This window comes from Vicugna pacos, chromosome 36, assembly GCF_048564905.1.
Source record: "Vicugna pacos chromosome 36, VicPac4, whole genome shotgun sequence".
Lineage (NCBI taxonomy): Eukaryota > Metazoa > Chordata > Mammalia > Artiodactyla > Camelidae > Vicugna > Vicugna pacos.
In genome coordinates, this window is record NC_133022.1 from 5,712,794 (window position 1) to 5,830,296 (window position 117,503).

The 117,503-nt window shown below is 40.8% G+C and overlaps 1 long non-coding RNA gene and 3 pseudogenes across 1 annotated transcript; 3 read left to right on the forward strand and 1 right to left on the reverse strand.

Moving 5' to 3' along the window:
- Window positions 1-3,785: 3,785 nt before the first annotated feature.
- On the forward strand, window positions 3,786-16,612 carry LOC140691666 (alpha/beta hydrolase domain-containing protein 17A-like; annotated as a pseudogene).
- Window positions 16,613-20,212: 3,600 nt separating this feature from the next.
- LOC140691723 (suppressor of cytokine signaling 7 pseudogene) lies at window positions 20,213-21,971 on the forward strand (annotated as a pseudogene).
- A 26,350-nt stretch (window positions 21,972-48,321) lies between these two features.
- Window positions 48,322-88,630, forward strand: LOC140691708 (uncharacterized). The gene is made up of 3 exons (XR_012067404.1): window positions 48,322-48,530; window positions 83,004-83,109; window positions 88,528-88,630. It is a non-coding gene; the product is annotated as an uncharacterized lncRNA (long non-coding RNA).
- A 10,027-nt stretch (window positions 88,631-98,657) lies between these two features.
- Window positions 98,658-100,278, reverse strand: LOC140691667 (large ribosomal subunit protein P1 pseudogene; annotated as a pseudogene).
- Between the last annotated feature and the right edge of the window lie 17,225 nt (window positions 100,279-117,503).

Genomic DNA, 117,503 nt, shown 5'->3' on the forward strand with positions numbered 1-117,503 from the left:
GCCACCTCATCACACGACATTCACCTCTGTTAACAATTTTGCCAACAGGCAGTGAGAAGAGTTAATATTCTGACTGCAGTCTGGGACCCAGGGAATTCTCTGGGACACCAAATGACATTTGCAAATCCTGTGCTGAAAGCTAATGGCAAAATACAGAAAGCCAATAGAGCAAGACCAATAATGACAGGAATTCAAGGACTGAAAGTTTGGATCACTTAACAGTCCTGCATCAGCGATACATTTCCTAATTTGACAATTGTACCAATGTTACGTAAGAAGGTGGTCTTGTTCTTACACAATATCTGTCAAATCATTTAGTGATAAAAGAGCATAAAGTTCCCAGTTAACTCCTGAATGGGTCAGAAAGTGCAATAGGAATACACATAAATGTAGAGAGAGAGATGATGAAAAAATAAATGGAACAAAAGTGTCAGGAACTGGTAAATCTGAGTGAAAAGACATATGGGACTTTGTACTGTTCTTGCAACTTTTCTATAGATTTGAATTCTATCAAAATAAAAAGTTTTGGCCAATGACCATTTGGGTCACCTGACCAGGTAAAGGAGTTTAGATCGCTTCACTAGGTAAGACCTGGCTGAGGCCACAGGGTGCTGAAACCACTCCCAGAAGAGAGAGGCTGTAAACTGTGAGTTCTGGCCGGCTGGCAGAAGCCCCACCAAGATGGAGTGAATTACTCGAGACTCTGCGGAAAGTCAAGAGAGAGAGGGAGTCCGGAGGCCACTCCCTGAGACTCTCAAATGCTCCCATGCTTAGTGTTAATACAATCAAAGGGAAAATCACTAACAGGTGTGAGGGAATGCAGGCATTCAGGGAAAGACAGGGTGGGCTGGAGACTGTAGAAGCCACAATGAGTACAAAGGCTTTGTTTATCTGTAGGGGAGTCATGGGGAGATGGGCACAAGGTACATCTTTAAATATGTTAGTTACAGAGCAGAGCCCAGCCCCGCCAGGTCCCTGTTTTGGGGATAACAGACTGTCTAACAGCAGGCACGCCCAGCGTTTATAGATAGCTGAGGGCCTGGGTCGTTGCTGTGCCATGAGCAGTGTGCTATCTAACACCTCAACTGTGCAAGCAAGGCATTGTCTCTGCTTTTTAGGGCCAGGAGACAGGGTTGCGGACACACAGGTGCCTGCTTGCAAAGCAGTTACTAAGCACAGTTGTTCGTGGTGGCTGGGGTCTGTTACAATTTGTTAACCCTGTCATGGGCTCCCACAGTAAATACCAGTGACCACCAGGCAACCAGCTCAGAAGCGAGGACTGAGGGAAATGCATGCCCGCCCTTGTTACTCTTTAATACAAGGCTCCATACTTCAAAGGAGAATATCAAAGGGGGATTGTGACTGAAAAATAAATAAAACATCATCGCTCAGAGTTAGAAAAGCAGTGTATGGAACTATCTATAAGTTGAAAAACGTGGAGTCACATCTTGTACAGATTTGTGAGTGAGGTGTTGACACACAGAACTGACTTGACTCACAGACAACAATTCAACCAAAGTTTTGAGAAGGTATCACTTTCAAAAGAATCGCTTGAACTACAAGAGGCTGACTGTTCAAGACTTAAAACAGCCTTTTTGATGGCCATTCCCTAACTTCTGTAAACAGGAAGCAGGTTAGAAGTCTGCATTTGCCCAAAATAATATATTCTGCAGTGTGTTCTCATCTGTGGTTGAGGAGAAGAGTATCTTTCAGAAGATGGAGTCACGAGTCCTAGAGAACCAGGGGTTTAGGAGCCCCACCCTCAGGGCAGGGCCTGCACGTCTTCCCAGCGGGATCACAGACTTGCTCTGTCCCAGGATGGTGCTGCTCCCCCATCGTTTCCTTCTGAAAGGGAGTGTTGATTATGGTTTTCTGGATTTGTGCAGCTCTTGCTTTTGTGTCTGTGTGAGCAAGGCAGAAAAATTGTCTTTATAGTTAATAGGTATACAGAAAAAGAAGATCCGCATAGAGACAGTGTTAAGATGCTCACCAATCCTAGTGCTGGGGCTTTGGGATTAGCTCCTTGGAGAAGAGGGTGAGAGTAGCTCTTGTGCATGGCAAGAAAACCAAGAGGGCAACTGGGTTAGATTGTATTACTGTCAAAGTATCCCCTCTCTGGATGAGTCCATCGTCACAAGACCTCACCCTGGGCCAAGCAGCAGTTTGGGGCCAAGAAATATTTGTAGAGATGATGTGTGCTCCTTCTGAGAAAACGCCTTATGAGCTATCAGGTGGTTGTGACTCCACCTGCTTTGTTGTGCCAAGACTGCCGTAGATATTGGCTACTGATCTACCCCACGTCCATAAGTGAAGTGGAGGGACAGGCAGACTTTGGCCAATGTTAAGCCTATGTCTCTGTTTGCCACTGAGATTTTGAGACTGTTTATCACTGCAGCACAATGTAGGAGAATCTAACCAATGCACCAAAAAATTAGTAAGAAGAATCCATGTCTATACCACAGGCAATAAGGCTGGTGTTAGTGGTGATAATCACTGAACATGGAAAGCAGGTATGTGATCTGTCCACCGATTCAACCAACACTTACTGAAGACAACAACTGTATTCAGGAACTGCGCTATTATTGTTATGATTTCTGATGTCCAGAAATGCACATGAGCAGGTTTTCTTATTGTGAAGCACTGGAAATTAATGATCTAAGACTAAAAGAAAAATAGCTTTACAAGGGATATATCAAAATTACTGCGTCATCGTGGGCAGCATGTGCCGCTGGGAAGCAAGCGTAAAAGCATGCACGGTAGTTCAGGTGAGAGTCGAGAATCTGTCATTAAGTCTGGTAGTTATTTGGAAGGATGCCCCACATAGGCAGCTTGCAGATCAATCTGCAGAAGGCCTAGCCAGCATGTCTTTTCCTCATGGATTTGAGGTTCTGTGGGTCACATGAATACACATGGGTTTAGCAGGTCCCAAGGAAAGAGCCATGAATTCCCATAAGCTAAAAAGCAGTTGGTTGGCTTAGAAGAAGTCCAATGGCATCCCTCACTCTTATACTAACATCCTTTTGAAAGAGACAACAAACAGAGAGGGCCCCAAACTGACGTAAGACACACAGCATGTGTGGAGGTGATGAAGCTCAGTGCCCTAGTGAGTGTGAGATAAATGGACATCGTGGCACAGAGACCAGCAAGTTGTGACATTTGGTGAAACCCTAAAGAGGGAAATGCTCATGTGGCCAAACATCAATATACTTCTATTAGCTCATTTATATAAGACAGTGGATTGAATGACTGAATTAAAAACACACAAAGAGCAGACCCCATTTTGATTTTGCAAAAAGAATTATTAGAAAATATAATTTTGTAATGTGGGTGGTACTAAGGGGACTGCAGACAAAGCTACTAGGCAAGTTCCAGGGACTTAAATACAAACTGCAGAGAGAGGTTTTCTTTAAGGATTGAGGTGAGAATCTGGGGACTCAGGAAGAGACATTGGTGTTATTTAGGAGAAACAGACACTCTGAGAGGAATTTCATAAGTTCCATTACTGTAAACAAAGTAGCATGAAGAGAAAGAAGACAGACTGGAGGAGATCAAGATGGTGAAGTGGGAGGTCAAGGAGCTCACCGTCCCCCACCCCCCAGACACAACTAAAATATACGTCTGCATGTGGAGCAGCTCTCACTGAAAACAAACTGGAGACAGGCAGAAAGACTCTTCTAGAACTAAGGCTGTAGAAAAGGATCCACACAGAGGCAGGTGGGGAGGGAGGGGAAGCAATCAGTTTGGGACCCAACTCCTAGCAAGTGACACAGAAGAGGAGGGATGTCATGGCCGTGGACTCCTCCCTGGAGAATGAGGGGTCCAAGCACATATTGGGCACCCAAGCCGTGGGGTCCGACACCAGAAGGCAAGTCCCCTTAGCTGGTTTGAAAACTGCTGGGACTTACAGGAGGGCTGTAAGAAGCCTAGACTCTGCTCTTAGAGAATGGGTACACACAATTGCTTACTCTCCAGAGCAATCTGCAGAGGAAGTGGACTGAAACTGCCCGGGGCTCTGGCTGGTGTCTTGGGATGGCCCCAGCACCTCTCCTGGCCACACTGGGCATGCACTCCAGCCCCTCTTGCTCCAGGGCAGCTTCCCACTAGGGTGATGGCTGCTGTCACTGAGGGGAGTGAGCATTTGGAGGGGATGGGGCTGACTGAGACCCTGCACTGCATCTAAACTGGGCAAGGACAGCTGTTGCTGGAGCTTAGAGAGTGGCAGATCAGGACCAGCCTGGATCTCTGCCTGATGTGCTGGGACCCAGTGTCTGCTCCATCCCCTCTTGTTCCAATCCTGCACCCCATGGGGGCAAAGGTGCCATTGCTGGGAGTGGGAAGAGTGCATGTAGATGGATTAGGACCAGTTTGGACCCTACCCTTATGACTTCTGCTCCAGCAACTTGGGACCAGGAAGCTGTGACTCCCACTGAGTAGCAGAGAAGCCCTGGCTCACACCTGCCTCTGGCTCTAGCCCCTCCATTTCCAGCCACACCTCCCACCAAGGTGATAGCTGCTATCACCCCTGAGGGGAATATGTGACCCATACGCACTCCAGATCCTGCTCCCCGCCAAAGCCACCGGGTCCAAAGGCTGCAGAGAGAAGCTAGCACACAAGGACACTACTTCAGTACCAGGAGAGGTCACTGCTCCTTCTAATTTCATAAAGACAGAGTAAGCTCAACAAAATGAGAAGACAGAGAAATTTCTTTCAAACAAAAGAACAAGAATAAATCCCTGAAAGAAACGACAAATGAAACAGATAATTAATCTACCAGGTAAAGAGTTCAAAGCATTAGTAATAAGAATGCTAAGTGAATTTGGGAAAAGAATGGATGAAAACAGTGAAAATTTTAACCAGGAAAATATAAAAAAAGAAAATATAAAGAAGAATCAGTCAGAGCCGAAGAATAAAGTAATTGAAAACAAACAAACAAACAACAAACACTGGAAGGAATTAACATCAAAGTCATACAGAAAAATAGAAAAATATTTTGATCTGAAATATAGAATAATGGAAATCATTCAGTCAGAATAGCAAGAAGAAAAACAAATTAAAAAAAATTGAAGACCGTTTACGGGACCACTGAGACAACATCATGTGAACTAACAAGTGTGGTACAGGGGTCCCAGGAGGAGAAGAGAGGGCAAAAAGTGTAGAAAATGAATTTGATGAAATTATGGCTGAAAATTCCCAAAGCTGAAGAAAGAAACAAATTTCCAGGTTCAGGAATCTCAGAGAGTCCAAAACAAGATGAACCAAAAGAGACTCACCCCAAGACATGTCACATTTAAATTGGTAAATATTTAACTTAAGTAGAGAATTTTAAAGGCAGCAGGAGAAAAACAAAGAGTCACATAGAGGGAACTCCCAAGGCCATCAGCAGATTTTTCTGCAGAAGCTTTTCAGGCCTGAGGGGAGTGCCATGTTACATGTAAAGTGCTGACAAACCCACAGCCAACATCATACCCAACAGTCGAAAGCCAAAAGCTTTTCACTTCTTACAAGGAGCAAGGATGCCCAATTTTGCCACTTACATTTAACATAGTACTGGACCACAGTGCTAGCCAGAGCAGAAAGAAAAAGATACAAAATGTATCCAAATTGGAATGCAGGAAGTAAAATTGTCATTATTCACAGATGACATGATACTATATGTATAAAACCCTAAAATCTCCACCCAAAAAGTTATTAAAATGAATAAATGAATTCAGTAAAGTTGTAGGATACAAGATTAATATACAGAAGTCTGTTGCTTTTCTATACACAAATAATCAACTATCAGAAAGAGAAATCAAGAAATCAACCCCATTTAAAATCAGAAGAAGAAGAACAACAACAAAAAAACACCTAGGAATAAACTTAACCAAGGAGGAAAAAGACCTATACTCTGAAATCTATGAAACACTGATGAAGGAAACTGAAGATGATATAAATCAATGAAAAGATAGCCAGTGTTCATGGATTGAAATGGTTAATACTGTTAAAATATTTATACTACCCAAAGCAATCTACAGAATTAATGCAATCCCTATCAAAATATTCATGACAGTTTTAACAGGAATAGAACAAATAACCCTAAAATTTAAACAAAACACACACACACACACACACAAACTCAAGAGCCAAGGCAATCTTGAGAAAAAGAACAAAGCTGGAAGCATCACACTCCCTGCCTTCAAACTATACTACAAAGATACAGTCATCAAAAAAAGTTTGGTGCTGGCACAAAAACAGAGAAGTAGATCAGTGCAACAGAACGGAGAGTCCAGAAACAAACTCACACACTTGGTCAATTAATCCATGACAAATGAAGCATGGGTATTCATTGGGGAAAAGACAGTCTCTTCGTTAAGTGGTGCTGGGAAACCTGGACAGCCAAAGGTAAATGAAACTAGAACATTTCACAGCATATACAATAATAAACTCAAAATGGCTTAAAGACCTAAACATAAGACTAGAAGCCATACAATTCCTACAAACATTAGGCAGATAATCTTTGGCATATATCACAGCAATATGTTTTTGGTATCTGTCTCCTCAGCAAAGGAAATGAAAGCTAAAATAAACGATGGGATCTAAATAAACTTAAAAGATTTTGCATAACAAAGGCAAACATTAACAAAATGAAAAGACAACCTACTGAGTGGGAGAAAGTATTTCCAAATTATATGATAGATAAAGGGTCAATATCTGAAATATATAAACAGCTCATACAACTCAAAAGTCAACTAAACCCAAACAACCCAATCAATAAAATGGGCAGAAGATCTGATGGACATTTTTCCAAAGGGGACAAGCAGATGCCAACAGGCACTGAAAAGGTGCTCAGCAGCACTCCTCATCAGGGAAATGCAAATCAAAACCACAGTGGGATATCACCTCACACCTGTCAGAATGGCTAGAGTCAGTAAGACCGCAAATAACAAATGCTGCTCAGGATTTAGAGAAAAAGGAAAAGATATGCACACATCTCAGTATTCATAGCAGCCTTATTTACAGTTATCAAGATATGGACGCAACCTAAGTGTCTGTCAACAAATGAATGGATAAAGAAGATGTGGTATAAGTATACACACACACACACACACACACACACACACACTGGACTATTTTTCATTTATGAAAAGATTGAAACTTTGCCATTTGCAACAGGCAGTATAGATGGATCTGGAGGGTATTATGCCTACTGAACTAAGTCAGACAGAGAAAGTCAAGTATTGTATGTAGAATCACACATACGTGGAATCTAAAAAATAAAGCAAGCAAACTGCTGAATATAACAAAACAGAAACAGACTCACAGATATAGAGAACAAAATCATGGTTACCAATGGGGGAGGGGAGGGGAGGGCATGATAGGGCAGGAGATAAGAGACACAGCTACTAGGGATGAAATAAATAAGATAGCAGGGTACACTGTACGACACAGGCAATGTAGCCAATGTTTTATACTAACTTTAAGTGGACTGTAACCTATAAAAGAATTGAATCACTATGTTGTACACCTAAAGCTAGTATAATCTCCACAGATATTTTTAAATGTCAGAGAAGAATACATAAGCTGGTTACTTACAAATGCAACAAATTGCTGAACTATCAGACTTTCACAATGCAATACAGGTGGAGAGCGGATCTTTCAGTGTATATTGTTGTTCCACAGCATTTCATGTCAGACAGCCTTTTGGCAGTAAATAATAGTACTCATATCTATTCTCAGTTAGCTTTTTATGTATTTACAGGTGATAAGAACTAAGGAAAAGCTTCTTGCAGTGTGAAAAGACTCAAAGCTAATAACAGCCATTTGCCCCAAGTCAAGACTCTGCTCTGTGCACAACAGTAGAAAGACACGTGGTCTAGTAGGTATCACTTCTGACCTCTTCCTTAGACTGTACTTCATCATGAGTTTCTACTCCAAAAATAGTGGGATATAACGAATGTTCAGCAACAAATAAAAAGGTTATGAAGACCAGAGAGCTGTCCTTACCCTCCCCTTTACAACGAATGAATCCATTACACTTCTGCTTTGAAGAGTAAAGCAATGTATGTCAAAATCATTTTGGAGGCAACAACATAAAAACAGGGTCACAAATTTCTTTAAAGGTCACAGGATTTCTGCATCCCTATTGCTTTCTAAGTGTCCTTGCTTTCTTGCTTCACTCTAAAAAAACAAACACAAAACCCAAAAACTGAAAATCAGAGTGATGTAGGGTGGGTGTAGTTTATGCAATAAAGACGAAGCAAAGAGCTAAGTCAAAGCCTTTCGTCTCTAAATCAGAAAAGATGCAAGTTAACATATTTCAGGGTTATATAAAATTTATATAATAGGTATGTGTATGTGTTTTGTTTTCCACTTTACCTGACTTTTCTAATTAAGCTATGACTTTTCTAGCCTGGTATTGTCAAATAATGCGATCTATAAAACACATCGCTGGCTGCCGCGGAGAGAGCGCGCCCAGCCCGCCGTGATACCCGCGAGCTCAGGGCGCCTCCTCTCGCCGCGGCCCCGGGCCCGGTCCGGCCGCCCCGCATCTGCTACTGGGGCTGCTGAGCCGGAGCGGGCGCTGGGGCGCGCGGGCAAAGGAGCTGGGGGTGGGGGGGGTGCAGCGTCGGACAGGTCCCCCCCAGCCGATGGCGGGGACGGGCAGGACCCGCACGCCAAGCACCTGTACACGGGCACGGGCACGCGCGGCATCCAGAGCGCCGCGCACTGCGTCATGTTCTCCGCGCCCTGGTAACTGGCTGCACCGCCGGCCTGGGGCTCCACGGGCGCGGATGGGGCCGGGGCCCCGCACTGTGCACTGGGGGACGCGGGGAGGCGCGGGGTGGGCGGGCGCGGTCCGGGACGGAGGGGGAGAGGGCTGTCCCTGAGGGCCCAACCGTTAAAGGCCGTCCCTCAGGCTCCTGTAACCCCCACCCTTCCCCGCTATACTCGCACCCAGGGAAGGGGAGGGGGTCGTCGCCCCTCGTGGTAGCCGGGAGCCCAGAACCCACCTGTGCCCCGCGCCCAGCCTCCAACTTCTGCGCAGGAGGGAGGCAGCGGCCTGATGTGAGGCTGGGACCCGGGGACCATGTGCGGCCGCCCAGCAACCGGGGGTCCAGCCTGGACATTTGGACTTTGGATCCCCTTAGCTCGCCACCAGGCAGATCCCCAGATTGAGGGTTTAATTGCAAACCAGGAACTCGCGAAGGCATGATTTCCCACTCTGTGCGTTCCTGAGGTGGGAAGAGGGTGCCTGCATTCCCCCGAGTTCTGGAGGCCCCGCCACAGCTCCACGTGGGAGGGAAGCTGTGCTTTTGGTGACAGGACCCACTGGCCCTGGACCCAAGGCTGTCCTCTGGCACCTGCTCCCCTCTGCTCTCTTGGAGCCTGGTCATCTGCAAAGTGTAAGATGGGAAAGGTCACCACCTTGAATTTACGGCCCCTCCTAGCATGGCTCTCAGGTGGGGCTTCAGTGTGTGCTCCCTGCCAACCCCAGAGGCCCTGTCCTGGGACTTGTCCTAGGAGAAGGACTTCCTGCCATTCACACCTGCACGGGGAGTGAACGCCTTGCTCTCAGGGCCTAGATGCCCGGGATGAAGGAGGGTCCCCGTGGGCCAAGCCGACAGCCAGTCTCGCGGCCCAAGGCCGTTTGCAGACTTACGCAGAACTTGGCAGCCCTCCCCAGAGTGGGAGGGGCCCCTTGAGATGTGCCGAAGGGAAGCAGGAAGGGATGGAGAGCAGACGCCCAAGAGAAGCAGCCTGTTCAGAAAACGCGCTGGTGGAGGGTGGAGGAAGCGTTTCCTCTTTCTCCCCGTATTCTGGCTCTTATTTCAGTTCATTTGGAGTTAAATCAACACGTTTTGGTCAGGGCCAGAGCTGTCATTTATTAACAATGTACTATGGGATCCATTGTGTTTCAAGTTCGCAAGAACAAACCGACTTGAATTTTTAGACCTGCCAGTGGTATAGAGAATAACTTTGTGACATAAAATAACTGATACGGATAATTTCTTTGTGAAGAATTATTCTCAGAATAGCTATTCCAACTAAATATACTAGTTAACGGGAGCCAATTTCAGTGGAATAAATCTGTCCAGGTTTTTTTTTTTTAAAGAGTAGCTGACATGTAGACATAGTAAGTCCATAAAAAAAAAAAAGAAAACAAAAAACAAACAAAAAAACTCATTGCTGGCAGACCTGAAGTGAGGCTGGAGCTTCACACAGTGGTGGTATATTATAAATTGGTCAAAGGTTTTTAGAAAACAAAATGCCCTTGGAAATATTAGTACATTTTGAGCATTTCTAGGCATATCTCCTAAGGAAATAATTCCTTAAAATTAAGAGAAAAGATTTCATGTAAAAATGTTTACAGCCAACCATGTGTATACATCATGACAAATCAGTGGAATAAATGATGGTGGCAGAGGTAACACACACACACACAGATATAGACATATGATCAAATTTTATGCAGTTATTGAAGTAAATGGAATATTAAACAGCATAGAAAAAAGTCCTAAAATAATGTTTAGATGATAGAATAGGTTACAAACCTGTATATTGAAAATTATTCCAGTAAATGTAATAATAATTTGGAGAAACATCACCAAAACATATTGTTGGATGCTAAATGATTTTCTCTTACTTTTCTTCACAAGCTTTTACTCTTTCTCAAAATTTTTAGGTGTATAATGTTTTTGAATCAGAAAAAAACCTAAGGTTTGAAATTATTTTATATTACAATTGTGTGAAAAAACATCTTGATAGCTTTATTCAAATGAATAATTAGACATTTTTCTAAATTTAACATTTTCCCCCAATCTGAGAACATTTTGCACTGAGAAGTTTGGGAAGGAGGTGCAGATTTTCTGAAAAATAATTTTTATTCTCTGTAGGACTTTGTCTCTGTAAGCCTAGGTAAGATATTCTAGAACAGAAAGAATATGTGTCAAAACTTTGTACCAGGAGCAACTAGTATAGATTAAGAACAAAGAAAGTAGAATTAAGAGCTCTTCCAAGACTTCTAATAATGAATAGCTCCGTTTCCTCTTTTGTAAAATGAGGGATTTTGACTGATTAATCTACATATATATTCTTTCATGTCTGACAGAGCATGCTTCTACCGTATTATCTCCAAAACCTATAATTAGTTTCCAAATTTGCCTCTGCATAAATAGTCCCTCTGGAGTTACTGCTGTGGGGGGAGGATGAAAATCCTGGTGCCTTATGAATGCTCTTCATTGCACAGCCTTTTCCCCTGTGGCCCACAGTCTCCTTCCAAATTTCTCAGTCTCACCTTTCAGAAGTTTTTACTTTTACAAGAAGTGGAATTATTTTAAACGAACCATTTGTTTAAGCTTCAAGAAATTATCATTTTGATTTCAAACCACATAATTTTATTCTTGCTGTTTCACTTTGCTTTGTCTTCCTTCAGATATGGGAGCAGAGCGCATTTCCCTTCTTGTGTCAATTATTTTTCATTCCAGTCACTAATTGGTGACTGTTGGGGGCTCCACATGTGTTTCACATAAAGTTGCCTGGTGTGAAGGTCCTCTGGTGTGAAATGACAGACTCCTTGAAAGTTAAAGACAAGGTGCTTGCACTTTGTCTAAAAACAGACATAACTGGAATGAACAGAAATTTACAGTAGCCGAGGGTACATCCTAACAGCAAACCGTGCAGTCGTGGATGAAGGAACAGTGGTCAAGAGCAACTCTCTCCACAGAGAGATTCCAAAAAACAGGACATAACGTCTCTAAAAAGCCTCGCTCTCCCCCCAACCACACTCATGCTTTTTAAACTCAGCCCCAGGACCCCTCACCACTCTAATCTCCTTCCCATCTCTTCCTTTTTCGAGGGAGAACCCATCTTACGGTGCCCCAGCCCCACACCCGCAGCCCCTGAACCATCACCCGTAGTAATGCCCAAAAAACCCCAGGAGTGACAGCTGCCAGACAACAAAGCCGTCCTCCTGGGAAGAAGTGGGCAGAGAAGAGGGCACACACCGGTTAGTGGTGGCTTAGTTATTTCCTTTTCTCTCGTCCCCTCAGGGACATGAATGCTGGTTTTGCTGCTGCTGCCCTGGCTACGGTTCCTTCCAACTTCTGTCTCCTCATCACACGGTCACGATGCTGAAAACAGCAGCGTGGTGACCAGATGATGTCATGGCCCCGGTGGGGCTGTGGGCACCATCCAGCCTGGTGCAGGCAGCGCAGAGACTGGACAGCTGTTGAGAATTTTACAGTTTTACAAAAGACACTAAATTTATTTTGCTTTCTGCTGTCACTGCATAGTGTCAATGACAACTTACCCTCATGCGGGGCCACCATGTACACCAACCCCACTGGGGGTCACTAGTGCCTGGAGTCTACACTCGCCCCTGTTAACTAGGGTCCGTGATTCTCCAACTATGTGGGGAAAACAGAGATGTCAGGGGAGGAAGTAACCACGTGCTTCACTTCATGCAAGGCCGCCTTCTGTCTGGTGTTGAGTTGTGTCTACTCAGTGCTTCCTGCCCGCAAAGAACTCAGCTTATTTATTGAGTTAATCGGTTTCTTTTTGGGGAGGAAGAGGTAATTATGTTTGTTTGTTTATTTAATGGAGGCACTGGGGATTGAACCTGAGACCTCGTGCATGCTAAGCATGTGCTCTACCACTGAGCTACAGCCTCCCCCAAAACTCAGTTTTTTAATCTTCTGTTTATATTGAAATATCCCAATGCACGTACAACCAAATGGCTTGCTACTTTCTTTGCACCTTAACAGGGTATGGACATTTTCACAGACTTTTTTTTTTATTTGAATAGGGATAGCATGACAAAAAAGAGTAGTTTTTGTTTTATTTTTTCCCTTGGTGACACAGGTCTATCTAGAGACTTGCTTGCTATGGAAGATTTGTTACAAACAGTAGTGTGGAAGTGTGGGGGTGTGTGTGTAAATTTGTTGGGCCTTTTTCTTTTTTCCTTCCTTAAACCCTATTTTCCACCTTTGATGAGCCAGGAAAGAGTAAATTCCTCATAGACCAATAGCTCTTCTACATGTAGGCGATTTATAAAGTGTGAATTGGAGGTGTTGTGCCCATATAGAAATGGACTTCTTTAGGCTGAAATGTTTTAATTTTTAAAAATCTTCTTCAGAAAAAGTTTGCCATGTTTGTGTTTACATTTCAATAAATGAGGAGAAATACAATTTTCATTTCTGTCTTATTTTTGTGAAAAAGCACCCTTTGAGATGTAGTCTTTTTTTCTGCCCATCTGAGAATTTTAACTTGTGTCACAAGTATTGGAATTTAGCATGTAGAATCCAGAAGTTGCCTTAGAGACGCAAGGCTTGTCACATGTCTCTCAACAGGGTCAGAATTTTATTTTATTCTGCAGTCAGCAACGTGAGAACAGTTAACCTGCAAGTTACCAAGCAGTAAGACTTCTCTTACGATATGCTGTTTGATTTGGATATGGAATACTAGGAAGTAAATTGTAGCTCAGGGGTAGAGCCCGTGCTTAGCATGCATGAGGTCCTGGGTTCAATCCCCAGTACCTCTGTTAAATATAATAATAAATAAATAAGCCTAATTACCTCCCCCCAGAAAACAAAGCACTGACCTCCTAGGTCCACTCCAGCTGCAGTGTGAGCGCGGGCAAGCCCTCCGAGCCGAGCCTCCATGCTGACATCTATGCTGCCCAGCAGGCCCTGTGCACCAGGTGAGCTCTGCACTGCAGCGGGATAGGGGAGGGCAGGCAAGCATTGCCTTACAGGTCACCAGACCAGGTGAAACCAGGTGGTTGCAAGGTGCGCCCCTCAGGCACTCAGGCTGGCTTCCTTGGGGAGGGAGGAAGCCCAAGGGGGTGGGCCTGTAGGAAAGGGAGCCTGTTTGTGGCCACCCTGGGCCACAGGGCAAGGCCTGGCCTTGTGTGTTCTCTGTGTGGTGACAGCCAAGTGCAGGGAGGTGGGTGGGCGGGCTTCAAGCCTCCCTGGGGCTGGCCCCTCCTGGGAGCCCCTTGCCTGAGCGGAGGCAGGGACAGGGCCTGGCACTGGTCCCCATAGGAGTGGAGGCTCCACCTGGATGGAGAGGGGTGGGTGTGGGCCCCTCCCAGTTCAGGAGGTGGTGTGTGAGGCCTGTGTGAAAGGGCTCAGCCCCACCCCCCAACCAGGCTGTGGTAGCTCTTGGGGGCAGGGTAGGTGGGGCAGGGCCTCTGTGTCAGGTGCTGGTAATGGATCATGGTCACATCCTGAGGGCAGGGCTCCTCTGGGCCTGGAAGGCTCCCTTGGGCAGCTTAGTACCCAGCACAGACCTGGTGGCTGGTGGGAGGTCGGCGAGCAGAAGCTGGGTCCTCCGCGGGCACGGTGTCCAGCACACACCCACGGGCCTGACTCAAGACAGGGCCATTGTGGTCTGGTCTGCACCTCCTTCCCTGGACCCCACCGCCCTGGTCATGCAGACCCTGGTGGACACTTCCACCCCTGTGCTCACTCACCGAAGCACAGTGGCTCTGTCTCAACCAGCGTGTGCAGAGTGCAGAGTGTGGCCCTGCGCCCCGGGCTGCTCTAGAGGGAGATGCACCCAGCCCCCACCCTCCTGGAGACTGTGCCCTCTGCCTCCACAGGGCTGGCTGCCCCAGCTCTGCCCTGCCTGGCCCACTGGAGTGACCAGCCCGTGCCAGGACCAAAGCCCACCTGCCCTGGGGAGGCGGGGTCCCTGGTGCCATAGTGATGCCCTAGCAGTCCCTGATGCAGGCCCTAAGAGTGGGATCCCCTGGCAGTGGGGACCTGTGCTGGGTGGCATGGTGCAGGTATGTGTCCAACCTCGGCTGCTTCAGCCTGTCGCCGCTGGCTCAGAGGGGGGGTCACTGCAGAATCACACCCCACATAGGGATGAGAGTTCTGAGTTTCATCTGTTGGTCCTTCTACCAGCCTTGACCTCCAGAGACCAAATCCCTCAGCCCCAACAGCTGAGAATAAGCAGGAGGGAGGGAGGCTTGGGCCCAGGCCATGATCCAGGGCTGGGGAGGCCTGGAAGAGCCAAATGTCCGGCACCTGCCACATTTGTCCAGGTGGAGATGGCCAGGTTGCAGCTGGGGGTCCCTGCCTGGAGCTGGGTGATTGGACTGGGCCAGGGCTTGGCACAGCGGTGCTCACAGCGAACCAGAGAGCCGGCCTGGGAGGAACAGCCAGGGTAGTGGGCACAAGGCCAAATGGCATCCCCGAGGCCTGGAGGTTTGTCTGGGGGTTTGGGCCAGAGGACAGGGACAGTGCAGATGGCCCCTGGGTGGACAGGGAGATGGACAGTCTGGCTGCCCAGGTGAGATACAGCCCTTCCCTGGCCACTGAGAGGAGAGGCTCCTTTGGGATCAGGGTCATGGGTGTGTGGGAGGAAGGCCACAGAGACCTCCAGCACTGGAAGGTGGTGAATGGTCCTCGTGTGGTCAGGAAGGAGCACCTGGTGGTATGGTGCTGGATCAGCCGTGCTGGTGTGGGGCTAGGGGAGCTTGGGGTGGCGGGTGGGCCCCAGGACCTGGCCACTGGTAGGGGAGGGGCCCAGAGAAGGAGGTGGCGGCCACCCATTTTCTCTCAGGAGCCGTTGTTCCTGCTCACCTGTGTTGTACTAACCTAACTGGCTATGGAGACACTGAGGGGTTGCAAACTCGCTGAGGCATCAGAGGATACAGCTGCCTCCAATCGCCACCCCACAGCTTGCGAAGAGGGTGGATGAGGGTGGGGGTGAGGGCTGCTGGAAGACACGCCCCCTTCCAGTGCGACCAGGAAGGGCTGTCCAGTTCAGAACAGCAGAGACAGGAAAGTCCCAAGCAGGTTCTGCATGTGGCCCTGGTCAGGCATGTGTAGGGGTGGGGATAGCTGGATGACCAGGAGGAGCGGGTGGGGCCCTTACAGGTGCACTGCCCAGGTGTGATCAAGTAGATACTCTCTAAGAAACGGCAGAGTGGGGTGGCTGTCGGCCAGCTCCCCTCACACCTATCTGGGTTCTACCTCCTGTATTGGTCCGACCGCCTCCTTGGTGTTGGGGTTGGGGGTCAGGGGAGGGTCCTGGGCCGAGCCTAAGCGTGGAGAATAGGGGACTGCCCCAGGAGGGCAGGCAGTGGGAGGGGTGTGCGCGCGTTGTGTCCCAGCTGATCCTGCCCCCACCGCTGCCAGGTACGGCATCAGCCGGGACAGCAACATCCTGTAGGGGCAGAGCATCCGCACGGTGCCCGCCGTGGACCTGGCTTCGCGCTATGAGTGCGCCACGGTGGTGCTGCACCTCGGGCATGCGCATGGCCTTCCCCGACACCAAGAAGACCTACTACTTAGACGCGTTCCCCAAGTGAGCGCGGGGCGGGGACCCAGGGGGCGGGGCCTCAGCGGGGGTGGGGCGCGGAGGCCTAACGTGACTCCCCGACCGCACAGCATGGAGAAGGGGCCCAAGCTGACGTCGCCGGTGCTCATCATCCATGGGTTGGAAGACGAGGTGGCCGACTTCTCGTACGGGCTGGCGCTCTACCAGGGCTGCCCCAAGGCCGTGGAGCCTCTGTGGGTGGGGGCCTCCAGGCACAACGACATCCAGCTCCACTGCCAGAACCTGGAGCGCCTGCGCCGCTGCATCTCCCAGGAGCTGCCCCAGCCGGCGCGCCTAGCCTAGCGGCCGCCCAGCCACACCCAGACCTCAGCAGTAAGGAGGGGGCGCCAGGACCCCGCGCCATTCCCGGGGTGCTGCATGTGAGCCCCCGGGTGCTCCACACCCTCGAAGCAACTGGCAGGTAGGAGTCGGGACCTACCCCAGCCCAGGGACCGTGGACAATGTACAGGCGACGGAGCTATGCTCTCATTTCCTTTTGGAAACAGGACAGTAGAAGAACGTGAAAGTGGAAATTAAGGATTTAAATATTTTAGAATAGTAATAAAATAACATAAAAGGAAAAAATCCTAGTTGAGTAAACCTGAATGCAAATAAAAGGATAATAAGATGTAAGAGAGACACACGCCAAGCTCTACGTAAGGTATCACCCACAAAGGAGCACTGGGAAGACTACAGAACAGCGGTAAGAGTGTAACAGTGAGAAAATCTAAGAGCATGAGAGGAGGATCGTACCACATATGTGGATAAATGAGGAGACATTTGTCAGATACTCAAAGGACAAGATAATGGTGTGTAAGAAGGAGGCTAAGACATGGAGATGGTAATTTAATAAAACGGAGGAAGAGCCAAACTTAATCAGACAGCTCCTATCGTGTAGTACTTAGCATTCATCTGTAATGTTATCTATAGCCTGTCCTGGGTGAAACTGATTTTTGTGAATTTTGCTTTTTACACCTCTCCCCACAGGTAACAGTGCATTTGTCATTGGATTCCCTTATGGAGTCTCTCATGGGTGATTTTGACAAGGTGACTGCTCAATTTAATTACTGTGTAATGAGACATAATTTTTTAATGTATTTGTATGGTGTTCTGATATAGATTTTTCAATGTGTTAATTTACTAAAACCTAAAGCTTATGCACTTAGGGAACTACAGAAGCTGGAGCAATGTCCCTCCTTCCACCCAGAATGCTTAGCTTTTCCATATTATCTTCCTAGTCCTCGTGGATGTTAGCCAAACATAAGCTAGTGTTTGATACAAAATATAAAGCTGTGAGACAGAAAATGTGTGTTTTGTCCCCAGTTCCCTGTATGTATGAGTTCAGATAATTCCCTTAACGTCTTCATACTTTCATTCTCACTAATGTAACAATAGAGATCATGCTCTGTACATATCTCTCAAGGCAGGAAGAGTAAACAAAACACAAGAGAGTACTGTCAGCATTTCTGAACACATATCAGTCTGGGGTACAGCTGAGCCTGACTGTTTAACCCACCTTTCAGAATGCTACTACCATAAGTCAATGACTTGTGATGCCAGGAACCTCACATCCCCTTCTCTCCTGGAGTGAAGCTGAGAGAGGAAGCTCTTCTTGTCTGTGCAGAGGGGAGGCTATCTTTTTCCTTAGATGGCACTGTGCTGGCCATAAGATTTCTGCCCATCCCTAACCCCTACCTCCACCCACCCTCCCTAGTACGGTATTTGGTGTGCAATTGCAGGCTGGTTTTGAATGACCAGGAGGCCAGTGACTGGAAGGCAGCATGGTTGGAACTGGAAGCTCTCTGACCTGGCTCTCCGCCTGAGCACTACACAGCTTAGACTCTTAAGCAACATCGTCCTAAGAGCTGAAAAATGCCCTAAGAGTCTCTGAAAAATGCCCAGAAAAGTGCCCAGCCATCCACATTCACTGGCCAGCAAAACACCAGGCATGTGGCCAGTTTGAATGATATAAGGAAGGCACCTGGAGAGGGATGGCTCTTTCCTCCAACAGGCTTTAGAGCTTCAAAGGGAGAGTTTGTTTGATTATCATTATATCAACCAATCCCCCAACATCTTGGACCCCTACAGTTCATCAGGCACTATGCCTGGCACTAGGACAAATAAAAAGAGAGAAGACCTATCTCTAGCACCAAAGGATTGAGACTAGATGGCAAAACGCCTAACAAAATAATTACCCACAATAGTCATAAATAATAGCAATGATGGTTGTTTTTGGAAATCCAAGAAAGGAGAGTATGTGTCAAAATACTCAGGGATGGCTTCACAGAAAGGGTTGGAACTGAACCACCTTGAGGGCTGGATCTGTTTTGGACAATTAGAGAGGAGTTAGGGAGCAACAGTATGAACAAAGCTTTTTCTGGGAATGTTCCTAGAAAGGCAGACAATAATTAGGCAGTAAGAATGGCAACAGGGTTGGCAAGATGAGTTAGAAAATTGTTGTTTAGTGGTGTATTTAACAACATCCACTCAACATTTGCTGTAAGTGAGGCATCGTACTGGAAGCTGGTTATAAAGTGATGAGCAAAACCGACCAAGTTCCTGTCCACTTAGTGCTTACCTTCTAGTCAGGGAGGTAGCCAACAGGTAGGTATGCCAGCGCGTAAGCAGTCATTCTAAATTGCTATTATCACAGTGCTATGGAGAAAATGCTCTGTTGCAGGAAGTTCCGAAACCTAGCTGGCTGCCCTGGGGGTGGCTGCCCAAGATGAGATACTTACTAAACTGAAAGCTGATGGATGACAAGGATCCAGTCACTGAAAGGGTTGAGCATAAGCTTATTCCAGGCAAAGACAACAGAATACAAGAAGGTCCAAAGAAGGGAAGAGTTTGGCATATTTCATATATTAAAAGGAAGCCAGGGAGGTTAATTGCATAGTCCTGATGATAACATTCTTGACTTATTTCTTATCGTGTAGAATTCTTGGCATCTCAGTGTTGGAGGATTCAGGTAATTGGTACTGAGCTTGTTAATGAGGACTTCTACACGTTATTGTGTACATTACCTAGGTAAGTAGAAGTCGAGGCAGTGAATACTACCTTGACCATCCAGAATGTGAAAAGGAGAGTGAATCAGTATACATTTACTTTAAAAAAATCAGATGCTTTGAGCATACACAAGTTGGTGAAGTTGAGGGTATGAACATTTATGTAAGGCATTCCTTTTGGGTAATATAAATAAGATAATGATAAAGCAAGAAATAAATTTTAGTTCAAATTATAATATACATCTTCTGTGTAGTAAGAGATACTAGTGCTGGTGATATATTAATTCTTAAGATGTCGAAAATGATCATAATGTTGTTCAAGTCCCTTATCACACTGTTCTGTGATGTGTGAAATAGCAGTGATACTACAGAATAGGGTGAAGTCCAAATGAGACGACACCTAAGGCAGTTGCCTTTGGTAATTCAAAAGCAATATTTAAAAAATTATGTGAGTATACATTTGTGTGGTGTGTATGTATAAACAGTTTCTTTACTTAACTGAGCCTCAAACCTACAAGTGAAAATAGTTCCATTAGTAATATTTTACAAGAGTTAATTGAGAGCATTCTAATATATTGATTGACATCTTCCAAATCATTGTGTGTATGTACTGAAACTATAAAGAGGACTTTTTAAAACTTCCATTGGATTCTTATCTTTTCATCCTTCTGTTTGTGATGATAACAATTGCAGGCTGAAAAATTAGGTCATGGGCGGCGGAGGCGGCGGCCTGAGATCACAAGGGGCCCGGCGCGGGCCCCGCCCGCGCCGTGAGGCAGAGGCCGCGGCGGCCGTCAGCGCTGTCGCTCCGGGTCGCGGCGGGCGGGGCTCCGGCGGGGCCAAGCTCGTCCCCACCCCAGCCCGGCTCCCCGCCGCCCGCCCTCCGTCTCTCTGCTCGATGCCCAGGGCTGAGCTCAGGGATGGCGAGGCGGAGGCGGCGGCCGCTTCGTACCGGTTACGGGAAGGCGCCCCCGAGCCAGGCCCGCTGCCGCCGCTGCCCTCCCTCGCGCGGCCCGGCCCGCGGGGCTCCCGGCCGCCGCAGCTGACGATGCTCCGCGGCGTGGCTCAGCCGCCGGAGGGGGAGGGGGAGGGGGAGGAGGACGCAGAGGTGGCCCCGGAGCCCGGCCCCTCGGAACCGCTGTGTCGCTGGCACCGCTGCGCCCTGGACCCCAAGGCCCCGCCGCCGGGGCGGCGCTCGAGCGGACGTTGGGCCCGGCGCCTCTGGGGCTCAGGCAGCCGGCGGGGCCAGGGATCAAGACGCTGGGCGGGGGCTGCTGCCCGTGCCCCCGCCCCCCGCAGCTCCCCCTCCGCAGCCCGGGCCGCCTGCTGCTGCCCCGCAGGCCGGGGAGGACCCCCCTGAAACGAGCGATGCGCTTCTGGTCCTGCAGGGCCTGGAGTCCGAGGCCCAGGAGCTCAGCAGCCCGGGCCGCGGCGGGGAGGAGGGTCGGCCGGCTGCTGCCGCAGCCCCCAGGCCCTGAAATACCCCGGTGCCCTTCCCGATGCGGGACTTGGTCCCTCCAGGGCGCTGGAGTAGAGGGAGCAGCAGCAGCAACCTCCCCCGCCCCCTCCTGGGCCCTTAGGCCGCTCACGGGCCCTTCTCGGAAGGGCTCGCTCAAAATCCGCCTCAGTCACCTCTTTCGCACAAACAGCCGCAGCGGTGGCCCCGGCGGTGGTGCTGGGGCCGCAGGAGGCCTTCCAGAGAGCGGGCTGCTTCAGCTGGGAGCCTGACAGACATGGGAGGCTCTGCAGGCCGGGAGCTGGACTCGGAGGGGAAACCCAGGTTGACAAGAACTCAAAGTGCATTTTCTCCAATCTCCTTCAGCCCCCTGTTCACAGGTGAAACAGTGTCACCTGTAGACGTGGACATCTCTCAGCGGGGCATGACCTCTCCACACCAGCCAACCCCCGTCTCCCACAAAGAAGCCTCAGTCTCCTAGATGCATTTCCCCAGATTGCTCCTATACGAGCAGCCGAATGCCTGTAGAGCTAGTCCCTGCAACACCTTCAGTGTCCCCTCTACCCACCCGACTCAGCAGCTTGGCAGCCAGCCTTCAAGAGTTGGAGAAGTGTTGGTATTGGGGGCCAATGAATTGGGAAGATGCAGAGATGAAGCTGAAAGGCAAGCCCGATGGGTCTGTCCTGGTAGGAGAGAGCTCTAATCCTCGTATCCTGAGCCTCAGTTTCCAACCACACGGTACCGCCCCCCACACTAGAATGGAGCACTGCAGAGGAAACTTCAGCCTGTGGTATCATCCCAAATTTGAGGATCGCTGTCAGTCAGTAGTGGAGTTCATTAAGAGAGCCATCATGCACCCCAAGAATGGAAGTTTCTTTCTTTCTTGAGATCCAGGGTTCCAGGACTGCCACCAACTCCAGTGCAGCTACTCTGCCCAGTGTCCCGATTCAGCAACGTCAAATTCCTCCTGCACCTTTGCCTATTCCGAATCCGACAGCTCATCTGGATAGATCACTTCCTGGATCTCCCACTGCCTAAGCCTCTGATTTCTTATATCCGGAAGTTCTACTAGTGTGATCCTCAGGAAGAGGTATACCTGTCTCTAAAGAAAGCTCAACTCATTTCCAAACAGAAGCAAGAGGTGTTGGAACCCTCCACGTAGCGAGGGGCCCCCTGCTGGTCACTGCCTAGGGTACACGCTCTCCGCCTCATGGTCCAGCCAAGTCTCCTGGGCAGTTATCATCATGCACTGGGCCTCGTCCCCCACCCTCCCACCCCATGTGTATGCCCCTGATATAGGCATCTGTCCAGAGAGTTGCCAGACCTGATGGTGGAGTTCCAACTGGATACATATCCCAACACGGAGAAGGGCGGATAGACACGAGAGGCTTGAAGAGTACTTGCCAGGCAACGTGCGAGCTCATCACTGAGTGTATATAAAGACGAAGACACACACGAGCAGCTAACTGTGCATCCTTCTCTCCTCCTCTGGCTGATCGCCCCGATATTGGACAAATGACAGATGAAGCAGGAAACCAGGGAGAAAGAAAACTTCATCAAAGGGAACACGAAATGCCTTTAATTGCAATAGGCCTGCATGTCAGTGAGAACCGCTCTGTGTCCCATGGCTTGGACCGTGAGGATGAGGAAAAACAGCTTGCTCTTCTGTCTAGAATTCCATCTGGACTACTGGAAAGTAAATTGTTGAAAAGAAGAAATGAATTAACTAAAGAATTCATTTATCTAAGAGGCTATTCTCCCAATGCTTCACTGAGTTCTACTCATTTATTTTCCCATAAAATATCTTGGAATTAAAAAAAAGAGAGAAAAATTAGATGATAACAGTTGAACTTTATATTCTACCTTTTATGTAAAACCTTGAAAACTTTTATAAATTAAACTTCTTACTGCCCCCTAGGAAATCATAAAATGCAGTATAATTCCTACAGCATCTCCTACCATGTTCCATGCTGGCCATTTAGTTCTATTTTAACTTCTATTTAAAATCCCTTTATGTATAAAAAAATTTAGATTCTCTGGGCATGTCTAACATGCAGGCACTCTGACACAAGATTGTAGAGTATTACTACTCTGCCAACTTGGACCTTATTCAAATTATATTGAGGCAGTTTGTGATTCTTTGATTCATTATCTGTAATTAGATTATCCCTATCTTTTTAGAAAAGGAAGCCATATTTATTAGTATGTGCATAACACACAGGAAAAGGAAGCACAGACCTATTGTTACAAGGTGCTCTAAGCCTTGTAGTATCTGAAACTTTTAATGTCATATATGTCATTTTTATTTGACTATGATGTACCTTAACCACGAGCACAGTAAATGGATTACATTGTGTCAGGTGGTACGTGCAGTGTGAATGAGGGTGGAACAAAATAAGGACACCCCTCGGGAGGTGGCAGCTGTTGTGGGGTTCTCTTTTATTTTGTTGACAGTAATACATGGTTCTGTAATTACCAGAAGCTTTTCTGGTGATGTCATATGGGGAAAGTTAGCATTTATTCTTTTTTTAATGTTTTACTGGATCTTTATAGAGTTTTATAAAACAAGTGTTTACTACTTAGTAGCTAAGCATTTCCCCCTCTTTGTTTCTTTGATTACTGTATTGATCTAAACCAAATTTATAGAAACAAGCTTATTGAGACAGACGGCCTGTGCTCCTTCAAGAGATCACTGCTACACTTCTCCTTCTTCAGCACATAAAATATGGACAAAACTGCAACGTGCAGAGGCAGAAGAATCTGCTGAAGACTTTTGGCAGTAGTGCCTTAAAGATATTTCAAAAATAATTGTGCTTTGTCACTTCATCTGTGCTATTACATATAATGAGGATTTTAAAAAGACCAAATACAGCTCTGTGATTTCCATTTAATGGAAGAGGTAACAAAGTTTAATTGTATACTTGAGCATGGGGCATCATTTCCAGCACATCTGATCGATAACTCATAGACTGGTTTGGGCTCAAAGTAATATTTGGAAGAAAATGCAGCTGCTGGGAGTTTATCTAGCCCAAGCTTCAGCATCTCTATTAAAAATATTTTCCCCAAATTTGCATCATTATGCCCCCAAAGTGACAGCAGATGGCGAGCAAACTGGACAGGATGCTGAGAGGACCAACACGAGAGCAAACTCCTTAGGAGAGTTCACTAAGTACCTCGCCCAGGATGCGGAAGGTATTAGAGAAGTCACAATGTAATCATCACTTCTCCCAACTGAAAAATAAAGGGCTTACTCAGGCCTGGAATTTATCTTGTAAGAGATGACGTTTCTAAATTTGGGAATTGGATTTTTAAAAAGTGTTTTGAGCTAGATATTGAAGGGCATTATTAGCTGAGAATCTACAGCCCACAGTGTTAAACTAGTGACAACAGTCAGTGAATTAGGAATCATGAGAACAGAACAGCAGTAAGTTAAATGCATCCCTTTAGGGTTCTTGAGAACAGGGTAGTATGATCACATGGGATTAAATTAGTTAACAGACAACATATGTTCTGCTATTGTGCTGTTTTTGTATTTAAACCTAAAAAAAATTTTTTTTAACAAAGTTAATCTTATTTTCCTTGGCACATTAAAGCAGCACTTAAATTTCTCAAAATGGCTTTTAAATATTTGGCACTGGTTTGTAATGAACATCTGCTGCTTGGGATCTGGGTGTGCTGCCTTACCAGAGCTGACTGCATTTAGTCCACAGTTCTCTAGGAGCTAATTCCTGGCATCTACCAATCTGATATGAAAATCAAAGTGGAAGCCATTTTGGGGCAAAAGCCCAGATGAAGAAACTCAAAGAAAACAGATGAAGCTTAAGCAAGCAAATAAGCCCCCCCAAAACAAACAACAAAACATTAGTTCTTAAATATCTATTAATATTTATATAATATAACAAACATGCACGCGTGTTGAGAAAGTAGGAAAAATGGTTTTTGCTTTAGAAAAATAAAACATTTTAAATTGCTCTACAATGTTCTATATACATTTCAGATATTTTGCTTGGCTATATAGCCAAATAAATCAGGACACGAGATAAACTTTAAGGCAGATCCTGACAGGTAATCCTCAGGAATCACTGGCTAAGAAGAGACAGAAGCTTCCAAAGATTCCCCACCGGAAGCAGCAAACAGTTTTAACCTGCGACGTAACCTCAGGCAAAACATGTCAGAATCTGAAACAGTTGTTGCTCCTACTAAAGAATTCTCAGTTGACTCACTGTGGTTTGTCCTTTGCTAGAGGAAGCTGTGCTTTCCCTGATTTTATTTTCCATTAATGTTACTTGAAAGTGTCTACCCCTCCCCCCACCCTCCCACAACAGTCAATCAATCAATCAAAACACCGTGATGGTTAGAATTAGGGATACGCAAGAGCGAGTGTTCAGAGCAGATCCATAATGAGGAGGAGCTAGAGATTAATGTTGTTATGAGCGATGTGACCATAATCATCCTGCTATTGTACTGATTACCTAGTGTGAATTAAATTTATGCTGATTGGTTTCTTTTTCCACAATTTTCCCAACAAGAGGTAATAAGGCAACTACTCTTATTATTTCCATTCTATAGCCAAGGAAGTTGGGAAAGCAAATTGCCCAGGGTCATGTTGCTAGAATGTATTACTCAGCAAACCTGTGTCTGAATTCAGGTTTGAATTGTCTTAAGCACCACAGAACAGAGCCTTACCCACTCTCTGTAATTATATACATTTATGTTTAAGTTAATGTATACAATTCTCATGCCAGCATTAGGCTCAGACTTTTCCAAATATCTTTTCAAAGATTCAGATTTAAAAATCATCCATCCAGGTATAGATATTAGTATGACATCCATATGGAATACTCTGTGTTCTGATCAAAACGTTGATACCTGGAATTAGCACAAATTGTCCTTGTTACAGGAATATCTGTTAAGGAAAGTATTCCTTATGCACATGCTGCTCTCATAGTATTTATTATGATCACTTAAAGTCCCTCTTCATCACCAAAGAAACCCTACCAATATAAGCATATGAACTCAACCACCAAAGACATCTGTTCTACTGAAGCAAAGCAAAATGACTTTTGAGGTGAGAATACCTTGAACATCTTCAGTTCTTTCTTTTTGCTGGTTCTTTCAAGCTGATACGAATTGTCCTTTGTAATCTATGGCCTCTGAAAATAATTGGTTTTCTTAAAATCGTTGTGATGGCATGGTTAGCGTGACATCAGCTATGAGAGCCAGCTAGCCTGCTGCTCTTGTACATAGAATGCTACCCCTAGGTTTTTAGTCATCATTTTCTCCTAAAGATTTTTCTCTCCTATTAAGAGTGGATTCTTACTATTTACTTTGTCCTTAAGAAAGAAATGCCCCAAATGATTGTCTATAAATATGATTTTATTTGATTGCTTATCTCTGAGCCTTTATGTGGAATCTGTGAATGGCTGTCTGATAAACTAGGTCTTCTCTTCCTTTGTGACTTTCCTACACTGCAGCCCAAGATCATTAAAAAGATTTTTCTTTTAGGCAGAAGATTTGTTTGCGATTTTTTTTTTTTTTGGATCTTGTATTTACCTAAAAATTCAGATGCAAAATTATTCATTTTTTTCTTTTACTATGAAAACAATGTAATTTTTTTCCTGCTTAACTTTTTTCAAAACTCAGCTGAATTTCATCTTGTGACTTGAAGAAATAGATGTCCCTCTTTTTCCATTATTACACAGAATATTTTTCATTATTTTGGAGAACAAGCAAATACAAAAGGGATGTGAATATCAGTGGGAGAGAAAAAATTCAAAGCAATAATTTTCAATGGTTGAAATTAACCCTACCAAAGCTACTCTCTTTCTGGAGCCCTGGTTCTCAAGTATCTGCTTCTTTCTTCATTTTTGCTCCACTCTCCTCTGAGGAAAGAGTTTCACTACTTAGTCATCTCTATATCCTAAACTGTGGGCCTCAATAATCCACAGGGACTTTCAGTTTACTTTCTACCTACTATGCATAGTTAGTCTTGATAGAAATTCTTGAGAAACATAATATCAGTTGCTGACTAGTCAATTCATTTCCTTCTATTAGATGAATTGTTCACTACTGGTCGTTAGTCATGGCCAGGATTATGAGGTCATAAGTTCTTCTGAATAGTCCATTTGGGACTTGGTGGCACCCAGGCTTATTTATATTATATGATCATTAAGAACTGTGACTGGCTAAAGAGATAGAGTACTTGTCTTTGAGAAAATTACCTTTTTGACAGTCTTTAAATACATCTTTCATTTCAAATAGTTAGCTATCTGTATAAAGGAAACACATTTCAAATATCTTCATGGTCTTATCTGACCTCACCATACCTTTAAGGTGTCTTGACTCATTCATATTCAGGACCTTTCTGCTTCATTAAAAACAGTTGCCGAGGACACTTCTTACATTTCTCCTAACTCTACTCCTGTCCCGTGTTTCCCATCTGCCTGGCACTTGGCCGTAACACTCATCTCTCATAGACACCACTTGTGCAAGTAGTTGCTGTTCGTTTCCTTAGTTGGACCAGAAGCTCTGTTCCTCTGGCTCTTCCTTCTTCTTGCTGCCTTGGATAGAGTGCTTTGTTTTAACTTAGATTCTAAGACCCAAAACTTCACTGTTTAATCACTTTGTGACTATCTTGACTTCTTTCAAGTTTCTAAACCTTGTTTAGATAATTCACGTGAGTGTTATTTTCAAATTATTTCTGTGATTCCCCAGTTTCTTTCTAAGGAGAGCTAATGAGCACTCTTAATGGTAGAGGCAGTAGATTGCTATAACTTCACTGGCTATGTCTAAGAAGTAGAAGAGAGATTATTTTCATATTTGTTTTCTGGCATATATGAATGAAAATCAAATCAGCATTTATTTAGGTAGAAAACACATGAGACTATTTGGATGAAAAATCTAGAACAGGAAAATCTTCTGGTTGGAGAGACATTTTAAGTAGAAGAGTATCTTTGGGGGCTAAAGAGATGAGTTAATTCTTAGCAATTTTACACATTCTAACTTTTGACATTTGACCTGGGCAACCTATGAGGCTGATAATGAATCTCTAGAAAAATCAGTCATTTCAAAGTTTTCTTGCTGGCTTCTTAATAGATTCCCCATTGCTCTTTTCATCCAAGGAAGACTTAATAATATATCTGAGACTCTTAACAGAAGTATCAAAGCACTGAATGTTCTTCAGTTCCAGTCCTAGATTAGAACCGAACACAAGATACTGTTTTCCCAGTTCATTGGAATATTAAGGTTTTTGAGGTTTGATTGCCTAGGAGCTGGTTTATTTGGACTAGTAAGATATGAGAAAGACTTTTTAACACAAAGAGGTAAACCAGTGGTAAGCTCTCTTCCCTTTACATATCACCTGTTTACCACACTGTGAATTATGGCCTTGTACAACTTCTAGAATTATGATTTTAAAGTTTATAAAATCGCTGAAAGCTAATTTCTTTTGGTCATGTTTGTCCTGAGACTGAAGTTGTAGAGAAGTACATGCCTGTAGGGAATGAAATTCTCTAAACTTCTGCTCACTGATAATTGATCTTAACTGTATAGATCAAGAACACCAGAGTGGGACGGCAGCACAGGACACTGCACGGCTTCAGACATAACCCATCCTGGATGTTCAGATAGCTGCTATTTCAGTTAGAAATTTGTTCAATGTACACAATTAAATGTGATTTACATTATTATGCTTACCTACATAATGTTTTTCATATGAGTAAACTCAGAAGTCAGAACAAAAATTCTTTACCTATCCATGTATCCTGGCATTTATTTTAAAAATGTTATCATTGCAGCTAATGTGCATTCATGAATATATGTTGGAGAGTAATGCAGTTTGTAAGCCCCTGCAAAGCTCTCATCCTAGCAGTCTTGGGAAGAGATGACCAAGATCATATGAAACTTGGAGTAAGACTTACTTGCTGAACCTGATGGAATATTTTATTTTTATTCATTTTCTTCTTCCTCTATTGTTATGCACTGGCACCCTAGTGCTATCTAGAAGTGAATTAAATGGCTCAGAAGCTGTGATTCTGCAGCTACCAAGATGTTAGAATGGACATTACTATCTAGAGGTGTTTGCATATATAATGTACTCATGTCCATTTTAACCTAAGAAGTTTGCAGGAAGCTTTTTTTAACACCATCAAGCATTTACTATTTCTGCCTGTATGCCTTCTGAATCACTGAATAATTGGTTTTTTAAAGTAGAATTATAAATAAAGGCAATATGACAGAGGAGAAATAACATGTTTCAAGTAAAAGGCATGAAAATTCATATTTAAGCAGCTGGAACAGGTAAGGCAGCTCCTCATTCCTTGTATACCAGTTTCCTTTGTGTGCTTAATGGCCCAGGCCAATGTGAGGAATCTACATCAAAGGACTTTTAAATATTACTCCATCTTATAAACACTTTTCAGAATTGGTTGGAAGGTAAAAGTGAATTGTATTTGCATGGGGCAGAATTTTAAACTTTTTCTATTATTTTCATAAAAATCTCTGTTTGTTCTCAACCACAGTATCTCTAATAGTATAAAAAAAGTAGGAAATCACCAGAGTACTTTTATCATTGAGTCTATTCTAAATCAGGCTATAATTCTCTGTATCGACCCCACAGTGCTCTGAAGTTGAGTAGTTTCCCTCCCTGAAGCCAGCACAGAATTAACCTTTCTTCCTTCCTCCCTTGATCTTCTTTGTCTCTCCCTTCCTTCCTTTCCTCCTCTCCTTACCCCTCTTTTCCTCTCTCCCTACTCCTACACTTTTTCTTTTTATTCACCTCTCACTTCACCCTTTTTGATTTCAAACATTTATTAAGCTCTTGTGTGGCAAGCAATAAACACATTACCAGAGACAGAAAACCTAAGAAGTAATTACTGACTTTGAATTATATATAATCTAGAAAAATGATTTCACACTTTTTTTTGACTGGGCCCACAGCAAGAAATATATTTCCTTGCAATCCAGTACACACAGACACACATGTATTAGTTGCTAGGGCTGCTGTTAACAGAGTATCAAGAACTGAGTGGCTTAAAACAACAGATATCTATTGTCTCCCAATTCTGGAGGCTGCAAGTCTGAAGTCAAGGTGTGGGCAGCAGTCCACACTCCCTCTGACACCTGTAGAAGACAATCCTTCCTTGCCTCTTTCTGGCTTCTGGTGGTTTGCTAGCAATCCTTCCTTGGCTTGCAGCTCCAGCATTTCAATCTCTGGTAGAGATCTCCCATGGCATTCTCCCCTGATGTGCCTTCTTTCTTTGAGCCTCTTCTCTTCTTATAAAGGACACTAGACATATTGGATTGGGTCTTACCCTACTCTGGCATAGCCACATTTTAACTTAACTAATTACACCTGCAGTAACCATATTTCCAAATAAGGTCACATCCTGAGGTACTTGGAGAGTATTTTCGGGGGACACAATTCAACCCATAATAACACATACACAATGAAACAGTAGTTTTATGAATCAATATTCAGTTTTTTACTGTGTAATTTTTTGGTTCTATCTTATTATGAAAAAGTTTGATTTTTGACCCACTAAATTTATTAGCAACACACTAATAGATACAAGCCCTTGCTGGAAAAAGATTGTTCTAGAAAGGGAGATAAACATACTTAAAAATGTTGTATTATAGGTGCTAATAGAAGAATGTATAGCATGAATATTCTAGTATGGGGATAAATTTGTTTATGAAAGTAATGGAAAGCTACATAAAGAAGTAACCCCTACTGAGTCTTAAGGGATAAACAGGAGTCACCAGTGGTGGGCACTTTGAGGAAGAGAAGAAAGAAGAAAAAAGTAGCTGTATAGGATGACTGACCCTTGGAGGATAAATAGGAGTTCATGAAACAGTGAGACCAGTTTCTAAAAGTTCTTATATACAATGCTAAGGCATTTAGCTTTTATTCCATAATAATGGAGGATTTCAGACAGAAATAAAAGTGGTGAAAATTATGGGTGAGAATTATTTGAATTTAAATCCCAAAGTGACCTTGAGTCACTTTGTTTTTGCTTTGGTTCGCTGATATATCATTGGGAATAACAATGCCACCTGCTTCATTGAGTTGTTGTAGGAATAAATGAGTTACTATATAAAAAGAATTGCATCTGGCTCATAGTAAGCCACAATAAGGGTTAGTTACTATTATTATGATACAATTGAAAGCTTTTAAGCAAGGGAATGAAACAAGGTGAGCAAATGCTACTGTACAGTTTGAAAATCATTGCAGATAAATCCATGGAAGATGGAAGCCACTGGGTGAAAAAACACAATAGGTGCTACACAACAGTTCCAAATATTTGGCTTCACTCTCCCCACTTCCAGGTTAACTGGAATAATTGATTATTAGGTGTTCTTTAGGTATAGGTCAATAAAATATATTTCACTTTAGACAGTTCTATTGACAGGAGTAATTTCTTTGTCATTTTCATAGTTTAAGTGCCAAAGTGAGGGCACTGTCTTTGTATCTTACATTTTTTTCAAAGAAAGGTGTTGGGGACCCATACATACACTTGGAGTCACAAACAAACAAAAATTTTATTTAAAAAAATAAGGCAAATTTCAAGTGAACAAAATTAATTACTACAATTTTTATGTCACTTTGTTTTGTGTATTAAACTGAGTGTAATATAATAAAACACTGCAGAATATTTAGCTAGGTCTTTGATCAAAGTCAAATAAAAATAAAACGTTTTACCACCAATTGGGATTAATGTTGGAATTAGATTTGGAGGTTTATTGTAATTTGACTTTTTCTTTTGTTTAAACCACCTTCATTTTATCTCCAGTCCCCCATGGCTGTCAAGTTATAAGAACGGAAAAATCTAGGCTCGCATTAGTAGTTGTTACAGCAGCTGCACTGTGTGTGGCAAATATATCTGGGCAGAAACCTGTGTCTTAGTTCCATCCCAGAGCAGCTGCCTTCAAACTGAGCCAAAATCCGAGCCAGCCAAAGAACCACAGCGATGAGTGGATATCAGAAAGAAGGAAAGAAGAAACCAGCCTGGGAACTTGGGGTCAGCAAACAAGGAGTGATGAAGTCCTTCCAAGCCGGCGAGGAGAGCCGCCCCCGCGGTCACTGGGTCACTGCATCCGCACAAGTGCGCTGCGGCCACTGCGCGCGGCCGCCACTGCTGAACCCAGATCCTAACGCGAAGCGATACCCACCGCACACTGATGCGCCCCTGTGAACATGCCCACAGTCCTGCTCCATGGCGTTGGAGGGAGTTCCCTTTCTCCTTTGTCCTCTGGAGGCTGCAGGGCCTGGTGATGCTCTGGCTCCATAGCAGAGATTACGCAAATGATTGTGTCTTGCTTTTGCTTAATGGTGTCCCTGTGGATCCTAGTAGTGAAGGTCACTTGAAAATTTTTCCCTGGCTCAAGCTCTGAAAGAATTTCCCTTTCAGGGCTTGAAAACTAAAGTCAGAGAACTCACCCAGCAAGACGACGATTTTGTAGACTTCTCCCTTGGCAGAGACAAAAGGACTAGTGATTATAAACAGACCTTGGTAAGGGCCTTCTTTACTCCAGCAAGGTGGGGAACCAGACTTTGATTTTATAAAATACCACTGCTTAATAAGACAATTTCTGTACACAATGACAACTCTTAGCTGGCTAACTCTCATGGTGGACAGACCAGCTTAGGAGGAATGTTGCAATCTCCTTTACAATTTTCAAAGTCAATCATAATTTTCAAAAGTTTTGTAAATTCAGCTTTCATCCTTCTAACTATCTATGTACTCTTAAAAGACAGCACACTATTGCCCACAGCAATTCTGTGCAATATTACCTGCACGCCATTAGTCATAGATACTGGTGGATACATTTTCTGATTTATATACAATAAACAGGGGAAGACAAAAAGATTTCAGGCTCCAGTATTTTAAAAAGAACTCTTTTGTTTCATTCTATCGTAAAACAATACGTATCAATTACTGAAAATTTACAAAATATTAAAAAGCAAAAAAAAAAACATAAATAATAGCCACCATAACCCTACTGCCCTGAGATAACCAAAATGTAATTTGTATATTCCTTGGGGGCAGGAACTGCACATTAATTGTAAGTCCACCACAGGGCTCAGCTCAGAGTCTTGCACAGATGAGGGCCTTGGTTTCAACCCTGACTGAGCATCTGTGGAACTAAAAATAAGTACATAAACAGAATGAGTTGCCTGGGCTCTACCTCAGGCCTATACATATTTTTTCAGTGGTGGCCTAGGTAGCAGCATTGCAAGGAAATTTCATGGAGAATTCTGCCAAGGTTGAAAAGTAGTGGATTCAGTACTCAAAAAAAAAAAAAAGCTTTTAAATTGAATTAGAGATTTTTGTTGCAATCAAATAAAAGGGGGTACTCAAACAATTCATAATGATCTTTTCCCCCATCTGCTGAATTTGCTTACATTCCTTGAAGCCTCACTCCAGCAGAAATTATCATGCATGTTTGAAAAGTAGTTTCCTGTCCTGAGAGCTTTTCCTCAGTCTTCTCGAACAAGGCATGGCCTATGATTGTACCTAATGACTCCATTTCTAGCTTTTTAAGGTTGGTTATTCTATGCACTACTTACTCCAGCACCTAAGAGCAAGCTTCAAATATTACAAGCTTTGAGTAATTGGCTGCACCACATTCCGAGCACTTGGAACCTGTCTTTCAGCTTCTCAGGCTTTAGTTTCTATTAAATTCTCGCTGCCTTGGCCAGTGGAACCACGTGCTAGGATGACAGTCTGGCTTTTGCCTGCAGGGGACCTTAAAACTTGGAGACTAGGTCATAAATACAATTTAAATAAAGTACCCTGAGATGTTCTCTTCACTTCAGAGACCCTCTTTTTTTTTGTTGTCTTTTCCAAGATTCTGTATTTGGGTCTATAGTGCCAATACTGATTGAGCACTCCTAATGTCCCGGATCTGTTTGAGGTTCTAGGGATTTAAGAATAAATTGAACCTGAAAACCCTGCTCCTGTGGCTCTTACAACCTAGTGAGAGATAATTGAAAACAAATATGTCAGGTGGTGATTAGTGCCATCACTAATAAGGGAAAATTGAATAACTTAAGGAGATACAGTTGTAAAACTGACCGTTTTATACAGAGTGGTCAGAGAAATGTCTCCTGAGGAATAGTGAGCAAGTGGCTATTTTATGTAGAATGGTCAGAGAAAATTGCTTTCTGACCACAGAATCTAAGGCTGAAGGGAGCAAGTCATGTCTGTGTATCTGGGGCAAAGAGTGTTTCAGGTTGAAGAAATAGCATGATAAAAGCTTTTTGGAGAGCATGTGTAGATAAGGAAAAAAGTGGGACTGCGTTGTCTGGGCATAGCAATGAAAACACAGTGGTAAGAGATGAGGTCAGAGAGATATTGCAGGAGCATGGGTGAGGACATGTAGAGATGTACAAGAAAAGGAAAGGACTTTGCATTAATTCTGAGCTGATATGCGAAGCCATAGGAGGGTTTTGGGAACATTAATGACATTTCTGACATATTTTAAAAGGAACACACTGACCACTGGGAGAGAAAAAGAGTAGAGGCTATTGCAAATATCTAGATGAGGGTCATGTAGCTTGAATTAGATTAGTGGTATTGGAGGTGGTGAAAAACTGTCAGCTTTTGATGGTGGAGCCAATAGTATTTGCAGATGGACTGGATTTGATGTGACTGAAAAAGAAAAGTGAACATGACTCCAGCATTGTTGTCTGGACTAACTGGTAGAATGAAGTTTCCACTTATTAAGAAGAGGAAGAAACTGGAGGAAGCAGGTTGGAGGTGGTTGAAATCAGGGGCTTGACTTTAGGCACATTAAATTTGAGATTCCTGTTAAATATCCATGTGGAAGTGTAAATAATCAGATATGAATTTGAGCTCAGGGGAGAGGTGGGGGCAGGAGTTAGACATTTTGAGGTTATCATCTTAATGATGGTTTACTGTTAGGATTACATTTGGCTGCAAATACCAGAAAAGCAAAATCACACAGGTGTAAATAAAATAAGAGTTTTTGTGTTTCCATTATTCAGAAAGTCTGGAGATGAGCAATCTAGGAGCATGGCTCCACAATCATGAAGGAACTCCTCTTTGTTGCTCTGTTATCCTCAATATGTGACTTTGATCTCATGGTCTAATGAGGCTACCTGGGCTCCAGCCATTATGTCCCCATTCATGTCATCAAGAGGAGGAAAGAATGAAAAAGGATATGGTCCCTCCCTTTAAGAACACTATCTAAAAGCTGCGTGTCCAATTACAGCTTACTAGTCAGAACTTGGTCATTTGGACACACCTAAATGCAAGGAATCTGAGAAGTACAGTATTTATTCAGGAAGATCTTATACTAGATACAAACTGGGGTTTCTCTTACTATTGGAGAACAACTAACATGCTATATTACAGATGATATTTAAGTCAAGGCACTGCGTGACTTCTACAGTGAATGTAAACCTGGGATTGAGTAAATGTTCCAGGGTTACCCATCTAGTAAATGTTAGAACTTGCAGGTTTAGCTCAGTCATTCTCTCACATGTGACCTGCTCCTCAGGCTGACTCATTTTACATTTCTTGCCTCTGTAGTTTTAGAAATGATGTTTCTTTTTCCAGAAATGCTTACTTCTCCTTTGGCTGCCTGGGTATCCATTTTCTAAATGTAGTTTAGAAGATCATTTCTTGAAAATCTGTCCTGATAGCCTTTTCCTCACCTTCCAGTGACTTTAGCCTTCCCTCACCTTCTTAGGTGCCTTATACATGCTCCTAGGTGTAACTGTAACTTTAGTAAGTTTAAACTCTAATTATCGTGTTTGTCTCTAATAATATATTGTGAGCTCCAATGAGGGAACAAACATTGAAAATAAAAATTCACCTCCAGGAAGCAGCCTAGTGTTTGGCAGTTAGTTCTTTTACTGATTAAGGATTAAATGAATGAAGGCCTAATCTCTGCCTTTAGACATAAGTCATAAACATCTGGGACCAAGCTGACAGCATCAATATAGGCAATTAGACTCACTCTAAGCACGGGGGAATGGAGGGGTGTGGGGGGAGCGCTATGGTGATTGCAGAAATCTTGACTCTATCCAAAGATATTCAGACTCAAAGTTTTAATAAAATAGCAGCTCAGCTTAAAAAAAAAGTCTACAGGTAAGAATAGACTTATGGGATACAACTTTCTACTCCCGTATTAGATAGTTTATAATCTCATAAAGAGGGACACATTCTAAGAGAAACAAGAAAAGGTTGCATTAAATTGGAAGAGGGGTAACAGTGGAGCTCCCATATTCTGTTGTGCCCTAAGGGGACAGAGCAGATTAACTACTTAGTTGGATCATAAGCCACTCCTTTAAGTGGCTTCTTTGGTCACAAGCACCTTCCCTTCTTTATTTGAGTGCTCTTTATTCAGTGCCAGTGTGAGAGTTAACACAGCTTCCAAGGGTGGTGCTGGTGCTATTGAAAAATCACTACAACCTAGATGACAATGCTATTATCCAGTGCAATGAGCGTCATAGCAGAAGGAACTACTCTATTCATGGACTCTTATTTAGAGATGGGTAAGGACTTTAGAGATCATTTAAGCCCTGAAGTTACATTTATTTCTTCTGGTCACATAGGTGATGTGTCAGAGCTGAAGTTAAAGCATTTAAGTCCCTAGATGTCCATCCTGCACTCTTTCTACAACTTGGCATGGGGAAGCTAATGATCTCACCACTGATCCTTTAGTTGAGTCCTTTATAAAATTTATTCCGTGGAGCCCTAAGCCAGGGAGGCCAGGTCCTCAGTCCCTACTATTTGAGCTGCTATAGTTTTTATGTTTTAAATATTGGGCTTCTCATATTTTTTTAAATAAATGCCTTTTAATATAAAAATGAATATAAAGAAAATAAAATCTCAGTGTAGTCACCACCCAGCTTGGTTAAATCTCAACATTTTACTATGCCATATTTTCCTTCTTCCTTTCCTTCCTTTGTCTTCTTTTTCTTCATTCCTTCATTCTTTCTTCCTTCCTTCCTTTGACTCCTTCATTTCCTTCTTGCTTTCCTCATTTATTCACATTTTTCCTTTCCCTCCTCCTCTCTGCTTCTCCCTTCCTTCCTTTTCTCTTTCCATCTCTTCTTCCTTCCTTTTTCCTTCTTTCTCCCTTTTAAAAATACACACATTACAGATTTGGACAGAGGCCTGATCCTTGTCCTGTTTTCCTTCCCAGAGGTAACCTCTATATTCAGTTGGTGTTTCTCATTCCTAGCCCTATTTTATAACCTAATTATATATGTATATCCCTAAACAGTGCATTGCACTCTTTGTGCAGTTTTGCATAATCTTTATACAATGGTGTCTTTTGCTTATTTTGTTTGTTTGTTTGTTTTTTTCTGAGACAAATGTTAATGTACAGGACATTTACAAAAGAAATTTTGGGGGCTCACACCTGTGGAAAGGTAAGAAAGGAAGCATGATAGGGCAGAGATCTGTCCAGTAAATACTCGGACAGATTCCATTCTTTTCCAACAGGAGCTCTCTTCTTAGCATAACAGAACTGCTTTGTTTGAGAGTTTAACTTTGTTTGGAGCTTGACTATTCTTACAATGAATTCCTGAGCCTTATTCTCAGCTTTCTCTTCCTTCCCACTGCAGGGAGTGAGAGTTTTCTATATGCTACCAAGTAGGTTCTCTGACTTTCACATTTAGCTTTTAATTACCAATTAACCACTCTCAGGTCTCTTTGGCACAGCTTAAATTGCATTGAGCAAGAGTCACACAAGTCTACTGCTCTTATACTTACCATTTCCTCCACATTCCTCAAGTGCCTAATATATCATATATTACCTACTAATTCATTTGCTTCCATCAGTGAGTCATCTCAGTTCATTGCCTTTAAATAGAGTTAAACTGCTAGTTTGTGCTAGGACTATCTGTGCTCTATTTGCTCCTAGCAATGGGGTCTTCATTTAATTATTCTGGACCTGACTTCAGCTACATAAAATATTTTATTATTTTTTATTACAAACAGATGTATTAATGGGTCTACGATCACAGAGTGGTTCTTCTGTGGGGCTAACTTATATTTATATTTTATATCTACAATTATCATTCAATGAGTGGGTTCAATTCAAGCACTTTCTGCAGTTTGGACTAATGAGACATTTGGAGACCAGCTCAAAAATCATAGTAGTAGGTTTAGATTGGCCATGTTTATATCAAACTTATGAGAATTCAGTAAATGATGTTTTATAACACTATCAGTTATCAGTGTAATGTACTCCATTAAACAACACATTTTCAGTTTTTAGGAGCCTAATTTTCTTGGGTGGCAAAATTCAGTGTAGGTGAAGCTAGAGGTGAGACAGGATGGAAGGAGGCAAGGCACAGCCATTCAAGGAATGCTACAGCAGTTAACATCAAAATGATGAAAGAGTCAACCGCCAGTAGGCCTTGAGGCTCAAGATGATGAGAGATTTAATTTCTAGTAGATCTTGAGCTTCATTATACACTCATTGTAACATATTAACGTGGTGAATAACATGCCCACAGGCACAATGGCAGTCCCAAGGCTAGCCACAAAACATCAAAGGGTGGGAAATGGCCAACTTCCTGGGAATCCCAGTCCCTTCCCCAGGCTACTTAGACTGGTCCTTTCACTTATTATCATATGAAGCCACCAAGCCATAAAAACCAACAATAGTCACCTCGCAGCTACTCCTCTTCCTCCCCCTTTGGAGACAGCCCACATTCTGTCTATGGAATGTGTACCTACTTTTAATCTGAGCACCCAACCCCCAAACCCCATGGCCTTTCTCTTGCCTTTCAGTGTACCTCTGAATAAATCTACCTTTACTCAACTGGGGCTCACTCTTGAATTCTTTCCTGTGCAAAGCCAAGGACCCACACTTGGTGGGGCACATCCCAGGGGCTCCTCACACCCCCACATCCATTTTCCTGCATCAGAGGGATGTCATGGAAGCAGCCAGTCACTCCAGTTTTTTTTTGTTTTGTTTTTTGTTTTTTGCTCTAGTCAAAGAAGTTGTGAAGGAAAAGCCAGGCTGGTTTAACAAGATAACTCACAAATCTAGGAATGTGAAGGAGAGGCTGGGCTGGGCTAACAAGATAACTCACAAATCTAAGTATCAGAATACTGATCTGAGTTCTGCTGGACTAACTTGTAAATCTAAGTTAATTAGTGTTGGTTTGCTGATTCCCTGTTCATGTTTTTTTTTTTTTTTTGCTAGCCAGCTGGATTTTCAAAGAGATATATCTGGCTTTGGAATGTTGGTTTGCTGTCTCCCTGCCTCCACTTTTGTGATAATGATGCTGCTAAAGCTGTTCCATGCCTATTGGCCTAATACCCCAAGCTTGTATTTTACCATATAAAACCTTGTGCACACGTCTTGGAGGTGCTTAGAGCTTCAGAGCAGAAGCCCCTCTGAGCCCACCGTCATAATACATCTGAACACTCCAACCCTCTGAGTGGTGCTTGTTTCTTGGCTGGCCTGTGGTTTCTGTAACAAAGTTACCCCAACAGGTAAAGACCCCAGTTCTTGTCAGACCTCAAAAGACAAGTTTACAGTTGGGAGACAGTGCCTTGTGTAGCAAAAGATTTTAAAGATTTATTTAGAAAAGAACAGGAGGCAGGCTGTTCCAAGGGAGGAAAAGCAGTGGCTTCTGTTTTCCCTTTCTCCTGTACCCTCACTTAGATGTGTTCTTTTGATTGATTGATGGCTCTTGTCCCTCGAATACTTAGTCATGTTTGGCCCCTTTGTGCATGTCCTTACTACGGTGTACACAGGAAAACCCATGGCGGGGAAGGGCACTAAGCCGCAATGTTAATTATAATACGATGAACATTGGACCATGTCCAGTTAAGTCCTTTCTGCTACTGTGCAGTTGTGGCTGTCGGGTTTTACCAGTTTCTTGCTGGCACTCATTTAGAAGTAAAGTCCTTTTATACTGGAGTTGGGCATAACACCGTCTTCCAGACCATCCTCCCTCTCCTCCACCTGTCTGCCCGGTGCCCCCACTTATCTAATTACCTAACAAAAGTACTTCTGAACTCCTATCACTCAAATTTGTATGTTAACTTCTATTAATTTAAAGCAGTGACACGTGTTAGAGTTTTGCTTATCATTTAAGACTTTTAGCAATCGCACTGTTTGTTTCTCCATGGTTACTCATATATTAGTAGCTCTATACATTTCACAAAGCTCTCTTAGCCACATGGATTTTGAGATTCTTTGGGGGGGTATTAAATGGAATTTTTCATGGAAGAAATTAAATTCAAGTTAAACCCGGGCTTTACACAGCAAAATCCATGTTCAGATATCATGGTCTGGGGGGCAAACTCTACTACACTGATCAACTAGGATTATGTGATTTATCAGCTGTTACTGTTGTTTTATCAGTGATGAAGTATTTCATTCGTGTATATACACTGTGATTCTAGAACATTTAATCTTAAAGCTTACCTTGGTAATTGGAGTTTTGTATTTCTAAAAATGAATCCCAATCTCTATTTGTGTGCTGCCAAGACTACATCAAATAGCTGAATATAGGAAGGAGTGAGTTGAAAACTTGCTAAAGTGATGGAAAAGTGTTAGTACTTAGTGAAGTTATTGAGGGGAAAGGGAAATGACCAAGTATAGGCCATCTTTTCTTTCTTATAAAGCTTAAAAATTAACTTTTAATTTTAGTAGAGATGGAATAGCATGGGCTTAGCTGAGAGTTTAGAAAAGTCCCCCTCCTACATAAACTTAGGAATGAGTGGTAGAGTACTGACTAACTCAGCAGAGATCTTTCATTGGTGAACTTTTTTTTGGTGGGGCTGGAGGTTGCTCTTAGGAGGGTTGGGCAAATATTCCAGAGTGGTCAGAGAAGCAGATGCAGAAGGAGATGCCAGGTCCATCATGGGGTTTCATTTGGTACATGCTAATACTAGGCCAATTAGCTGGTAAACCACTGGCAATTTTGATGACACGCTGCAAGGTAGGACTTTGCCAAATTAGGAAACTCAGGTATCGTACACCATTGCACATTGATCCTTGGAGTTTTCATCTCTGTTTCAAAAGAACTTGGCAATCTTGTGGTTTGGTTTAGAGAACTGTTTATAATATTCCTGGTGCTATACCATGGCATTGATCACCTTCTCATGATTTAGGGGAGAGAGCAGAGTCAATGCCCAGGTAGCTGTGAATAATGTGTTCTCCTGAAGCTCTGCAGACCCATTCTTTTACCTGCTCTTGTATCCATTATAATGACATTTGGTTCCACTATCCTATTTAACTCCGAACTCTTCCAGAAGAAACAGAAAAATATGAAAATGACTGATGTAAGCTGTGAACAACTAGTTAAGAGTAATAAATTTAAGTTCTGGAAATTAGTTCTTAAATGGTAAATAAAGGCTCCCCCCCAGTATTATTATGATATAATTAACATACAGCACTGTATAAGTTTTAAGGTGTGACACATAATTATTTGATTTACATATACTGTGAAATGATTACCACAACAAGTTTACTTAACATTCATCATCTCACATAAATGCAAAAAGGAGGAAAAGAAAAAAAAGTTTTTCTTATGTAAAAGCTGTTTTAACAAGGGGTTCTCTAAAAAGTAGTTTTTGATTTAACAGCATCTTGATAAACAAACGCCAGTTTCAGGGCCAAGCCAAATTTCTCCTAAACTCTAATCTTATTACTTTGAGGAGCAACTGGCCCAGCATTGTACATAAGTTTTGCAAGGCTCATAAAATAACCTCTCCCATGAGCCTCTAGGATCCAGGCATCCAAGTGCATGTGACTTAGTAATATTTGCACAGCAGTATCCTGCATGCTTTGAGTGATGTTGCCATTTGCTGGAGTTCTCAGCAGTGCAGCTCTTCCGCCTAGTTGCAACCAATTTCACTGATCAGTAGCTCTGGCTTAGCTTCACCCTCATAAATTTAATAATTCACTTGACAGGTGCAGAGCAGACAGAGCTCAAAGAAATGTGTAGATTCTTGGAAGAGTCAGGAAAAAGACTAACTGACTTTTTATTAGCTTTTGGATCCTGACATTTAATTTGAATAAGGGGATGATGCGGTAGTTCAGGATGCTCAGGCACAAGAGATTTTTTTTCTTTTTCAGTTCTTAAATTTTTATTCTTCTTTCCTCTGTGAAATGACGCCAATCTGTGGAATCCATTTACGAACCATTGTTGTTAAATGTGGCCAGTCATTGGCCCATAGGGTTGGGCTAGTAAAGCATAAGAACAGAGCATCAACTTTGTGCTGACCCTTTACATTGCTGGGGGCACATGTAACTGCAATCATACAGAGACTTGGCTTATGTTATGTGTACACACACACACACACACACACACGGCCAGACTGTCTGGATCCAAATCTCTGTGATGCTTCTTACTAGCTGAGTAATCTTGGGCATGTTATTCAGCCTCCTTGTATCTCATTTTTAATTTGCAGAAATTGGTATTTCCTCTCTCATTGTGAGGATTGAACAAGTAAATAGATGTAAAACAGTTTTAAAAAGTGTCAGGAATATCAGAAACTCTCAGTGAATGTTAACTCTTATTAAAATTGTTATCCTCACTCTTATGTAAAGGTCTATCATTTATAATTTTTTCTGTAAAGCCCAAAATTGATCTTTTTGTTTTTTGCTTTTTAATTTTTAAACTGGTAAGTTATTCGTATGGTAAAAACTCACACAAAACTAAAATATATATAGTAAGTTAAGTCTCCTTCCCAATTTCTGCCCCTAGGTCCCGCTTTTCCCCTTCTCAAAGGTAAACATTTTTTTCATTTCTGAAGTATTTTCCAGAGATATGTATATATAGAAATGAATTTACTCAAATCCTCTACCTAGGACTTTAAAATATATTTTGAATACCAATTGAAGACTTTTATCTATAAGGGAAATAATAAGTTTGCCTCATTTGTATTATGACTAATCAAAATAGTATTAATCATAGTTTGAATAATAATAGCTGTCTTTGCTATGAAGCAGACACTCTGCTAAGTTCTAAAACGAAAGTATCTGATTTAGCTCCTGTAGCAACCCTCTGAGGTGAGTATTGTTATCATCCCTAATTGACATATAAAGAAACAGTGGCCAAGAGAGACTACATTTTGGAGAAGTCTTTGGATATCACTTTCTTGGATGTAGATCCAAGGGAGCAGTTGCAAATTCCCTGATGCTAGAGAATTTTAAGTGTAATATGGGGAATTCTGTCCCACGAAACACTTCAGCAAATCTCAGCGACCTAAAGCTCTAGATACAAATACTTCCAAGGCATACTGGTGACATAATGCATGTACATATTACAGCATCTTCTTCGAGCCAAAAAGTGTCTCCTGACATTTCATGGGACAGTCCTCAGAAGTGTAATTCTGAGCAGTAGGCACTGAAAATTGTCATGCTTACTTTGGTCTGTAATGTCTTTGAGTCATTTTGTCTTTCACCACTGAAAGACTGATCTCACTGGGCAAAGTCAGCCAGAGCAGCTTCTTAGATCTGTTAGCATAATTTCTTATTTATTTTTAAGGAGGAAGTATGAGTTTTTAGAAACTGGTGGAAAGACAGAGTTGGAAGGGGTTTAAATGAGTTCAGAAGTAAATGACAAGTGAAAATGATGCAGCAGGAGAAGTTGTGTTCAGCTGCCGGCCTCTGTCTCTTCTCTGATTGCTCTCCAGCCTCAGCACAGCCCTTTTGTACTCAGGAAAGCCTCTTGGTACTCATGTGGTCCCTTTATCTTTTCTGCAAGAACTTGCCTTCACACAACTGCCTGTAAAATTCCAGCGTGCTGAAGTGATTCATCACTAGTTATAAGGGCGAACACAAATTATAAATAAGAGGCTTAATTATCCTGTTTGAAAATAAGGGAGGAGACTCCCTACCCCTCCCCTTTCCTAGAGCATTTAGTTTAGAAACCTAATCATTTTAAGTTCTTTTCCATTTCTTTGAAATTCATGTAAATCTTTTAAAAGCTAAATAAGCCTCTTGCCAAGACTGTCTCTCTCAAGGACCTGGGAGCCACCTGTCAAATATAGTCAGTTGAGGAAGATAACAACCCAACCTGCGGGAGGGCAGGAGTCTGGCTTCAGTGAGCACTTCATTCCAAGTTGCAAAGCTACCTCCTTTCATAAAGATATGAGAAATTTACTTTTCCTTTGAACAAAGCCAATTAACCAACACAAATGGTCACAGAGATTACCAGGTGAATTTAGGATGAACCATGTGTGAGACAAATGGTGCTGTTAAGTACTCTTATTTGAGGACTAGTTATTGGTTGTCTTAGCACAGGTATGTAATGGGTTGTATCTGCCCAGCTACATAGAAAGTTGAATTTTCTTTGTGTCTTTGCAGTCTCTTCAAAGGCTACCTATAATGCTCATCACATTCTGGTTTAATGCTTATTCAGTAATAAAATTGCTTTCTTTCCCTACATTTGTGAAGAGGTTTTTCTGGGTTGGGAGGAAAGTTTTTTAAATTTTATTTCCCAACATAGTATACTCTGTTCAGAGGCACCTATTTTTTTAACTGAGGTCAAACCTTAAAGATTATGTCACTGAAAAATTGGCCACTGCACCCTGAAAAGCAGATTCAAACTTGGAGGTACAGTTTTGGTAGCAAGGAGCAGCTTTATTGTTTAGCCCGGCATAGGGAGTCATAGCAGGCTAATGACTTAAAGACTGAATATTCAGGTTTTATATAAAAACTGGATGGAACAGAAAAGGTGATAACAATCAGAGCATTTTACAGAGTGCTAAATTCCTCTTAACCTCATTGAATCTTCAGGAGGATCTCTGGAGGGTCTGTCTATTGGCAGATTATCAGCCTGATATCTCCTTCCTGAAGCATAGTCTTTGGGTTAAAGTTATTCTCAGTAAAGAATGAATCAGAAAACAGCTTTGCATCAGGGAAGTCAGTTTGTTAGTTTGCTTTATACTCCTTCAATTAGAACACAAATTTCTATAGCATTTTAAGTACCGTAAACTGAGATGGGAAGTTAATCAGGAAACCTGAGACTAGACATAGCCAAGGAATACCTGAAGTTCTATCCAATAGCCAGTCTCTTGGAAATGTGAAGTGCTTTCTTGATGGGGTGGAGGAAGGTAGGGTAGGGGGATGGACGGGTAACTACCCTCCAGTGTTTGACTCCTGTTTGGAGGACATTCACACTCTTCCAACATTAAAAGAGAGCAACTCAGCCTTGTTCATAGGAATTTCTCTGGCCTGAAAGTCTGACATTGTTGCCGCTTGTAAGTTTATATATTTTCATCAAATAATAATAAGAGACACACACTAAATTTAACATATTTTTTTAGCAGTTCAACTGTCTTTTTTACTGGGCCACTTACCAGCTTCCCCAATCGTTCCTGAGTTTCGGTAGCACTCAAAGAGTATATTGTAGTTTTCCTTGCTACTGGTGATGTCATCCATGAGGTTTATATGTCCTTGAGGATAGAAACCATGTTTTATTCATCTCTGTCCCCCAAACATCTGGGCACATAGCAAGTGCTCATTAAATACTTGGACGAACAAATAAATACATGGGACTTCCAATGTACAAGGCATTATAAAACACAAGAAGAATACATAGGTGATAAAAATAGATAATGATCCTTGAGTTTTTACATAATTGATATTGAAAAAGTCTGACTCATGGGAGATAATTATCAAAAAATTTTATTGTTTCCCACTCTTGCTTTGAAATCTTCTCTTTTGGATAGTTCTTCAACTACCCCGTACCTTTCCTGACTATGACTTGTTAAGACAAAATACTGAGTTATAATTATCACCTCCAATTTTACTATATGAATACATAGTTTGAAGTTGTTTTAACTTTGAGGCACCTCCTCTCCAGCTCAGGTCTGACAAAAAAGGGGAGCATCCTCAGTCAGGGAATGGGGAGTGGTCAGCTTCTCTTCTCTTACCTCAAGTGAGATTTTACCTACTTGGGATCTTATTTGTATGGATTTCTGGTGTTGTGGGAGAATAGGTTCTTGCCTTGCGCAGGAAAGAATTCAAGAGCAAGGCATGGTAAAGTGAATGCAGGTTTATTTAGAGAGAAACACACTCCATAGACAGAGTGCAGTCTGTCTCACTCAGAAGGGAAAACAGCTTAGGAGATACACACTCTACAGGCAGAATGTGGGCCATCTCAGAAAGGTGAGAGGAAGAGAAGCCAAGAGGTGTGAGGTGTTTAGTTTAAAGTAAAAGTAGATACTCACTCCATAGACAGAGTGCAGGATGTCTCAGAGAGCAAGAGAGAGCGACAGAGCCAGAACGACCAAGAGGTGCAGGGTTGTTGGGTTTTATGGGCTTGGTAATTTCATATGCTAATGAGCAGGACGATTATTCCAACTACTTTGGGGAAGAGGTGAGGGTTTCCAGGAAACACCCCCTGCCCACTATTTGACCTTTTATGGTCAGCCGCGTAACTGTCATTGCACCTGTGGGTGCAACATGAGGCTCAAGGTCTACTGGAAGTCGCAACTTCTGCCATCTTGGTTCTAACCACTTTGTCCTGTCCTCAGTGGCTGTGTCATTCCTTCAGTGGTTGTGACCTGGCCCCTTCGCTCCTATTTCAGTGGAATGCCCTTGGATTGAGTTTCCTTTGGTCATGTCTGACGGAACAAATGGCACTGAGTTGTTTTAGTTGTTCAGATAAAAAGCTTTGGAGTCATCCTTGACACCTATCTTTCTTCCATGAGCTATGTCCAATTCTTCAGCAAATCCTTCAAAATTCTCCCCCATCCAGCTATTTCTCTTGCAAATGCCACTTCAGGCTGCGACCCCCACAGCCTCTGTTTAAACTTTAGCACTAGTTTTCGACCTTTTCTCCCAGCAGATTCAATCTGCCACCTCTAAGTCTACTTTCCACTCAGTACCCTGAGGGGTCCTTTGAATATGCCAGATTGTATCATTTCATTCTTCTATCCTAAAACCCAGAAGGATTCCCATCCCTCTTCGTTATGGGTGTTTAGGCCAGCTGATTTGAGAAGAGAAGGTAGAAATTGTGCCCTGTGACTCTGAATGTGTGTTTTTGCAGATAATAAATATCAGCAGAAAAAGGATTAGGAGGCTGTCATTTCACCAGTCATCCCCTAGATGACACTGTGGGACCAAGCAAATTTCTGCCCGGGTGGTGATTTCCAAGGGTCTCGGAGAGCACAGTCACTTCTAGAGGAATACTTTGCTTCAGGCAGTCGGGACTAAAACGGACAGAATTTCCTGATCTTTTTCTTTCTTCTTCTTCGCAACCCCATTTTTTAAAGGGAACCGACTGTAGCCTGAAAGAAATAATTGGAAAGATTCTGAAGGGGCTGAATTCTCGCAGAGAAACAGGTTGCTGCTGTTTGATGACGGAGAATGACGGGGATCCGCGCCCAGGGGGTTGGAGGGTCAGGGCGGGCGCGGCGCGGAGAGCACCCCAGCCCCCAGGAACTCGGACTGCTTGGAGGGGCTTGTTGCCGAGCCGAGATGCCAGACTGGAAGCGTTGGCGTTTGGGAAGAAAGTTCACAAAGTTTCATCCGAATTCGTCACTTTTACGAAACGTCTTCTTTTCTCTGAGGCCAAGCTTCTGCGAATGCAGAAACGAGGCGGGTGTCAACAGGCGGCCTGAGGGGAGCAGGTGCAGGGCGGCGGCGGCGCGGGTTTAGGGCGGCCGCTCCTCGCACCCGGGTCGCCGGGAACTGAGCCTGCGCACGTGGGGCGGGGGCGGGGGCGGGGGCGGGGGCGGGGGCGGGGGAGCGGACGGTCCCCTCAGGCCTGCGGGGAAGGAGGAGAGCGGAGGGCGGTGCCCGCGGCCTGCCCCAGGCCGGACGCGGCCCTGAGCTGTGTCTGAGGAGGGACCGGCCGCCCAGTGGCCAGCGGGCCGGGCGCTGTAGGACGCGGCGCCCCCCGCGGCCCGGGACGCTCGCGCGCTGCCGGCGGCCCCGGCGAGGCGGTGCAGGGAGCGCGTCCCGCCTGGAGGCCGCCTCCTGCCCTCGCCCCCCGAGGCCCGCGCCGGGCGGCCGCCCAGTCCTCCCCGGTCTGCGCGGCGCCCCGCCGGCGCCTGCGAGTTTTCTGCAGGTGGGCAGGGGGCCCGCTGGGACGCCTCGGTGTTTAGGACGGGAGCCACCAGAGTCGCCAGTTGTGTCCCGGGTTGGAAACAGCCCGCACACGCCCTTGTTGCAGCTCTTTCGCTTGGTCAGTGTTTTTTTCGCGGAGGCTGGAGGGCTCCCTGAGGTTCCTCTGGGTCGTGAGGAGAACATGATTTGCGCGGCCCAGAGAAAAATGAAATTGTGCGAAATTTTAAGAATTTCAAGACTGTGGTGGCAGAGCATTGGAACAGACTGGTCCTCGTGAGTGTGACTGCTCAGGTGTCGCCCATTAAGCCCACGACGCCAGCCCTGCCTCCAGGCACCCCCTTTCCCGTGTTCAACCGGGGGTATCCGTTTTAGCCCCGTCTCCCCTACTTTCTTGACCTTTAGGGGACATTGTTGTCTATCTTGGACCTACAGGTGAGGGACTCTTTCAATAAAGGGTGAAAAAAGCCGCTACCTTTTTAGAAACCATGCTCCTAACCCCTCTTCTCATTCATGTTAATTTAATGGCTGCCTTGATATCTTTCAAAGGAGCTTCCTCAAAACCGTGTGTTTCTGAAGCCCAGGAACACTTTCTGTGTTGTTCTGAACACGCTTGTAAGGAGGACAATCCTCGGTGTGGAAGAGCTCAGGAGAGGCCACAGCTGAACTCAGACATCAGGAGAGAGGGGCTTTGAAACTGCCTGAAAGCCATCCTGGTTTTGATGACAATGTGCAGGTATCTGGCTCTTTTTAATGCAGGGAAAAGATGTTAAGTTTAAAAAAAATTTTTTTTTCATTTAAAATCTTCCAGATTATTTTCCTTCTCCCTTTTGAATGAAATTTATTTTATGTTTTACCGTAAATAAAATTAGTTGATTTACCATTCTTTGATAAGAAATGAATAAACATAAGTGCTATAGTCAATTTTTAGTAATCACACCACTCTCACACACAAGATTTCATTTAACTCTCACAGAATCCCTGTGGGGAGACCCTCACATTGCCATTTTCCAGAAGAAAAACAGCCTCAAGGATATGAAGTGACTGACCCAAGATCACACAGCTAGGAATAAGTGGGGAATATGAGGTTGGATTCTCAGGTCAATGCAGATCTTTTATTTCCAAATCCATACCTACTCCATTGTATCACAGTTCCTTTTCAATAGTTAGTCTCTTGGTATACAGATATGAAAGTTCACAGGTTAATCCTTTGTTAGAGTCTCCACTTTTTGTAGCCAGAGATAGCTTCATAGTAGATTAAAATAAAATTCAGTCAGCATTACCTTTCTCTTGAAAATATTCAGTTAGTGGTCAAAGAGTGGGATAGTTTTGGCCTCATTTTTAGGATAGTTTCCCATGAAGAAGTCTGTGTTGAACAATACCAAAAGTATGCCCGCTGTGCCTTCTCCCATCAGCCAACATCTATTGCATATGTAAAAATCCTTTCTGTGGTAATATAAATAGAATAGACTAGCATTTATCTTTTATAAATCTGCCTTTCCAATTCACCTTAAGTTTTCTTTTGACTTTTGTAGTGGTAGCCCATCTGGGGCTGAGCATGCACGTATTATTTATATTTTATCAGTTTAGAGTCTATATTTTAGTTAATAAGTTTCATCTCACATGCTTGTCTTGATGATTGGCAATGAATTTCTATAGCATTGTTGTGAAATAACCTTCTCCCACCGTGCAGCCCATCATTATAAATAACACTAAAATATACCTAAGTTGTCTACCATTCCTCATCTACTATAGATTATTTATACTGGGGTTGAGGGACTCATGTTTCAATGTGTTTATTATGTCTACCATTGCCAGGAAAGTCTGCTGGTAGTCTGCTGAACATCAGCTAAATCTTCTTTAGATCATAGTGACCTGTCTGGAAGCACTAAAAATTGCTGTCTGTCTTCCTGTTGTTTATCTGGCTGCTTCACTGCATCCCAAATCTAATGCAGATTTTCCTGGCATCCGTAGCTCCTTGGTAGATAGACCTCTTGCTTCCTCCTGGCAGGCCAACTGACAAATGCCAGATGCTACCGCTTGGCTTCCTTTGATTTGCCCTTCAAATATGTGGCCAGGTCTTTCCTCATGTGGCCGTCTGATTCCATGTTTTGTGTGTTCTTCAAAGACAGGGGTCTCAGGCACAGAAATTTTTCAGAGAGAAATAAGTCTATGTAGAAATTTTGAGTCTCATCGACTATAGTAAAATACATGAATCAGATAATTAGAAACTTGAGAGCTGATTCAGTTCACAACTAAAACATTAAAAGTCTCTTTATGCCAGATAAGTATTTGCCAAATTTAAATCAGAAGATCATTGGAGTATGAGAACCTTAACAAGTCTCATGATTGGGCAAGCAATGGTTCCTTTAATTCAGCCTTGAATTTTTCACTTTTTTAGGACACATTTAAGAGAGCCAGAGGAAGTCTGTCCTTCTAAGCACATTTAAGGGGAAGCTAATTTATGCTTGTGCATTTTTTTACGCAAATTTATGGGTTTGGATTTTAAGATGTCAAACAGAAAGAGCAAGGTGGGAATAAATAGCATGGGGAATAGGAGGCAGGTGACTTTAAGGCGAGGGCCTCCTGGAGTCTGAAAAATACAGCTAGTTGTAGAGATCAAGTTCAACTTGAAATGGGGTTCTCAGGGGTCAGACTGCACAAGGCAGGGCTTTCACCTCATGTTGTTTATATTAACAGATTAACTTTATTGTCCCTTTCCCCGGCAACATCTTTCTCTCATGTTATTGATCTTTATTCAGTTACTTGTATTTATAATATTTTTTAATCTTAAAAGCTCCCCAAATTTGACCCTAGATACAGATATTCATGAATAGTGAACTGGTTCTAACACAGATTCTTTTGTGCCTCTTCACAAGATGGGATTGGAGACCTCAGTATTCATGAGTAATTCTACAGGTTTTAGTAATGGTTCTCCATTAGAATATTCTGAATGCCTCCTCTTTTCAGCTTTGCTAACTCTAATTCTAGAGATAAATTGAATAGGGACTCCACTTTTACAGGCTTGAAAGATGAGATCTGAATTGTCATTGCTTATGATGTGGGGAGCATCTGAAAAAGGAGTCGCTGGAACAAAAATAGTGAACAAAAGGTAGCAGTTTAACAGACTGGTATGGGATGATATTGTAATTAAACAGAATTTAAGGTTAAGACCCCAAGTTAAAAGTCACAAGGGTAAAGTTGAAAAGTGAAAGATGATTTGCAATTGAGAAGCTTCTCACTTGGTGACTTTATGTGTTTTCATTCAAGGTAAGGATCAAAGGGATACTTTAGTTAATGATAGATAATAGATAATAGTTCTTTGAATGTAGCTGGATAGGTCAGCTAAGTTAGAAAGAAGAATTTTTTTCTGTGAATATTTAAAAAGAAAATATTGAAGAGCATATTCTGAAATCAAGTTAATTTAAATGTTTTATTTTTGAAAAGAAGGTCAAAGCTGTATTTAAATATAGTTGGTTAATTTCTTCCATCCAGTTTTTAAGCTTTCTGTTTATAGTCATTGTCAATTTGAAAGCTTAGTCTTGCAGTAGAAATAAAAGTAGCTGGGAAAACAGTGAAGCATGACTTAGAGTTTCTGCCTTCTGCTGTTAAAGTGATCTTTTATAGCTTCTTGCTATTTCCTAGCTCAGAGGCAGTGTTAGAGAAGCAAAGCATTTGAGGTCAGAAATCATTTGTCAGGCTAATAGGAATGATTTTTTCAAGAGTTTCCCTAAACATGACAAAGTTAGGTGAGGGAGGGAATGTTTCCAAAATGAGAGAGAATTGCTCACATGGGAAAATTCCTCAGGGAAGCTGGTAGGTGGAGATGAAAAGGAATACATCACATTTCTTAGTGACTTAACATTGAGAAGTAGGAAGATGGTTGAAGTAATCTCTTGTTATTATCTCTTCAACTTCTATCATTTGATTAACAAGAACCTCAAGGAATTAATATTTAGAGTAATAATATAAAACATTGGATTCCCCAAGTATTGTCAATAAATGACTCTTTCCTTTCCACCCCCTTGCTTTAATCTTATGTCCTTTTCTTTCTGGCAAGGTTACTTCTGAGCTGCTTAGTGGGTATAAAGTCCAGAAACTCCTTATGGAAAAGTGTTAAATGACTATCAATATTAAAATCATAAACAAATTAACACAGGCATGAAGAAAATCTCTCTTCTGGAAAGTAAAATAACAGCAACACTTGTTAAGTGAACTTGAAAATAAAAACTTTAAAATGTATGTCAGCACATTTGCATCAATTAATGTTCAGTTTTACAAGCTGTGTGATAAGGCAGTTTTTTTAAAGAAACTTTTCTGTGTTTTAGTATTTTATGTGCTAGTACTTGTTCTTCTCTTGGTAAGCCTAAAAATGCATTTATGAGAGATGTAGGAAATATCAAAAAAAGGTAAATATAGTAAGATGTGCTTAATATATATTTATTGATAGGAATTAATTATATGCACTTATTGGATATCTATTAAGTCCTATGCTTTGGAGATAAGAATAAAATATAAGATATAGCCCCTGTTCAAAGATGTTTACCACTTAGTTATGATTTTAAACTTAAGGGTCATTAATCATAGAGGATCACTGAAAAGATGTTTACTGGCCCTGACTGCAAGTCTATGTGGAGTTTAAAGAAGGGAACAATCTTGAGTTGAAGTCATCCTGGGTAGCTCATTACATTAGTATGAATGTTTTCTTTTTGACTTCCAGAGAGTAGGGAGACCTTTCCTTTCCAGGGCTAAGTCTTCTCTTTATCTCTTGCCTAAGGCAGGAGTAATTATTCAGAATCCTGAAGAGTTTTGGGAAGAGAAGGCAAGGGAGGAGGTGGGTAAGGTGAGAAGATTGTGGTGGGCAATTTCTGTACATCTATAGGTGTTCTAAATTAATAAAGTCTGAATTAGAAGAATGGGAAGAAAATTTAAATATTGTTCCATTACCTTAAAGTAGATGTAAAATTGTAATCTATTAACTAAGCACTATAATCTATGAGAGGTCCCTACAGGTCTTACTTCAATGTTAAGACTTGGTTTTCCACAGATGATACATTTGACCTCAGTTACTGCTTTAACACTAAAAATAATTTTATCCAAAATTTCTTCTTTTCTTAAAAAAAATCTGCTTAATAATACTCTTTTGTAGACAATGGGACAATAAGCTTTGGCCCCAATTCAAAGCAGAAAGTCACAAATTTGAGATCTGAATTTATAATGATTGTATCTTTTATTTATGTGGTTTCATTTACAGGTGACTTGTTTGTCATTTAACAAGTATTTTTTGAGCTCCTGGCATGTGCCAAACACTGTTTTTAGGTACTAGAGATACAACAGATAATAGAGATAGAGTGGTAAGTAAGACAGTCTCTACTTTTGTGGAGCACATACTGTAGTTTGGGAGTGGAGAGTGAGAAAAGGGAAAACAAATAAAAAGCAAAACAGTAAACAAGATAATTTATGAGCAGTGTTGTAAAAATAGAGAAATGGGGTGATGGGTCAAGATTGAGGTGTAGGGCCCAGGTAGATACTGCATAGAAAGATTCAGATAGGACAGAGAAGGTTCTCTGTGGAGATGATTTTTAACCTGAGATCTTGACGAGGAGAATGGGTTGGCCATGGGGAGAACATTCCAGGCAAAGGCAGCTTCCAGGGTGAAGGCTTTGAAACTGAAGTGAACTTGGTTTGTTTGAGAAATGTGAAAAAAAGCCAGGGTGGTTGTAGTATAGTGACTGAATAGGGAGTGGTATGGATAAAATTGAAGAGGCAACAGAGGCTTGATCATGTAGGGCCTTGTAAATAATAGTGGGAAATTTTTCATTGCTCAGTTCTATGTGCAAAGTCAAAATATTGGAATGTGTGTATAGGGAAGCACAAGGCCTTTATGTTTAAAAAAATACTGTCCTGGCTGCATTCTGGAGAATGAATTGAGGATGGCAAGAGTAGAAGCAGGAAGACCAGTTGAGGATTCTGCAGGGGAAGGTCCTGGCTATTCTCATTTTTGGTGGAAGAGACTGGGATACAGAGATGCTCAGTGACTTGCCCAGGCTCATACAATCAGGAAGCAACCAAGTGAGCCTTTCTCAATTTAGTTCTTTCCCTCATATCCCGGATATGAAGAACTGGGAGTCTTTGAGCCTAGTTGGGAAGAACAGAAGACTTGGTGGTAGAAAGTTTCATTCAGGTTCTGGCTCCATCACCTACAAGATGAGAGAACCTGGAGGAAGCCACTTGGTACTCAGCTTCTGTCAATTTGTGATTCCTTTTTCAAAGAGTTCTTATTAGGAGATATAATTCTTATGAGAAATAAGATTTAGATATGAAAGAAATATCTGTGTTTCTCAATACAAATGAAAGAGCTATAAATTTTTAAAAGGCCTCATAAAAGTAGAAAAGTTGAAAGGAATTAAAAGTGAAGACAGCCAGGAGCTTGTTTGCCTTCCTGCATTTTAAAAGTTGTGTAAGTTCAAGTTAAATTGATCAGGAATATACTGATTCTGTTGTCAGTGGCTTGAGGCCAATAAAGGGGTCAGTTGTTTAGAACCCAAACCCCTTCTCTGCTGACTCTGGGAAACTTACATCTTTGAGAAGACAAGATATTCACCTGGAATGATATACAGACCAAAATGGAGCTGAGAAAGAGTAATATAGCTTATTAGATGAGTGACTTATGAGGGGAAGGTAATATAATCGTTTTTCTTGGTGTTTCTTAGTGTGTCATTTATTCTACAGAGGGATGGCAACATGTTTTATGGTCTATAGAGCTTGTTTTCACCTAAAGTGAATATCCAAACCCATAAGGACTCACTTATTTGAGATCACAAGAGCTAGGTAGTTCTGTAGTGGGTGGGCATTTGTGTAAAGAAAAAATCACACAAGCTGTTTGGCATTATTTTGGCTAGAACCCTCTGGGTTTGGACTGAATGTTTCACTTTGCATCCAAGTTACATTTGTGCCCTGTTGGCACAGCCTAATGCTGATGAGTTAGATTGGGAGAAGGAAGATTGTTGTCTCACTACTTGGCTCTGGACCATTTTGGTGCTTAAAGAAATATTGATCCCGGAACTTCCAAATAACAGCTAAGAGTGGACATGAGGAGCAGGTCAAAATTTCTTTGACAATTTAAATAGATATTCCAGAAAATATATATACAGTTCAAAGTCCAACACATTTTAAAAATTACTGGATTTTGATTTGGAGGCAGAAAGACTGTGACTAGGAATGATTGCACTAATTGCTTTGCTTACATGGAAGCAAATCAGTTACTTACCTGTCAGCTGTTCAACGTTATCTAAATTATTTCTTCTCTTTGAACCTCAGTCTCCTAACCTAAACAATATGAGGAAACAGTACATCTTCTCTGGGTTACTGTGGTGGATAAATGCAGCAATATATCTGTAAGAACTGTGTGCCTGGCACATAGTAAGCATCGAACCTATGTGAATTTCTGACTAGACCAGGAGCAATGTGTTAACTGTGAGGTCTTTGGCATAGAAGACCTGGGTCTTTTGTTTGAATATGTAAACTACCAATAATACTGACCTTTGCTTGTGTTCTACATGGATTTTTAAATTGACAAATATTAAGTTGCTGAGCTGGGGTATAAATTAGGAGTGAAAGAGGAATACTTTCCTCAGTAGGTAGTTACCTTTTTTTTTAATTTAAAAATACTTTATTGCTAAAAAATACCATCATCTGAGCTTTCAGCAAGCCAGTTTTTTTGCAATAGTAACATCAAATATCACTAATCACAGATCACCATAACAAATACGGTAATGAAAATGTTTGAAATATTGTGAGAATTACCAAAATATTTCACAAAAACACAAAGTGAGCAAATACTGTTGAGAAAATGGTGGTGATAGACTTGCCTGACATACGGTTGTCACAAACATTCAATTTGTAAAAATGCAATATCTGCAAATCTTTTTTTTAACTTTTTTTATTGAGTTATAATCATTTTACAATGTTGTGTCAAATTCCAGTGTAGAGCACGATTTTTCAGTTATACATGACCATACATATATTCATTGTCGCATTCTTTTTCGCTGTGAGCTACCTCAAGATCTTGTCTATATTTTCCTGTGCTATACAGTATAATCTTCTTTATCTGTTCTGCATATGCCTGTCAGTATCTACAAATTTTGAACTCCAGTCTGTCCCTTCCCTTCCCCTCCCCCTTGGCAACCACAAGTTTGTATTCTATGTTGGTGAGTCTGTTTCTGTTTTGTATTTATTTATTTATTTATTTATTTATTTATTTATTTATTTATTTATTTGTTTGTTTATTTATTTATTTATTTTTTTTTTTGGATTCCACATATGAGTGATCTCATATGGTATTTTTCTTTCTTTTTCTGGCTTACTTCACTTAGCATGACATTCTCCAGGGACATCCATGTTGCTGCAAATGGCATTATGTTACAATTTTTTATGGCTGAATAGTAGGTAGTTATCTGAGTAGATTTTTAGGAGCTGGAGGAAGCATGAAACAGTGGAAAGAGCTTGGACTTTCATGCCAGACAGTACTTGTCTTGAATCTTAACTGTGCTACTTACTAGCCCTGTGTCCATAGTAGGGTGGAAGAAGTTGTCAGTTTTGGAGCTTATACCTACCTCTTTAAGCCAGTTTTTATCTCTGAAACATTGTTTGACTCTCCTGGTATAGCGACAAAAAATGGTCTTTGATTATTTTACCTTTTATTTCAATCCTAGGCCCCTAGATCTTAATAGAACACTCCTCCAAACCTTACCAGTCTTGGATCATGTATCATGACTAAAGGATACTAATTAACTATTTAATTAACTATTCCAACTAATTTCAACTAGGGTGAGTATGGCTGACAGTGATTAAATATGTGACTCCTTTCAAGAAATGCTTGTACAAGTTATACAATTCTAAAATAAAATGAGTTAATATTAGAGAAATTCTTAGCCCTATAACAAGACAAACTGCGTAAATGTTTATATATAGGAAGCTTAAGTTTGTAATTTTTAACTTATATCACATATGATTTGGAAAAAAGGGATTATTTTAAATCTGAGTTTATCTTTGTTTCAGCATAAAGCCATTCGGTGATGCTGAAACTACTTTAGCCTGTTATTGTAACAAACTCCACCCACTGTCAGTCACAGCAAAGTTTCACACATTAAAAGAATGATAATCTTTCTATAGACATTTGTTAAGCACATATTGTCTTTTCGTATTGGAAATAGTGGATAAAGGAATATATCCCTCCCCTAACCTCCAGCATTGAATTAATCCTTGAAGGATTTTGAACACACGGTTGTAATATGAGAAGTACACTCTCCTAAGAAGGCATGTAACCTGGGATCTCCTGGCCTCTGGCTGGTTAGGATGGGCTTCTTAGAGACCGTTGAAACTGGGGCTGAGAGAAGGAGTGTGGGGTTCACCATTTGGAGGACAGTAGGAGCAGAGGGAGCAAGTGTGCTTGGATTTTACTTTGAACTCTGTACTGCTTACCAACTGAACTCACACTGGCTTGTAATTGTGGTTCAGTTAATGGTATTTCCTCCTTCTGATGGACCTGCCAGCAAGCCCGAAGTGATAGTGAAGGTTGTTTACAATATTTAGATACTTCACTGCCCTCTTATTGGGTAATTCTCTGGTACAAAACAGAGTTGACCTTTTGCAATACTTTTTTTTTTCTCTTTGTTTCCACAATACCAGTCTCTATTCCCCCTCCTTTCTTACTGGCTTGCTCTGATTAACTTTCATTTGACTTCTAAATTTTGAAGGCTACCAGGTCTTGATCCCAGGCAACCTCATTCCTCTACTTGTACCCTTTCCCTGAGTCATTTCATGAATCCCCTGGGTTACCATGGCTTTAACTACCATCCATAAGCTTATGACTCCCAAATATATCTTTCCTTGGACTCTAGAGTTGTGTATTAAGATGCCCACTGACATCTCTATCTTGATAAAGGCATATAAAACTTACAATAGGCAGAGTAGAATTCATGATTCTAGCCTAAACAATTCTGTACTCACCTCTGTTCCTCACTGCCTGCTCCCTCCCATATAATCTATTAAGAAGTTTTGGTGATTAGCCTTCTAAAGGGTTAACTTGCTTCCTTATCTACCACTCTGGTACAATTCATCATCTTTTCTTTCCTGTTCTCTTGAAAAGCCCTCCAGCCTGATCTTCTTTCTACTTTTGCCTCTTTACAGTCTATTCACCATAAATCAGTCAAAGTTATGTTTTTTTAAAGATCATTTTTTGGGAGTAGTTTAGACTTATGGCAAAATTGAGAGGAAAGTACAGAGATTTCTCGTATGCCCTGTACCCCTTCACATGTATAGCCTCCCCTGTTATCACCATCTCCCAAGAGAGTAGTGTATTTGTTACAATGGATGGATCTACCTTAACACATCATTATCACACAAAGTCTATAGTCATTCTTAAGTTGTATATTCTATAGGTGTAGACAAATGTTTAATGACATGTAGCCACCATAAACACGTCATACACAGTATGTTCACTGCCACCCAAATTCTTTGTGCTCTACTTATTCATCCTTCTCCTCCTAAAACCCTAGCACCCATCAATCGTTTAATTATCTCTGTAGTTTTGCCTTTTCCAGAATATTATATAGTTGGAAACATACAGTATATAGCCTTTTCATATTGGCTTCTTTCACTTCTTTTCACTCATACACTTATGTTTTGCCATGTCTTTTCATGCCCAGAGTTGTCTTTTAAAGTCATAAATTCAATTATGTCCTTCTCCTCATTTAAATACCTCCATTATTTTTTCAGTACCCTTAGCACAAAAATCCAGCTTCTTTACCCTGGACTATGTCCCCATCTGTTCTCTTCGATTAACCTCTTACCTTCCTTCATCCTACTTACTGTGCTCCATGGTCATCTTCACGTTCTCACAAATGTCAGAATTGTTACCACCTTCATACCTACACTTGCCATCGTGTCTGCTTGGGATGTTTATGTCCCTGGTTATTGTACTAAGAGAAGTGTATTGACTTCTCATTTCAGGTCTCACTTTAAAAATTGTTTCAGAGAGATTTTTTTTCTGGTCATACCATTTACAGGAGTCTACAGTGCTTTTTGTCAAAGCACTATCACAATCTGAAATTATTGTAAATGTTATTTTTTTCCCTCACATCTACTCTGTCACCTCTTAGGATATGAAAGTAAGCCTCATGGTGATGGTTTGGTTGACAGAAAAGACAGCAGATCCATGTAAAGATACTGGTTCACAATCCCTTACTCTTTGGGGGTCAGAAATATTTTAGAATTTAATTTTTATCAAAAGATCATTCTAATTTTATAGAGGTGTTATGATACCTATACAATATATTATGTAGCATCACCATCTGGGTCTAAAGCAATATCCCATAATCAAACATGTTAGTATTTCTTTAGAGTAATTTAAGAATATTCATTCTAAGTGGAATGAATGGAGTTCTTATGTTGGTTAGGTTACATTTTGCTGTCAAGTGCAATTTGGAAAAAAATGTTTTGTTTTTCAGAACTTCTCATATTTTGGAGTTGTGGATGAGGGATTGTGGAACTTTGTGAAGTTTCATTAACGTTGGGTGTAAGAAGCTCCTTCCATCCTCATGAGATCTTTTTCTCCCTCTGATCCCTCCTGACTGTTCTGGAGATTGTTCTGGAGATGCCTACCTTCCACTAGGTCCAGTAATCCATGTTATGTCATGTAACTGCATTACTGAGGGCTTTCTACCAGGCTGAGTGAATTAAGTCTCTTTCTCAGACACAGCATTCCTGAGCAGCCCTGCACTTCTTGCCTGAACTCTACTCATAAGTGGCAATCCTAAAACAAAGTGATTGAATTGGAGAAGAGAAAGGACCGTGAATGGCAGGATGTTTTTAGACTTGGTTGCATTGTTCCTTTTATAGACTTTCCTCTTGCTAAGTTTCATCTTAAGGCCTGATTTGAGTCTCACTCAATAAAAGATAATGAGAAAAATAATTGCTCAGTAGGAGAGAACAGAAAACTGAGAGTAATCTTATTTCATTGACTGTTTATCCATATAATTATTTAATAGACCATTTAGAATTTATAATAAATCAAAAATCTGGTTATTATTTTCCTGCACTCCTTTTAAAAACAGATTTAAATAGTGCTTAAAATTTTAGCCAAATTTCAGAAGATAAACTTTTACATTGTGTTAAATTTTATAAAACAATGGTTGTAGTGAAAAATGACAGGATGATCTTTGATTCATCACCAAAGGTGTTGGATAGCTTAATAAAATAATCTGTTATACAATTCACATGGTAACTATTTCTGCATTAAACCCTTTTAGTTTTTACATGTCACAGTGTAGATCCTGAAATGACTGAGTGGGAATAAAGTTACTGAACTTTGGATCTCCTTTAGCTTCTCTGCATTTAAATAATAGAACCATTTAATTTCTGTACCACTGCTCTCCACTAAATGACACGTGCTTAATTTATTGTTTTTACAAGGAAAATAATTTATTTCTGGTTGTTGAAATTTAGTCCCATGCAGCTTCTTCCCTACATTTTCTTCTATGAAATTTATGGTATCTGATCTTATGTTTAAGTCTTTGATTCATTTTGAGTTTGTTTTTGTGAGTGGTGTAAGATAGGGGTCCAATTTTGTTTTTCTCTGTTTTCCTTTAGTTTTTACAACACCGTTTGTTGAAGAGAGTATCTTTTCCCTGTTAGGTGTTCCTAGTTCCCTTGTTGAATATTAGTTGACCATATATACAGTGGTTTAAATCTGAGTTGCCTATTCTGTTTTAGTGCTCTGTGTGTCTATTTTTGTGCCAGTATCATACTCTTTTAATTTCTATAGCCTTGTGGTTATAGTTTGAAATCAGGAAATGTGATGCCTAAGGCTTTGTTCTTTCTCTGGATTGCTTTGGCTATTCAGGGTTTTCTGCAGTTCAATACAACTTTGGGATTGCTTTTCTTTTCCTATTTCTAGTGTAGTGAATGCCATTGGATGTTTAACAGGGATTGCATTGAATCTATTGATGGCTTTGAGTTATATGCACATTTTAACAATATTCTTCTGATCCATGGATATGGGATATCTTTCCATGTGTTTGTGTCTAGTTTGATTCCTTTCAACAGTCTTGTGAGTTTTGTTGTACAGATTTTTCACTTACTTGGCTAAACTTATTCCTCAATATTTTGTTGTTTTTGATGTTATAGTGAATGGGATCATTTTTTAAAATTTCTTTTGAAGATGTTTCATTATTAGTGTAGAGAAATGCAATTGATTTCTATATGCTTATTTACTATAATTGTTCTATAATTGTTTTATAACTTTTCTTCTGCAAATATTCCTCCCTTCATACAAGTAATATCAGATGTATTTCTCTAGACCAGAAATGATGAGTGTAATGATCTATTGAGAACCAAGTCATCCTTTTGAAGCACAACACCTCATTTAAAGTCTTCTCTTTCATAGAGTATACTTCAAATTTGATACGTTGCAGAACAGACGTTTACTGGAATTACATTAGTGAAACATGCCATTACAGGTGCAGTTAAGCTTGAATTCTATAGAATTCCAGAGGAGAGAGAGTGCCCTACCCTATGGCATCTCTCCACTTATTCCACCATTGACTTTTCCATGTCCCTCCATAATAAACCTTTATCATATTAAGTATTAGGATAAATGGTTTACAATTACTCCAAACTACTTAGAACACTTATTTAATCCATCTGTTTTTTATTTCTGTGTAATAGGATGTATCCATGTAGAGTGATCATCCGCCCTTGCAAGAGCCCTGTAAGTTTGGTATAGGTACAGATGTGAATAAAGCTAGCTTCCTCTCTTGGCCCCTCTGTTTCTACTGTTCTATGTTGCTAAAGAAATTAACAAGGTAATACATTAGAAGTGATGGGACAGCAGTCAAAATTTTTAATATAATATTTATTGATGGACTTTTTACGTGAAGATGTTGTAGAGTGATTGGATAAAGTAAAATTTTTCCTTCAATGGCAAACCCTTTACTGGCTATTAATGTACTTGGGTAGATGCGGAAACAATTCTCTGTGTCTCTGTAATAGTGATTGTCAGAAACTGGCTATTAATTCAGGAGGAATTTATTAAAATGCAGACTACCAAGATAGAGATGTAGGACATGACGGGTAGGATCCAAATAGTCATAGTAATTGTAAAAAATAAGAACAGGTGATTTTCAGAATTCTACTAGAGAAATGCATTGTCTGTTTTTATTACTTAATAGTGGAGTTATCTTATATTTGCTAATGTTTCTTTTTTCCCCCTTATTTTCTGTCTTCAACAATTTTCTGTGCTTTTGTTAAATCTGATCATCTGATCCTTGGTTTTGTTATTCATACTTTTTTTTCTTAAGTTTGACATACTTCTTGTCACCCAGCTTAGATTCTGATTGTTCTTATGCTTACCTAAGTTATGTGCAAAAGAGAAGATTTACTTAGCTATAATAAAATGAGCTAAATCTGCTTAAAGCCAAGATAGGAAATTAAAAAAAATTTTTTTTTAGTTTTAATCTATTTCTTGGTGCCAGAGGGAGGGGTAGTCTGTCAATTATGTATTAAGTTAGACTTTCATATCCACAGTGCACATGCAACATCAAAGTTCTGAGCTAAAATAATTTCTTATTAACATTTAAGTAAGATTTTTATCTAATCCAGACACAGTGAGAGGCAGAAACCAAAGGGGTTTAATAAGCACCTTGTCATTGAAGGTCAGGTTCCTAACAGAGCCCTTAATTAGCATGTGGAACATCTTAGGGTTGAAAAATCTCTTGCCAAGTGATTTTCTTTTTTGGCCAGTTCACTCATACAGGTGATAATGTCAAAGAACTTGCGGCTGAAACTTATTTTACATGTTCTTTCCATAATAGGGATACATTTTCTGTGCTCATGGATTCTCTGCTGACTGAATTGTTTTCTGGGGGAATGCATATAAGAGTACTAAACATTTTCTGTAAGGTGAAGGAAATGTCAGATTCCATTAGGAATTTGGATAACAACATCATTTATAGGCATTTCATTTGGTTTTGGCTGTTCAGCTGCAATGAACATATTGGGAGCTATAAATAATGTGGTTAAATTGTAGGGTTATTTTGTGTTTTATTTTATATATAACTCATTTTGATATTATGGCATAAGTCTCTTATTTAAGGGTTGTTCTTGATTGTTCTGGGTTGGCTTTTATGCTTTCAGGGCTATTTGTAAGGTCCTGAAGTCTGTCTAACCTTGGCACTTCTCAAGCCTCGTCCCTAAAGCCTATGATCCTGTCTTGTCTCTGTTAAAACCCTCTCTGTTGAAAACAGAGTTTAATGAAGAATTATCATGCTGGGACTGGGATAGAAGTGGGAAATAGTCTATTATTTCATCTTGTCGTACAGAATTTATCACATTGTTTAATGAGTAATCATAGATATGTAGGGATAGAAAGTCCTGTGTGGGTTTGCTAATAACTGCCTATTTAATATTAGATGCCATTTGGCCTCAGTAGCATTCCTTTATTAAAAGTACATAAAATAAATGAGTTGGATTAAATGTTCACTGGGCTCTATCATACCAAATATTCAAAGGATCTTAGTATTTGTAATGAAAAAAATTTTTTGTCTTATTGATAAATCTAATTTTTTAGTTTGAACCTGGGAGCAATTTTGCTGTTATAATTTGATTAATTCAATTCAAAACAGCACGCTTTAATGAGGAACCCACTCTGGGTAAAGAACAATAAATAAATATCCTTATAGGTCACATCCGTATTCTATCAATGTTCTGTCTTCTTGGGAAGATGGGGAGCTGTTCTAAGGTAAGCAGCAAGGCTCGCTCTTACAGAATTAAACAGGAAAGGAAATGAGGAGCTGCAACTGACCTCTGAGGGGACCAGCACGAGGCCTCGGGAATGGGCAGGAGTGGTGAGGATGCAGAGCAGAGCAACCTCCTCCTCTGAGGCAGGACATTTCTGGGCAATATTAGAGCCCACTACTGTGAGCAAGTAGACAAGTTAGTATAGTCCATACCTGCTGTCAGGAACCTGGTTATATTTAAAGGACACACATAGATAAAAACTTCTAGATAAATCTGAATTCTGCCTGTCCCAAATCAACTCCAAGCTCAAAACTGTATCTTGGAGGCTGTACAGTAACATCTCTAAGTAATCACATTGATGAACCAACATTTCTTTAGGACTTTTAGTTCTTTATTTAAACTGCACATATCATTTTTTCAGCTGAATTTCCAGTGCTTGAATAGGAAATTAACCGGTGCAGACACAAACCTGAGGGAGAGAGACCCTGGCTAAATTGGAGGAGTGATCTTAACCTGCAGCTCTGCTGTGTAGAATAATAAGACATACAGGGGTGTTCTGAGAAGGAAAATGGCACACTTGACAGTTGAGGAAAGAAGATGTTTCTTTCTGTGAAGATTGACTAGAGTGAGGATGACTGTGGAGGAAGGGGGATTTAGCATGGTTATTTGGTTAATTTTTTCATTCTTAATCCCTGGCACTTCACCATCAGTCTATTAAGTCATTTGGGAATTAATTTATGCAATTGCTTCTAGTTTAATAAAGAGATTAACATAATTTGTAGCATACTCCTGTCCATTTCTGTAACACAGCTATTAATGATCTTTCATTTTGCTCACTTCAAACTATCTTAAAGAAATGCAGTGATTCTTAAAGAAATAAGTCATGAGGCATTTTTGATTTTCCTTATTATCCTCCCATTTTAAATAGATCATTAACTTGAAGTGCATTCTTTTTTAAAATGGCATTCTTTTTAACTGAGATTGGGTATGTCCATACTTTCATACCTTTCTGAGTTATCATAGAAGAAACCAAAGACTTTGTTTCTGCTTTTGATTTATCCACGTGGGGCAGCGCCTTGCTCAGTTGGATGTCACCTCTGAATCCAGACCAGTTCTTAGTCTTTCCCCTAGAATATTTTTGACTGATAGAGCTCAAGAACCACCTATTGTTTGTTTCTGGTGCCTAAAGCAGTTATTTATCAGGGAATGAAGAAATGGATTTTATTGGAGAGCAATAACTGAAATGCATTTGCAATGTTGTGAGCAGAAGCCTCCAATTAAGCTTATCACAAGCTTCAAAATGGCATATACCAGGAAATCCATTCTTGCTTTCAAGATAGGAAGAGGGATGACATTATAAATGGAGGTACCTTTTTCTTTTCATAAGGAGGACACTGGGAACCGTTCTGACTTGAAATGATGCCTCTTATACAAGTGACTCTCAAGTTAATTTGGAAGGTACCTATGCTCACCACTCTAGCACGATGGCCACACCATCGAAATTCAACTTGAAGAGCCAGGCAAATTGGCAGCTGAGGTTTCCATCTCAGATATTCCATTTCAGCTTCTTTCTTCAAAATAGCAGTGGTTGACCTATTTCCTGGGTGGTTGAACTAGATGGTTTTTAAGTTTCCAACCAGAGGAAACAATCTAAACTTGCAACAAAATTAGTACAATTAATTATTTCCAGACCTACAGACTCCCTCCTTCCTTCGTGAACTCAAAAGAGGGCCGAGAAGTTCAATAAACTGAATTTTTAAATTTTGTTCTCATTTCTTCCCTCAGTGTACCTTTGGATTATCTGTGAAAAAAGAAAGGAAATTAATAATACAAACAAGATTATAATGCAAATTATATACCAATTTGGGATAATGCATTTTTCAATAAAATAATTTTTTATCTCATACTTATGGAGCATGAACTACACAGCAGGGTATTGTGTAAACACAAAGGATGTTTACAGTGAAGAAGTCCTGACATCCATCCATGGACTTTTTTCTAATTCCCTGTGGTGTACTGAGTGGCAGCAGGGTGGTGGTTAATCTCTTAAACTCAAGGGTCAGAAAGTCTGCCTTTGAGTCCCAGCTCTTTCATTTGCTAGCAGTGTGACTTTGGACAAGTCATCTAATCTCTAAATTTCTGTAAAATGGAGATGTAATCAAGCCTAGATCCCAGGGCTGTTATGAGGATTGTGAAACAATGCATAGAAAGTGCTTATCTCAGTTCCTGGTACATAGCTAGTACTTTATCAATGGTAGTGATTATTATTATTACATTTCTTTTTTGATAGATGGGTACACACTGCCTACTGCAGCCTTTCTGAACAGGAAATCAAAATTTACATGGCAAAATGTCACTAATTCACATTAATGGGAAATATGACCTTATGTGGAAATAGGATTATTCCAGATACAATTAGTGAAGTTAATTTGAGAGTGTCCCTAATCCAGTATAGCTTATGTCTTTATGAAAAGGAGACAATTGGACATAGAGACAGAGAGTAATTTATTATGCAGCAACAGAAAACTAACGAAGGTTTTTTGTATCTTCTCTTTATCACTTCATCTCTTTTACAAAAAAGTTGAGATCATTTATTTAGCAGTAGTAAAAATTAATGGGCACCTGTTTTGTGTTAGGAGTTCTGTACTAAAGAATTCCCGCTAAATATTTATACAAACTTTTCAATAATTTGAGATAGATGTTAGCATCTCCTCCATTTTATCTATGTAAATACTGAGATTCTAAGGGTTTAAGTTGCTTGTGTAAGGTTCGACATTTGGCCTGGTGTATATTTAGATGCAAATCTAAAACAATTTGACCCCAAAGCCTTGTGCTTTACAAGTGCTCTTGTCCACATGCCCAAACTGGTACTTGAAGTCTGTGCAATGTTCTGAGTGTCTGTGGGACATGGGGAGGTGGAACATAACTCTCTTTCCATGGCCATCCCTTCCACACTTGATTTGGGTGGCTCTGTGGTAGAGAAGATGCTACTGGGGCTCCCAGCCAGCAATTAGTACAAGTAGGGCCATGATTCTGCCCTTGACCTCAGCTCAGCTCTGCGAAGGCATGTGGGTTAGACTTCTGAAGATTCTCCTCTGCCTTTTGCTTCCAGGTAAAAAGCGTTTCCAGAGAAGTGGAGGAAATTCAGCTTGTCATGGTGTAAAAAAATGTTCATAAGTGAAACTCTGAAATAATTCTTACAGTGAGTAGTCTTAGGTGACCATTTTAAGAAACAGTCAAATTTGAGGACTCTCTCAGACCTATTGTTTCTCCTCAGCAAAATTTAATATAACCTATAAAAACATAGGCTTTATATTTCTCTTTTATTATCCAGTCCACATTTTAGTTACTCAGTAAAATCATGTTTACATTTCTTCACGCACTGATTTACTCATCAAACATGTTTTGAGTGCTGACTATGTGCCAAGAATTTTCTGGGTATTTGGGTTAAAAGGGTCAAAAAGAAAAGGTCCTCATGCTCAAAGGAGGTTCTCATTTTAGTAAGCATTAACACTTTCCTCCACTAACACCTAGGAATATATCCCATCTCCTTTCTTTTGTCTTTTGTTTGTTCTGATCTTCATCATTTTTTTCTTTTTGTTAATCTATTCCAAATTTTAGTGAATCAGTTGCTGATTTATTTGACATGAGCCATATGCTGTCTTTCTTCTCTGATAGACATCAGTACTGCCACCATGAGAATAATTTTTTTTTATTGTCCCCTCTACTGTGATTATAATACTGAAATTTTAATATTTGGGCCACTGCCACAAATAAAAAAATATTAAATCACAGAACTTCTGGGGGATAAGATCTGGAGTGCAGATGGTGGTATCAATCTCCAGGAGAGTCATCTCTGAAAAATTTTCCAACAATGTGGCTTAGTAAACACTGGAAATATTAGAAGCCCACAAGCCTTGATTTCTCAACAGTACCTTGTGGGGATTCACGAGGATCTTGTAGTGAAAGAAGTGCATGCCCTTTTTATATGACTTCAACAGCTACCAGTAATGCAGTGGTGAGGCAGTCCGTATTTAATCCTCAGAAGAGATAGAAGATTATACATAATACCTGAGAGAGGCAAGTTGTATTTTACAGGTATTTTGGCTCATAGCACACATAACCTATTTCAGTTTTTTGGAGGGCCGTGTAACTGAATAGTTTTAATGGAAAAAAAGACTTACTCATTTAAAGGCTGGTTTATTTCTTGCCTATTGTCTATTATTTATTTACTTTTATTTATTTACTTAAAAATACTCTACATCACAGTCACAAAAGTGATGAGCAAATATTGACTGAATCAGTATTCACGATACTCATTACTTCATGTAGGAAACCATTGCTACCTAAATCTGTTCCCAGAGTTAGGGCTCAAAATATATGGTCTCCAATCTAATATAATCCATTGTGCAAACTGATAATCTAATAGGAAAGGCAAAAGGCAAGGAAGGAAGTAGGCAAAGAAGGGAGGAAGAGGGGATTGCAATGCACAATAATAATTACCAATATTCACATTGGTACGTGGCACTAAGGGGTCTCAAGGAAGGGTACCCAACCTAGAGTGACTGTGGGTGTGTGTGAGTGTGTGTATGAGAGATCATTCTAGGGGAGGTGATCTGATCTGAATCCTGAAGGGTAAGGAGGAGGAAGAAGTAGGAGGGAGAACATTCCAGGAGATGTTAGAGGAACCTGCTGAGACATGAGGCTTGGAGATAGAAAGGGGACAGGTGGTCACGAAGGACCACTTGTATGGCAAATAAGCAGTTTGAATTTTACTCAAAATGTATTGGGGAAACACTGAGGAATTTAAGGCAGTTTGTTGTGCTTTTGAAAGCTCATTCTGGGAGCCCTGGAAAAACTGGACTGAAGGGATGGTGGGAGAGGAGGGTAGATGGAAGAACAGAGGCCAGTTAGTCTGCTGCAGTGAGTGAGGTGACCCCTGAGTAGTGCCTGAACTCAGGCCTGCAGAGGTGGAAAAAGGAAGTGTCAGCATGCAGAAGTGGAAATAGAATCCCGAGTATTAAGAAAGTAGAAATGACAGATGGGTAGCCTGTACAGAAAACACGGCCTTTTCCCTGAAGCAAGTGTGATTATTCAACTGTCAAAGTGGTACACATTCTCTACCTTCAAATTTATACTAATCCAATTCATGTTTTGGAAGTAGACAATCATCGGTGTTATAACCAGGGCATCTTTATCTTTGAGGAATATTAAGGGCTGTTAAGCATATAGCATCCTGGGCTGCAGTGCTTAATGCAACTTGAATCTTTAATTACTGTTAAATTTTCAGATTAAAGAGTTCACTTGGCAGGTATTTTATAGTGTGAATAAATTAAAATCCTTCGTTAAATTAATTTACATTTCATGTGTTTTCTGATAAAGTACAAAACGTGGTTTTCCTGTTTATCTATACTGGGTAACGAGGATGTCTCAAAGTGCCAAGAATCTAATAATCTCCATTTTGGTGAGAGGTGGGGAGGCTTCTAGATATCAGACTGGCTTTATTAGACAGAAAGCTCTAGACTTTCGCAGGCTGCTCCTTTGGAGGGGTTTCTGAGATACTCTTCTTTTTACTAAGGAACCTTGTTTGCTCTTTATTAAAGTAACACTGGTAAGTCACATCAGTCATAGCACTAGGGAAGCCGATTCTGTATCTTACACGAGAATTCCCACAAAGTAGTTTAGTAATATCCAGTAAATACACATTAGGTTTAATTTTATCCTAATCCTAAATATAAGGGAAGTTGGACTCTACATTTGGATAATAGAAATCTGTGCCTTATTTATCATAGAGAGGATGACAAGAGGAAAATATTGACTTCCTCTCCTTGAAATCCTCCAGCAGGTTGATTTGTTATTCAAAAGTGTGCATAGAAAAATTGTCTCTTGGTATAATAAGAGGAATATAGAAGATAAGAAAGAGATTTTTTTCCCCTTCTACTACCTCGAAGCAGATGGAAGTAATTATGTTTGACATTGTATTTTGGTGGGATGGATTAAGTATTTGTGATGAGACCCAGTACAGGCTTGCAGGAAAACTTGAAGTAAGAAAACAACTTAATTCTTTTAGCAACCTGAAGCATGGTCATTCTGTCATCCTGTTACTGCTTCTGTCCTATTTGCTGATTCTGGCATTAGGTAAGAGGAGCTAAATCATATAGCATTTTTTAAAGTGCATGATGTTGGGTGAAAAAGTAATTGTTTTGGTGGCAGATTATTGGAAGAAAACTGGCTGGACAAAGTCAAATAGATTGATTTACTGCAGTTTTTCAAAATCTTTACATGCTGATGTAACAACCATGAAAATAACCATGTTTTGAGTGCCTAATCGGTGTCAGGCACTGTTCTAATTACCTTGCCTGAGTTAACTTGTTTCCTACTACTTCTCTATGGATGGATGAGTGCCAATATTATCCTCATTGTCCAAATGAGGAAACTGATGGCAGAGAAGTTCTGAATTTGCCAAACTTACACACAGCTTACAAGTCTTTCTTTGAGGGCAGAATCCAGTTTATAGTACTTCACAAACTTTGCTGACCACACCAAAGGTCCATCCCCTTTTCCTTTGGACATCTATTGAAATTAATATTCTGTAGGATACAATCTGAAAAATGTAGCAGAGGAAACAGTATGGAGGAATGTTGGGAAGAACATTGCAGAAAAATTGTATCTTCTCAGGCATAAGAGATATGTACTACTCTAGCCAAATATCAGGAGAGGTTTGCCTCCTCTCACAGGTCAGCCAAAAATACTACAGGCCCATGATTTACTATTTAAAAATCTACAGAACCTAGACTTTCATCCTGGGTGAATTCTTTCCATTTATGGTAGGTAAATCTTTGCTGAGATAGTACTTACAATATTTTAATTAAAAAGACAATGATCCTGACCTAGGCTGTGTCAAGCATGAGCCCTGTGTCCAGATCCTTTAACTTTACCTAGCTTGTGGTCTTAGCCACACTGGCTAAGCCTCAAATCTAACTTTTATCAAATAACAAAGAATTTTAACAGCTTGGCTCAGTTCCCTGCTCACACTAAACCTTTATTCTTCCTAAATTATCTAAACAGTCAGTGCATAGATCAGGAAAATTTAATGGCCAATAAACATAAAATGCTCAATTTTTCTTGTTAATCAAAAAAAGAAAAAGAAAATTGATGGAATATTATTTTTTCTGCCAATCAAATTGGCAACATTTTTGAGACATAATTGAGATATAAAGAAGTGCACATATTTAATGAGGTTGGTCAAAAGGCACTGTTTCTATTATTTTAATTGTAATAGAAATATCAAGGCACCAAAAAGTAGAGATTAGCCAGACCATTATATTGCTCTTGTTTATGTAAAATCTGTGCCTGGCAAAAATAGTTATTAAATACTCTTACTGTGTTCACTGCATAAAGGTGGCACTTTTCAATTAACTAACCCGCCCTGGGCCCCAGAGCTAGCACCGCTCAAGGGATAGATAGATGGCCTACTAGGTGGCCATCAACTACAGCTTGACCTTTGCCAGGATTGGTAAATCAGTCATTCCAGAAGGGATGGGAGTGGAAGGTGCTGAAACCTATACGCCCATGATTTACTATTTAAAATAGTAAATCTGGGCAGAGTTGGGCCCATGTAGCACATCTAATAAGCCCTGCTCCCATTCACCATTTGAGATGTTGAAGTTAAAAGTAAAGCACATATGAAATCTGAATAAAGGGGCCTCATCGAAAACATGAGATTTTCAGACATCTGCCTTCCTCTCTCTACTTTTCTGTGTGTAGCCTACACACTGAGGAGGGGCACATACATCTTTGTGACTTGTTTAAATCTCATAGGTAATAATGGTCTGGTGCCATGAGAACAGAAAACTGTTACTTGCTACCCGATAATCTCATGCCTAATGAAGAGGATTTTCCTAAGGATTCTCAACAATAATGAGGAAGACCTTTCTAATAATTAGGGCTAATGAAGAATTAAAGGTACCAGGTGACTCCTCCTAGCTAGAAATACTCAAATAGTGTTAGTATGGAAGGGATCAGTTACCAGATAGGGATTGGACTCAGTGACCTCTAAACTACATTTGAAAGCTGAGGGTATATGGTTGTTTTTGTCTAAATGTCTCCAGTCCCCTTTGTTTTCTGAGGCACTTTTTGTCATGAGCAATTAGCAGGATATATTTTTACTTAATGTATGCAAATGAATATTTATGAGCAATTTTAGAAAGCTTCATAAGATAGTACTTTTTAATATAAGCTGTCAGTGTAAAAGTCCAAATTTTAAAGGTGACAACCACATTTGTTATAACCAGTCTAGGCAAAGATAGAGTAAAATTGAATGATTCAAGAAAGTGTCCGGTAGCACATAATAAGCAGCCTTTATTAAGTGGTGCAAGTCAATATCAGTTCAAGGATCACCATCTTTTAAAATTTTTATGTCCAGACACTAGTCTACAGCTCGTAATATTCACTCGCTAATTACCTTAAGCATCAAGTGGTAATCCTGAGGCTTATCCCCCACTAACTTGGAGGAGTTGCCACAGTCTTCTGCCTCTGACTATTTTGTGGCTTGATTTATTTGTGTCTTAAAATAAATGTGAATTCATAGCCGCAAGAAAATGAATCTTGCTCTACTGAATGGCATTCCCAAGGAAATGAGATTAGCATTACTGTTAGTTATTATTGTCATTGTTATGACTTTTAGGAGAACTAATTTTTGTTTCAGGATCAAATATAATAAAACAGGCATCAGTGCTCTCTGAAACGGTTTGTATCTTTGTTTCTAGTATGCAAATACCTTTTGTGGCCCAATACTGAATTCTTTGGGGCATGCAAATAATATGTTAAAGTGAAAAAAATTCTCTTAACAAAGTTGGTTTATGATTTTAAATTTTCTGTCCTTTGAATTTGGAAATGATTCCAAGGGAATCAAGATATTACTTGCTGATTGAAATAATATAATTCTTGAGAAGTAATTAAGATACAGTCTTATAGACGGTATATTAGCTACTGCAGATGAAAAATAAAAACTGTTTTCATTAGAAAGGAATGGCAATGATAATAAAATGATGAGAGACACAGATTGTTCCCTAAACACAGTTAACTGGCATTTTCTTGGTGTGTGACCTTGAGTAAATTTCTTAACCTTTTTCAGCCTGAGTTTCCTCATCAGTAAAATTGGATAAATGTGCCTCACTTGTGCTTATTATATGATTACATGAGGACATATATAAATGCAAAACATGAAATGTTGTCTAGTATATAGTAGTATTTGATAAATATTAATCTGTTGTTACTGTTATTGTCACTGTTAAGTCTTACTGGGATTGAATGCTCTTGGTGCAGGTGAGGAAGTAAGACTAGCATGGGGGAAGAAATATGATGGTGGAAATTGTAGGAGATTGTACACTAGCAACCCTGGCTTCTAGTCCTTATTTTTCTGCTAACAAACTGTTGAGGTCAGCTGTTACTTACTTCTTTGAGTTAACGTTAAGATACCAGTTCGTATTTTGTTTGTCTAGATGAAGGAATCCCCCAATTTTTCCAGTTACAAACTTCTTTCATTTTATGTGAGCCAGCATCATGATTTTCAAATATCTTAGTTCATGTATTTTATTAATTGTAAATGTTGAGAACTATGGATAATAGCAATCAAGTGATTCACAGCTTCAAATAACTCAACCAGTTCCACAGTCTCTAACTGAGAACCAGCTGTGTTGAGGGCCTTATGAAGCAGAAGCAGAGAGGAATAGGCCCCACACTTAAGGAGTTCAGAGTTAGGATATGTAAAGTGATCCTCCACACAGTCTTCTATAATCTTATCCTTTTATTTAAAAATACAATGTTGGTTATAACTCTATCAGATCATGTATGAAAGGATTAAGACCATACAACTGTGTGATTTTGAATGTCAGTATCCTATCATTCACATCTAATTGTGGTCAGAGCAATTAGGATGAAAATAAAGGACAGCTAAGGTGAAATAAATCAATATCTACGCTGGAATTGCAATATCAATTTATTATGCCAGGTCAGAAAAGTAAATGGTGAGTTCTTGTAAGTTACCTGAAAAAAAGAAAAAAACTATGAAAGTTTTAGACTAAAATTAGATAGAATTTATTGGACAGATGCCATGGTAGAGATCTTAAAAAAGAAAAGAAAAGAAAAGAAATGGTCTCATTTTTAGGTTGGGAAAAATCCATGCAATGGACAAGGCCTATTCTATTCTATTATACTGAATAGAACTGAAGAATTGTGGGGCCTAAGGAACTGAGCTGTCTGATGCATTTCTCACTCAAGGTGAAACTGCTGACATTAACCACCGAAGAATTAGTCACAAAATTTACTTTTCATTTAAGGATTATAGATAAATTTGCCCTTCATTTAAAGCATTTTTTCACAAAATCTAGTCACTTAAATCTGTCAGGTCAAGTGTCCTGGAGGAGAAAAAGACTTAGTGAGTTAATAGTTTATGTGGGGGTGACTGTGATTTGCATTCAAAGCAAGAGTTAGTAATGAGCAGAAAGAGGGGAGCTCTCTCACTGACACCAAGTCGGATGGCAAAGAGGATCATCCAGAGCAAATTTCCCAGCTCTTTCAGGTAGAGAATTGCTTTCATATCTTGCTTGCCTTTAATACATTTGATCATAGGGTCTGAGAATACACTCTGCCAACCAGACATACCTTCTAATTATGATCCTTCCCCTCTCAGCCTTTCAAGTCAGAGGAGGCATAAATGAGCCTGGAGAAGGGTGATGGGTGGGCTTTCTGTCTGAGATAGTTGATGGCCTTTTGGTGGGAAACTCTGTTAGAATATAGAAAGGGTCCTTTCTAAAAGGAAAAGTTAAAAAACAAAAGTATGTGTGAAGCTTTGCTCTCTTTACATCTAAATGTCCATATCAATGGCATAGGTACTAAAAATGTCTGAAAAGAAGAGCTGGGACATCTTCAGAAGTCTATGGGATACCGTTGTTTATTTATATACATATGCACCCACATAAATTTAAATAGTACATATTGATATGTAGAAATTAATAGGACATGTAAATACATTAAATTTTATACAATGCTTAAACATTTACAGAACAACTATAAACACATGAAATGCTTTTTTTAAGCATACATTAAATTTACAGAATAGATAAATTTATATAAAATACATGTATAAATAAATTATATAAATATGAACTTTTATGTAAGATCCTATTTTAAAAAGCAGCATATTGTAAATCCTCTGTTACCTTCTCTTTGCAATTGTATGCTTTACGGTTGCTTTTTCTTGTGTGAGGTAGCCTGGTACTTGGTATTTTCTCAGTTAGACCTGAATTACTTGTTGCTGACCAACTATGACAGGGGCTGACTTGGATCAAAGGATACAGTCCTCTTTCTTCCAGAAGATCATCCTGTGACTTTCCCCAAACTAACCTTAACAACACCCCAGTAAGATATGGTTTTGGAGGCAAAAAATAACACAAATAATTAGATCATTACTTTCTGCCACTGTTCATTTTTGGCTCTACTTTGAAAGTAATAAAAGCATGCATTTCCTCACAAGTGTGAAAAATGCCTCTTCCTTTGTAATTTCAAGATAAAATTTATTCCAAATTGGGTAACTTTATTAGAATTTTATGGCATTGAATTTTTTTCTATTCATAATAATAAATTAATGTTTTAAAATTCTGTCTTCAGAGAGAAAAAAAATTTGCTGTATGTGTAAACAAATTCATACTGATTAATTCGAGTATTACCATGAAGTTACATTTACTCTGTGTACATTAAATCATCTTTATAACACCACAATAAGTTGATCACACACACAATCTATTTACAAGGACTGTTTCAAGACTTAGATCAACATAGTTGATTCTTATACCACTCTGAAAGACTTCTTGATATCCCCAGAGCCAATTTATTCAGCCATGTTCATTATGGCAGCACTCCAAGAAATTCATTCTGCAACTTAGAGATTTGTATTGCACAAAGTTATTTTTAATTCAGCAAGCAACCCTACTTTTAGTAAGCAGCTTTTAAGACTTAACCACTAAGTTATTACAAAAATTGAAATAGTTAATTTTGCCCACTATGTTAGGTTTTGTTAAGTACTTTCATGATATTTTTAACATAATCCTAACAAAAATGCTCTGTGTGGGTGGTGATAATGCTGCTAATAAGTATTTACTCAGCACCCACCTTGTCCCACTGGGCATTTTACATAATATCCTCTTTGTGCTGCTGGGAAAAACAGATTCTAAAATGTTATGTAGCTTAAGCAAAGCTTTTGATTGCATTGTAAGGTTCAGTTTTCAACTATTGGGTTTTTTGATTCCCAAAGATCCCCAAAAGCTAGTGTGCTGTATGGGCAAGAGGGACAGAGAAAAGACATGCTTTATAACCAGCAGTGTTGATGGTCCACTCTCTCAGCTTCTGCCTGAGAAGACCTACAGTCTGCAAGAGGTGAATGTTTTTCACCATCTGTCACGGGCAGTCCCCCATACTGTGTGCCCCGGCATCAAATCTTGTTTCTATCCTTTTTGTTTTGCACGCTACTGGGCCTCGATCTCTTATTGAGCACTTTGAGCAAAATACTATCTTCCAGCAAAGAAACACCTTGAACTTACTTGAAGTCTCTTTGGCCAGTTTCAGATGCAAGAGTGAATAGATGAAATGTGGACCGAACATTGCATTCCATTACTTCTTTAAAATAGCTTCTTAGAGAATGAAGGGTCCAGGTTGGGGGCTTGAGTTTTTCTGATTTCAGCGATAAAAAGTTCCTTCAGGACCACCACACAATGCAATCTGTTTGGAAAGCAAAGGATCATCATCATCATCCTTCTTCTCGTTATTTTGTCAATAATTACTCCCATGAAAGAATGCCTATTTCATGTCAAGCACTAGGCTTACATGTTTTTTAAACATTATCTTATTTCACCTTTACAACAAACCAAGTAGGTCGCATTCTCTCTATTTTTACAGATAAGTTCCCATAATTGGGGCATAGTAGAGTCTCTTTGAATACTACTCTCTTTAAATCCAAAGTCTTTGTTCTTCCTGTTACTCCTGCTTTCTCCAAATCAGATTAGATAAAAATTTCATGCTTGCATCCACATTTCAAGGCCTGTTGGAATTCACATTTCAAGGACTCTGTGTTGGACATACAGCCTGTAAGGGAGGAAGTGTGACTGCATCTTATCAATAGCTTCACCAGAAAGGTGACATTACTTCTAAGTTAATTCCTCATTGGAAGAACTTTGGAAGAAGGTTATTACAGTGCATGGCTCTCTGAAGGTGTTTTTCTTAGATCAAGGTGGCCCCAGAGAATTATAATTGAATTGCTTTTCATTTTGTTTAGTACTGTTAGGACAAGTATGCACATGATCTTGAAGCATTTTGGAAAGTGATTTGAGACCTACTGCTTGATCAAGCAACACTTGAGAAACTCATAGTATTAGAAAAATATGTGCATGTACTAGACTATTTGTGATATAATGAATCTTGGTTGTTAGGTTAATACATATTTTAATGTATGTTTCAACTAGGGAAATGTATAGTATTTGAGGGGTGAGGTTTTTGTCTGCAGCAGATACTTGTGAGGATTCAAAAATTACAAGATGAAGTCACAGATTTTTTAAAATTCAGTTTTAGTGAAAGTGAACTTAGGTTGAAATAAGAAGCCAATTAGGAAGGCAGCTACTTGTGAATCTCTCTAGACATGAAGTAAGTGTTAATTCTAAAACAAACAAATCACTCCAGGAAACTGTTAAGCCCTTGATCCTGGAAAAAACACAGTAGACAATGTGGAATAGGGAAAAGAACAAAGAACTGGGGATCAGCACATGCTCTGCCAGGAACTAACATTATGTGTGACTTGGACAAGTCACTTTACCAGTGTCAGGCTCACTTTCCTCATTTGTAAAATCAGTGTGTTTCATATAGTTTCTAAAGTCCTATTGAGCTAGATATACTATTATTTGAAGTGCATGTGGAATTAAGCACTTACCTTCTGTAAAGATGTTTATTTTCTATTTCTTTCCTTAGAAGTCCTTTAACAAAATGAAAGATAACTTTAAGTAGCTGAATTTAAACAGTACTGGTCTTTGTAAGAATCAGAGCTTGTTCATATGTTAAGCTTTTCTTATCACATCAACAACTGAAATATATACAATTTATACAGATAGGAAAAGGTAATAGCTACCCAAATTATACTACTTTACTGATGTGTAGACATAATGAGAAGGTAGCCATCTGCAAGCCAAGCAAAGAGATCTCAGAAGAAACCAAATCTGCTGATACCTTGATCTTGGACTTCTGGTGTCTAGAATTGTAAGAAAAAATATTTTTGTTGTTTAAGCCACTATTCAGTCTGAGGCATTTCGTTATGGCAGCTCTAGCAAACTAATACAGTAAACAGTATTATTCTCATTTTTTGGTTAAGGAAACATGACTCAGAGAGGTAAGGTAACTGATTTCTCTGGAGTTACTAACCAAAGATCATGTGGCTGGTAAATGGCAGAACTGGGTTTCAAACCTAAGTTTTTCTGACTGTGTATGTTCCATGTCACCACACACTTTCCTTATTAGTCATAAAGCACAATCTTCCCCCTTCCGTGGACCATCGTAGATATCACATGTGGTATTCTGTGTACAAATAATTGCTTACATATAATTTATGAAGATTTTCTAAGCATGGTGCTTTCACAAAGAAACATAGTCTATTGTTCAGGACCCTGAGTTTCTCATTAGACTGTTTGAAAAGTTACTTAAACTTCCTGTGCTTTTTTCCCCTTTATATCATGAATGGAAATCAAAATATCTCATAAATTTGTTGAAAGGATTAAATGAGATACAGCACATAAAGCAGTTATCATAGTCTTTGGTATATTTTCAGGACTCAATATATACTAGCTATTATATAATACTATTATATTAATTAATTTACTTTATCATACAACTACTTTGAATGATGGACAGCTTGAAGGATGTCTGAAATTTTCATTACAAACACTTTCATGTTAAAGAGGAAGAAAATTAAGGCCTTGAAATTATAGCAAATCAAATTGAATGAGCTCAAAGGGCTGTTTTATTTTTAATTTTACTTTTTTAAAAAACTAAATTAGCTTATTGTAACTCCATTCAAATTGTATTTATTTATAATGGCAGTATGATTTTGACAATTTCTTATCTAACTATTGAAATAATAGGGTGATGAATATTTAGCACAGACAGGTTAGTCGAACTAAACTGATTTTTTTTCTTTAAACCTTTAAGATACTGTCCTCAGTATAGAAATAATCTCATTTGTAGTGATCTTTTATAACTCTGAGCAGTGGGGAATTAGACTGGAGAAGAAAGTTTAGGCAACATGATAGGGAGGGAGAAAGTGAGGGTAAGGATTTTGTTCTTTAGGCAGTGAGGAAACTTTGAAGATTTCTTAGTGGGAAAGTAACTTCTGAGGAACTCTGGAAGATTAATTTGGCAAAAATATTTGCTATTGATTAGCTCATAAATAGAAGTTAAAGTTTTATTTTAATTGTCCTGATAAGAGACAGTGAGCATCAGAACAATAATGCTTGCACTGGGAGTGGAGAGGAGATAAAGCAGATGAAAAAATCACTTAGGTTGATTAAATATGCATGAAAAATATGAGAAGTGCACGTTTAAAGTTTACTTGGTTAGGTCAAAAAATGATGTGTCAACTAGAAAAACAAATATTTAGGAGACATTTAAAGCACAAGAGATAGTTTTTAATTTTAACTGTTAAATGAATTTGTTTCAGCAGGCTCAGATGAATCATATTGCAGGATAATAGAAATAGCCTGAAACTTCAGGGAAATACCAGAAGGACAGTTCCCCTCTTCTCTTAGAATACCACCTCAGCTTTAGAGGCAGGGTGCTGGGCAAAGGCAGTTAGTCTTGGTCTGTCACCCTTGGCCTAGTGCTGCCCTATAATAGGGGACTAAGTAAGGAAAGAGCCCCAGGCTTCTCAGCTGCTCTTGCCCAGAGTAAAGCTTCTGCAACGCAGAGCTGGGTGTGTGTCATAAATGTTGGTTCCCTGCCCCTCATAGGGAGGAACTACAGCCCTAGACTGTGAGCTAGAGATGGAGGAGTCCTGTGTTCTGGGCTGCACTTTTAGGGGGAGAGTTTTAACTGTGCTGAGCTGGAGAGAAGGGGAGGGAGTGGACTGTGGGTTAAATGTCACAAATTCTTTATCTTTTTACTGAGATTTAGTGAATATTCTTGAATAAATATATCCGTGCGCCCATAGGACAATTTACAGAGGCCTTAGTTGCATGTGCTGTTTAATACTTTTCACCTCTTAATGATTGTTTCCCTGGGGAGAAAGTCCAGAGCTTCTCACATTGTCATTCCAGAAGTTGCCTCTTTAGTTGTCATTTGTTAATTGAGATGTTGGCAAGTGAAATGTGCTTAGAAGAGGAGAAAGAATTGCTAATGGGTCTGAAAACTAGGCCATACAGCAATATCTAGGAGAACTAAAACATTGAAGAGTTGCCAGAAAGCAGAGTTTTTTTGATATAAAATAGTAAAAATAACTTTAATCTGTGTAATTCCACTCAGAAGAACTAAAATTAATACACAAAATTACTGGGAGGCAGGTTTCACTAAATTTTTGAAACAAGTTTGAGTGAAAAATCAATGGCAGCTAAATGTATGGCACTGAACTCTCTTTTACTGGAGATGTGTAAACAAAGCTGAGACCATCTCTTTAAGTAATACCAGAGGAGATGTCTGCAATGACACATCATCAAGCAAGATGAACGTAGAAATGTGTACATTGCACAGAGCAGTTGGAGGCTTCTGTATTAATCAAGATGAGAGATGATGCTGGTTTGAAGGGGATAGTAGCAGATAGAATGGAGAGATGTGTTCTAGCACATGGTAAGTGCTATGGTAAGTGCTATGGGGAATGCAAACATTTGAAAATGTGAACCTTCGCCTGACATACCAAGCAACAAAGAAAAAAAATAGTTACTAACACAAAATTTTTCAAGTTATTTAACTTTATCCTTATACCCAATAACAGAAGTTTCCAGAAGCAACAAGATGAACAATAACACAAATGGAAACAAACAAAACAGTGAATAAATGTTTATAAACTGCAGACCCAGGTCACAAGGTCAAGCATACTTTCATGAATTTTTAAAACCAAGGAATATAAATGGAATATCTCCACACTGAAGATTTATAAAAAATATAAAGCAGCACAGGATCATCAGAAAAATAGGGGAAGGTTTCAATAATACAGTTTTTAAGTAACAAGTAGGTAGAAACTCTAAAGGGAATTTAGATGTAGTAAGAAACATTCTTGACACCAGATTACCAATTTTTGTAATAATGAAAGAATATAAAAACCTCACAATTTAAATTGTGATTCTATAGAGTTCACTAAACTTTTTTTTTTTGTAAAACCACAGTATTTGAGATATACCTAATTAGGTAGAGCGCTAGAAACACTTTTTGTTATGCTTGTGTTTTCCTGATCTTTACACAAATATTTGATTAGCTTAAAATGATAAATTTTTCTGTTAAATTCTACCTTGGTTTAGGAGTCGGTACACTTAAACTGCATTAAGATCTCGTAAGAGAAGATGGGACCTTTGTAAATATTCAAGGATAAGAAGCCAATTTTCTGTAATAGTTCTGTACTTTGTTAGGTTTTGGTAATGAGATTTGCAAGACACTTATTATTATAAAATGTATTCCAGCTGCCTGATGAGATCGGTGATCAAATTGCCCGTCGGGACATTTGGTCACCATTTTTGTTCAAAGTCTGCACCTTTATGTGTTTCAGCTCTGCTCTCCCAGTAAGACTGGTGCTGTGACTGAGAGCCTGGATTTCCTTAATTTTGGGATGGCTTCCCTAGGGTTCCCATCAACATGATCATGTCCCACTTCTGGTCAGGGAACAGACTGCAGGTTGGGGCACTGACGGAATTTTGGCCGCAACCCTCTGGCTGCCACCAGAGCACAAGACTGTTCCTCCTCTTAATTGGCATTTTCTTAACGTATGGTACTCAACTCCCACCTCGGGCAGGACAGGCAGGCTCTGTCTTTTAATCTGCTGCAGACCTTCTTCACTTTTTCAATTCATTTTGCAAACAGAAATTAGTTCAGCGGGTTTCAACTGGAAACAGGTGCTCTTGGTTCGTATCACCTCGATGAGTGACATAAACTAAAATGCACTTTTATCTCACGGGTGATAATCATGGACCCCAATACATTACCTTTTTTATATGCTAAGCCACTAACTTGCTCTAGAGAGGATTACCTCCAGATTCCTAACTGAACCCAAGCCAGTCTTTTAGGCCTGAGTTTTCCAAGTTGGCTATATACGCTTTGCAATTTCACCAGAATGTTGCCAACACTCTAACGTGTGCTGTGTGGATGTGGAAGTAAATTCGCTAAATCGCAAGAGTGAAAGAAGTAACATTACAAGTTCTACATGATTTGCTGGACTGGTTTTCTCTCAAATTTACTCATCTTGGTAAATAATACAAGTTACAGTTTGATTTTAGTTTTATTGATCCCTATTTACTCTCTGGGCTTTTTAATTGGTCAAGAAAGAAATTTGGAGTTAAGAGAAATTACTCCCAATGGGATTATAGTCTAAGTGGAGAGAAGAACTTACTGTTTATTCCAGTGGATTTGTGCAGCATTGATGGGCAGACATCCCAGACAAGAAGTCATCTTGGGGCAAATACATGAAATTCTGCTTTCTCATCACACAACATTATCCTGGAACAAGGACTCAAGGTTTTTTGAGGTTTATAGATGATCTAAAAATTCTTTAGAAATCACTGAGAATTAAGATCTTTTATAAGTTATAAATTCTGTAATATTAAAAACAAAAAGCCCTTAAACTAGGGAAAACCAGTGCTGTCTTCTGAGAACACCCATCTACATTTGCCGTGTGGCTAATTTCAAATTGCGATTTTCTCAAACCTGATTTGTATTTTACACAGCTGTTCAGTGCCGTTCCGTTTCTTGCATTTTTCAAGGAGTTATATGGTTCCCCCTCTTCCTTCCTTAAACATAATTTTAACACAGCTTACAGACACACACACACACACACAAACACACAAGTTTGTTAGCCAATATCTGTAAATGACCAAAGCCTGGGGGAAACTACTGAAAATCAAACTTGGTTATAGCAGAGTGGTATCAGCCAGGTATTGGCTACGTTCCATGTTTATAAATAGGATGCAAAAGCTTAATTTTATCATAACTGCAGAGCAACTTTGAAAAAGTCATGTAATTTAATGGCATAACCATCCTTTATTGCTATATGTAAATAGACTGAATAACAGCAGTAAATGTTGAACACAATCTAGTTGCTGCAATTTCTTTGGAACACACTTTAAATTTCAAATTATGTTTAATGCCTTTGTACATAACACAGGTCTCTTTCTTAAAGCTTATCGCATGGAGTTGACTTACTTGAGGAAAATGGCATTTGGGAAAAACAGAGAAGTAGAAGCAGAGTGGGCCATTTGGAAATCTGACCACATATTTTTTTTAAGGTGAGTCATTTAGTTTTAAATTGTCTTTTCGTTTCATTATTTTGAACTTTATCAATGTCCTCCTGTGTTAGGTATTTACATCATCTATGAATAAGACTTTTCCCAATTGCACTGTGTGACTTGGCCACAACATTTCCCTTGTCTTTGGTATAATTAGGCTTAAAGGGAGAAGGCCATAGACAATGGTGCGCACATGCTAGGCTGCTTCTTCCCATGGAAATGATTCACTAGCAGGTGTCCTTTCATTCTGCCCTTGGTCCTGCCCTCAGGACCAACATATCCTTCCTATGCTCAGTGGAAGAAGGGAGGAAATGCTGTTCTCTTTGTATCCCGTCTGATTTCAGAATGTTATAATGAAGATACAAATGTGAAGGTGAGATAAGGAGCTAAAAAGTAAAAAGTTCTTTTGAGAGGCAGAGGTAGAAGTCTCTGATGAAATTTTAACACAGGGGTGTTAGCAATAAGCTAGGAGGTCTCCCCTGTGCTCTCCTAGGCTGCCATCAGCAGTGCGGGGAAGTTTACCCTAAAGCAAATTCCCTCATGGGATTGATAAGTCTTAGAATGTGAGTCCTCAAAGTACATCATGCACACAATAATATACTTTGATCTCGTGGATTTTTTAATTTTTAAAAATTTAGTTTTGTGCTCATTGGATGATTTCAAACAAAATTGAGAAAATAGGGAAACAATTTTGCCTTTAGGTTAAAATGAAATCTATAAATCCACCATGATCAGGGCAGTGCACTGTTTACAGCCATACTATTAATGCATCATCAGGAAAATCATGGAGAAGGTGTTTATCCTAGAACTCTTACCTTCTCGAGCAAAGTCTTTTCTTATGTTCAACAAATTCTCTCATTCCCAGGAAAGTTGGTTAAATGAAAGGGTCTAATTCATTTATTTGGGAATTCATCCTTATTGTGTTCCAGGCTTAAAGATTTCATGGTGGACCAAACAGTAATGCAACTCAAAGGCTTACGAAAAGGATGAACAATACACAAATAATTATATAATTATAATGAATCCCTAGATGGAGACTGGAAGGCTGGAGCAGGAAGGAGGGACTTGCCCCTTTCTGTCGGTTCCCGTTCATGTCAAGATGAGCCCAGCTCTTGAGGCTGGCAGCAGTCCGTTGCCTCATGACTGATTTGCGGTTTCTCCAATATTCACAGAACGAACCTTATCTCCTAGCACCAGAGCCACTCCTTCAAGTACTGAGTTCCAACTCTGCCTTCTCACCTAAGCTTCTAAGTTTGAATAATTTCAGTCTCTTCCCTTTGTTTCCCGGTCCTGGGAGTGCTAGTTGCTTCCTGTAATTCATACCTCTGTGATACCTTGCTGTTCCAATTCACCTTTTCAGTTTTCTGATACCTGATTAACAGTTTTTGCATTAAACTCTCTCTGTTGAAATAATCGGTATGGTAAAATCTGACTGCAATCTCTCTGACGCAGTGGGCAGAACCTAACATTAATCACATGTACATTTTTCCCCCTAAGGACCTACCTGGATCCCCTGTGAGGGCTGGTAATCACACAGTCAGGGTATTTGAAGTGGTATTCAGTTAAAGAAGAAAGTCAGAAGAATAAGCCAGCCACTGCAGCAGGGTGTGGGAGGTTACTCATGTTGAGTTTATAAGTTAATGGAGAAGATGCAAACATAAACACTTGACAATAAAGTGGCTCATGAGATGAAGGAATGAAAGATGCTTTTAAGGCTTTGCCAGCCTAATGGTAGAGACAATTGGAAAGCTACTGGAAAACTCATTACTCCTTAACTTAGCTTTATGTGTTGATTCACAGAAATTTATTCATTAACCTGGGCCCTCTTCTGGCTTTGGATGGGTGAAGCGCAAAGGCAAATATTAAGTTCTAGCCGAAAAGTAGGAGTAGTGTTGTAAGAAGATGACAAAACAGATCAGCAGACCTGACACGGTTCAAGAGGGGACAGCAATCTAGACAATTCGTCGAGTCACATAGCAACCTTGGTCATGCCTTGGTGTTCGGGCATTTTAGAACTCTTGATAACCTCTTCACCGCCCAGATGCTGCCTGTCTACCTCAAGGCACCATTGTTGTTGCCACATTGGACACTTTAGTGTTAGCAACTGGCCTACAGCTCCACATTTCCCCCCTCCAATTTTATGGTTTGGGGTTTAATGCTAGTTCTTGGCCTCTTACCATCTTTCTTATTTGCTCACACCTAATTGGATAAGTTCTCTCATGGCTCTGGATTAAATGTCCACCTTTATAGGAACATCCCAGTATCACAATACTTAATACACACTAATATGACAGCTGGTGACAAATGCTGTAAGAAGAGAAGAGCAGGATGCGCATGTGCTATTTCAAAGGGAGTGCTCAGTAAAGGTCTGACTGATGGTGACATTTGGGCAGAGGCTTAAATTGGGCACAGAGGCAAGCCGTGCAGAGATCAAGTGAAAGAACCTTCCAGGCAGGAGGAATAGCAGAGGCAAAGTCTCAAGGCAGACACGGTCTCAGCCTGTTTGAGAAAGTGCAAGGATGCCATGGAGGTGACGCTGAGTGAGTGAGAGGTCACTAGAAGGACATGGTGCTAGAAACGCAGTCAGAGTGAGGCCAGGTAGGACACTGCAGGTCATGGGAAGAGCTTCAGATTTCCTTGTCAGTGTGGTGGAAAGCCATTGGAGGGTTCTAAATGGGGAAGTCATGTGATCTGACATATTTTTAAAGGATAGCTCTGACTTCTATGTGGAGAATGAGCTGCAGATGTCAGGAGTTCTGACCAGGTCGAATGTCGCTGTGGTGGCATTCACTATAAGAGTAATGATGGTTTGAAATGAGGTGCTTGTAATGAAGATGTTGACAAGTGGTTGGACCAGAGATACATTTGATGTTCAGCTAACTGACTTTGCTAATGGTTTATATGTGAGGCTCCAAGAACAACTGTACAGTTAGATGAACAATGTACCAATAAATGAGATGAGAAATCTGTTGTGGGGGTGGAGTGTATATGTGTGTTGTATTTGAGATGCTTATTTGCTACTCAAGTGAAAATGTCATATAGGCAGTTATATGTGCAAGCTGAATGCTCAGTGGAGAGTTTGGGCTAGAGATACAAAATAGATACTATTAAATGACACTAAAAGCCATGTGATTGGTTAAGATTATTTAAAAGATGAGTGTAGATAGAGAAGAAAAGAGGACAGAAGGCTGATTCCCAGAGCACTCTAACATTTGGAAGCCAACAAGCAGAGGAGGGGGCAGCAATGGGGACTGAAAGGAGAGTCAAGTGACGCAGGAGAAAATCCAAAAGTGGGGTGTCAAGTGATCTACTAAGGAAAGGTTTTCATGAAAAAGAGAGTGCCCCCCTGTGCCAAATTCTCCTGAGAGGTCAAGTCAGATTCCAGTGGTGTGCTGACCACTGGATTAACAACATGGAGTCATTAGAGACCAATATAAGACAATAGAAGGATGGAGATAAAAACCTGATTGATGCTTATTCAAGAGAAAATTGGAGATTGTAAAATATCTAGTATAGTTAAATTTTAAAGGATTTTCTTTAAAGAGCATCAGAGAAATGAAACAGTAGCTAGAGATGTCTAATTAAGAGAGCAGTTTTTTAAAAAAAAATTAATGGTAGATATGCATACTTTTATGTTGATGAAAATTATTTGGAAAGGCGGGGAGACTGATGCAGGGGAAAGAACTGAAAACCAGAGGAATGAAGTCCTTGAGTTGGCAGGCAGGGATACAATCCAGCATAAGCACGTTGGGGTTTGCCTTTGAAAGGAGTGTGGACAATAATTGATCCATTGAAACATGAAGAAAGAAGAGTGTATAAGTTTAGAGGCAAGTAGGATGACAGATTTAGTTGTGAGAGAAGGAGGTTTTCTCCTGGCTGCTTCTTGACATCAACAGCTGAGAGAAATAAGGGGGCTAGAGGATGTTAGGGTCCAGAGGGTAAAAGGCAAGATGCAGAGTCATCCCAGAGAGCAGGGAAGTGAGGTGGTTGGGTGTTGCAGTTGGACTGTTAAGCAAGACTGAAGCTTTGAGGTGTGTGGACGCAAACTTATAGTGATATCAGCGTAAAAGCAGAGAGTGGAGGGAGAGTCCTGTTTAATCAGGAATATGGTTTTGCTAAGTAATTATAGCAGAATTAAAGACGGGCAGGGAGACCAGGTATATACGTGGGAATAGTTATAACAACGGCACATAGATTGGAATGCAGGTTGTTTAGAGAAGGAAACAAGGATATGACAGGGTGATACAGTGAAAAGCTGATTTGGTCAGTTTTTTAAGCTCCTTGGTGGGGGATCAACTAATTGCATGACCATATAGTTGATATTTTTGAGATGATTTGGTTATTGGTGGTGTGAACGTGGAGTGAGGGGCCTGATATAAGGAGATGTGATTGATGGTAAGGACATCAAGGAAGTGAATCTCCAGGAATAGAGTTTCCATTGAGTTTTTGGAGAAGGAAGACAAGAGAGACAGTGGAGAGAAGGGCAGCAAACTGAAGCCAAACATTCACTGAAGGAGGGAGAGTGGCCGGAAGAGTGGTAGATCAGAAGGCTGGGTCCAGAAGGATGGCAGATGACTGCAACATGGCGGGGGAGTAGAGTCCAGTGGCAAGTGCTTCAGAGGAGCAGGGCCCTATTAGGGATGCGGAGGGACTGATGACTGGGGACAGCAATGAAGGGCAATGAGTGTATGTGCCATTTTCAGGCTTAGTGGTAAGTGGGGTGGAGAAGGGTAAGCAGCCACCCTCTGGAAGGGCTGCAGAGACAGCGATGCCCCAAGAGCTTTCAGATTTCAGTTAGTGCAAGGAGGTGAAGCTGAAGGCAGCAATCAGAGAAGTGTTTATGCAGAGGCATCTATTCCTATAACATAGCAGCCTATGGACACCAAATAAAAATCCAGGTCCAGAATGAAGAACCATTATGAGATTTAGCAAAGAACAGATCAAATGTCCTGATGAATACTTGGCTTAACTTATAATCAAGTTATTGTTACAAATATCACTTAAGTGTAATGCAGAGAAGAATTTTGACAGTCAAGACTTTTTATCCCATGTTGTGGTTTTTACTGTTGCTGGTGTTGTGGGTGTGTGTTTGGCAGGTAGTACATTATATAGAGTAATTTGTAGACAAGGTAAGGCACAAAGTTGTGCTCTTCCTATATAATAGAACAGAAGGTAATTCATGTGTGGAGCTGTACCGCTAACTGTAAGGAATGCAGTATTGGATATACTTAGTTGGGTTTTGTTTTTAACATTTCCCATCTGCTGTTTCCTAATCACAGGCTTTCAGTTTGTATTATAATTTTCTTTATCATCTTTGCACCTTCTAGCCATTGTGAGGGTTGATCTTGGTGATAGACACATGACTTTGTTTTGCAGTTTATGGAATTAATCTTTGTTTATTTTTTATTTAAATTACAGACTTTGTATATCCCCCCAACTGACTGTTAATTGTGCTGGACATACAAATGACAAATGCTGGAGAGGCTACACTGCTGGTGGGAATGCAGTTTGGTGCAGCCACTGTAGAAAACAGTATGGAGATTCCTCAAAAGGCTAGAAATAGATTTACCATATGACCCAGGAAACCTGCTCCTGGGCGTATATCCAGAAGGAACCCTACTTCAAAATGACACCTGCACCCCAATGTTCATAGCAGCACTATTTACAATATGCAAGACATGGAACCAGCCTAAATGTCCATCAATAGATGACTGGGTAAAGAAGCTGTGATATATTTATACAATGGAATACTATTCAGCCATTAAAAATGACAACATAATGTCATTTGCAGCAACATTGATGTTCCTGGAGAATGTCATTCTAAGTGAAGTAAGGCAGAAAGAGAAAGAAAAATACCATATGAGATCACTCATATGTGGAATCTAAAAAAAAAGACATAAATACAAAACAGAGATAGATTCATAGACATAGAATACAAACTTGTGGTTGCCAAGGGGACGGGGGGTGTGAAGGGATAGACTGGGATTTCAAAACATAGAATAGATAAACAAGGTTAAACTGTATAGCCCAGGGAAATATATACAAGATGTTATGGTAGCTCACAGTGAAAAAAAATGTGACAATATATGTATGTTCATGTATAACTGATAAATTGTGCTCTACATTGGAATTTGACACAATATTGTAAAATGACTATTACTCAATAAAAAATGTTAAAAATAAAATTGTGCTGGACATGATTTCCTGCAGAATAGCTGACAAACATGTCCACATTCACGTTTAACCTTTATTTAAGTTGAAAAGTTAATATTGATATAAGGATTTGGACTATACTACCAGCCATTTATGGATGGACCGCGGCCTGAGCTCTTCTTGTCCCATGACTAGCCACGTCACCAGATGTTTATTATCCCATTCATCCTGTGACGCAGCCATTTCCTTTTGGTTATAGTCAGGACATAGCACTAAGATGACAAAAACCCAAAGCAGCCACGTGTTTCCAACTTTTGTTACTGGAGGTGGGGTTAAGGGCATGTGATTTCAAATGAGCGCTTGATAGAAGTGCTGCATAGGGTCAGAAAAGAAGCATGTTTCCCCCACAAAGAAGAGTCTCCATGGAAGGTTCACTTGTACTTTGTGGGGGAGGAGTTTCATGTCCTATGGCGTAGAGGAGCTATCCCCCACATCGCAGACATGTCTGGTGAATCAGTGTCACACAGGCACCTGCGCTATTGGTGCACCGAGAGTGGGGGCTGTGAGCGTGGTCTGCCCTGGGTGTAGCTCTGCCCTGGGAGAATTTAAATACTGTGATAAAACTCATGGAAAGTAGGTTGGATTTCATTATACCCACATGCTGGAAGTTCTAGACGATGTCATTAACAAAATACTTCTCTCTGAAAAAAATGTTTGTTGGCCTAAGTTCTAAACATTTATAATGGCAAATTTCAGTAATCAATATGTAAGCTTCAAATTAACACAATTTTGTTGCTTGGCCTTCAATAAACATTGTTTTTTATGGAGAACTCCCAGTTATACAGTTGGGTCCTCAACACACGGACTCAGCTGTAAGTGTTTGTTTTGAGAAGATAGTTAAGAATTCAAATATTCAGGCACGATTTGTGTCTTCAGCTCTTAGGGCACCGCATGTTCCTCTGTTTTAAACAGTATATTTGAAATAAACGTTCTTTGATAAAGTGTTTGTCAAAAAGGAGAACTAGAACTTGAGTTACTTCAAATCTATCGTCCTATGTGACCCTTTGGCATTTTAAGTCTACGTTTAAAATATAAAACATGCACTACAAAGTTCTTTGGAAGCACAAATTGTTTAAACTTGAAATACTTTACTGCAATTGAATAACAGCTTTAAACTTCAATTTAATTTCTTTTTATATTGTTTTAAAACTAAAAAAACAAATAAAACAATCACCATGTCACATTAGTGCTAAATTGTACTTTTTGCAGATGTTTTAGTTTATTAAAATCTACATAGTAGTTACTGGACAATTACCTACATAATGCATATACATTTCAATAAAAAAAAACTTTCCTCTGCCTGCAATTCTTTTCTGTTCCTTATTTGTTTTATTTCTTGATTATTTCTGAAAATAATGTTGTCATGGAGAGGAGGATGTGTTAAAAATTATCTACTCTGAGTGTCACAGGCCAGACTGGCCAGTAGGGGAAGCATTTCTATGAATGGAGATGCTCACTTTGTCATTTTGGGGCGTGCTCCCACGGGAGAGTTAGAATCAGGCTGCTAACGCACTTCAGATTTTGGGTGCAGATCTGCCCCGTAAGAATAGACTACTTGTGTTTGGAAAACTGAGTAGTGGAGATGCGCTGGCAACACAGTTGTTTTAGTTTGCTAGGGGCAGAGGACAGTGAGCTTTATATCTTTAGCATACTCTCAGAAGCTGGAGGCTAAAATGAGGGACAACTGCAGAATCATAGAGGTCTGTGTTTGTGTCTAAGCCCTATCTCTTGAGCAATTTAATTTCTTTAAGCATCAGTTTCCTCATCTTTCAACATGTAAAAAAATCTACAGCTATTTCAGAGGGTAATGAGAAATGGAAGGACTTAGCTGACACTCAGGCCATAGAAAGTGCTCAATGCATGTGTTTCCTGTTCCTCTACTTCCTTTAAATACTCAGTTCGGTTATTTGTTCTTTGCATACATTTTCACTAGATGGATACTTCCCTTATATTTTCTGCTGATATTTTAAGCATGAAGGATGTCCTTTTATAATATTTGCTAATAAGTTTGCTATGTGACGTTAGTTTCTTGATGTTAAATTTTCCACGAATTATTTATTGACTGCCTTAGAGATAAAATAAATGAGAATCATCAACTTTTAGTTTATTGAACATGTATGTATCTTTCAATTATAAATGGGAGGTTTTTCAGCTGTAAGATGGGAGGACGGGGCAAGTCACGGGGTATGCAGAGTGCAGGGGTGGGTGGTGAGTGGGGATTAAACAAAAGTTGATCCATTGTAACAGTTTTCTCTCACTCTCTTTCCAGAGAAGATTCATGTTGGTGGCCCCAAAGCAGAGAGCTCTGTATCCCATTACCAGCCAATGAGTCATTTAGTCCCCCATAGATCCAAATAAAGTTTTACAGAATACCCTATGGCATGCCTTCCAAAATATATAAGCACTATAAAATACATCATTTAATTTACCATATGAGCTGACTCTGTCCCTCTTTCACCATCTGGGAGAGCAATCTCACATGTTTTTGGCTCTTAGGTTATTATCAGATACACTGGACTTCTCTGAGCTTTTCCATGCCTAGTCCCCATGGTCTTTTCAGGAGTTTTATAACTTGGTTGTAAAAATTCACTCTAAACTGAAACTTGGCAAACAATATATTAATCTGGGAAGTTAATTTCTTTTATAAAGTCCAGAATCTGTGTAGCCCCTCTTTTGAGTTTTCAGAGACCTTGGAAAAATAAAGTGAGCAATTAAATTTTTTTGCATCTTATAAAAAGTAACTCAATTTTTTTTAAATCCTCTCAACCCAATTTTTACATGTGAATAGCTAGTATTTTGGACTGAGTTCTGATACACTTTGAAAAATATTTTTTTTTTGGCACAGTGAAATAAAGTAATTGAAAAAGGAATGAGGCTGAGATTTCCCATTACATCACTGGAATAATAAAGTATATTTAGAGAGTAGCGCCTTTCTGAATTTACAAAAAGGGGTAAGATGTTCATATCATTGGGTGTTCACCAACATACAAATAAATTAGTGAGAAGTATCACTTTAAAAAATGCGATGTGTCCTCAGTCTTGTAAGAATTACTAAATGGTGCTAAAGCTTATGTTTAGAGTTGATTCATTGGACTTTGGGAATGACTTCGCCATCAGATAGTGCCAGGAAATGTGAGTTCAACTTTCATGTCCTTTCGGTGCCAGAAAATGCTGTCACCGCCCTTGCCTCTTAACCAGCATAAAGCTCCAGAATGGACTGACCAGACAAGGTGACAGACAACACAGAACCTCCACGAATTACCTTCTCACCATAGAGACAGGCCCAGGGACGAAAGGAGCTCAACAAAGACAAAAGACAACACAAAGGAGCATTTAAAATGAGGCTTTGCCAGCTTTAAAATACTTTCAGGTACGTTTTACTGAAGGATCATAGAGGAGAATTAAATCACGGTCTCTGGAACGAGACAGCCCCGGTGGGCACTAGCTTTGTGGCCTTGGGGAAGCTATGTAATCTTTGCAGGTTTCACTTTGCTTATTCCTTAAAGTAGAAAGAATAACAGTATGTACTTCTTAGAGTTATACTAAGGCTTAAAATACGAAAATACATGTAGTGCAATTAGCAGAATGATTAGCAAGCAATTAATCAATTAATTTTGTTAAAAATTAATATTAATTTTGTTATTGCTTATACTATTCAACTTTTCAGTTAACTTTGTGAGGTTGATTTCATCATTATTATCCTTACCATTTTACAGACAAGAATAATTTAGGTTCAAAACGGGTTTTACTTTGTACAAGATCACACAGCGAGCAAGTATGCGTAACTTGATCTCAAATCTAGGTTTCCTGACAATAAGCGTGGCACGTTTTTTCCTGGTGTTTATGGTGTATATTTGAGGAACATTGTTTCTTACTCAGAATTTTGGATAAGTAGTTGTTTCATAGAGGGTGTAAACTTTTCTTCTCATACTGCAAAATTAGTTAAAAATTTTCATGCACAGTATCAATGTGTTTGGTGGTAGAGTTTTAAGGTCCCTGAAGTTGTTGTTGTTATTGTTATTGTTATTATTATTATTAAAGTATATTAACCAAGTACTAAACTGGATGTAATGGATGGGATGTATCTGTTACAGCCGGCTACGTTAACAGCACCCAGGGTTCCCGGTGGGCTAGAACGGTTCAGAATAAAGCAGCCATGAGAGCTTAATAGCTTACCCACTCACATCCGTGGAATCACTCGGTGCTGCAGGTCTTGTTTTGTACACGGCGGTCGTGAGGGCTGCAACACACAGCTGGTAACAACTGCGTATTTAAGTAAGGTGTCTGTACTTGACGGAGAAGGAGAGGCACGAAGCTAGTCTGCACTTGTTTAAAATAAAGGAGGAGTGGGGCTGGCTTTGTCAGTTAGTGACAGACGTGGTGGGTGGAGCAGGGCACCCGGATCTCTGTTTAGGACTGAACCCTGGGCACCAGTGCTTCTGTCTGGCAGCAGAGGGTTCCTCTCCCTGTAATGGGTCTTAGCTGAAAGGAACTGTTTGCCCAAGGTGTTTCACCACTCCCAGAAGCAGCCTCTGTCCAATGACTGGTTGGTGGGGAGTCTTAAAGGCCTGATTCTTTTGCCCCAATTCAAGGTAACTTTGATGTGCCATCCAGCTTCAGAGCCCATGTAGGATTGGCTAAGACCCCGGGTGCAAAAGCAACACAGTTCAGCTTCTCCCTCTGCCCAGCCAGTCCTGCTCCCCTCACTTCCTGACCAGCGTTGCTCTGTGGAGTGCTCCCAATAAGCCTCCCGCCCGCGGATCTCCAGCTGAGGGTCTGTTTCCCAGGAACTCCAACCTAACGTTGTAGTCATACATGAAAGAGCTGGGTAGGTTTATCAGAATCCCCAAGGAGAAGAAGCAGCTTTCCAGTCACAGAGGAAGTGGGACGCAGACTTGGAGCCAAGGCAATGAGAATAGATGAGTTTGGGTGGATGCTAATGCATGCTGTTTAGAGAGGCAGAAAAAGGACTAAGAAGAGACCAGATGAGATGGATCCAGGAAAATCAATGTGTTCACTACATGGCAGCTTGGCGAACATAGAATTGGAGGTCAGACAGCTATAGCGATGGACCTCTGGGATGGTCTCACAAGTGGCTCTAGCAGTGATGCCCAGATGGGACATGCAACCTCTGCATGAGGTTTGGAGATCAATGAAACTCTCCTCTGGCACAGCAAAGGCCATAAAGTGCCCACACTGTAGTGATGGGCAAATACACCAGGCACAAGCAAGGGGGGGGTCAATCTTTGTCTCATATAGGGCAGTGTTAAGGGGCAGATGGGAAGGTACCAAAAGAGCAAGGGAGGGTTTCTCAGTCTTAGAATAATGATGTAAGGGACCAAAAGAGGAGCTGAGGAGTTGTGAATAGGGCAGGGATCCAGACCCAGGAACTGGAGCATAATCAAGTCCAGTGTGTGGCAAACTCAGCAAGGTGAGCAAGGGTGACTGGTTCCTGAATAAGAGCTGCACTGGACTGATTTTGATTGCAACCCACTTGCTGATAACTCTGAAATCTCTGGGTCCAGCCCCATGTACTTCTTTTAATTTCTAGACTCATGTCCCCACTGGACATCTTCACATGAAATATCTACCAGAAATTCACAGTATACATAATGCAAAACTCATTTTCTTCTCCAAACTTCACCCTCCAGTTTCCACTCCTGGTTAACTGCATCACCACTCCTGGTCATATCATCTGTCCCTGTAAATACCAGAAGTGGACAGAGCAGCCTGCATGAAAAAGGGTCTGGATTAGTCAGTGTTCAATTCCCATGTGGAAGGAATTAGGAGTGGGAGGTGTAGAAGCTCCTAGTTTGTCTCTAATCCATTCCCAAGCTTTTCTGCTCTTCTTCCTGGTCACACCCACGACCCACTGTCATCACAGTCTCCCCACCATATAGACTGTCTGTGCCTCCTGGTATCCCTGCTTCATCCACAAGAGCCTCAAACTCTTAAACTGTGGTAGGTGAGGGACTTGGCCTGGCCAACCACGCTCTGTGTCTTCATTTCTCTGTTTTACCCAGTTCCACAAATGAGTTTTACTTTGGCTGTTTGGTCACAAAGACTAAGGGCAAAGTGCTGGAGAAAAAATGTGTTGCACTTTATTGAACCTCAAGCTGCTCAGAAACCATTTGATGGTCTCTTTGAGCAGAATGATATTCGGCTCAGTGGAATCAAAGCCGATGCAAGTGGGGGGATCACCTGGCAGTTACTTCCTTAGCCTTCATGCTGGAGGAGAGTCTCCACCCACCAGGGCTCCCCCGTTGATGAAGGTGAAGGACGGAGCGATGTGGGGAACTCCTCAGCCTGCCCCTCTGCCAGGAAGAACGCTGAGCACAAGAAAGGCCAGAGCTCCCAGCGGGCAAACTTGGGCAGTGGCTCCAGGTGACTTTTTATTAATTTTTATTGACTAAATGCATATCAAGCACTCTATCTTTGGTTCCCCTAGTCACTCTAGTTTGTATCTTTTCTCCTATACCTCTGTCTTCTCAAGTACTCACTGTTCTCATGTTTCTTTTTCCCCCTCCTTCCATCAAAACCTTCTCTCAGGTTTTTCCCACCCAGATTAACTTTATAAGCTACTAAAGCATTATCTTTCTTTGGCAACCTTGCAGCCCAAACCCTTAAGTTAAAGGATGAAATATTTATTGATCATTGCATCAGAGAGAATTTAGGCCAACTGGGCCTCCCCAGTGTCCCCGAAATCGCATTACCTGATTGATCTATGCAATAGGCTGGCCTGAGGGCCTCACATCCAAGGAAATGGACAAAGTGGAAGTAGATTACTGTAGAATGAATCTTGTTGGAAGAGACAGCAAAGAAACCTCACTGAGCAGGCGGCTGCGCAGAGCACAGCAGCAGGGGCTTCGCTGTCCAACAGGGCAGACTTTGAGGCCCAGTCATGAAACCAGCTGTGAAGGTCAGCTATGACCTCCAGCGGGCTGTAAGCACCAGTTAGTTATTTACAAAATGGAAACAATAGTATTACAAGGTCCTCAGAGCTGCTGTGAGGACTGTGTGACACACCTCCCGCAAAGTGCTTCTGGAAAATGCTGGCACAGCATAATTGCTCCAGAGATGTGATGATGACGTGAAAGAGAAGGAGGAGGAAGTGGAGATGGAGGGGGAGAGGGGTCTCGTACCTGACTGGTCTCTGAGAGAGTGATATTGATGTTGCTGGAGCCAGACTGTTTGTCACGTGCACCTCCTCGTTTGGGATGCTGAGCACCTCTGAGCCCTTCTTCCTGTCTCCAGCTCAGATGGGCATTTTCTGGTGTGGCAGCGGTGACCACGGCCTACCTCTGGGGTTCCATTCTTGCCTGACTCTAGAATTATGAGGAATTCTTGTAATTTAGGCATTCCTTTTACTTCCTGTCTTTTCATTTTCTCTGACTTTTATGGAGGCTAGCAAGACCAGGAGTAAAGACTGGATTCTATAACTTCTTGTGGTTCTCCTGTTCTTTCGTTTAACAAGAACTTTTTGAAAAGCAATATGTACCCGAGAAGTGAGAGCTGAGGGTACAGTGGTCAGCATCAACATGTAAACCGCGTGCTAGTGGAGCTGAAAGTCCAGAGAAGAGTCACACGAAAAGATGCTAAATATCTTTAGTCATTAGGGAAATGCAAAGTAAATGGTAATGACCTAGCACTACGTACCCACTAGAATGGTTAGAATTCTGTCACCACCACTAATACTATTGAAACACTGAAAGTGAAAGTGCTGGGGCACATGGGACTCCCGTACGTTGCTGGTGAGAATGAAGAAAGAGCACAGCCACTTTGACAAAAGGCACAGCAATTTTTAAAAAAATTAAACATACCCTTGCTATATGACCCGTCAAGCCCAGCCCTAGATATTACTAAAGGGAAATGGGAATTGTCAATTCACAGAAAAAACTATATAAAAATTATAAAGGCTTTATTCATAATTGCCAGAAAATGGGAGCTACCCAAATGTCATACTCATCTCCGGGGGCACCCATTTTATCTCTGCCGGGTAAGATGTTAGACATTGGAGAACCAAAGATTCTGTTTTCATCTGCCCTTTCTTCCACCCCACAGGCCACTCCATCTCACAGTCTCCTTCGTGATTTCCTCCTCATCTTGCGCCACCTTCTCTACCTATGCCCTCTCCCAAGAGGTGACATCAGTTTCTCAGCACTTCAACACCATTTTATAGTGATGGCTTTTAAATGTATATTTTAGCCTGCACTTTTCTCCTGATCTCCAGACCTCCCTACTTAACTTTCTGTTTTAGTTGAGTGGTCTACCTTCCATTCACTGGGTGTGCATAACTCAGATGAAAGCTAAGGTGGGTTCCATTTTCATGTCTTGGGAAGAATAAAATTCTTAAATGCTTTTACGGGGCTGTTATTCTGGCACTGGGACAGGACCACCTTATGCTCTCCGAGTCTCTAAAATATGAAACTGTTGATTCATTTTGGTTTTATTTAACAGCAAAGAGAGAGAATCTCAGCACTGTGATGTACTATATGCCACCATCTATTCAAGGTAATGAGCAGTTTTGAAACAGAGGCTATTGGTAACAAGAAGAACTTTAAATTCAGTGGTATAGAGGGGAATGTCTACTTCAGAGGCAAAAGCTGTTGTCTTGTTAGGAGCCAACACCATCTATTGTTTCAAAAAATATTTTCAAAATGGTAATATGTGAGGGAAATAGTTGAGTTTTGTAACAAAAAAAAAGAAGAAAAAAGCCGAAAGTGCCTCTCTTGGGCAGCAAGTGAGCCTGAGCTGAAAAGGCCCACAGGGTGGAGGAAAAGGTAAGTCTTCCCCATGGCTGTACATATTTTCAGTAAATAAATAATTAAGATAATTTATCCTTCCTGTGTTCCATTTGCAGAGACTCTATGACATGTTCTTTTTATCTTCTGAGTGCAAACACATAGGCACAAGGCAGCAACAGAAATGCAGAATCACAGCTCTTCTAATCCAGACACTTGAGTTAGAAAGTGTCTGGGGCTTGCTTTTCTCAGAGTCACACTCCACCCTTCGGCCAGCGGCGCAAGGCATCACTGAATCAGAGCGGCAGGAGGCTGTAGGTCTGACTGCTTAGATGTCCCTCATCCCTTCCATCTGAGCCAGTTAATTACCCCGCTCTGAAGCCGCCTTTTCCATCAGCATCACATCCGTCCACACAAAGAGAGCTGGGTGAGTCTCACATTAGACGATAAACTGGTAAGTTACCCCTCTTATTTTACATCCGCACTATGGCTAAGCGGGCTTCAGGTCCGTTGTTGCTGTTACTTTTTTTTTTTCCAGCAAGACCAACAGCAGCAAAGAGCTCAGCTTTTTATTGAATGTGTTCCTGCAAAAGTTTAGTCAAAAAGCCCAAAGCCCATGTCATCATCAAACTCCTGGGATCCGAATCCGTCTTTCTTTGCTTCCGCTTTCTCCTCCTCAGCGAGGGTGGCGCCGGCTGCGGGAGTTGGGGGTTGGGGGGTGGGGGGTGTGAGGGGTCGGGGTTGGGGGGAGTGAGGGGGGGTGCAGCGGCCCCCACGTTGCAGATGAGGCCGCCGGTGATGACACTGTCCAGCGCCTTTGCAAACAGGCCCCGCCAGAAAGGTTCGACACCGGCTGCTTTAATGAGGGCATTGATCGTGTCCTCCGTGACCGTCACCTCATTGTCGCGCAGGACGAGGGCCAAGCAGATGCAGGCGAGCTGGGGGCGTGAGGCTGGGCGCGGAGAGCTCCGGGCGGGCGCAGTGCTGGGCGCCGGGTGACGTGGGGGCCTCACCCCACCGCCGCCTTGGCTCCCTCGGGCGGACGGAGCCCCTTGGCCGCAGCCGAGGAAAAACGGTCCTTTGTTGTGTTGAAGTTGGTATAAGCTGAGTTTTAAAGATACCCAAATAACCTGTATTTTTGAGTCAAATAGATCAACAGAATAGAGGGATAAAAAAAAAAACAAAACCAAAGTGATCATTCAATCCATTATTTTAAACAACCAGAAGACTCAAACCTTAACATCCCGTAATCCTATGTAAACAGGTCCTCGGAGTCTTCACCTTTGACCTGGAAGCTTCCATCTAAGCAGAATGGGCTCATGCAACATGCGACGTTCTTACACCTCAGCAAAGCACAGCTCCATGTCATTCAGAGGCAGCCCTGTTGCGGGCTGCGTCATTCACGTCCGTCTCACACAGATGTGTAAATAGCATTATTCACGGCACGGATGTCACCACAGCCCCAACCAAATTAACCTTGCGTGTGACACTGTGTGGCCGTGAAGCCTGCTCTTAGAGACTGCAGGAGGCACTCAGGGAAAACAAGGAGAAACAAGTGTATGTTACTTATTGCAAAGGTTGGAATGTACTCTTTTTTTTTCAGTGACATCAGTGCGTGTGCCATGATTCTTGGCTAAGTGAACACCAAATTCCTTTATAATTATGCTTCATCTGTATTCATGCAGGGGCAGAGCTCTCAAACAGCCAGTTTTGGCTTTGTTGGTTCTCTCCATATTGTCCTTTAGTTTATTAATTTTGCTTCTCTGTTTAGTATATCTTTAATTATACTTTCTTGGGGTTTATTTTGTTCTTTTTTTGTTCCAAATTCTAAAGTTAGACCATTAAATTACTAATTTTCATTCATTTTTTATATAACAATATTATAAATTTCCACTGAATATTGCTTTTTCTGTGTGCTATGTACTAGTCATGTTCTAGGTTGTCTGCCCTTTTTCTTGCTGAAGAAGAAGCACATGTAGAAGCGTGTACTGATCTGGCACAGGCTTTGACTCTGGTTGCTGGTTATTTGTTGCTTTAGTTACTGATTTTTCTTTGACTTTTATTCTGAATTTCTTGTCTGGTTTTTGATTTATCAAACCTCCATGTTTGGGTACTTCCTTTGCTATAGATTTCTTACCACTTTTGAGTCACCCTTTCATCCAAGGTGGGCTAGTAGTCAGGAGCTCAGAGTTCTAGGCTTACCTTTGTTCAGCATGGTAGTCTTTGGTCTAGATGTGATTGCCTTAATTTTTCTATTATGGGTGTGACAAGTTCCCATAAACTAAGCAGCTTAAAACAACACAGACTTACTATGTTACAGCTCTGCAGGGCATAAGTCAGGCTGCTTACTGGCCTTACTAGGCTGAAAACAAGGTGTGAGCACAGCTGCGTCCCTTTCAGGGGGCTCTTGGGATTCCTTTCAGGATCCAACTCCGTGCTCATTTGTGTTGTTGACTGAATTCAGTTCCTGGTGGCTGTAGGACTGAGTGCCCATTGTCTTGCTGGCTGTTAGCTGAGCGCTATCGCCCACATTTAGAGGCTACTTACCTTCCTTGGCTTGTGGTCCCTTTTCATCTGTCTTTAATACCCACAACTGTGAGTCTCATTCCTCCCATACTTCTAATTTCTCCTCTTCTTCTGTTTCATCTCTTCAACCCTCCACTTTCAATATCTCCCATTTATTAAAGACTCCAATGAAGACATTGGGCTCAGTTGGAAAATCCAGAATACATTTTATCTCAAAGTCTGTAAACTTGATCACATCTACAGAATCCTTTTTGCCATGTAAGGTAACATTTCCAGGTTTCAGACCTTAGAGCCTGGACATCAAGGGTAGGGGCGCACATTATTCTGCCTGCCACAATGATGTTTACCTCTCTGTGTCTCAGTTTCTTCATCTGTGCAATGGAACCAAGGGGCCCGGAAATTAATTTTCAATAGTTTTCCTCAAATCCACCTCTTGCGTCTTATTTTCACTCTTGTTCCTTTTTCCTTTCTTACTCCACAGTGCCCCATGGATTTGCTCCTAAATTTCATTCTGCCTTTGTGTGTGTGTGTGTGTGTGTGTGTGTGTTCCTTATCCTGACTTAAAATCTCATTTCATTGATTTTTTTTCTATTATCTCGGGCTCAATATGACAAAAGCTACAGTCACACTATAGATAAGAAACAAATACACAATTAGTACATTTCACATGTATTTATTGAGTGCCCTCAAGCTGCCCGGCATTGGGTTCAGAGCTGTGGGCACTCTGATGACACCGTATGTCACATTTCATAAGCTGCTGGGCTCTGACTGAGCAAAAGATAAACCCTGAGGTTGGAGGGTCCTGGGCAGGGGATTTATCTAAAGTAGCCTGAGGAAAAGTAGCTTGAACAAAATGAGAACTGCTGTAAGAAGTTACATCTCAGAATCCAACTAGCAGAAATGTACGCAATAATGGGAACAAAGAATATATTTAAAAGCCTAGAGAGCTCTAAGCAAGACCAGACTTGTACATGTGAGGAGCGGGTACAGAGACCAAGTCAGAATTCAAGTGCCGAGGGGCGGGGACACAAGGAGAATCCCGGCCACATGGTGTTTTGGAGGCCGTGCCTGAACACAGCTTCATAGGGAAATGCGCCAATTCTTAAGCTGCTGTTTATCAACTGCCTTTGAAATCTTAATTTGGTATCAAAATCTCTTTCCAGAGATTTTTTTTCATCAATCTCTTCTTTTTACGTGTCAAGGCAAGTTATTTAATCTCTTTTAGACGTTGTGATGTTTGACACATATTGTATTACTGGAATTATTAATCTAAATTCCAGGGAAATTGAAGTCTCCATGAGAATATATTTAAAATGAAGAGACAGGATTTTTTTTTTCTTCTGGAAAACCTTTTAATAAAGTCACAAGAAGCACACACCATCTACCCTTGGCTTGGTACCTAACAGTGCACACTCTATGCTTACTATATATGGACACAAAATATGCAGTTGTTTGCTAATAATTGTGTGGGATTTTGTACTTGAGGCATTCTCACATGTTATAAAACTCTCAAAATTAGGGAGCGTGGCATTCCTTATTTTGCTTGAAGTTTGCTCTTACCATCCTTGTTCACTGTCTCACCTCCTGATACGATCTGTTTTGTTCCAGAAGCTGTGCCATATGCTGAGGAGGCTAAGACAAACAGATCACAATGCCTGCCTTTTGGAAGCCTCCAGCCCAGCGGGGGAAAAGACCATCAGAGGAACGTTCCATATCTGGTGAGGCAGAGGAGGGAGGGCCTGCCTGCTGAGAGCCAGGAGAAAACTTCCCAGAGGCTGAAATTTAGGTGCTATGTCCTGAAAGATGAGTGGGAACTTGTCAGGCAGACAGAGTTGGTGAAAGGAATATCATTTAATTAAAGTGAAGGGGGAATGGGGTTTCACATGCAACCATGCAAGGGCATTCAGAGGAAAATTTTCAAGTAGTCTGAGTGTTCAGAGGGACAGGAAAGGGTGGCCATTTAACAGGTGACACAGTTTCAAAGCCTAAGGACTTGCAGTTAAGTCAGATCTCTTGATCCTGGGTTCAAGTCTTTTCTGCTCAAATTTTCTCCAGCCCACGTATCCAGCCACCGGACTGCTTCTGACCTGGCTTGTTGGCATCACGCCCCCTAGTCCTCAGTGTCTGGCACATCTTGGGCACTCAGATCCTGTTTTGGAAGAATAAAAACTAAGCAGATGGATAGTACTCTGCTTCCGAATTTCTCTACAGGTTCTTTTTCACTTTAGGGCACCGTGGACAGACCATTCTACTTCTCTGTCTTACTGTCTTTTTCTTCTTTTTTCTTTCTTTCTTTCTTTCTTAGTCCCTTTCCTTTCTTTCTTTCTTTCTTTCTTTCTTTCTTTCTTTCTTTCTTTCTTTCTTTCTTTCTTTCTTTCTTTCTTTCTTTCTTTCTTTCTTTTTCCACATATGAGCGATCTCATATGGTATTTTACTTTCTCTTTCTGGCTTACTTCACTTAGAATGACATTCTCCAGGGACATCCATGTTGCTGCAAATGGCGTTATGTTGTCAGTTTTATGGCTGAAGAGTATTCCATTGTATAAATATACCACTTCTTTATCCAGTCATCTGTTGATGGACATTTAGGCTGTTTCCATGTCTTGGCTGCTGTAAATAGTGCTGCTAAGTATATTGAGGTGCAGGTGTCTTTTTGAAGTAGGGTTCCTTCTGGATGTATGCCCAGGAGCGGGATTATTGGGTCATATGGTAAGTCTATTTCTAGTCTTTTGAGGAATCTCCATACTGTTTTCCACAGTGGCTGCACCAACCTGCATTCCCACCAGCAGTGTAGGAGGGTTCCCTTTTCTCCACAGCCTCTCCAGCATTTGTCACTTGTGGACTTTTGAATGATGGCCATTCAGACTGGTGGGTCTTCAGGAACTTTGAAGCTGGTTAGTCAACACTCTTGTGATGAACTCTGGATACATGGGCTGGGGAGAATTTGAACTGAATATCCTAGTTACAACTTTCAACAAGTTCAAACCGCCCATAGAAGTTATGACTATATGTCAGTAATGGTCCCTTCTCTGGCTCACCTCCACTGTAGCAGAAGTGCTGAGGAAGAAGTGCACGAACTCCTCTTTGGATCCCTCTTCTTAGAGCTACTTTTCCAACTGGTCAAAACAACACATGGAGAAATAACTACAAATCAGATAGAGTAATAGTGACTTTGAATGCATTGACTTTGATTAAAAACAGGAAACTTTTTATTACATTTAAGAAAATATGAAATCATCTTTTTCTTTGTAATTTGTAAGTTCTAATTGTGACTCACATAATCAAACACTAAATTGGAGAAAATGCAACTGGTTTTCTGGTAAGTTGTCTCAGCTACCATGCGGCACAACCAGCGTTTACAATCCACACTCCTCTGTTTAGAAAGGAGACACTCTGAGTGGCATTAGCTAAAATGCTGTGAGTGGAGATTTGACCAGGCTTGGTGGGTGTTTTCTCTCTTCGCTCTGCTTTCACTTTGAATCTGACTTCTCCGGATAGCGGGCCTCCCCTCAGGGCCTCCTCCTCCTTCCTGCCGTCACGCTTTACTGCCTTGTGCGCTGGCCCCTCAGAGGTTTTCTCTCAGCAGAGTGGTGGGACTCAGCCTGTAAACCAAAGCACGTTATTGAGTAGATGCGTGCAGACGTGGCAGCTGTCCATCGGAAAGCCCAGTCATGGCATTCACAGTGGGATTTTCATGGTTACTTAAACAGAGAGGAGCGCATTTTCTGCTTGTCTGTAGAGAAAGTACTCGTCTCAGTAAACACGTGGATGAAGAGAAGAGAAACTGACTGTGGCTTCCAGTTTTAGGGACAGATGGAGCTGCATGGACCAATGCCAGATTGTGGAGCTTGGAGTTAAATGTCCTCTTTGGTGCCTTGTTGAGTGGAAACTTCTTTTTCTTTCTCTGGAAGACACATTAGACCTCAGAAAATACCTGTGACCCCCGAGGCATTGCCATAATTCCAGTGACATTTTAACTTACACTGACCATCTGAAAAGATTCCTTTACAATGATCTTTCCAGCTGCTCAGCTGCACAAAAAAGAGATGAATCACTTTACTAACAAGGGTATTTTCTTAACAGCATGGACTGAGTGGAAAGAGTGGAGGGAGGTGGCAATGAAAAAAGAAACTTGATTGCTTCTGTTTGACATAACTGTCTGATTAAAACAACAGCAACTGTAACACCACCAACAAAGACGAAAACATCCTCTACCACTGAAACAACACAGCAGGTTTCACTTCGGATGGACCGTTTCCTTTGAAATGAAAAAAAAAAAGAAGCAGTTACACCATGGGTGTCCCTCGCTCAAGATGCAGCCAACCTATAACTTGTGCTTACTCAGAAATTCACTGAAAGTAAACCCAGATAGGATTAAGAAAGGCCCCAGGGACTAACAAGTGGGAGAATATTTATTTGTACCAAATAGTTGACTGAATAATGAATAACTATTAGCTTAAATTGCAATAAACAGTTATTTACCTGAGACCTAACGGTTGCATTTTTCTTTCTTTTTTCCTCCTGAGCAGCCTCTGAGCAGCATTGTCAGAGTATCTCATAAAAGGAGGACTATGATCCCTGTATCTAAATAGCAGATTTGTTTTTTTTTAACAATTTTCTGATCATTTCTTTTACTGTCTAACATGATGCTTGTTAAAATAGAAGAACAGACACTCGGGAAACTATTTCCCCCTGTTTGGGCAAAAGTAAAGGTTTGCTTTATCTAGAAATACTTAGGTCTTTTAAAATGAAGTGATATTTTTAGAAACAGAAGACCAGGTTCTAACTCAGAATTGTTTCCCGATCACTTATTAGCTTCGCCGTCCTCTCCACCTGTGTCCTCTGGGAGTAACTTGTGTTGATATTAAGGTTTATCAAGTTATATCAGTTGACACATTTAATTTTTTTCTTCTTATATATATTTTTGTAGAATAGCCCATTAAAGAATGAATTTGTACTCAGAGAACCACCTTGGAGTTTTAGGAAGCAAATCTTTAAAAGATGGACTGGACTTTCTAGAATTGCACTTTTTTATGTATACAAGAGCAGGACAGGGCAAAAGGACGTGTTTGGAGAGAAATGCAGTGTAAAGGGGATATTCATGAGCAGGGCTTAGGGTGTTAGCTTTGTGGAGTGTAAAGACAGAACCTGTAGAAAGGGTTATTTTTATCTTATAGGTGTATCTAAGGTAACAGTTTGCAATATTGCTCTGGAATCTTTCTCCCTAAATTATTCTCTCTTCCTTCCATCCAATTCAGGGAAGAGGTATGAAAAGGCAGAAAGTAGAAAGAGCTTGCTCATCTTTGGGGCTTTTTATTTGTTATCTTATCTGTTTGATTTTCAAAAGCCCCATGGAGGAAAGAGCAGCGGCATATTGGACAAAATACTTGGCCCAAAGCAGCAGGCAGAGCGCGACTCGGCCCCACACGGCTAGAGGGATGTGTCTTAGTCTGGAGGCAGAAAACAAGACAGCACGCACAGGCCCTGGTGTGGTAGTGGCTGGGGCCTCGGCCGTCACCAGGAATGGTGAGCGAGGGCAGAATCTCTGAGTGGACATGGCTATGCGGGTGTCTGAGAAGATAGGATTCATAGATCAGCTCAGAGAGGAGTCCCATGCCCCACTGTGCTGATAGCAGGGCGAGCCAGCGGGTTAGAAAGGCGCATGAGCATTAGCGCTGAGGGCGTCCCAGCAGCTATCTGTATGGGCGAGTGCTTGAGGATCAGAGAGTTCCCACTCCTGAATCCCAAGGCACCCTCCAAGGCCCCAGAAAGAGACAGAAAATCATGAATGGGACTAAGCTTAAGTTTCCCACTACCTTTGTGGGTAAGGTGAGTCTCAATAAAATTCAGTTGAGTTTTATGCTGCACAGGATTGTCTGTTTCTTGCTTAATTGAATTTGTGGGCTGAGCATCACACCTGTTAATAGGGTCAAGAAGCACACGGACTCTAACTCTGGATTGCTGATACAGGGAGTGGGGTTGACAAGGGAGAACATGGAAGGAAAATGAACATCCTTACATAAAGTGCTAGGTACCGGGACCATCCTATCCTGTAATCTGGGGCCAGCAGACCCCATGAGCTGACTGCATAGGAGACTGAAAAGACTGAGTACTAACTGCTTCAATCAGTGCTGGAAGGCCGAGCCCGCCCTGAGGGCACAAGATGAGTGCAATTCCTTGAAAATCAGCTGCGTAGCATTTAGACCCCTGAGACAGTCACAGCAGGAGTCTAACATTGACAAGTAGACTGTGTGGGACCAATTTCCATTGTCCACTGTGTTGCGGCAGGATGCAGAGGCAGTGGTTATTTGAGACACCGAATCTCTGCAGGCTTGGGTGTGGAAGGCTGTGAAATCTTTTTAGTTTGTGTAAACTGCCATGATTCTGGAAAAAAGAAAACAAAACAGGGAAATGAGGCACATCAAGAGGGAGAAATTGCACTTCTTTTTATAAGGCAGGTAATGATTGAGTTATTGATAGGAAATACAAATATGTTCATATCTGTACTCAGATTTTGTGGAGCAATTCATATAAAAATCATTTATATAAAGTGGTTGTGTTCAGATAAATCTGTTTCACACTGCAGTTCTGATTCTTGGAATGTCAGGGGACTTATTGGGGCCAGTTGGTCTTCAGTTACTTCATGGAAAAGATACAAGTTGAGTTCATTTCAAAGTTGTTTGGTTTCTTGAGCCAAGTAGAAGGTTCTGGGTTGGAGTCTGGGCTCCAACTTTTAGGAGTCAGGTAATCTCGGGCAGACCTGCCTGTTTCCTCATTTGTGAAATAGAGATGAGAGCACTGCACGGTGATGTGGAAGGAGATGATGAGTACGGATTGACATTTTGATCTCTAGGGATGTATGATGGATGTACAGAGGAGGAAATCATTAATTCTTACTTAGAGATGGAATTAGAGTAAGTGACAGCTGACCTTGGGACCAGAGGTTGAGCAGAATTTCACTGGTAACAACAATCAAAAAGGCAGCCCCTACAGAAGTAACTGTTTAAGCACAGCAACGGAGGTGTAAGTGAGACTGTGTCATGTCCACTAAAATAGTCCTGCGTCCGTGCCCACCCATATGTCCTTGGCAGTCACCATTTTGGTAACATGCGTTCAGCTGGAAGCACCTGTAACTCTGCCAGAGACATTCTATCTGTTCATGCACGAGGCAGGCTAAAAATGCTAGGGAGCAAATGCATCCAGGAGCAGTTCTTGGCCAGTGGCAAATTGATCGGAGAATGCATACCCCTTGAAAGCAATTGGGGTTGGGCACTGGATAACAGGGAAGAGTGTTCCTCACTGTATCCCAGGGTTCCCCAGTGAGATTGATCTGTATTTGCCCTCATTGTAAAACCTACTTATAATGCACACCTTATTGTTTCTCTTTTTTCCTGTCTTCCTTTCCTGAGTGTTTATGGTGCTTCACGGGGACATCTCCCAGATAATAAAGAATTGCACACAAATGCTTGCCTCTGGATCTGCTTCTGGGGAAACTACCTTAAGACAGAGACACCTGCTGGGAATACAGGGTGTATGGAAATTGTAGGCAGGAGCTGATGAGGACACTGCTGTTTGGAGGCATATAGTAAAATCCAGCAGAATACTGTAAGTATGTGACTAATACAGAAAATAAAGAGCCTTTGAAAGTCTAAGCAGAGGGAAAACTGAGAAGAAAGCAGAAGCAATATTTTATATCCATTTTTTAAAAAAGACAATTTTTAGAGCACTTTTCATTCACTACAAAATTGAGAGGAATGGAAAGAGATTTTCCTCAGACCCTCTGCCACCACATACATAAAGCCTCCCTCATTATCAACACCACTTACCAAAATGGTACCGTTATGAGCAAGGATGAAGCCTGCACTCACAGTTTCCTTCAACATCACCATGCAGTGCTGTCATCTCTGTTTTACTTCATAACCACCTGAAGTCCATAGATTACATTTGAGTTCATTCTTGGTCTTGTATATTTTAAAGGTTTGGACAAATATACGATGACATACATCCATCATTATAATATCCATAGTGCTAAAAATGCCCTAAAAATCCTCTGTGCTCTGCTTGTTTATCTTTCCCCATCAACTGCCAGGAACTGCTGATCTAATTGTCTCCATAGTTTTACCTTTTCCAGAATGTTCTGTAGTTAGACTCTACAGCATGTAGCCTTTTCAGATGGGCTTCTTTTACTTAGAGATATGCATTTAAGGTTCCCTTATGCCTTTTCATGAGTTGACAGCTCATTTTTTAGGGCTTACTAATACTCAGCATCAGGATGTACCTTAATTTATCCTTCACCTACTGAAGGGCATCTTGCTTGCCTCCAAGTTTTGGCAATTATAAACAGAGCTGCTATCAACATTTGAGTGCAGGTTTTTGTGTGGACATATTTTCAGCTTCTTTGGATAAATACCTGAGTGTGAGGGCTGGATCATATGGTAAGAGTATATTTGGTTTTGTAGGAGATCATCAAAATGTGTTCCAAAATGGCCGTACCATTTTGCATTCTCACCAGCAGTCTTTGAATATTCCTGTTATTGCACATCCTCACTAGTGTTTGGTACTGTCAGTGCCCTAGATTTTGGCCACTCTAATAGATGTCTCACTGTTTTAATTTGCATTTTCCTCATGATATACGATATGGATCATCTTTTCTTATGCTTATTTGAAATCTATGTATCTTCTTGGTTAGATGTTTATTAGGATCTTTGGTCTATTTTTTGATCAGTATTTTTGTTGTTGATGTTTTTTGTTGAGTTTTAAGAGTCCTTTGTATATTTTGGAAAATAGTTTACCAGACATATCTTTTGCAAATATTTTTCCCATTCTGCAGCTAGTCTTCTCATTCTCTTGACATCATCTTTCACAGAACAGATGTTTTTAACTTTAATGAAGTTCAACCTATCAATTATTTCTTTCACGGATTGTGTCTTTGGCACTTCATCTAAAAAGGTCATGCCCAACGCTGTTTTGATTGTCTTCTATGAATTTCACAGTTTTACACTTTAAATTTATGTCTGTGATCCATTTGATTTAATTTTTGTGAAGCTGTAAGGTCTGTGTCTAGATTCTTTATTTATTTATTTATTTTTTGCTTGTGGTTGTCCAGTTGTCCCAGTACCACTTGTTGAAGAGACTGTCTTTGCTCCATGGCATTGCCTTTGCTCCTTTGTCAAAGATCAGTGGACTATTTGTGGGAACATATTTCTGGGCTCTCTACTGACTTATTTGCCTATTCTTTTGCCAGTACCCACTGTCCTGATTACTGTAACTTTACAGTAAGTCTTAAAAGTCTTTTGCCTCTTCAGATGAATGTGAGGATCAGTTTGTTGATATCCACAAAACAACTTGCTGTGATTTTGGTTGGGATTACACTGAATCTATAGATCAAGTTGGGAAGAACTGAAATCTTGACAATATTGAGTCATCCTGTCCATGAACATGAAATATCTCCCTATTTGTTTAGTGCTTCTTTGAGTTCATTCATCAGAATTTGTGGTTTTATTCATGCTGATTGTGTACATATTTTGTCAGATTTATTCCCAAGTATTTCATTCTTGGTGTGCTGATGCAAATGGTATTGTTTTTGTAATTTCAGATTGTTAGAGAGGAAATCAATTGAGTTCTATGTATTAATTTTGTATCCTTCAACCTTGTTAGAATTGCTTATGAATTACAGGAAGGTTTTGTTTGTTTGGATTTTTTTTGTCAATTATTTCAGATTTTCTACAAAGAACATGTGTAAACAAAGACACTGTTAAGTCTTCCTTCTCAATCTGTGTACCTCTTTCCTTTTCTTATACTGCATTAGCAAGGATTTTTAGTCTGATGTTAAAAAAGAGTTGTAAGAAGGAATAACCTTGCCTCCCACCTGATCATAGTAAGAGAGCTTCAAGTTTCTCCCACTGCAGCTGTTAGCTTTAGTTTTGTAGGTAGTCTTTATCAAGTTGAGAAAATTTCCCTCTATTCTTAGTTTACTGAGAATTATTGTAACGAACATGTGTTGGAGTCTGTCAAGTGCTTTTTCTGCATCTATTGATATGATCATGCAGTTTTTCCTTTTTAGTCTGTGGTTGGAAGAGATTACATTATTACTTTTCAAACGCTGGACCAGCCTTGCATGAGTGGGGTAAATACCACTTGGTTGTGGTGTTTAATTCTTTTTATAAATATTTTTTGGATTCAATTTGCTATTATTTTATTGAGGATTTTTGCATTTATGTCCATGAGAGAAATGGTTTATAGTTTTCTTTTTTTGTAATGTCTCTGTCTGGTTTTGGTAGTAGGGTACTGCTGGTCTCATAAGATGAGTAAGGAAGTATTTCCTCTCCTTTAATCTTCTGAAGGAGATTGTAGACAATTAGTATAATTTCTTTCTTAAATTTGTGATAGAATTCACCAGTGAACCTATTTGGGCATGGTGCTTTCTGTTTTGGAAAGCTATTGATTATTGATTCAATTTTTTAAATAGGTATAGACTCATTCAGATTGTCTATTTCTTCTTGTGTGAGTTTTGGCAAATTGTGTCTTTCAAAGCATTGGTCTATTTCATCTAAGTTACGGTATGCTCAGGCCATCCAATATGGCTGTTCTCTTGCTCTCTACACCTTCTGCTTGACTAGTCCGTGCTTTAGCTACACCCTACTCACACGACTGACCTTCCCTCTTAATCAGAGGCTAACCAGTAAATGTCTATGTACTTGCCTCTGTTCCTAGCTAGTGGATATTCTAATCTTCAGATCAAAATGACTCCACTATGTTAGTTTATCAAAAAGGTGGCGAGAGGCAAGCTCCTCTGCTGGTTTCTCTGGTAACTGATAAGCCAACCTGATGTCAAGCCCCCCTGTGACTGGTAACCTCCCTCTTCCCCTGGGACTGAAGACTGCTGCTCTGTCCTGCCTGCCAACGGCTGTCCATAGTGGGATGTAACTCCAGGACCCTCTTGTTTTGGATGTATATGATCCCCATCTATTAAACCATTGTGTCTCTGTCATTGACTCTGAGCTCTTTCTTTAGTCTTGAGGCCGGGCAAGCACAGGGTTTACAGGCCTGTAGAGTGCAGCCCAACAGTTACCAAATTTGTGGGCATTTTGTTGTTCACACTATTCCTTTATTATGCTTTTAATGCCAGTGGGATCTGTAGTGATGTCCTCTCTTTCATTTCTGATATTAGCAGTTTGTGCCCCTTCTCTCTTTTTCTTAGTTAGCCGGGCTAGAGGCTTATTGATTTTGAAAGATGTTTTCAAACAACCAGCTTTTGGTTTTGTCGATTTCCTCTATTTATTTCCTGTTTTCAATTTCAGTGATTTCTGTGGTAATTGTTATTAATTTTCTTCTGCCTAGCTTGATTTAATTTTCTCTTCTTTTCCAAGTGGAAACCTAGATTACTGATTTTAGACCTTTTGTTTTTTCTAATACATACATTCAATACTGAAACATTTCCTCTAAGCACTACCTTCAGTGTATTTCATAAATTTTGATAAGTTGCATATTCATTTAGTTCAAAACATTTAAAAATTTTTCTTGATATATCTTTTTTGATCCGTGTGTTGTTTAGGAGAATATTGTTCAATCTCTGTGTATTTTGAGATTTTTCAGTTACTGTTCTGTTATTGATTTCTAGTTTAATTTTATTGTGGTTGAGAGTGGTCATTGTATGATTTCTATTCTTTTAAATTTGTTAAAGTGTGTTTATGGCTCAAAACGTGGTCTATCTTGTGCTGTTGTTGGATGAAGTAGTCTGTAGTTGTTAACTACCCAGTTTATTGATGGTGGTGTAGAGTTCATCTATGTCCTTACTAATTTTCCGCTTACTGGATCTGTCCATTTCTGAAAGAGGTTGAAGTCTTCAACTGATGTTGAAGTCTGCTGTTGAAGTCTTCAACTATGATAGTGCAGTCATTTCTTTCTCCTTGCAGTTTTATTAGTTTTTGCCTCATGTAGTTTGACACTCTGTTTTTAGGGGCTTATATGTTAAAAATTGTTATGTATTCTTGGAGAATTGACTTATCATTATGTAGTACCCTTCTTTATTCCTGATAACTTTCCTTACACTGTATTCTGTCTGAAATGAGTCTTGCTACTTTCTTTTGATTAATATTAGCATGATCTATTTTTCTTCATCCACTTTTAATCAAGATATGTTTTTATATTTAAAGTGGATTTCTTATGTAAAAATATAGTTGGGTCTTGTTTTTTGATCCATACTGACAATCTCTGTTTTTTAACTGGTGCATTTAGACCACTGATATTTAAAGTAATCATTCATATAGTTGGGATTAATAGTTACCATACTTGTTATTGTTTTTTATTTGTTTCCCTTGTTTTTTGTCACTATTTTTGTCTTCCACTTTTTTCTGCCTTTTGTGTTTTTAATTGAACAATTAATGATTTGATTTTTTTCTCCTGACTTAGCATATCAGTTATACTTCTTTTTTCCACCTTTTGGAAAGCAAATACTGCCAACTTTAAAGTGAGGATTTGGAGAAAGCATTATACTAGGGAAAATGAATGAATCTAAAGTAATATTTTGGTAAGTAATAATGAAACCCAAATTTGTGTACCAATAGGGAATTTACAGTCTGTTGGATTCGTTAATTGGATATAAAGTTCAAAGTGGCAGACTGCCTGGTCATTGAAGCCAACATTTTTGGCTTTGAAAATGATAGGTGATGAAGCAATCTACAAAGACAGATAACGATGGGAGAAGAAGATAGTGAATTTGTAGTGCTTGTTGAAGATTCAGATGACAATATTTAATTTTCAATTTAACAAACATTTGTTGAACCTATTTTGAAGCAGGGAATAACTGGGTCCAAGGACCAAGAAGTCACAGCCTCTGCCCTCACACAGCTACCCTGTGTAGTGGAAAGGTTGTAGTTGTGATGTAGATTGAGACCATTTACCTCCAGGTGCTAGAGTAAACTGTAGGAGCTGCGGTCTTTATCTTGCAGAGAGAGTATCCTACTGCTTCTCTAAAGTAATGTCTCTAACTTGGTGAAATTTCTTTTCATGGGCAAACAGTTTTTTGGATTCAGGAAGAGTGGGTTGCAATATTTTATCCCTGAAAGCTTTTTACAAAGAGGAAAAAAGAGGTGCATACTCAGAATTATAATTTCCCTGTTTAGGGTGATATAGAATAAAACTCATAGGGCACTGTGACTTGCTATGCATTAATGGATTCTTCTCTGCTAACGTTAGTAGCACTTCAATGGCAGAGAATAGAAAGAAGTCTGTTTTCTTCTCTTGATGTTATTTGCTTAGTTTGTAAACTGATATTTGTTTGGCTTCCCAGGGAAGAAACAATGGCTGAATTGTATTTTGAAACTCAGGGAAAAATAATAAAAATGTTCTATGCATTGTTTAATTCTTTCTTTCCTTTTGTGTTTCTTTTTTATTTTTTGCAATATTTCAATAAAATTTGGCTATCAGTATTTTTCTCCCCCTAAAGGAATGCAGTATAGGGTCTTGCCAGGACAGAATACCAACTTTTCTCAGTTTGCTGTATCGTTCTTGTGAGAGTTTATTTGTGTGATTGAAATAACACCACTGGCAAAGGAAAACCTTTCAGAGAACCTGATGGGGTCTTACCGTTGCCATCTGTGGAATTTGTAGGATTTGAAACTCTGAAAGCTTTGTCCCTTCTCTGTATTGCTCCTTCCTCTTTAAGGAGAAAAATCTAAACCTTAACCACATTAAAAAGATGTGTATTTTGTGTGTGCGGTGGTGCCTTTCTGAGAATCACATCTTCATCATCCATGGGACAATAATACATAACCCACCTTTCCCCAGAAGTCTACGTAGAAACGCTGGAGAGACAACGGAATAGAAAGGCCTCAACTCCGGATGTCTCAAAGCCGGGAGCACTCCGGACTGTAGTGCTTCTCGAGCTTCTCGTGTCAGGGCCTCTTTACAGTCTTACAAAATCATGGAAAACCCCAAAGACTTTTTTCTTAATGTAGATCATAGCTATTTATATTTACCTTACTAGAAAGAAAGCTAAAGGATTTTTGGAATTTTAATCATTAATATATTCTAGATGACAATAATAATCCCATTACCAGCTGCCCTAGAAGCCAAAAGAAGTGTATGAACAAGGAATGTCAGGTCTGCCACATGGGGTAAAATATGAGATGGCAGAAGGTGGGCCATGAGATTTAGCAACCTGGGGGGTCATCTGTGACCTTAGTAAGAGCAGTTTTGGTGAAATAGTGGGGGTGAAGGTCTGGTCACAGGGAGTTTAGGAGAGATTAGGAGAGAAACTGGAGAGACTGAGTAAAGACCGTCCCTTCCAGGCGTTCTGTTGCAAAGACTAGAAGAAATAGTGTAACAACTAATGGGAAGGGAGAGGACAGTAAAAGATGTGTTTTCTGTTTTGCTTTTTAAGATGAGAGAATTAATATCATGCGTATGTGCTGATGAGGATGATTTTGTAAAGAGAAAAAACTTGGCAATGTAGGACAGGGACAATGCTTGGACTAATGTCTTGAGCGTGCAGCAGGGTTTGAGATGGAGTACCCACATGGAAGGACGGGGTCGAGAAAGACCATAGAGAATCCTTTCCAAACAGCCAGGCAGGCCGAGTGAGCACAGGTTCTGGTGCGGGGGGAAGGCAGCGGCGGGAGTTTCAGCAGGTTCTCTTCTGAGTGCTTCACGCCTCACAAGGGGCAGGTTGGTGTGGGAGAGTCACCTAGAGAGGGGACTGGGAATGAACCAGAAAAGCGCTTCTCCAAGGGCGACCCCGGACAGCAGCAACAGCGTCATCTGGAAACTTGTGAGACATGCAGATTCCCAGGACTTCCTTCAGACCCACTGCAGACCTGGCTTTGGAGGCCGAGCCCAGCCGGTCCTCTGGAGCCCTGATGCGCATGGAGGCTTCCAAGCCGCTGGACAGGGAGTTAGTGTATGACTTTGGGGACCACCCTAACTAGCTCGAATGCCAAGAACATGCAAAGTGAGATGAGTCAGCTAGCATATTGCAGGGTTTTCTCCAGACAAAAATCAGGTATTTTTTTTTTTATTGGATAGGCAGAGTGGGATGTATGGTCATTATTTCATAAAATATTAAATGGTCAAGTCTGTAAAAATTACAGTAATAAAGTTGCTGTGGCCTGAGATGTGTCCCCCCCACCATGCTCCAACATTCATGTTTAAAGTCCTAACTCTCAGTACCTCAACACGTGACTATATTTGGACACAGGACCTTTAAAGAGGTAGTTAGGTTATAGGGTCTCAATAGGGCGGGCCCTAATCCAATGACTGGTGTGCTTAGAAGAGAAAGCCAGGAGACAGACACGTAAAGGGGAGGAAGATCATGTGAAAACACAGGAACGATCAGCCATCTATAAACCAAGGGAGAGGCCTCAGGAGACACCAACACTTCCAACACCTGGATCTTCCACTCCAGCCTCCAGAACTTTGAGACATCTGTGCTGGTTAAGCCACCCAGTCCGTGGTACTTTGCCCTGGCTGTCCAAATAAATGAACACGAAGATGCCAGGAAAGTATTTTATTTTTTAAATACTTACGGTGAAAAGGGCCAACTTTCTGCACTGGATCAGCACCTTAGCCAACGGACTCCCTCTAAGTACCTTTATTCCTTTGTGCAAAGGGGAACCAGAACAGCATCTTCCTCAAAGGGCTGCTGTGGAGCCGAAATGAGGTAATTCACGCAAGGCTGTAGCTCAGTACCTAACCCACGAAGTCCTCCAGCATCTCAGCCGGAAAGAGCATGCGTGCGTGGCCAGGACTGTTCTCCCTGGCGCAGCCACAGCTAGGACTCAGATTGCGAGGGGTGTCCCCGAGCCTGGTGGCGCTGCCCTCCTATTCTTCCCTAGGGCTGATTTCTGAAGCCGTCCTGAAGGCCGCAAGGCAGGGCTGGACTCCAGGGTTGGTTTTCTGTGTTGACACAGCAGGCCAGGCCCTGTCTGGTTCATAAAGTGATGTGATGCTATTTCCAGGTCTCTTGTGAAAGTGAGCCAGGAAAATCACTCTAACAGGGCTGCTGGACCTTCTCTTGTGCTGTTTTGTTTGTGGGGCTGCAGAGGCAGGGAAGGGGGATAGAGAGGTGACTGGGAGCAATTCTTTTCTTCTCTCAATTTTGTATTTAGCCATTTCAAAGTGTCATCACCAAGAAATTACTACTTAATTGACAATATGATAGTTTCTTATATAAGACTGAGCCTGGGGGGGGTGGTGTGTTGTGTAGTTATCACTTCTAAGCGTGGTGCTTTGTTGAATTTTTCCTCCGCAAGCAGTTATTTCCTGGTGATGGATTTCCCTAAGCCAAATCACGTCCCCTCTTTAAGGATCATTTTGACTGTGCATCTACAACATCCTTTTCAGAAAGCACTGATTATTATTGGTAGGGATGGTAGACAGACAGATTCTCCCTGTTCTGGGCAGTTAAACAGCCTCTCATCCCAGTTTACTTTGCATGGGTCTGCCACTGAACCAGCATCCTTGATTTGTGTTTAAACTACAATAAAAAATAACCTTAGGAAGTCTTACTCTATCCAAAAGCCAGTGCTCCTGTGATCCTAAAGCCTTTTAAAACTTCTGCAGGTGTACTGTCTGTAGATTTCAGACTACTATTAGGGTCACTCAGTGTAAACTAACCATCTGTAAATGGCTTACTTGACCATTAAGGAAAGAAGCAAATGGGTGGACTAGGGTTGAATCAGTACTGCATGTCTAAGAGCTTTGTCCACTTACCAGAGTTTTATTGTTTTTCTTTTGGTTGCATGGACCTTGGTTTACTTAGAATCTCAATCCAGCATCTTCCATATTTGTTAAGCACTTTTTTCAAGGTCGTATTGGACTTTCCATTTTATGTATGGTGTTTCCTATGGTGAGTACTGTAATGTGTCTATATTTCTCTATTTATATTTCCCTTTTTGATGTAAGGTGAAATTCACT